Consider the following 144,179-nt stretch of genomic DNA (forward strand, 5'->3'; position numbering starts at 1 on the left):
AAAGGTAAGCCGTTTATTTTACATATAAACGTGCTTCTTAGGATTACTTAATCCAAATTTTACGTTGCGAAAAGGTGATTTAGGCCCCATACGAACCGGCAGTGTTTTTCTTGCCGTTATGGGGTTTAAATTCTCCGCAAATGCAACGTTCCAATCGATCGCGTTCCACAAAATCCCACTCGCAAGATGATTTAAATGGCCATTAATTTACGGGAATTAAACACTAAATTCCTTCCATTTAGCCTATAAATTCATGACAATGAGATTTAAAAATCATGTTATATTGTGAATTCTTGTGTAAATGTTATTTGGACACTTAGGCTATTTAAAAATGTTATTTTTTTCTTAAGAAATGGATAGATGTTTAGATCTAGTAATTGAATTTTGTAATTAGCTACAATTAGGTAACTAACTAATTATATACTTTAATTTCAGGTCATCCAAGTAAGATTGTTTCATATTTGTTTCAGAATGCTTCAATCTATAATAACTGAACATTTATTTCAGTTCTCTTAATTTTTAAGAAAGTTATGGGCTTTTGATCTTACTTAGATGACTTGAAATTAAAGCATATAATTAGTTAGTTACCTAATTGTAGCAATTTACAAAATTCAATTACTAGATCTAAGCATGCCGGTTCGTATGGGGACTAAATCACCGCTTCGCAACTTAAAATGTGAACTAAAGGCATCTTAAGGAGCATTTTTATACATAAAAATAAACGGCTTTCTTTTACCTGTCACCTACATGAAATCCGTCCCCGTTGTCGGCGTTGACGGCTTTAGAAGCTGATTTTAAAATGACTCCAGCGCTGAACTAGTCGGGCGATTTAAAAAAAATAAAAATACACAGAACGTCCGTCGGAACGATTCTTCAGCAAAAGCTTGCACTCCAACCAAATATAATCCAGGACAAGGTAGGAAAAAACCCGCATTTAACCCCGCCCCCCCCCCTCAAAGGCGCCAAAATCGCGCACACGGCCAGTGGCAGAATTGCAGCGCCGCTGAAGGCAAGTATTGTAACATACCTACAATATTCCAAATGCGGCCTTACCTGCTCCTTGTAGAGCCTCAACATTACATCCCTTGTTCTGGATCATATCCAGGGATCCCACCAACAGCCAGCTACACCAGGTCAAAAACAAGGAGAGGGGGCCAGCAGTGTTTAGTTGGGATGTATTTTTCACAACTTGGAACAGTTTTCAGGCACAGTGCAAAGCTACAATGAAACCACGCATGCAGACATAAACTCGTGCATCATGTTAGAATTGGATAAAAGACGACGGTTATCTTTTTTTCTTAACACAAAATTTCATTTTAACATTTATTTTGGCTACGGTTGAACAACAGATCAAACTGAAAACTAAGCAATACGTAAAAATGGCTTTCCCGTGCCTTTGTCCTCACCATAAGAAATAAATGCAGTCATAATTTTAGTTTACTTTAGACCACAGAGACTAACGTCACTGTAACCATCAGTCTGAAATGTTAAAAAAAAGTTGGGAATGAAGACAACCCCACACCCACTCAAACAAAATGGTAAAGAAATTACAATCCAGAAGCAGCAATAAGGCATGTACTGCACAGTTTAATTTACAAATGTTTCCAAAATACGGTACATACTATTCTTTAATTTGTTTTTACACCAATAGCATTTGCAGCTATTTTTTTGCATTGAAGAGCGCTGCATACATAGAAAATTACAATTTTAACCCTCGCGGGAAGAAGGGGGAACATCAACTAACGGTTTAGAGCAAGTTTCATCCAACAGCCTTCATTACTCACTTGTTATCTTATGGTAAAGGAATTTTTCTAAAGGTTGTATCAAGACTGGGCCTTCTCTACAGAGAGGTAAAATGACAAAAACAAAAAAACCCAACAGTAAGATATGTCTGCCTCGGATTTTACCAATAGTGCACAGATCCTCTTGAATTGCTCTCAGATTAATATATTAGTTTATTTTATTTAGAAAAACAAAGAAACGTGTTTAAGCCTGAACTAATCAAAGGAGAGAAAAATAGGCTTTGGTTGCTTGCACTAAATCACCCACCAGTATCAACTGCTAACTTCAATGACATCAAATGAGCAGCGGTGAATAAAGCTGGCACACAAACCTCTCATAAACATTTAGATCTAGCAACCAAAGATGAATTTCTCTATGGAAATGTTTTGCAGCCTGGAAATGTCAATAATTCTCATTAAGAGGCCTACCGTTCTTTAAAAGGCAATATGAGGAAAAAGCAGAAAGAAAAGGGTGTGTCAATGGGAACGAAATGAACATGCCTGCGGCAAGGAGGAAACCCTCTCATTTTTTAATCTAAAAGAAAGAAAGCACAAGTGCCTGCCGGCTTTCTGCAGTGGAAAGTTCTTCACTGATCCTTTTGATCCTCTTGCTGAATTCTAAACAACCCACCTTCCCAAATCAAACACGCGTCCATCTCATCGGGAGGGCAAAGTGGAAGGAGGATGCTGGCTAACCTCTCGTCCTCTTCCTTCAGGTGGAAATGCTTGTTTTTTTTGCCAACAGTATACAGAGCTAAAAACACTGTGCCCATACAAGTCTGGATGATGCCAAACAACCTTGTACAATTAACTTATCTGAAGTCATTCGTTTTCACCATCTAAAATTAACCTCACCCTAGCAAAACAAACCCTTCCCCACTGCCCCGTTGAGATGGTTGGAAAGTACACATGTACAGGCAAAATAAAGAGCAGGGTTCTTTGGTGCAGTAGGCCCATTATCGTTTTTATTTTATTTTTTTTATTAAATGAAGGATAATATGTACCAATGATAATTCTGCTGCTACCCCTAGACAGCAGCTCTCTGCCTTGCCAACACAATCAAATGTGGCTCTATAAAACAGGTGCCAATATACAACCAATAGATTTTCGGGGCTGACACTGTTTAAATCTCTTGAGCAATGCATGCAACTCTGTGTTGCAATTGAATCCGATTGCAGGTAAAAGGCAAAGACTGGTTGTCATAGGACAACTGCCTGTTGTCGGGACTGGCAGATGATTTAGTTGGTCTTCCTGTTGGGTCGCTTGCCTTTCTTCAGTGCCAGTTTGTTCTTCACATACCCACGCTTTCTTTTAGAAGTCTAGGGCATAAAGATGAACAGCATTATTAATTGTGTTGCTTTAATGCCCATATATACAGCGTCGCACATTCATTAGAAAATAAAGGCCTTCTTCCAGTCTTGCCACAATTCGTTCTTTGTCAGGGACTGGGGGAAGAGCGATGGAAGGAAAAGGCAGAAGGTTGGCAGAAACGCTTGGCATTTTCTCCCATGAACGTTCAAATAAAAATACGAATAATATTCTGTTGAAACATGTCTTGAAAAATCAAAAATAAATAACTGTAGGTGCTTAATTGATATGCATTAAAAATCTGGTTTTAAGCATGCCCAGGAGTTTCCACAATACCAGATTTATCAAACTCGTTAGTTTTTCCCAGTATCATGTACTAGCGAACTATCACAATCACAAGTTGAATGGTGTGAGATAAGGTAGCGTTTACTGGAATAAAATGTCAATGACAGTTTCATTGATGAGAGAGGAACAAAATCCCCCCCCTCCCCCAGGGCAAATTACTTCTCCCCACAAAACCCTCACCCACTGGGGACACACATGGCACTTGCCCCAGGATAGAGAAGTAATGGGAAGAAATTATATCAATCTTCTCTTCACAAGCCAGACTGCATTCAGCAACACACTGGATTTCAGGAACATTTTGGCAACTGAAGCAAGCCTTTATTATGTACAAAGTTCAGTTTTTAAAAGCCTACCCCACCTTTTTTGATAAATACTTCTGTTTGGGTATTATGTTAGTTACTCTTGGTTTATGGTCAAGTTTCTCTCTGTTGTCCAGCTTCTTGACTTTGTAAATTCTCACTAGCCAGTGCTCCGAAGTGAAGGCTTCTTCCAGATGCTTGAATTTGATGTCTTTGTTACCAATTTCGGCATTTCGAGTGCGGTCGAACCCTGGAGGTGTTCTGAAATCCAGCTGTAAACCAAAACACGTCTGTGACATTTGCCATATCTCCAAACCAATTTGTAAGCACTCAGAGCGAGGAGGGACCCTGCGAGGGAGGAGGGACCACACGAGGGAGGTGGAGCGTCGAGCGCTTAGGGGGACACGGGCTGCCGGGAGCTACCCAGTGGGGGCCGCCGAGAACCAAGGTGCGCCCGGCAGGGGGCCGCCTGCTGCCTCTGTTTAAACTCATAGTCAACTTCTCAAAAAAGGTACTAGGGAACTGTTCGAGTGAAACGATAATCAAAATACCAGCTGCGTTGTAAGTAATGGCATTCATAATCCCCATTCACCTGCATCTCTCCAAATCTGTAGTAGGACATCTTGTACATTAGGCAGTTCAACAATGTTGGCGAGCCAGCTTTATCGACACGGAACTCACCCTGGGGTGTGAAGTAGTCACTTTCCTAAGGTTAAACATCACAGTTTATTAGCAATGCCGCAGAAAGCCTTCAATTATACAAGTTCTTTAACTAAAAGGCATCACTGTACCCGGATATCTTTTGGATGTTCTCCTTCCGCTATCCTGACCATCCAAAGAAACTTGTTGATGTCATCGCCAGAATAGCCGATCACTCCGCCGAATATAATGAGAACATAGTCCACATCCAGACTCCGCATTATCTGATAGGCAGCACTCTCATTGGAGGACATCGCTTTTCCAACCTGAACAGTAAGCACGCTCAATGTTAGACTCCCTTTGTGAAAATGACTGAACACGGCACGGCAAATGACTGAACACTTCTTTTAAACCCACTGAGTCACACTTCCCACACTCCTTTTAAATCCACCAGGGCCCCAATTGCCACTCTTCCTTTAAACTCACTGGTTCCCCATTCACTACATCCAATCATAGACAATAAGAAGGGGGAAACTGGATTCTACCAAATTCTACGAAAGGCAGATTACTTTTTTATTTTTAAAAAGGTGATTTTAGTAAATGGGGAGGATTTAGGGCTCCTCATTTAGGGCTTGGCAAGCACTCATCAATGGAAATAACATGTTTTTGCAATGGAGTTGAAATACAACAGGTAGAAAGTCTTGATGCAATAAAGGGTTTTGACAAATCCTTCACCTGTAACATCATGTACAGTTTTAGTTTAGTTTAGAGATACAGTGCAGAAACAGGCCCTTCGGCCCACTGAGTCCACGCCGACCAGCAACCCCCACACATTAACACTATCCTACACACACTAGGAACAATTTACAAATTTACCAAAGCCAATTAACCTACAACCCTGTACATTTTTGGAGTATGGGAAGAGACAGGAGATCCCGGCAAAAACCCACGCAGGTCACGGTGACAAGTACAAACTGCGTAAGATCATTCAAGATAGAACCCGGGCCACTGCCGCTGTAAGGCAGCAGCTCTACTGCTGCGCCACTGTGCCGCCCAGGTCTGGTCTCTTTACTAAGGAGGGGAATAGTGACTGTGAGGCGTAACCAATATTTGTAAACCTGATTCTTGGAAAGAATTGACCAAGTTATGAGAAAAAATTATGTACAATTGATACATATTCTTTGCTGTTTAGGAGAATGAGGGGTCATCATGTTGCAATGAATGCTAGGCATGCTCTTACTGAATGGTGCAGTAGATTTTAAACCTATTTTCACATGCCATTCTTCTTAATTCCATGTCATATGTAAAACTAAAGCTCATTATAGAAAGAACTAACTTCCAAATAAATAAGTGCCGTATCTGAAGGTTAAAAACATCATGGCAGATACAGCAAAGAATATGTAATAATAATGGATGGGATTTATATAGCGCCATGTATCAATTGTACATCACTTTTCCTCATGTCAGCCAATTCAAAAAAGGGTGGGGATAACCTGGCACCTAACATCCAGTCTGCCTAAAGAGGTGAGCAATTTTTCGAGTCAGTAAGCCAGGACTGTAAGGACACTTCTTCCTTCAGGCAAGAAGAGGTACAGAAGCTTGAAAGCACGCACCACCAGACTCAGGGACAAATTTATCAGGTTTCTGAACAGTCCTACCATAGGCTTGGATACTGTCCGATTCACCTCTACCCATTGCGGACATTGGACTTTGTGTATGGACCTCTGGCACATCAATGCTGAGAACTTGCACTCTGTATCTTCCCCTTTGCTCTATCTATTGCACTTGAGTTTAACGACTCCATTTATGCCTAGCATTATCTGATCTGATTTGATAGCATGCAAACAAAGCTATTCATTATATCTTGGTACACGTGACAGTAGTAAATCTAAACCTAACAGGTTGCCACTTGGAAAACTATGGTTTAATAAATGAAAATCTGATCAATTGATTAAAAGAGAATATCTGATGAACTTTGATTGAGTGCGATGATAGTTTGTGTGATTGATAATAAGATACCTATTGAAGGATGTGCCAATCTTTAAAGATGATTATAAAATGCTGTTAAAAAGAGACTTTGGAATTTTTAAAGTAAATAACAAACAGATTACCAATTGAGGGTCTTGAGATTAAATGGATAATGATTACAGGGGATACACAATTTGCTAAATGATTCAAAGTAGATAGCAGTGGTGAATGGTCCTTTCAAAATTGAGAGAAGTATATGATATGTGTAGGAAGGAACTGAAGATACTGGTTTGCACCGGAGACAGAGACAAAATGCTGGAGTAACAGCGGGACAGGCAGCATCTCTGGAGAGAAGGGATGAGTGATATTTCAGGTCAAGACCATTCTTAAGACTGAGAGTAAGGGGAGAGGGTGTAATTTGTTCATGATCTGGTGTTAGAAAACAGTTACCCATTTCAATGGATACTAACAAAATGGACTTTGGGATAAAGTACATATTTATCAATATTACAAATGGCGTGAAGCTTGGAACTGTAGTAAGTGGTGGGCAGCAACCACTTCAGCAGGAGGTAAACCGGTAGACTTGGCAGGTGACAGACATTCACTGAAGGGATGTGTGAAATTATTTACTTTAGTAGGATGAATATGGAGAGTCAATTTTATTTAAATTGGTTTAATTATTTAAAACTACAAATTTTAAAGCCAATTCAATAATATGGATCTATTGATGGATGTGTGCCAATCTATGTTGTTAAAAAGGCACTGTATATCCGGTTTATTGTTGCACTATAACAACAGTCATGTGCTACTGACAACTATATTTTGCACTTTGTATCTTCTCCTTTGCTCTCTCTATTGAGCTTGAGTTTGACTTGGCTGTATTTATGTACAGTATTATTTGATCTGATTGGATAGCGTGCTGTATGTTCCACTGAAAATCTTCCACTGTACCTCGGTACACGTGACAATAACAAACCTAAACCAGTACAAGAGATTAAATAGAGATGATTCAAGAGTTATAGGACTTGCAATAATTCTTGAATGAAATGACTAGGCAAAAGTTGGATTGTTCTCCTCGGAACTGAGCAAGTGGAAACTGTACCCACAATCACAATGAATGAAAACGATGCATATTTCTATAATTAGCAATGCTGATTATTAGAACAGAGCATAAAAAGATGGGCCAAGCAAAATCAATAACATCATTCAAAAAGCAAGCTCATGTAAAGGATACTTTTAACAAGGCCACGCGGAAAGAAAGAAACTAATTGGATAACTATATTGAAGAACAATGCTTCTTGAGATACTTCTTGCATGTGTGAGAGTACCTGCCTCTACCCCCATCACTCTCTCACCAGAGCATGCCAGATTTCGACCACTGTCTAAAAACCCCACCCAAAAACAACTAAATTAGCATGATAGGGTTTCATACAAAGAAAGCCTTGCTGACCATCCATGCCCTGACGACATGTAGTGATAAAAAAATTGGTTACTACACAAGAGTAAACAAAATGCTGGAGTAACTCAGCCAGTTAGGCAGCATCTCTGGAGAACATGGACAGTTGACGTTTCTGGTCGAGACTCTTCTTCAGACTTCAGATTGAAGAAGGGTCTCAACACCTTGTCACCTATCCACGTTTTCCAGAGATGCTGCCTGACCTGCTGAATTATCCCTGCACTTTGTGCCCATTTATGTCCTGGCGACGTGAGACACAGTGAGCTAAATATCTCCTAATGTGCTGATGCAGTCCATGATTCTATGAACATGTATTTAATGCACCTTTTGTGACAAAGACATTGCAAAATATTTAATGACCAATCAATTTATTTGTAAGCCATGGCTATTATTGAGAGATGGTGGGGACTTGGGTCAAACAAAAATGTCACTCCCGCAAGTAAACGTCCCTAAAGATTCACTTTCTCTTAAAATTAACTCCCTGGACCAGCCTGTAGCTCATTGGACTACTTACCAGTGCAATATGGCTGTTGTTCCACGTGTTATTATCTACTAGCGTTGTCCGATTCGCCATTCCTGCAATCTGATACCCGTAATCCCACCAAGACATCACTCGAACATGGTCATCTGTATTTTGTCGCAACCAATAATATGCCTCACGGAAGTCATCGAGGATGTTGCGTGTTCTTTTTTCAAAATAAATGTTAAAATGATTATACCAATATGCATTTCAAATTAGATATGTAGAGAACTTCAAAATATTCAAAAGTTCAATACGTATACAGCTCTCTATCAACAATTTACTACATTTATTTTATTTTAAGTCCTTGGTATATGTGACAATAAACTAAACTAAAGCTGGGACTTTTTCCCCTTGCAGCAAAGAGGTTAATGTTCAAAAGGCATAGGAGCAGATTAGGCCATTTGGCCAATCAACTCTATTCCACCATTCAATCACGGCTGATATACCTTTCCCTCTCAATCCCATTCTCCTGCCTTCTCCCTGTAATCTTCGATACCCTTACTAATCAAGAATTATTATGACCTTATGCTTTATAAGATTATAAGGAGTATAGATGGGGTAGAAGATCAGACTTTTTCCCAGGAATGGAAGTTTATAAATTGTAGGAGCAGAATTAGGCCATTCGGCCCATCAAGTCTACTCCATCATTCAATCATGGCTGATCTATCTTTCCCTCTCAACCCCTTTCTCCTGCCTTTTCCCCCATAACCCCTGACACCCTTACTAATCAAGAATCTGCCATTCTGCTCTTTAAAAATCCCCATTGACTTGGCCTCCACAGCTGCCTATGGCAATGAATTCCAGATTCACCACCTTCTGACTATTCTGAGGCTATGTCCTCTAGTCCTAGACTCTCCCTCTAGTGGAAACATCCTCTTCACATCCACTCTACCCAGTTCACTATTCTAAATCTAAGACAAAAACTAAAGTACAGATTTAAAGTGAGAGGGTAGAGATGTTTAGAAATCTGAGCTGCAGGTTTTCCCCACACAGAGGATGGTGGGTGTACAGAACAACCTGCTAGAGGAGCTTGCACAGTCAGGTAAAATAACAAGGTTTAAAATAAATGTGGACATTTACATTGATAAGAATTAATGCGATTAATCTGGAAAGACTACAGTGAAGATTTACGAAGATGTTGCTAAGACTTGAGAGCCTGAACTATAGGGGGAGATTGTGTAAGATAGCATTTTATTCCTTGGAGCCTAGGAGGATAAGGTGTGATCTTATGGAGGCGTATAAAATCACAAGGGGAATTGAACGGGTGAATTCACAGAATATTCCAACCAGGGTAGGGGAAATCAAGGGCATAGGTTTATGATGAGAGGGGAAAAATATAATAAAAACCTGCGGGACAACTTTTTTATTAATGGGTAGTGGGTATGTGAAACGAACTGCCATGAGGGAGTTAAGATAGATACATAGCAACATTTAAGACACTCGGACAGGTACATGGATAGCAAAGGGTTAGAGGGATATGGAAGAGGACTAGCTTATATGGGGTATCGTGGTTGGCATGGACAAATTGGGCCAAAGGGCCAGTTTCCGTGCTGTATGACTATGAAAGATTAAAAGGAGAGCCTAAACACAGGCAAATAGAATTACCCCGGTAGCTCAAATAGGTGTTTTGATTGGCATGGATGTATTGGGTCAAAGTGATTCTTTCTGTGCTGTATAACCCCATGAATCTACAATGCCATGAGATACTTAAATTATTACATCCTGGGTGACTCCTTACCCTAGGGATACAATGGATTTGTATTACCTTTTGGCATATATCTGCTCCAAAAGTTGCTAGACAATAAAATGTTCAGAAGAAAGAACAAGACCATACATAAAGTTGTATCCCAAGGGTAAAGAATGCCTCACCACTAACTCCACAAAATATTCTTAATTACCTTACAACTACAAAGTTTTAACAATTTATGTCTCCATTTTACTTTTTGTAATACCAGAAATCCCCAAGGGTAGTAATGATTTGAAACAATACCTTGCCTATAAAAATGCTATATTTTTTCAATGCTACTAATGAAATAATGATCGCAACCCTAGCCAAAATGTCATCCAGAAAATAAAAATCAATTAACAAATATAAAAATAATTGAAATAAACTAATTTCCTACCCATCGTGATTGTATGATGCCAGGACAACGCTGGGGCTTGAGTATGCATTGCTTGTAACCCAGGTACAGTGTACAGCAAACATCATTAATAACATCAGCATCAGCATGGTAACAATACTCTTGATATTTGGACCGAGTCCCTCTTCAGTCTTCTCCTGTTCAGACACATGCTTTCTCACCTTGCCCGCCTATGGGAATCATTGACAGACTGTCAGAATTTTTTTTTCTTCCAAAAATATCACATTGAACGTTAAGACAAAGTGATGGCAGTTATATCACACAGCACATTTTCCACTTCTTACAAGATGGCAAAAGTGAATTATTTTGCAGACAAGGAAAACAATGTTTTAAGTAAAATGTATTAGAATAATTTATACAGCAAATGCTGTCCTGACTATCCAATTTAAATAATAAAAGGGAGTGCTCAGAACAAATAGACTTGCAACAGTAGTTGGGAGAGATTTATCTGGAAGAATACAAAGCATATGCTGCATTGTGATCGTCAACTTGAATCTGTAACGCTAGCTGTGAATTGTTTAGAGGTTTTAACAAATCAGTGCATATCAAGCAGAGCAAGATAAAGCTTGGCAAGTGTGATCTGCAGTTGATGCTGAGGTGCAGCTGGCTTGAAACCACATTTGTGCTTAAATACCGAATCCATTTGCTATGGATGGATAATGAAAAATATACCGTGCAGAACTGAGTCCTTTGCATGATCTTTGCAAACAATAAGCAACTTGAACGTTCAAAAGTATTTGAAATGTCTTCTGACTGACTTGCTCAAAGCTATCAAACTATTTCTTAAATGGTAAAGTTTGAGGGGAACAGACAAGGAGAGAAACTTTAATGTGTGACAATTAAAAATGGGTACCATTAGATGAGATCATAAAAATAGGACCCCAGCAGCCTTTCTAGATGTTCGGATGCACCTCCTTTAACTTCATGTATTGCATAATATTTCATATCTCCTTACCTCACAGCCTTTTTGTCTTCTTTTCATCTCCGACCACCCATATACCAATTAAACCCTCCTTCAACTATCACTTGCCTGGATTAGTCTTGCCCCTCCCATCTCTCTTCCAGGCTACAGTCAGTCTGATAAAGTGCCCCAACCCAAAACATCACCTATCCATGCCCCCCCAGAGATGATGATTGACCAACTGGGTTACTACAGCTCTTTATCTTTCCTTTCATAAAAAAGCAGAATGGTTGAAAATTGTATTTGACACTATGAGAAGAATTACAGATTCAAGACCTTGACGGAGTCATTGTTGGAACATTGTACACAATTTTGAGTGTTTTATTAGAAGAAGAGTATGGACACGGTGGCATAAGCGCATGTAGATTCATTAGGACATCGACGCTTCTGAACAAGGACTTGATTCATTTTGGGCCTCCTTTCACAAGACTATTAAAGAATGACTTCATGAAGGTCTATGTAATGTAACGAGGGAAAATAGTGATATGTAATCTCTGTAGGTTAGCAACAGCCGAACAAATATGAACCTATATATATCACTCACAAAAGTAAGAGAAACGGTCCTTTACACAAATCGTGGCTAACTTGTGGAATTCTCCATTGCAAGCCATTGTCCATAAATTATTCTAAGAGGGAAGAGATGATGAACCATGTGATAAGTGCCCATCTTGTCAGCTCTGCACCCAACTCTTGAAATATTCCTGATAAAGTACACATCCCCAAACTTTGATTCTGCATAAAATGGTTCATCTTTAAATAAAATTCAAACAGAAGACATGTACATCAAAAAATGGCAAACCTCCGGGAAGTGTAATGAACACGAGGTTACTCTATTATTTGTGCTTCTTTCTCTTGACATTAAAAAAATAAACGTGCCTCGTTTAAACCCAACACCAATGCACTTCTGGAATTATAAAAAGACCACAGATGTTGGCATATCCACAGCTGCCTCGCTGGCAGCAAAGAGAGTTTTAGAAGTTTGACAGCAGGAACTTGGCAGAAACTTGCATCTAGTGGTATCATGGAAACATATTCATCTGTGTCCCTTTTCCTTACCTTGTCATAGAGATTGCCAGAATTCCTCTTATCATCTTCATCGCTGCTGTCTTCAACAGGTGGATTTTCCCTCTGTGTGTCGTCACCCAGGTAGTGTTCAAAAACGTTGGAGAAAGCAATGGCAGATAGCATGCAGACAACTGGTGTGAGAGTCAGCATCAGGCGTACCATGACTCCAGCAAAATAAACAGCACTGATTGCATAAAGGGCAACTGTGGAGAGATTAGATTCCAGTGTCAGCTAATGCTTCTCACTTTCACAACAGTTTATCAAAAATTGCAGCAGGATCTTGATCTGTTGGGCAGATGGGCTAAAGAATGGTTAATGGAGTTCAATACAGATGAGTGAGAGATGTTGCATTTTGGGAAGTCAAACCAGGGCAGGGCCTTCACAGTGAATGCCAGGGCTCTGGTAAGTGTTGTAGAGCAGAGGGATCTAGGAGTGCAGATCCATAGTTTCTTGAAAGTGGCATCATGGACAGATAGGATGGTCACTAATGCCCCTGTCCCACTTAGGAAACCTGAACAGAAACCTCTGGAGACTTTGCGCCCCACCCAAGGTTTCCATGCGGTTCCCGGAGGTTTTGTCAGTCTCCCTACCTGCTTCCACTACCGGCAACCTCTGGCCACCACCTGCAACCTCCGGGAACCGAACGGAAACCTTGAGTGGGGCGCAAAATCTCGAGAGGTTTCCGTTCAGGTTTCCTAAGTGGGAAAGGGGCATTAGGCTTTTGGCACATTGGCCTTCATCAGTCAGAGTAATGAGTAAACAATACGATGGAACTTTATTTATCCCAGGAGGGAAATTGATCTGCCAACAGTCATAAAAACACAAAATACATGAAATTAAAGTAACGAGTGGAAAGGATTGGGGATTTGCAAAGATTGGGGGGGGGGGGGGGGGGGGGGGTTCAGTCTCAGTCTACCCCACAACAGAGGGGAGAGGAGTTGTACAGTTGATAGCCACAGGGAAGAAGGATCTCCTGTGGCATTCTATCCTGCATCTTGGTGGAACCAAGTTGGTAGGTTATGTTAGAGTTGTACAAAACATTGGTGAGGCTATATTTTTAGTATTGTGTTCAGTTTTGATTACCCTGTTACAGGAAAAATGTTGCTAAGCTGGAAAGGATGCAAAGAAGACTTACGAGGATGTTGCCTGGAATCAAAGTGCTGAGCTATAGGAAGATGTTAAGCAGGCTAGGCGTTTATTCCTTGGAGCGCAGGAGGGTAAGTGGTGATCTTATAGAGGTGTGTATAAGATCATGAGAGGAATAGTTAGGGTAAATTCACAGAGCCTTTTATGTATAGTAGGGGAATCAAGATCAGAGGACATTGGTTTAAGGTGGGAGGGGGAAACTTTTTGTTTTACATAATGGGGCGGTAGGTATATGGAACAAGCTGCCAGAGGACATCATTGAGGCAGATACTATAACAATGATTAAAATATAATTGGACAGGTACATAGATAGGATAGGTTTAGAAGGATATGGGCCAAATACCAGCAGGTGAGACTAGTGTAAATGGGGGGTGATGGTCGGCGTGGACAAGTTGGGCCGAAAGATGTCATAAAAGTGAAATTCCACAATGTCACAAAAGTGAAAACAAGTTCATCCCTTTTCCCCTCCCAAAGTCAGTGCTTGAAATAGCCATCACCCCTGGTAACTAGCATGGAATGTAAAGGAGCCACAATGTATAGAGAAATAAATTGAGTTCATTTTGCCAGTTTACAAATGCATATGCCTACTCAGTGTACATTGGCCATTTTCCAAATTCACACGCTGGTATCTCAAATAGCAAAGCAGAACTAAAGAGTGAGAGCTCTAGGAACTGAATACATTGCGTAGTTTTCTTAACCCATTCACTTTGGAAATTATCTGCCCTAAAGGGTGAACACCTTGGCTCAGATACAAGAATTGTTTTTAAAACTTGAAAATAAGAATTAAGGATTTCAATGAACCGTAGGAAAATAAATTAATCAGTGCTCTTCACTTCTCTATGTTTTTGCCCTGGTTTTCAGACAAACAAAATGTCTCCAACTGCAAAATAGTAAATTTAATTCACAACCATTTGACTGAAAATAATCAAATCAGTTCAGGAAAATATTATATTTTCAGATATCTGCGATCATTTTAAAAGCACATGAACATTTCCAGATCTATGAGTTGACCTTTTTCTCCAACTAACAGCACATTTTAATCAAATTTAAATGACTGCAGAAAACGAACGCCTTTAAACACATGTCACTTGTTGGGGTGGCACAACACTGTTTATCAAACGAAATGAGCTCCAACTGGTAATGCAGCAATCTGAGTGTTCAATCTGCAGATCTCAAGGAATCGATTTGGCACAAGCATTTACATCCATATTATCATGGTTCACTTATGTCTCTTGTCTTATGCTGATAATTATTTTTAGAGATATTAAAAAGTATTACATTTCTGCAAATATTGGTGCACTCTAATCATTAAAGGAGGTTAATTCACAAACATTGCGAATGCTGGTTCAGTTGAAGCTGACATATCAGGATTCACGACACTCACAGCAGAAGCTCTGATCTTAAAAACATCTCTCAGGAATAGGCCTTCCATTCCAAATAACAATCATCACAAGAATGCCATGAAATCTATTACTTACAAAGAGTGAAGTTTTCTCACACCAACCAATACATTGTCAACCATCTTGGCTAGGAAGAAACTAAATCAGACACTGGATGCCCATAACCCTCATATTACTTATTTGTTGCTTATATGCATCAGCACCCAAAGAGATTATTGGCACGATCCTTGCCAGACTACCAGTAGGCAAGTATCTCCCTCTATGTTTCCTCATCAGACTACAGTTGAATTCAGGAAGCAACACAGACACAAACCTGTAATCTTTCTCTGAAAACCGTGTCGATGGAAAATCAAAGATAGACACAAAAAGCTGGAGCAACTCAGCGGGTCAGACAGCATCTCTGGAGAGAAGGAATAGGTGACGTTTCGGGTCGAGACCCTTTTTCAGACAGAGTCAGGGGAGAGGGGGACGAGAGATATAGATGGCTTTGTAGAGTGATATAGAACAAATGAAAGAGATATGGAAAAAAGGTAATGATGATAAAGGAAACAGGCCATTGTTAGCTGTGGCCTAGGTGAGAACGAGTACAGACAATGAGACTCAACAAGACGACCTTGAAGCTAGTACGACTTGGGTTGGGGAGGGATGGAGAGAATGGGAAGGGGAATTAAAGTATTTGGCAACCGGAATTTCAGGTAGGTCCAGGCGGACTGAGTGAAGGTGTTTAGCGAAACGATCATTGTGGAACAAAACGAGGGTTATTGAAAATCAACCTTATAAAATAGCCTTCCTACATAATGTCTTCCCTCCCCATTTTTTGATTTCTGCGCTCTCACATAAAGAATATTTTCAACCGATAGACGTGAGTTACAGCATAATTCTTGAGCATAAATTAGATGAAAACTCTGATGTTACAAGTAATTAACTACATACTTGGGCTTTTGATGCAAATCTATCCTGCATTTTTTTTCCAAATTGGAAGTCAACCTGATAACTGACTCATATCCTTACCAAACACTCTTTCATCATTAATGTTTTTGATGCAGAACCACAGGCCAGCTGGGAATGTGCAGACCAGTATGTGAAGATCAAAAAAGAAGGAAACCCATGTTGTAGGTTGATGCTCAGACACCGAGGCAATGATGGGAATGTGGATTTTTGCATACCTATAAAATAAATCAGAAAGATTAGCTTGCACACATTTCACTTACAGAATGTCCAACAGAATCAAGCCAAATTATATGTAGCATCTTATCAAGTCTGCATTGTGTTACATAAGATTCCATAACATTTTCAACCAAATGCAAACCTCACCAATTCTTTCGGCTCATATGATGGGCAATTTGATACCATTTTCAAGATTTCTTATTCTTAAAACTACCTTTATCCAACCATTGCACTTTATGTATTTATTTGAAAATCCCATCTTTTTCCCATAAGAGAACTGTTACATTGTCTGACATAAATTGTTCCCACAAGATGAATAGGAAACAGGATGAACCAAAACTAATATCCAATCCTGTATCAGTAATTTTTTTGTGTAGTTTAATTTCGAGTTGCAGCATGGAAACAGGCTCTTCAGTCCACCGGGTCCACACCGACCAGCGTCCCTTCCCACTAACACTATCCTACACACACTAGGGACAATTTACATTTACACCAAGCCAATTAACCTGTCTTTGGAATGTGGGAGGAAACCAAAGATCTTGGAGAAAACCCACGCATGTTACGGGGAGAATATACAAACTCCGCACAGACAAGCACCCGTAGTCAGAATCGAACCCGGGTCTCTGGCGCTGTAAGGCAGTAGCTCTACCTTTATGCCACCGTGCTGCAGTTGCAAGAGAAATTACAGGTAAAGAATTCAAGCCCTGGTTGTGTCAAGTCATACAGTTCACGATTCATTGCTGTGGTATTAACAGGAATTAATGGGGATCTCCTGTATCAAGTTCCCTTCCTGATGTGGAGATATATAAATAATCCTTTTGATACTCACTTGATCGAAACTCTAGATCCCTCAAATTAACAACTCAATGGGAATCCCTTAAATAGAAAGACTAGTGGCAGCACACCACTTTCTCAGATAAAGAAAAGAGAGCACCTATTGGCTAGGCAACTAATGCCCATACCCATGTCTGAATGAAGATAGATGCATTTGAATCAAAAACAGGTGACAATACTGACAGTCAATCGAACAAAATGAACAATGAGCATTAACATGAGTATCCCCAGGTAAGCTGTTTCAATTACTAGTTAAATGTCCCAACAAGTCACTCCAAGTGGCTTTGTAGGATCAGCCAATCCCAAATATCTCCACCACTACGGAAACAACCATCTAGATGAATATTCTGAGGGGAACTATGAGAGGTATACACTCAAATTAAATAAAAGCTAGACTTTCATTAAAGTGCTTTGATCTGAAAACATGCCACTACTACTGGTTCAAGTTAAATATGTCAAAGACATTTAAACTAAACTTAAAACAGGACTATCCAGTCAAATCAGCTCTGCCTGAAATGTAAGTGCAATTATCATGATTATAAACATTGCTCATTTGATCCAAGCCAAACCCAAATTTAAAAAAAAGGTCTTAAACATTCTTACCCTGTATCCCAAAGTGAATAGAATCTTCCACTCCATGGCGCAATATATCCTGAAACAAAAACAGCGGCAACACTTGGAAAAATGTTTCTCCACTTACAGTGTATATACCATATTTCCCGGCAATGAAGACGCACCTGCGTCAAAGACGCACCTCCATTTTGAGTTGCTAAATTTTGTAAAAAGACTGGCGGGACATAGAATTTCTCACGCTCAAAAAAAATAAAGAAAGTAACAATTCAATTTGCCCAAGGCTTCCAGATCTCCTCCATTCTAAAAGACTGAATGGGTGGGGGGTGGAGGGTGACGGCAGGTGGAGAGATGGTGGGAAAAACGGGACAAGTTGAATCAGTTGTGATCTTATTGAATGACAATACCAATTGAGGTTACTCGCGCTTTCACAGGAGGAAGCTCCATCTCCCGCTGTCCTGTTATCCATCGCTCACTGACCCGCTCCGCTCTATGATTAGTGCGCTTGAGCTGGTCCCCTCACTGTCCGGTCTACATTCAAAGACACGGACAGGGCAGTGAATGCCATGCAGTGTCACCCAGCGCAGCAAGTGAGGCCATGTCCTGGTCCCGCGGCAGTCGGAATTTAAGGATTTGCGGGAAGCGGTTGATATGAGTGAGGCCGGCGAGCGGCAGGAGAGAGGTGTTCAGACGGGGAGCACTACCAGAGGTGAGCTGGCCAGCAGAAGGTACTGAGGTGGCGACCGGTTCCGCTGTCCGGTCCCGGCAGCCGCTCGCAGCCACCCAAGCTACTTCCCTCTCCGGCCACAATGCGGTGGCTCCGCGCCCGGAGCGCCGCAGCAGCAGTGAGTGAGTTGCTGGCATGATCCCAACCCCCTCCTTCTCAACACTCCTGCCCATGCTGACCCGGGCCAGACTCCCCACACGCTGTGAAAGGAACTCTTTGCCCCCCCCCCCACCCCCCAGCGGCGCTGTCCTTTTACAGCCGCGCCCCATCAGTTGCCAGCAATGAGGGATAGACTTGGCTATCCCTCAATACAGCAACATCGTTTTTGATGTTGCTGTATTGAGGGATAGCCAAGTCTATCTTTCTTGACTAACACCCTAACCTTTGGCCTACAAGATGCAGGTAAATTTTCGTGACTTATTTTTAGGTTAAAAAAAAATAGCGTCTTTATTGCCGGGAAATACGGTACCTATAACTCCAAACATTTACCATTAGAGAAAGAGTGGCGGCATAAGTCACTGGGCGTTCAAGAGCAGTAACAAATATAAAATAAGAAATATCTGTTCCTTCTAATGATGAACAATTTAATTGGTACAAATCCTTTCCAGATAAATTTTCTCCAAGACCTCCTCTTGACCTCAGTAAATCTCTGAAACTGCTCAATATTTAGCCAATCTTACCCACACAAACACTCTTACCTCAGAATGAAAGAAACCTTCTCCCAGATTTATGTTTATTCATAAATCTGATTCCCAGTTATTTGCTTAGCTCTTTACAAGATTTACATTCCACTTATCCACAAATCCTACAGGGAAACAGCTTCTTGAAATGTACTTCAGCTTGAGTCCTCCTCTACCATCTAACACATTGCTTTATACCTTTCAACACTTCAAATAATAATAAATTGGTGAAATTGCAGGTAACGAGGTAGGATATCAAACAGTTGAAAGTTTGGGTGGAGAAATGGCAGATGGAGGTTAATTGACACAAATATGAGGTGTTGCCTTTTCAATGTCAAATGCATGAGGAAAGTTTACAGTAAATGGCAGGCACTTTCAGAAGCAATGATTTATAGAGTGATCCTGAGGTGCAAGTTCCACTGCTCCCCGCACAAGTGGTTAGGATGGCAAAGAAGGCACATGGCCTGCTTGCCTTCATCGGTTGGGCCATTGAGTATAAAAATTGGGAAATTATGTTACAGCTGTATCAAACTTTAGTTTAGTCACATTTGGAGTATTGTGTGCATTTGATAAGGTCCAAAATGGGAGATTAGTGGGCAAAATGAGAGCACATAGTATTGGGGGTAGGGAGTTGACATGGATAGAAAATTGGTTGGCAGACAGGAAACAAAGAGTAGGGATTAACAGGTCCCTTTCAGAATGGCAGGCAGTGACTAGTGATGTACCATAAGACTCGGTGCTGGGACCGCAGCTATTTACAATATACATTCATGATTTAGATGAAGGGATTAAAAGTAACATTAGCAAATTTGCAGATGACACAAAGCTGGGTGGCAGTGTGAACTGTGAAGAGGATGCTATGAGGATGCAGGGTGACTTGGACAGGTTGGTTGAGTGGGCAGATGCATTGCAGATGCAGTTTAATGTGGATAAATGTGAGGTTATCCACTTTGGTGGCAAAAACAGGAAGGCAGATTATTATCTAAATGGAGTCAAGTTGGGGAAAGGGGGAAGTACGATGGGATCTGGGGGTCCTTATTCATCAGTCACTGAAAGTAAGTGTGCAGGTACAGCAGGCAGTGAAGAAAGCAAATGGCATGTTGGCCTTCATAACAAGAGTTGAGTATAGGAGCAAAGAGGTCCTTCTACAGTTGTACAGGGCCCTAGTGAGATCATACCTGGAGTATTGTGTGCAGTTTTGGTCTCCCAATTTGAGGAAAGACATTCTTGCTATTGAGGTAGTGCAGCGTAGGTTCACCAGGTTAATTCCAGGGATGACAGGACTGTCATATGTTGATAGAATGGAGAGGCTGGGCTTGTATACTCTGGAATTTAGAAGGATGAGAGGGATTCTTATTGAAACGTATAAGATTATTAATGGTTTGGACACGCCAGAGGTAGGAAACATGGTCCCGATGTTGGGGGAGTCCAGAACCAGAGGCCATAGTTTAAGAATAAGGGGTAAGCCATTTAGAACGGAGATGATGAAAAAAAATTTCCTACAGAAAGTTGTGAGTTTGTGGAATTCTCTGCCTCAGAGGGCGGTGGAGGCTGGTTCTGGATGCTTTCATGAGAGACCAAGACAGAGCTCTTAAAGATAGTGGAGTCAAAGGATATGAGGAGAAGGCAGGAACGGGGTACTGATTGTGGATGATCAGCCATGATCACATTGAATGGCGATGCTGGCTTCAGGGGCCAAATGGCCCAATCCTGCACCTATTGTCCATTAAAAACTGATTTCAAATTATTATTTTCTTCTTTGAAATGTCAGTGACTATCTTAGCTGCCTGTAATCAGTGACGGCCAGTAGTGATGAATAGAATTCCATTTATTGTCTCTCAGAGACACTGGTCCTGTCTGAAATACTGAAGCTAAATCCTAATAACAATGTGAGTTCAATCTGCTTACAACAGAATTTTCCCTACTGCCTCCCCTGATTTAATCTGGTATCATGCTTTTTACAAAATGATAAATCAGAAATGCAATAATCAATGGATATAAAAGTAATCTTCTTTAACCAGCTGTTCCTAAAGCCAGGATATCTTCATTCAAGCTTTAAAAAAAAAACCATTATTCATTCTCTCAATTATATTTCACTTCTATGTTTTTAAAATTGACTCACAATTGTTTTTTGAAAATTATTTCAGCAACAAAAAGGACAAGAACAGGATAACAAGTGAAGGATTTGTGTAGTGATGGTTATTGATAAAATATCGTATTCATCAGGAACATATACATTCAAGAAACTTATTTTGAAAGTCATGATGAGGCATCACCACCAAGATAGCAGGTGGACAAAAATGCTGGAGAAACTCAGCAGGTGAGGCAGCATCTATGGAGCGAAGGTATAGGTGACGTTTTGGGTCGAGACCCTTCTTCAGGGTCTTGACCCGAAACGTCACCTATTCCTTCGCTCCATATATGCTGCCTCACCCGTTGAGTTTCTCCAGCATTTTTGTCTACCTTCGATTTTTCCAGCATCTGCAGTTCTTTCTTAAACCACCAATATAGCAAAATACTTTGCTGCACTAAAGAATGAGGTACCTCTCATATTAAAACAAATATTTAGTTTAGGGATACAGCACGGAATCAGGCCGTTTGGCCCACTGAGTCCACGCTGTCCAGCAATCACTGCACATTAACACTATTCTACACACACGAGGGACAATTTATAATTTTACCAGGCCAATTAACCTACAAACCTTGGAATGTAGGAGGAAACCAGAGCACCCGGGGAAAACCCATGCAGGTCACGGAGAGAATATACAAACTCTGTATAGACAGCACCTACAATCAGGATCGAACCAGGGACTCTTTTGCTGTAAAGCAGCAACTGTACCGCTGCGCAAGCATGCCGCACAAATGAAATCCAAGTTGTTCTACTATTGTATATGATCAGGCAACTAGAGCGAGAGGTGGGAGTAGGAAACATAGACATAGAAACATAGAAAATAGGTGCAGGAGGAGGCCATTTGGCCCTTCGAGCCAGCACCGCCATTCATTGTGATCATGGCTGATTGTCCCCTATCGGTAACCCGTGCCTGCCTTCTCCCCATATCCCTTGACTCCACTAGCCCCTAGAGCTCTATCTAACTCTCTCTTAAATCCATCCAGTGGCTTGGCCTCCACTGCCCTCTGTGGCAGGGAATTCCATAAATTCACAACTCTCTGGGTGAAAAAGTTTTTTCTCACCTCAGTCTTAAATGACCTCCCCTTTATTCTAAGACTGTGACCCCTGGTTCTGGACTCGCCCAACATTGGGAACATTTTTCCTGCATCTAGCTTGTCCAGTCCTTTTATAATTTTATATGTTTCTATAAGATCCTCCCTCATCCTTCTAAACTCCAGTGAATACAAGCCTAGTCTTTTCAATCTTTCCTCATATGACAGTCCCGCCATCCCAGGGATCAATTTCGTGAACCTACGCTGCACTGACTCAATCACAAGGATGTCCTTCCTCAAATTAGAAGACCAAAACTGTACACAATACTCCAGATGTGGTCTAATACCATGTGCTCTAATTTTAGTCACCAGTCTCCCGTGCGGGACCTTATCAAAGGCTTTCTGAAAGTCTAGATACACTACATCCACTGGCACCCTTTCATCCATTTAACTTGTTACATCCTCAAAAAATTCCAGAAGATTAGTCAAGCATGATTTCCCTTTCATAAATCCATGTTGACTTGGACTCATCCTTTTACTGCTATCCAAATGCCCTATTATTACCTCTTTAATAATTGACTCCAGCATCTTTCCCACCACCGAAGTCAGGCTAACTGGTCTGTCATTCCCCGTTTTCTCTCTCGCTCCTTTCTTGAAAAGTGGGATAACATTAGCTATCCTCCAATCCACAGGAGCTGATCCTGAATCTATTGACCATTGGAAAATGATCACCAATGCGTCCGCTATTTCTAGAGCCACCTCCCTGAGGACCCTGGGATGCAGACCATCAGGTCCAGGGGATTTATCATCCTTCAGTCCCATTAGCCTACCCAATACTATTTCTCGCCTAATGAAAATTTATTTCAGTTCCTCTACCCCCTTAGATCCTCTGTGGTCCAGTACATCTGGGAGATTGTTTGTGTCTTCCTTAGTGAAGACAGATCCGAAGTACCTATTCAACTCTTCTGCCATTTCCTTGTTGCCCATAATAATTTCACCCGTGTCTGCCTTCAAGGGACCTACATTTGACTTTGCTACTCTTTTTCCCTTAACATATCTAAAGAAGCTTTTACTGTCCTTCTTTATATTCCTGGCCAGCTTCCCTTCGTACTTCATCTTTTCAGCCCACCACTGACGTCAAACTAACAGGTCTATAATTGCTAGGTTTACTCTTAGAACCCTTTTTAAACAATGGAACAACATGCGCAGTACGCCAATCCTCCGGCACCATTCCCGTTTCTAATGACATTTGAAATATTTCTGTCATAGCCCCTGCTATTTCTACACTAACTTCCCTCAAATGTCCTACGGAATATCCTGTCAGTACCTGGAGACTTTTCCACTTTTATATTTTTCAAAAGTGTCAGGACTTCCTCTTCTTTGAATCTCAGTTTCCATTGCTACTCTACTTGTTTCCCTTACCTCACATAATTCAATATCCTTCTCCTTGATGAATACCGAAGAAAAGAAATTGTTCAATATCTCCCCCATCTCCTTTGGCTCTGCAGATAGCTGTCCACTCTGACTCTCTAATGGACCAATTTTAACCCTCGTTATCCTTTAACTATTAATATAGCTGTAGAAACCCTTTGGATTTACACATTTGGATATCCCTATTACACTTGGCCATATGCTCCTATCCCTTTGTGAGCTCCCTTTCCCGTTAATTCTGGGGTCATTAACCATCCCTTTACTCTCTTTCCCTTTAACTCCGTCCTCGACTATCCCATTTGATACCCCACCCCCCTTATTCAGTTTAAAACCACCCGCGTAGCAGTGGCAAACCTGTCTGCCAGAATGCTGGTCCCCCACCTGTTAAGATGCAATCCGTCCCTTTTGTACAGTTCCCCCTTATTTAACTTTACCCCTTACTCCAAAACAGAACCCAGTGATCTAAGAATCTAAATCTCTGTCCCCTGCACCAGGAACACATAGGTGGCACGCCACGTACATGGACTCACCTGTATAAGTTAAGTAAATAACACTTAGAAGCACCACTCCAGCTGCAAGAGACACTCCCAAGAAAAACAATGTCTGGAACTCCTGCTTTGTCAGCTTGTCTCTCAAATACTGCAAGAAGGCATAGGCCTGCAGCAGGGCAAATACACCTGATTGCAAGAGAACAAGAGGGTGAAATGATCTACACTCCCAAAGAAGAGGTACAAACATGTTAAAAAATAAAGCCTGTAACATTGTTCAATTAGTTTCTCAACCCATGGCCCAAGACATTCAGCATTTATTTTGCCCAAAGATAGACACAAAATGATGGAGTAACTCGGCAGGACAGGCAGCATCTCTGGAGAGAAGGAATGGATGACGTTTCAGGTCGAGACCCTTCTTCAGACTAAGTCTTCGGTTTAAACCAGCATCTGCAGTTCCTTCCTACATATTTATGTTGACCAAGCTTTATTTCAATAATATTATATTCCTTGCTAAGCTGGAATATAATATCCCTCCCCCCCCCCCCCGTGTTGATCGATTAGAAAAATGACTATTAAAGCCAAACCCAATTAGGAAGGAATCCCAGTACAGGTGCACAACCTTTTATCCGAAGATCCAAATAACGAAAACCTCCGAATAGCGGCCATTTTTTCGGTCCTTGAAGAAAGGTCCTTGAAAACGTTCACCGAGGGCGGCCCGCAGAGGTGACAGCGGAACCTCCGGTCGGTCCTCGAAGAAAGGGGAACTAAATCCCCATTCATAAAAGGGAAGGTGAGGGTATATTGCGCGGGAGGGTTAATAATTGACAATCTGCTGCTGCCTGCCCGCTGAGTTAAAAGGTTCCTACGGTAGACTCACGATACACAGTGTTTCGTGAGTCTTGCGTGGGAACTTTTTAACTCAGCGAGGCAGGCAGCAGCAGATTGTCGCTCGCTTCAGTTTCACCCCACCTACACCCCTCTGCTTCCCGGCCATGTGTGTGACCCCTTCCCTCCCCTCTCCAGCTCCCCGCCCATTGCACCGGCGCGGGGGCTTTGCACTGTCTTCAAGTCGGCGATTGCAGCAGGACCGTGCCAGTCACCAGAGACGTCAGGACCAACGGGACACCGACCCCCAGGCCCACCGCAAGCACGGAGATCCCAGAGACCCACAGCCAACAGCAGCCCAGCCCCGCTCCAACTACAGAGGAACCTGGGTTGCGGATGACGGGGCGCAGCTCGGGGCATCGTAGTAGCCCATCGGGGAGCGGGTTCCTGTTGGTCTTGACGTCTCCGGCCACCTGCCACCCTCCGGGAACTGTACCGCCCTTGCAGGAGAGTGGGGTTGTTTGCTGTTGCAGAGGGAGGGGGCAAGGGCGGTACAGTTCCCAGTCTCAGCTCCTGTCCAGGGGGGTGGCCGGAGACGTCAGGACCAACGGGACACCGACCCCCAGGCCCACTGCAAGCACGGAGATCCCAGAGACCCACAGCCAGCAGCAACTCCAGCCCAGCCCCGCTCCAACTCTAGAGGAACACGTAGGGGCAGAAGCTGATGGTGTGCAAGGTACGTCTTGTTCTTGGGGTGGCGGATGAGGGGGCGCAGCTCGGGCTGTGGGCAAACTGCCACTTGTCGCCGTAGCGGCCCATCGGGGAGCGGATTCCTCTGGAGTTGGAGGGGGAGGGGGGTATTGTGCTGTTTGATCGCCCCCTGCTATCCCAGGGACAGGGAGACACAGCGGCTTTTTAGACTGGTGGGCAATCACTTCCAAAGTTCTGCCCACACAGTCAGTACACCTCTCCTACACTGCATTTCATACAAACATTTATTCTGCAAGAAAAAACTACATTGAAGACTCAAACTCGCGACCGAGTTTACTGCCGGGATCAAGGCGCAAACTCGCGACCTTGCGGATATGAGCCGAGCACTCTACCACTGAGCCAGCCATTAAAATCTACGCTAAAAACATTCCATTCCTAAGACCGACAAATTCTGAATTACGAAAAGTGTCTGGTCCCAAGGCTTTCGGATAAAAGGTTGTGCACCTGTACTGTGAAACTGGTGTACTGCACATAGGCTGCCTTGTATGCTTCATGAGATCATGGTCGCCTTCTTGTTAAGGCTTGATTGCACTCATTCTGATCAGAGGGAGACTTGAGTGCATCTTAGAAGAGCATGAGAAGGTGGAATGATGGAGTAGTGAGGGAAGCATGGGATAGCTTGTATTAATATTATTTTAATCATTAAAATTGAACTAAATTTGTAAACTTGTGTATTTCTTAACAAACTGATAAAAGCTGAATTTTAACTGCCTACAGTATTTATATCACTATAACACGAGTGGCACCTAACAATATTAATCTAGGAGTCATTCCCGAAACGTCACCCATTCCTTCTCTCCAGTGATGCTGCCAGTCCCGTTGAGCTACTCCCAACTTTTTGTGTCTATCTTTGTCATTATAATAAAGTTGTGCTTGGTTGACCAAAGCAATCTCGATGCACCATGTCACTCCAATGAAACGGACAGAGTTTTCAAGTGTGACTCAGGTCTAACCTAGTGTCGGTCCAGAAGGCAGATCTTCTAGCACTACTATTGAGAAGTTCCAAACATTCACACCAGTAACTGCAACGTTGAAGTGCAGTGGGATGCCAGTGGCAATGTGCAACTCTGCATTTCCACACTGTTGTGCGATAGTCCCAAACCTATGTAAAGTTGCGAGGGACAAGTTTGGCATTTCCACGTGGTGGTGTTGGGTTTTAATGGGAAATCTTAGACCATCATTTCCTAGCTCTTTTCTGGAACTTGGGCCTTGGGGGTGGGTGTAAGAGTTACTACTTTAATGGCAAAGTAATCCTTTAAATGGTTGCATTCAATAGTATTTAGTTGTCAAACTTAATCCTATGTAAAAATAATTATTAGCAAGTGCAGGCAAAATGACATATTTTTCATTCTGGAAACTCAACAACTTACTCAGGTTTTAAGTGATATATAAAGAGGGCATTAACAGGGTGTTTAGAGTAAATACTGCCATTTGCACAATTTAACAATGTCCACTTGACATAGAAAGCCAATTCAAAAATCAGCTGCTTAGAAATAATTATGTCAGAACTGTGGTTGTTAAGACCTCACCTCTGACATCTTGTACCAAATCCACCCTGAAAGCACAGCATAGGGCAAACGTCCTAGATTTGCTGCATCTTTAATAAGATAACCATTTTGAATTTTCAGCTGCTACTTTCTGGATTTATTATGCTGAATGCTTTTCTGAAGAATTAATTAATATAGCCAAAGGAGGAAAGAGCATGACTAACTAGGATTTATGGCATTCATACTGTATGGTTGAATGGCTTGCAGCCTAGGATTGCAAAATTCAGAGCCAAGTTGTTCTGCACTTTAAAATGAGGTCACTTACCTGCTGCCGCCATGTGTTCACTCGTTCGGATTGGTTGAAACCCCACAAATGGCACTTGCATTGATAAGATCAAGCCAACAATGTAGAAGGTGCTGTAAGCTGTGAAAATTTACATTTTAAGGAAGCAAATGTTATTCATAAGTTCTAGGAGCAGAATTAGACCATTAGGCCCATCAAGTCTACTCTGCCATTCAATCATGGCTGATCTATCCTTCCCTCTCATCCCCATTCTCCTGCCTTCTCCCCATAACCCTTGCTAATCAAGAATCTGCCAATCTTCGCCGTACAAATATCCATTGATAAGGCCTCCATCGTCGTCTGTGGCAATGAATTCCACAGCCTCTGAATTCACCACCCTCTGCCTAAAGAAATTCTTCCTTAACTTTCTAAAGGTATGTCCCTTTTTCCCCATGGCTATGGCCTCTGGTCCTAGAATTTCTCACTAGTGAAAACATCCTCTCCACATTCACTCTATCCAGGCCTTTCACTATTCGGTAAGTTTCAATGAGGCGTCCCCTCATCCGTCTAAACTCCAGCCCAGTGCCTTCAAATGGTCTTCACATGTTATTCCTTTGGCCTAAATCATCAAATTCCATAAAAATATCTTGTTCAGCAGGATACATTCTATAAATGACTTATTCAAACACACAAAAACTTGTAAAAATGTACTTCTAAGTACTGGAAAAAGTCCACAAACAAATTAAGATTATTTTTGATTAAGACTGTAAAACATATTTTATTTTACAGAGAAACTTTGAGGAAGAAAGCGATTGTGTCAAGGTATCACAGAGTTTAAAATGCAAACTTCATTCCAAATAAGTAGGTGCATGGCTGTTAACAATTTAATCATTGGGGTTTGACATAGTCAATAAGCAGGATTTTCCACGCAGTAAATTAAAAAAAATTGGAGGACAAAAGATCTTCTAACATTAATTGGGAATGTTGTTATAGCAGTAGTACTTCCAAAATATATTTATTATTGTAAATAGGACAAACAATTTACATAAAACAAGGACCCACAAACAACAGCTAGATAAACAACTAGGTATTTTATTGGCAAAAAACAAATGCTGGAGGAACTCAACGGATCAGGCGACATCTGTGGAGGGATCGTGGATTAGTTCATTGGGAGTTTCAACACAAGCACCCTTATCTTTAATATCTATATTTAACTGGACTTTACTGAATTATATCTTGCACTAAACATTATTGCCTTTATCATGCAAATGTAGAAACATAGAAAAAAGTTGCAGGAGTAGGCCATTCGAGCCAGCACAGCCATTCAATATGATCAAAACTCTGATTATTAATAACCACTTTCTGTTACAGGTGCACAACCTTTTATCCGAAGATCCAAATAACGAAAACCTCCGAAGAGCGGACATTTTTTCGGACCTTGAAGAAAGGTCCTTGAAAACGTTCACCGAGGGCGGCGCGCAGAGGTGACAGCGGAACCTCCGGTCGGCCCTCGAAGAAAGGGGAACTAAATCCCCATTCATAAAAGAGAAGGTGAGGGTATATTGCGCGGGAGGGTTAATAATTGACAATATGCTGCTGCCTGCCCGCTGAGTTAAAAAGTTCCCACGGTAGACTCACGATACACAGTGTATCGTGAGTCTTGCGTGGGAACTTTTTAACTCAGCGGGCAGGCAGCAGCAGATTGTCGCTCCCTTCAGTTTCACCCCACCTACACCCCTCTGCTTCCCGGCCATGTGTGTGACCCCTTCCCTCCCCTCTCCAGCTCCCCGCCCATTGCACCGGCGCGGGGGCTTTGCATTGTCTTCACGTCGGCAATGCCAGCAGGTCAGTGCCAGTCACCGGAGACGTCAGGACCAACGGGACACCGACCCCCAGGCCCACTGCAAGCACGGAGATCCCAGAGACCCACAGCCAGCAGCAGCCCAGCCCCGTTCCAACTCCAGAGGAAAACTGCAAACTGGCCGGAGACGTCAGGACCACCAGAAGCCGCTCCCCGATGGGCCGCTACGGCGACAAGTGGCAGTTCGCCCACAGCCCGAGCTGTGCCCCCTCATCGGGACACCGACCCCCAGGCCCACTGCAAGCACGGAGATCCCAGATCAGCAACTCCAGCCCAGCCCCGCTCCAGCTCCAGAGGAACACGCTCCCCGTATGGGCAGAAGCTGATGGTGTGCAAGGTACGTCTTGTTCTTGGGGTCGCGCAGCTCGGGCTGTGGGCGAACTGCCACTTGTCGCCGTAGTGGCCCATCGGGGAGCGGATTCCTCTGGAGTTGGAGGGGGAGGGGGGTATTGTACTGTTTGATCGCCCCCTACTATCCCAGGGACAGGGAGACAGGACGTTCACCGAGGGTGGCCCGCAGAGGTGACAGCGGAACCTCCGGTCGGTCCTGGAAGAAAGGGGAACTAAATCCCCTTCATAAAAGAGAAGTGGAGGGTATATTGCCCGGGAGGGTATATCGCCTACCTGGAAGAAACTGGACATTTTTTCCAGGATGTCGTCTGCACACCAAAGCTCACCAATGCTCACGTTTGGCGCCAAACGCACGTCGCCTCTGCTGCACACGGATATAAGAGTGTGAAAATGTCGCCTTAGGCCGCCTAAGGGCATGTAGCCCCGCTAGGGTGACATGAGTGCGAGAGGTGATTCAATGCTGCGGTCACATTTACAAATTCAGGAATTCATTCAACACACTGCATTTCATACAGACATTTATTCTGCAAAAAAAAACAACATTGAAGACTCAAACTCGCGACCGAGGAACTGCCGGGATCAAGGCGCAAACTCACGACCTTGCGGATATGAGCCGAGCACTCTACCACTGAGCCAGCCATTAAAATGTACGCTAAAAAATTTCCATTCCGAAGGCTGACAAATTCCGAATTACGAAATGTGTCTGGTCCCAAGGCTTTCGGATAAAAGGTTGTGCACCTGTATTTGCACTTTACCAGTTTATTTATTCATGTGTGTATATATTTATATCATGGTACATGGACACATTTATCTGTTTTGTAGTAAATGCCTACTATTTTCTGTGTGCTTAAGCAAAGCAAGAATTTCATTGTCCTATACAGGGACACATGACAATAAACTCACTTGAACTTGAACTTGATCATATAAAAACAGTATCCCGTTCCTGCTTTTTCCCCACTTGATTCCGTTAGTCCTAAGAGCTAAATCTAACTCTCTCTTGAAACCATCCAGTAAATTGGACTCCACTGCCTTCTGTGGCAGAGAATTCCACAGATTTACAAATTTCTGGGCGAAAAAGATTTTCCTCATCTCAGTCTTAAATGGCCTACCCCTTATTCTTAAGCTGTGACCCCTGGACCTATGTACACTGTATTTTGCAGTTGTTGGTGTTGGTGAGACCGCATTTAGAATATTGTGTTCAGTTCTGGGCACCACGTTATAGGAAAGGTATTGTCAAGCTTTACATTAGAAACGGGAATGGTGCCGGAGGATTGGCGTACTGCGCATGTTGTTCCATTGTTTAAAAAGGGTTCTAAGAGTAAACCTAGCAATTATAGACCTGTTAGTTTGACATCAGTGGTGGGCAAATTAATGGAAAGGATACTTAGAGATAATATATATAAGCATCTGGATAAACAGGGTCTGATTAGAAAGAGTCAACATGGATTTGTGCCTGGGAGGGCATGTTCGACGAAACTTAATGAATTTTTTGAAGAGGTTACTCGGGAAATTGATTGGGGTAAAGCGGTGGATGTTGTCTATATGGACTTCAGTAAGACCTTTGACAAGGTTCCACATGGAAGGTTGGTTAAGAAGGTTCAATTGTTGGGTATTAATAGTGGAGTAGTAAGATGGATTCAACAGTGGCTGAATGGGAGATACCAGAGAGTAATGGTGGATAACTGTTTGTCAGGTTGGAGGCCGGTGACTAGTGGGGTGTCTCAGGGATCTGTGTTGCGTCCACTGTTGTTTGTCATATACATCAATGATCTGGATGATGGTGTGGTAAATTGAATTAGTAAGTATGCAGATGATACTAAGATAGGTGGTGTTGTGGATAATGAAGTAGATTTTCAAAGTCTACAGAGATTTATTCCATTTGGAAGAGTGGGCTGAAAGATGGCAGATGGAGTTTAATGCTGATAAGTGTGAGGTGCTACATCTTGGCAGGACAAATCAAAATAGGACGTACATGGTAAATGGTAGCGAATTGAGGAATGCAGTTGAACAGAGGGATCTAGGAATAACTGTGCATAGTTCCCCGAAGGTGGAATCTCATGTAGATCGGGTGGTAAAGAAAGCTTTTGGTGTGCTGGCCTTTATAAATCAGAGAATTGAGTATAGAAGTTGGGATGTAATGTTAAAATTGTACAAGGCATTGGTGAGGCCAATTCTGGAGTATGGTGTACAATTCTGGTCGCCAAATTATAGGAAAGATGTCAACAAAATAGAGAGAGTACAGAGGAGATTTACTAGAATGGTGCCTGGGTTTCAGCACCTAAGTTACAGAGAAAGGTTGAACGAGATAGATCTTTATTCTTTGGAGCGTAGAAGGTTAAGGGGGGACTTGATAGAGATCTTTAAAATTATGAGAGGGATAGACAGAGTTGACGTGGATAAGCTTTTTCCATTGAGAGTAGGGAAGGTTCAAACAAGAGGACATGATTTGAGAATTAAGGGACAAAAGTTTAGGGGTAACATGAGGGGGAACTTCTTTACTCAGAGAGTGGTAGCTGTGTGGAATGAGCTTTCAGTGGAAGTGGAGAAGGCAGGTTCGATTTTATCATTTAAAAATAAATTGGATAGATATATGGACGGGAAAGGAATGGAGGGTTATGGTCCGAGTACAGGTAGATGGGACTAGGTGTTTCTGTGCTGTAATTGTTATATGGTTATAAGCTTGAAAGAGTTCAGAAAAGATTTACAAGGATACTGCCAGGACTAGAGGGTGTGAGCTATAGGGAGAGGTTAAGTAGGCAGGGTCTGTATTCCATGGAGCGTAGGAGGATGAGGGGAGAACTTAGAGGTATACAAAATCATGAGAGGAATAGATCGGGTAGATGCACAGAGTCTCTTGCCCAGAGTAGGGGAATCGAGGACCAGAGGACATAGGTTCAAGGTGAAGGGGAAAAAATTGAATAGGAATCCGAGGGGTGACTTTTTCACACAGGTGGGTGTATGGAACAAGCTGCCAGAGGATGTAGTTGAGGCTGGGACTATCCCATTGTTTAAGAAACAGTTGGACAGGTACATGGATAGGACAGGTTTGGAGGGTATGGACCAAGCGCAGGCAAGTGGGACTCGGGTAGCTGGGACAATGTTGGCCGGTGTGGGCCGAAGGGCCTGTTTCCACACTGTATCACTCTATGACTCTAAGGCATTAAGTTGAACTTGATAAACGCTGAGTGGAACTCTGTGTTTAAAGCATTTCCCAAATATTTTGTAAGTAACATTTCTGAGTGCATTGGTTGATAAAGAACAAAGCCTGGACAATTTACTGTTAAGATGAATCCCAGCATGTGCCATCCTCTACTCTGCCCATCTGCACCAGTGATGAGAGTGGAACAGCAAGCATTTTGTTCTTCATGCTCCTTTTTTAATGTTGATAGCAATGTTCAATCATTTAATGAAAACTATTTTATACCATGTGGGTTGAATTTAATTTTATCAGGATTTGGCTCAAAGCAGTGTAGGAATTATCACACCATGTATACAATTACGGCTTTATCAACCAATGCATTCAGAAATTGTATTTTAGAAGTATTTGGGAAATGCTGTAAAAGAGAGTTCCATTCAGCTTTCATCAAGTTTGATTTACTGCCTTATTTTTCGCTACAATATTATGAAATTATCCTATTACACCAAACATCAAATTACTGCAAATATTCTCCAAAAACCTTCTGGCCAAGTTTTTTAATGAGCTATCCAGCACAACAGATTTCAACAGCATATGAAAACCTTAATTAGGTAATTAGTTTTCCATTTTGATGTATATCACACAATTCCCAATCACACATACATTGTTGTTCAAGCTGCACAACAGTGAAGTCGTTCTTTCATTAGTATTATTGTTTGCAACTACATTTGCCACCAATATATTTTTCTTCCCCCAATGACAGCAGTTACTTAATTCTACCTTAAAATATTCATATCAAGCCCATCTCAAGAAAATAGGTTCTGAAATATTATTTATTGAATTCATTAATTTTGCAGGATATTTATTTTTAGCCACACTTTGAAGTAACTACAACAATGGAATCTGGCCAAAATATTAAAGTTTGAATAATTGTATGTAATGATACTGTTAAATATGCCTCCCTCACACACACACATACGAGTCTGAGATTTTTTCCTAGTAAGAATTAGTTCCTTTCTTTTGGCCAGATCACCTCGCCACAACAGAAGGTCAAAATCCAACTATAATATTAATATTTGAATACTTGTCTCTCTCTCTCACACACACACGCACACCTGCCCCTGTATATTGCAAATATTAATTCGCAAATAGGCTGGTATGGGGAGAAAATACTAAGTATGGATAGAAAAGGTTGGAGGGGTATGGGAAAATTCAAGCAAATGGCAGAATGCCATCTTGGTTGGTATGGACAATGGTGGGCCAAAGGGCCTGCTTTCAAGCTGCATAGTCTGTGACTTTATGACTTAACTAGACTGAGATTTTTTTTAATCGTGGAATTTGTTTATTTCCTTTCCCCACATTATTCAACTGCAACTTGATGTCAAAATCATGTTCATAATTCATAGGAGCAGAATCAGGCCATTCCGTTCATCGAGTGCACTCCGCCATTCAATCATAGCTGATCTATCTTTCCCTCTCAACCCCATTCTCCTGCCTTCGCCCCATAACCTTTAACACACTTACTAGTCAAGAATCTGTCAATCTCCCCTTTAAAAATAGCCATTGACTTGGCCTCCACAGCAGTCTGTGGCAATGAATTCCACAGATTCACCAGCCTCTGGCTAAATAAATTCCTCCTCATCTCCTTTCAAAATCTATGTGCTTTTATTCTGAGGCTGTGCCCTCTGGTCCTGGACTCTCCCACTAGAGGAAACATCCTCTCGACATCCACTCTATCCAGGCCTTTCACTGTTCGGTAAGTTTCAATGAGGTCTCCCCTCATCCTTCTAAACTCCTGTGTGTACAGGCCCAGTACCATCAAACGCTCATCCTGGACCCTCTCCAATGCTAGCACAGACATCCTCAGAAATTGTGCCCAAAACTGCTCACAAAACATCAAATGCCGTCTGAGCAGTGCCTCAAAACCTCAGCATTACATTCCTGTTTTTATATCGTAGTCCTCTCAAAATAAATGGTAACATTGCATTTGCTTTCCTTCCTATCAACCCAATTAAAATTCACAAAAGATATGATCACATAATTGCAAAATACAGCCACGATTTTTCAGGTGTCATCACAAAGGTTCAGGCTTTAGAATAAAGAGAAAATAAATCCAGTAAATTGCAACTACCTGTTCACAAATTATGAACGAAATATTTGCTGAAAGACTACTGTACATTCTCTCTTAGTGCTATGAAAGTAGCTTCACGACACTGCCTGCAAAACCATCTTCCAATATAATTGGAAGTTTAGCTTAGCATGCACATATCTACTGCATAAGATCAATCACATTTCAAAATATAACAATGTATCTTCACACTTGGACTAATGCTTTCATAAAAAAACAAAAGCCAATTAACTGAATGACACAAACCCAGCAGGAAAGGCACCATTCAGTAATTAAACCACAAGTATACAACATATAAAGCTTTGTGAAAGTGTTTAGCATTGCCATCTTTATCAACACACATGTGGTGAAAAACAGCATTTAAGAATAATAAATAATTTATTTCACCCATGAGGATATAGAATGAATGAATAAGTTTATTGGCCACGTATGTACGCATACAAGAAATTTGCCTTGGTGCTCCACTCACAAGTAACAACACGACATATAGTAAACCATTAAGAATAAAATGGTTCTTAATAATTTTATTAAAATAAAACATTATAGTTTGAACATGTGAATGACATAAAATACCAGTGCAAAAGGAGGCTGCAGACCTACACAAGTCAGCTATACTATGCTGACTTGCTCTTCAGGGCTGGAGGCTTGAGTTTTTCACCCTCCTGGAGCTTCTATTATTACCTTTAATGACTGAGCACTATATTGCGTATCGCTTCAGAGCAGTACCCCGGCCTCACCTCGGCTCCTCTGACCACCTCTCTGTAATGCTCATCCCAGCCTATAAGCCCCTTCTGATCAGAGAGAAACCTACTGTGAAGCAGGTTAGAGTCTGGTCTGAGGGAGCTACAGAAGCACTCCAGGACTGCTTTGAGTGCACGGACTGGGACATGTTCAGGACAGCAGCCACTCATAACGAACACATCAATGTGGATGAGTATGCCATGTCAGTGTCGGGCTACATACAGAAGTGCATGGAGGACGTCACTGTCATCAGGAACATCACAACCCGGGCCAACCACAAACCTTGGATTACTGCAGAGGTGCGTGCCATGCTGAAAGCACGAAATGCGGCTTTTAAATCTGGTGATTTGGGAGCTCTGAGAACAGCGAGATCCAACCTCAACCGCGAAATTAAGAAAGCAAAGCGCGCCCACGGACAGAAAATCCAGGGTTTCTTCCAGGATGATACCAACACCAGGAACATGTGGGAAGGCATCCGGGCCATAACAAACTACAAGGCACCTCAGATGTCTTGTAAGGATGACACAGACTTTCTAAATGAACTAAATAATCATTTCGGCAGGTTTGAGGCACTAAACACCACTACAGTGAGGAAATTAGAGCCTCAACCAGGAGAACAGACACTGTCTTTTGAAACTGCTGAAGTCCGCAAAATCCTGGAGGGTATTGACCAGCGAAAGGCAGCCGGACCGGATAACATACCGGGGCGTCTGCTTAGGGGATGTGCCGACCAGCTGGCTCTGGTTCTGACAGACATTTTTAACATCTCCCTGAACCAGGCCATTGTTCCATCATGTTTCAAGACAGCCACCATCATACCAGTTCCCAAAAAGTCTACAATAACCTGCCTGAATGATTACCGCCCCGTAGCACTCACACCAATAATAATGAAGTGCTTTGAGAGGCTTATTAAGCAGCACATGGTCTCTAAACTCCCCTCCAGTTTTGACCCGTTCCAGTTTGCTTATCGCCCGAACCGCTCCACAGAGGATGCTATTTCCTCTGTAGTCCACCTGAGCCTACAACACCTGGAGGAGAGGAACACCCACGTGCGGATGCTGTTTGTTGATTTCAGCTCAGCATTTAACACGATAATCCCCCAGCATCTGGTGAGCAAACTGGCACCCCTAGGTTTCAATACCATACTATGCAACTGGATCCTGGATTTCCTTTCTGAAAGACCCCAGTCTGTGCGGGTGGGGAAGAACACCTCCTCGGTCATCACACTGAGCACCGGATCCCCTCAGGGCTGTGTCCTGAGTCCGCTGCTCTTCACATTGATGACACATGACTGTGTCGCCAGGTCCACTACTAACCATATCATCAAATACGCGGATGACACAACAGTAGTGGGCCTCATCCGCAATAACGACGACCAGGCATATAGAGAGGAGGTGGAACAGCTCGTGAGCTGGTGCAGCAGGAACAACTTTCTCCTAAATGTGAACAAAACCAAGGAGATTGTCGTCGATTTCAGAAGGAAAATTCAGCCCAGTCACACTCCACTTTGCATCAACAACTCAGCAGTGGAGCAGGTGAAAAAGATCAAGTTCCTGGGGGTGCATATAACGGACACCTTAAACTGGTCCACAAACATCACATCTCTGGCAAAACGGGCACAGCAGCGTTTGTACTTCCTCCGCAGGTTGAGAAGTTTACACCTCCACCCTCCCATCCTCGCCACTTTCCACAGAAGCACAATTGAGTCGGTCATGACCAGCTGCATCTCTACGTGGTGCGGCAGCTGTACAGCTGCGGACTGGAAGTGCCTTCAGAGAGTGGTGAGGACAGCGGAAAAAATCATTGGGACTTCTCTTCCTTCAATCATGGACATGGGGTACAAGCGCTGTCTGATTAGAGCTAAGGGCATTACCAGAGCCCCCACACACCCACAATTCGGACTGTTTATACTGCTTAACTCTGGGAGGAGGTACCGCAGCATGAAGAGCGGGACAACCAGGTTCTGCAACAGCTTCATCCCCCAGGTCATAAGATTACTGAACAATCAACAAAACCGAGGCTAGAACTTTTTAAATATCGACACTTTTTAAAAAACTTTTTATATATATTTATTTTACAGAACCATGCACATGAGGCATTTTTATGGACGCACCTAGCACTTTTACTTTTACTATTTACCTGATTGGAGAGTCAAATGCAACGAAATTTCGTTCAAGGTGCACTGTGTCTAGGTGTATATCTGAATGACAATAAAGTTTTCATTCATTTCATTCATTCATTCATTCATTCATTCATTCATTCATTCTATTATTACCTTTAATGACTGAGCACTATATTGCGTATCGCTTCCGGAATCCTGGAGCCACTCTCTGTACTTTACTTTCTTTCATAGATAACAATTTCCAGAATTCAGCTAATAGCGTACTTCAAATAGCCGAGAATTACAGAGTATGCCAATACTCACTGCCAATTTAACTCCAAGGGGGAATTTGGATTTTCAAATCCAAGAATAATGGTCAGATTTGGAAGGATATCAAAGCTACTGGTGTTTGCAAATGTCACTCCATACTACAACAGGATCTCCACTTATGTGTAGTTAAAGGTAGACAAAAGTATTGGAGAAACCCTCAGCGGGTGCGGCAACATCTATGGAGCAAAGGAAATAGATGCTCCATAGATGCTGCCGCACCAGCTGAGTTTCTCCAGCACTTTTGTATATATTTCCTTCACTCATAGATGCTGCCGCACCCGCTGAGTTTCGCCAGCACTTTTCCAGCATCTGCAGTTCCTTCTTAAACTATATGTAATTAAACATAGTTTTCCTCAAACTTGCTGGTGCACCTACACAAGCTTCTTGTTTTTAATATTTGCTGGTGCAAGCAAACTGAAATCTCTAGGATATAAAATTTCGGATTTTTTTTAACCAATATCCCCTACACTTAGTACTGGGATGTCTAAATTAGTTAAACGACTTAGTATTCAACAAACTTTGCCCATCAAACTTATGTTTTTTGATCCTAACAAAAATATGCAGACACAGGAGACTGCAGACATTGGAATCAGACATTTTTAGAGTTTAGTGATACAGCACAAAAAAGGCCCTTTGGCTCATCGATCACCCTTACACTAGTTCTATGTTATCCCATTTTCACATCCCACACACTAGGGGAGATTTTCAGAAGCCAATTAACCTACACCATTGCATGCCTTTGGAATGTGGGAGGAAACAGGAGCACCCAGAGAAAACCCACGCGGTCACAGGGAGCGTGTACAAACTCAGTTCAGATAGCACCCATAGTCAGGATCGAACCTGGATCTATGGTACTGTGAGGCAGCAGCTCTACCACTGCGTGACTTTGCAGTGGTGTACGATTTCAACCCGAGAGATCGAAAGTTCCTCCCTCCCCTCCCGCCATCCCATGATGTTACTTGATTTGCTGAGTTCCGGCAACAGATTATTTTTGTTGCACATAACAAATGTATTCAGGTAAAAGTTAGAACCTACAAAAATAAAACCCCTCATTTCAAGTTATTTCATTTTTCTGTTGCAACTTTAATATGTACTTCATTCCTTAGTAAACATTATAGAGAAGTTAAATATGTCAAGGAAATACGCCTTGATGTGCTGTCTGGGAATTTTGCACTGTGATTGTCTATTCAGTCTGCCCAATGGCATGCCAACCACAGAAGGTATTCCATTGTACTTTCAATTGAAAGAGATGGCAGAAAAATGCCATGCCCTCACCAAAAACATTTATTACATCTTTGTGGGAACTTGTTTCCTCACCAGAGCGAGGTGCGATTTATTTGCTACTGACTCCATATTCTGGGTCAGTTTTCTAACAACTACCATTCAATTGACTCCATACATACACACATTGCTTTCGTAGAGCAGGCCCTGTACTGAGCAGTGTGTAGCCTCATAACAGGTAGCAGTTATTCCAGTAATGACCCTTCAGGTCCTCTTGTGATAACCTGGATAGTAGTAGCAACTGTGCAGAACTGCATCGAATAAATTAGCCAATTTGAAGTTGAAAGTCACCTGAAGGAAAATTACATTGGCCCCATGTTCATGACATCCATGATTTTAACTGTAAACCACCATCGCTGAATTAGTTTCAATCTAATATGGATGAAGCCTAGATATCACAAGAGGGCTTCAGACCCCAGACTGCCATCTGTTACTCCACGGTAGATCAAAGTTGGCCAATATATTAGGATACATTCTAAAATAACCACACTAAGGTAATCAGTGGTAGGACGAATAACTTAAGTCTGTAGATTTCTTTACTGACCTATATAAACCCTTCTGCTGAATCTCTGCATCAGTAGCAATACAAATACATGTAGTGGGATAAGGTTGATGATGAACACATATCCACCCCATGCTGATACCTGAAATCAAGGTGCAAAAATAAAAATTAATATAAAATACGTAAATCTTCAATGCTTGACAGACAAAAAAAAACAGATGGTTCTCAAGACCAGTACTGAACCATGAAGACTTCACTTGATATGTTCTATGCCTCTGAGTTTCAGTTTTGGCTTTTGGTCCCTTGAGCTAAAACACTTAGGGTTGGGAATGTGTTTTATCTTTCTCAATTGACGTGATAGTTGACAACGTTTCGTAACGTTGTTGAATTTAGGTAAAGAATGGAAAACCTAAGCCACAAATTAATTTCACTCACTAGGTAAACAAAATATTAGCAACCAAATACTTAAACCGTGTAAAAACAAGGAACTGCAGATGCAAGTTTACAAAAAAAGACAAAGTGCTGGAGTAACTCGATGGGTCAGGCAGCATCTCTTGGAGAACATGGATAAGCGACGTTTATTATTCAGAACCCTTCTTCTGAAGAAGTGATAATGAGTGATAGCGAAGTGGTAGGTCTTTATTTAAGAGCTCAGATGGTACATAGAAACATAGAAATTAGGTGCAGGAGTAGGCCATTCGGCCCTTCGAGCCTGCACCGCCATTCAATATGATCATGGCTGATCATCCAACTCAGTATCCCGTACCTGCCTTCTCTCCATACCCTCTGATCCCCTTAGCCACAAGGGCCACATCTAACTCCCTCTTAAATATAGCCAATGAACTGGCCTCGACTACCCTCTGTGGCAGGAAGTTCCAGAGATTCACCACTCTCTGTGTGAAAAAAGTTCTTCTCATCTCGGTTTTAAAGGATTTCCCCCTTATCCTTAAGCTGTGACCCCTTGTCCTGGACTTCCCCAACATCGGGAGCAATCTTCCTGCATCTAGCCTGTCCAACCCCTTAAGAATTTTGTAAGTTTCTATAAGATCCCCTCTCAATCTCCTAAATTCTAGAGAGTATAAACCAAGTCTATCCAGTCTTTCTTCATAAGACAGTCCTGACATCCCAGGAATCAGTCTGGTGAACCTTCTCTGCACTCCCTCTATGGCAATAATGTCCTTCCTCAGATTTGGAGACCAAAACTGTACGCAATACTCCAGGTGTGGTCTCACCAAGACCCTGTACAACTGCAGTAGAACCTCCCTGCTCCGGTACTCAAATCCTTTTGCTATGAAAGCTAACATACCATTCGCTTTCTTCACTGCCTGCTGCACCTGCATGCCCACTTTCAATGACTGGTGTACCATGACACCCAGGTCTCGCTGCATCTCCCCTTTTCCTAGTCGGCCACCATTTAGATAATAGTCTGCTTTCCTGTTTTTGCCACCAAAATGGATAACCTCACATTTATCCACATTATACTGCATCTGCCAAACATTTGCCCACTCACCCAGCCTATCCAAGTCACCTTGCAGTCTCCTAGCATCCTCCTCACAGCTAACACTGCCCCCCAGCTTAGTGTCATCCGCAAACTTGGAGATATTGCCTTCAATTCCCTCATCCAGATCATTAATATATATTGTAAATAGCTGGGGTCCCAGCACTGAGCCTTGCGGTACCCCACTAGTCACTGCCTGCCATTGTGAAAAGGACCCGTTTACTCCTACTCTTTGCTTCCTGTTTGCCAGCCAGTTCTCTATCCACATCAATACTGAACCCCCAATGCCGTGTGCTTTAAGTTTGTAAACTAATCTCTTATGTGGGACCTTGTCGAAAGCCTTCTGGAAGTCCAGATACACCACATCCACTGGTTCTCCCCTATCCACGCTACTAGTTACATCCTCGAAAAATTCTATAAGATTCGTCAGACATGATTTACCTTTTGTAAATCCATGCTGACTTTGTCCAATGATTTCACCACTTTCCAAATGTGCTGCTATCCCATCTTTAATAACTGACTCTAGCAGTTTCCCCACTACCGATGTTAGACTAACTGGTCTGTAATTCCCCGTTTTCTCTCTCCCTCCCTTCTTAAAAAGTGGGGTTACGTTTGCTACCCGCCAATCCTCAGGAACTACTCCAGAATCTAAAGAGTTTTGAAAGATTATTACTAATGCATCCACTATTTCTGGAGCTACTTCCTTAAGTACTCTGGGATGCAGCCTATCTGGCCCTGGGGATTTATCGGCCTTTAATCCATTTAATTTACCCAACACCACTTCCCGGCTAACCTGGATTTCACTCAATTCCTCCAACTCCTTTGACCCGCGGTCCCCTGCTATTTCCGGCAGATTATTTATGTCTTCCTTAGTGAAGACGGAACCAAAGTAGTTATTCAATTGGTCCGCCATATCCTTGTTCCCCATGATCAACTCACCTGTTTCTGACTGCAAGGGACCTACATTTGTTTTAACTAATCTCTTTCTTTTCACATATCTATAAAAACTTTTGCAGTCAGTTTTTATGTTCCCTGCCAGTTTTCTTTCATAATCTATTTTTCCTTTCCTAATTAAGCCCTTTGTCCTCCTCTGCTGGTCTCTGAATTTCTCCCAGTCCTCCGGTATGCTGCTTTTTCTGGCTAATTTGTACGCATCATCCTTCGCTTTGATACTATCCCTGATTTCCCTTGTTATCCACGGATGCACTACCTTCCCTGATTTCTTCTTTTGCCAAACTGGGATGAACAATTTTTGTAGTTCATCCATGCAGTCTTTAAATGTCTTCCATTGCATATCCACCGTCAACCCTTTTAGAATTAATTGCCAGTGAATCTTGGCCAATTCACGTCTCATACCCTCAAAGTTACCTTTCTTTAAGTTCAGAACCATTGTTTCTGAATTAACAATGTCACTCTCCATCCTAATGAAGAACTCAACCATATTATGGTCACTCTTGCCCAAGGGGGCACGTACAACAAGACTGCTAACTAACCCTTCCTCATTACTCAATACCCAGTCTAAAATAGCCTGCTCTCTCGTTGGTTCCTCTACATGTTGATTTAGATAACTATCCCGCATACATTCCAAAAAATCCTCTTCCTCAGCACCCCTGCCAATTTGATTCACCCAATCTATATGTAGATTGAAGTCACCCATTATAACGGTTTTGCCTTTGTCGCACGCATTTCTAATTTCCTGTTTGATACCATCTCCAACTTCACTACTACTGTTAGGTGGCCGGTACACAACACCCACCAGCGTTTTCTGCCCCTTAGTGTTTCGCAGCTCTACCCATACCGATTCCACATCCTGCAAACTAATGTCCTTCCTTTCAGGGTTCATGGGGGGGAATCTTCAAAGTGCATTTTTTTGTGGTGTGTGCTTGGAGCTTTTAGTTGATCAAGTTTTTTGTTGATATTAAATTTGATATCTGAAGCTGCAGTTCTGGCCAAATCTAAATTGACCATCAGTGAGTATATTATTGATGAGTAGGTGTTATTCCATAGCATTTGTATTGCCAATCGGTTTGCTGATAATGAACAGTTGAAAAATTGGGTAATAATTAGATTTCACATGATTTTAGTGGACTTGACATGTCTGCGTACCTTTCCACACTTTTGGAGAGATACCTGCGGAGCATGTGCGCTGGAACAACTTGACAAGGGGCACAGCTAGCTCTGAACCATGACCAGAAATGCAGACAGAAAAGATATCAAGGTCCAAGGCTTCATGATGTCCACTGGTTATTATACCACGTGGTGTAAACTGAAATGATTGAAGATTAGCGTCCTTGATAATTAATCCTCAAGATCCTTGTGGATCGCCCACACATATTAGGCAGTGACATATACGGGATATACCCACATAATCATTAAGCTATCCCTGAATCACTAGAAACATCATCTTTTTACAACAAAAAATAGGAAATGGTGCTCTGGGAAGAGGACAAAATAGCATGCACAAGCTTTATTCATACAAGTAACAAGAGAAGCACACTCCATCAAATTATTTTTAGCATTAATAGAACTCCATGGAATAAGAAAACAGGATTAGATCTCTTACCATGTAAAAGTATGACAAGCAGCAACATATAGTCCAGAAAACAGATCCCGTTTTCACAGATTTGACCTGAAATGAATAATGCAAAGTTAAGCTAAACATTACAACTAAAGAATTACTGCATATCTTTCATCATTAAAAGGCAAAGGAAACTTTTTTCACTCTTTTGATTCAAAACCACTGATACATCCTGAAAAATTCAGGTCAGTCGGCAAAATTTTTTTTAACGTGACTGACATAAATGAAGGGAAATTTTGAACTTTCTGCAAAAAGAACATAAAACATGCAAAAATAGATACCCTGCTGTAGGATAGTACAATTTACTCCGGCAATTGTGTGAAATACAGCAATTCTATATGGTGTAAGGGATGAGGGCTAATGACAAAAAGTTAACTGCAAAGTTATAAATGTGGAAGCCTTGGGAACTCCACTGAAAATTCTTCTTTATTCTCCTTATCTTCCTTATTCTCCTCCTCTTCTTACTAAAAATGAAGTCACATTCCAAGTAGTTCAAGTTCAAGTTCACATTTATTATCACATGCACCAATTAAGGTACAGTGATATTTGAGTTACCATACAGCCATACAAGTAAAAAGAATGCAATACACAAGAAATTTAACATAAACATCCACCACAGTGGAATCAACATTCCTCACTGTGATAGAAAGCAACAAAGTTCAGTCATCTTCCTCCTTTGTTCATCCATGGTCGGGGCCTTTGACGACGGTCCACTGTACAAGCCCTCTCATCGGGATGATGGGACTCTGGCATCGGGATGGATAAGAACACTCCGCGGCATGGAGCTCCCGAGTCGGCCTTTTCTTACCGGAGAACGCAGGCTTCACGGTGATAAAGTCCACAGGCCCCGCGGCCGGAGCTCCTTCACTGGCAATCCTCGGCAAAGGATCGCCCGCTCCGCGATGGTAAGTCCGTGCCGTGCTTGCGACTTGAAGCTCTGGGCTAAGTCTCAAGGAAAGGCCGCACCAATCCAGTTGTTAGGCCGCAAGGGGGGGGGGGGTGGGGGGGGGAGGAACGGGACGGAAAAAGGTCACATCGCCGTCGAGGTAAGTGACTGAAAACGGTTTCCTCCTATTCCCCACCCCCCACATAAGACATACGGAGAAACATTAAAACATACATTTTAAACACACTGAAATAACAAAAAAGTCAAAATAACACACAGGCTGCTGGCGAGGCTGCCATCTCGGCACCACTTTCAGGTTATCAGGTTTAAGATTTTTGAGTTTTAAACCTGAAAAGAATCCCAAGATCAGATCAAACTTTTCTCCATTGTTTGTATCTGATACAATTCAGAGCTCTGCTCAAAACATGTAGTATTCAATATGTCAGTCATCTGATATAGCAAAGCAATACCTATTTTCATGCAAGATTACATTATTTTCCATCCAATTAACCAGCTATCAAAGACAGAAACTGCTGTTTCGACTGAAGTGATCAATCTTCCTTAGACTACTACCCTATTTTGGCAACTTAAAAGTAAAAACTAAATTAAGAGGAATATCTAGTATGTACAGTGATTTAGAGCATAAAAGAAAAATATTTCAAATAAATAAACCAAATTTTCTCCATTGACCCCAGCCTGTCTGGTTTTGGTGGAGTAGGAGCTTGTTGGAGGTGCTCAGCAGCTGCAAACATGGCATCTGCTCTCAAATTACGTACCATGTTAGATTTGGCAATGTAATCCACCAACTCCTCATTCATTCAAATGGAGTATATACAGTTGTGTGGAGTAAAGGAAAGTAAGGTTAGGCTTCAAATTTTTTTTTACTCTGTTTACTGTGAAGTTTCCAAATATTTAAAAGTGTTGTAGATATTTTCAAATTATTTAATTTAATTTGTTTGATGTATTAATGACTTTTTCATTAATTTCATTGGGACTTTTGAAGTCCCACTTTGGATCTTAACAAACGAGTCTAGAATGTGCCAAAAAAGTGTTCTTCGGGGTTAAGTTTCAGCAAATTCAGAAGAATAGCATATTTTTGCAATGCGTGGATGGCAAGCCCAGCAGTGAAATGAAGACCATCTACTCTCTTGAGGAACACACAGATTACACTGATACAACCATTATTAACGTGCAGAAGCAAGGTATTAAATGGAGTCACGGTGCTTTGCTTCCAGTTGAAGGATAACAAAGCGATACAAGATTTGGTGAAGAAACAAGGCAGGTGAAAGCATCTAAATGATGGCAAATGCTTTATGCCGCTAGGAACAGCATTATTGCTGCATCAATCAAAGCATATATCATGGTATTGGACACTGAAACAGAGTTTACTTGAACATCTTCTACTTAAAAATGCACATATATTTCTCAGTCTAGCTCCAATGATGAGCCTTAACATAACAGTAATTTGTACTGTTCCAATGAAGCTATGCATTATCTAGAATTTTTTTGAAGAAACAACAAAATATATTGGTGAGGGTGATGTAATCTACATGGACTTCAGGATAGGTTAGGCCTTCGACAATGTACCACATTGGAGACTGATCCAAAAGGTTAGAGCCCATTTAAGTCAGGGCAAGTTGGTAAATTGGATTCAGAATTGACTTGATAATGGAACGCTGAGTATAATGGTGGAGGGTTGTTTTTGTGATAGGAAATCTGCAATTTTTGATCTACCACATAGATTACAGTTGGAATTCTTACTGTTGGTTATATACATTAACCATTTGGATATGAATGCAGGAGGGATGATTAGTAAATTTTCAGATGATATAAAAATTGATGGCAAGTATGAGTCGTAGGTTACAGGTGATGTTGATCAGTTGGTGAAATGAATCTATTGGGTCAACTGCAGACAGAATTTAATCCTAATTAGTGCAAAGACATAAAAATATAAATACAGAGATGTTATGGTACAAATCGATAAAACACTAATTAGGCTGAATGTGCAGTTCTGATCGATATACCATGGAAGGACATGATTTCATTGGTAAAGTAAATGACAATTGTTATATAGAGTGACTTTATAAGTTGGGTTTGTTTTCTTTGGAGCAGAAGCGGCCGAAGGGGAACAATTGGAAAATTACGAGGCATCGGAAAAGTGGATAGTAAGAATCCTTTCCGCATAGTGCCTAAAATCAGACAGCATAGACTTGTGGTAGGAAGCGAGAGGAAACATGAGGAAGAATGCTTTCACCCAGCGTGGTTATGAACTAGTACGCATGGCTGAGTGGAGAACAGGCACTCTCACAGCATTTAAGTTCACAAGTTATAGGTGTAGAATTGGGCCATTCGGCCGATCGAGTCTACTCCGCCATTCAATCATGGCTGATCTCTGCCACCTAATCCCATTTTCCTGCCTTCTCCCCATAACCCTTGACACCAGTTCTAATCAAGAACTTGTCTATCTCTGCCTCAAAAATATTCACTGACTTGGACTTGGCCTCTACAGCCCTCTGTGGCAATGAGTTCCACAGATTAACTACCCTCTGACTTAAGTATCTAGGTGTGCACTTGAATCAGCAACACCGAGAAAGATATGGACATAGTGCTGGAATATGTGATTAGTAGAGGTAGACACTTGATGGTCGGCTAGGACATGATGTGCATTATACATGTTCCTGTGTTGTGCAATTCTATGACCGCATGACCTAGTGTATTGCAACCAAATTTCCTGATCACACAGGAAGCTATGCGGGCAGCAAAGTGGTGCAGCTTGTTGGCCTGCTGCCTCTCAGAGCCAGACACCCGGGTTCAATTGTGAACGCAGGTCTGTCCGTGTGGAGTTTGCACATTCTCCCCGTGGCTGCGTGGGTTTCCTCCAGGTGCATGAGTTTTCTCCCACATCTCAAAAACCTGCGGGATCATACGTTAATTGGTCGCTATAAAATTGAATATATAAGATGCAAAAGCGGGATAACATAGAACCAATATGAATGGGTTATCGATTGGTGCTGTGGCTTTGGCGGGCTTTCCAAATAAATGCAAATTGTACCTGGAAAGGATGATAAAGTCTGCATAGGGATGTAGATGGGTTAACCAACTAAATATACATTTGTTGGATGGGGCATAATGTGAGGAAATGTGAGGTTATCCCCTTTGGCTGGAAGATTTGAAAATAATATTGTTTACATGGAGAAAACTTACATGTTGTGGAAATCAATAACAAGATCTCTACCAATTATTTCCTTCCACAGCTTGGACTGCTAAATACCTCAGTAAACACAGTTAACATGCAGGTAGAACATCTATTTGAGAAGTCAGTGAAATGTAAAAATTAATTAAAAAGGAGATGCTGTACAAATATGTGGAAATGTTGCTATGACTGTACATGCACAAACAAGACAACACCTAACGTACTTCATGCTCTTTGATTTCTGATTTAAACAAGGATATACTTGCATTAGAGGCACATGATTAATTCCAGGAGTAGGCAAGTTGACCTATGAAGGTTTGTTTTGTGCATTAATTTTCAAACAAACCGTTTTGACCATTTAAGAGTTAATGTGCTTATTACGGAAATTGCATCCGAGTTACTCAATTTCAATGAGTGCTGCATTAAGGCGTCACCGCTGCAAAGTACATTAATGGCACAACACTCTGCCACTCTATCCCACCCCTTTCTGCAGCATTTCTCGTGCTTGGTGAAAGGTCATCAGCTCGAGATGCAAACTATTTCTTTTCCAACATAAGTTGCCAAATCATCTTCATCGTTTTCCATTTTAATTTTGGACGAATATCAATTAATAGAATTGAAGAAATTTTTTAAAGAAAGCCATTTGTCTCATCACGTCTCTTCTGGTTGAAAAAGACTTGCCGAACCTAGTTAGTTGCATCTTCTACCCCTCGGTCTCTAATCCAGCCAGTCGTCGCTCTTCAAGTACAAATCAAGTAGTGTTTAAATGTGATGCGGTTTCTAACTCTATCATGCTTTCAGGGGGTGCATTTCAGGTCTTCATCACACCGAGTGAAATTTTTATTCCTAAATTTCCCTCTAATCCAATTACTTTAATTTGATTCATGCTAATTTTAACCCCCGAGTCAGAAAATAGGTTCTTCAATTAAGTATCTCTTTAACTTCATGTTACAAAGAAAATAATCTTTCCTCAGAGCTACATTTTCCAGTCAGGCTGTATCTTTGCAAGTCTTCTCTGCACCTTCTCCAGTGCAATCAATATCTTTCCACTACCATAATCTGCAAAACACCTTAAATGTTTATAGATAATTGCATTTTCAGTAATCATGCTTTATATTTCAGTACATTTTTAATTTTTCCACATGAATAACATAGGTAATGCTATTTTTTTACATCGCTGATAGAAGTAGGAAACCGAATAAATGGCATAAGCCCCAAATTAACATAAATGAATGGGAATTATCATAACCACAATGGCAAGAAAGGGAAGAAATTGCAGATTACTTGCACTTGACCATCTTATCGCCACCACCCATAAACAAGTTCTAATTTTCATCTTTTGTTCATTAGTCAGGCACACCCCACAATTACATTTTGCTCTGTATTGGGAGGTATTACTGCTTTGGATGTAGGTATTTTAATCCAGTTCATTTTTTAAAAATAATTTGAGTGATGATGCACAGAAACAGCCCCTTCGGCCCAGCTCGTCCATGCCAACCAAGGTCCCCCATCTAAGATCGTCCCGTTTGGCACTTGCCCCTCTAAGCCCTTCATAGCAATGTAGCCATCGAAGAGTCTTTTAAATGCTGTTATAGTATCTGACTCAACGACCGCCTATGGCAGTTCGTTCCATATACCCACCACCCTTTGAGTGGAAAAGATTGGCCCTCAGATTCGTATTAAATATTGCCTCTCTCGCATTCCCCTATCGTGGGTAAAAGACTTTGTCAGTGTTTTTTAAAGAAGTTGGAAATATCTCAGGTGTGACGTCTATGGTGAGAATAATATCTCTCTCGTCACCAAAACTGTGGCTGGCACCATTTCTATCATCAGCCCACTATTGCTTCTAGCTTTGTATTTTGCAGCATGCAAAATTCTCTGAACAGAGAAGAGCTCTGAATAGATAGATGAGGTTTCTTTTCTAAGATTTCTTGACATATTTCCAAACTAGTAATAGTTATGTGCATTCTGCTTCCTTAATCCTGAGGGACTGAAGTTTGTTTTAAATCACTTTACTGCCAACAAGTCTAGTGAAATATTGTGTTCAATCGCTTCGAGAAAAGTGATTTGACTTTAAGATAAACATCAAAGATGCATGCCATGAAAGCAATAAGGTAAGAGAAATGAGTGCAATTTAGTAATGGATTGCAGTTTGTCTTTGAACAGAATTTAAAGGCTATCCCTCAGTGTATAGATTTTTTTCCTCTATAGACTACATAGTGAATTCCATTCTTATTCAGTATTGTTCAGTATTCACCAACCATGGGTGTTTGCTCTATTGTAAGTAAAGTCAACCAGATTCACAACCTCAACTTAGATAAATCTATTGACATACAGAACCTGTCTGAAATCTGGTTCACAGTGATAATGAATTCCCTTTGACCACAGGTCTTCTGTTGGACTTTGCATTCAATGTGTAGCTTTGGTATTCGTGCTTTCTGTATTGGGCCCCATCCTGAATGATAATTCCACTTTACGAGCACTCCTACCCATCCTTTACCACATCAATACGAGTCAAGAGTGTTTTATTGTCATATGTCCACTAACGGAACATTGAAATTCTTAATTGCAGCAGATATGCAAGCATAATACTCTGTAAAACCTATAATAAACATTCAGACACGTATAAAATTAAAGTGCTGTAGGAAGTACGAACTCAGCAGGTCAGGCTGCATCTGTAAAGGGAAATGGCTGACGTGTTTTGCGTCATGACCTTTCTTCAGACTGAATTATTCTTTTTTGGGAATTTTGAATTACTCTACTATGGCTTTTGGCAGTGTTTTATAAAGTTTTATGATAACAAAGTTTTACCATGAAGTCAATTATCCCACATGCCTTCTTCACCAGCTTATCTACTTATGCTGCAACCAGGGATTCTTGTTCCTCAAAATTACAAGGGCTTTCCCATTCATTGCCTATATTCTTCCCTTATTAGTTGTTCCAAAGTGCATCCCAGGGTTCAAAAGCAGTAAGCAATTGAAAAAAGGAAGAGGTAGGATTTATTTTCTCCTTCCTACTTTTCACTTGTTTAAAACTTCATCGACAAAGGTAAATTTCTCCCGGTTAGAAATAAAACACCTACGTCCTACCATTTTACCATCAACTCTGAACCCGCAGGACTCCACGCAATCTTGTTTTATCTCAACAATTCCACATCCCTACAATCAGATGTGACAATGTTTCTCTCATCTTCTATATGGGAGAGTGACAGAAATATCATATACCAGGTTCAAACTTGCTTGTGTTTCATTTAAGGTTTGCCAAGTGGCTCCACTGAATCACTGAATTCATTTGAGAAATTTCAAATGATCAATAATTTTTCAAAGTTGCCTATTTCCTTCGCTCCATAGATGCTGCCTCACCCGCTGAGTTTCTCCAGCATTTTTGTCTACCAATAATTTTTCCATGTAATATTTGGTGACAGTGATAAAAATAAAGTAAACCCAGCAATTTGGTCCGGTTCAATTCTTTAAATTACGGGAAACAAATTAAAAATCTTTGCTTTTTCGCAAAGTGGGACAGATTCATTTAAAATATCATGCATTAATATTGCATTTCATAGCGCCCAGGAAGGACCAAAAACTCCTGATGAAGGTCACAGTCATAGTCGTACAGCATGGAAACAGCCCTTCGGCCCAATTTTCCAACGCTGACTAATATGTCCCACCTATACTACTTTCACCTGCCTGCATTTGACCCATATCCTTCTAAACGTATCCTTTCCATGTACCTATCCAAATGTCTTTTAAATGTGATAGTACCTGCCACAACTACCTCCTCTGACAGCTCGTTCCATATACCCACCATCCTTTTGTAAAAAAATTGCCCCCAGGTTCCTATTAAATCTCTGCCCTCCCCCAAGCCTATGTCCACTGGTTCTTGATCCCCTACTCTGCGTAAAAGACTGTGTGCATTTACCCCGCCTATTCCATTCATAATCTTATACACCTCTATAAGATCACCCATCCTCCTGCGCTCCAAGGAATAAAGCCCTAGGTCTTTGACCCGAAACATTGACTCTTTCTCAACTCTAAACTAAACTCTTCCTAAACATGCTGCTTGACCTGTTGAGTGTTTTTGTAGCATTTTGTTTTATTTCAGATTTTGTGTACATTTTCACTTCAGAAGGAGCTGCTTATTCCAGTTACAACTGGATAACCTTATTTCATATTCTACATTACTGATAGGTTGGTGAACACAATCCTGTCCAGCCAGTTGAAAAGGGGACAGTGACAAAAGCATTCATACCGCATGAGGTTTCATTTTAACTGCTGAAATCCATCAGAGTCTGCATCTCATTGTCATCACTTTCATTAAGTCCGAGCTGCTAAATTGTATATTTTTGTGTAAATTAATGATTAAATTGAAGGCAGATAAAGCACCCACTTTATCAACCCATGCCACCACAGTCCACATGTACTATATCACCAAAAATATCTTTCTCCTGAAAACTATCAGATTCTTGAACAAAGATATACAAACTAAACCTACCTCAATGGAACACCACAGCCCATTCCAAGCACTACAGTGGACTTGGGATTTTTTTTCTAATTAAGTTTTTTGCAGTCTTTTCGTTTATGTGTAACTTATGTATAATTTATGTGTTAATTTATTTGTCTGAGTCTATATGCCAGTGATGCGGCTGCAAGCAAGATTTTTCATTGTAGCTGCACATCAACCTAATCGTGGTCATGACAATGAATTGAACTTGGTGATCTGGAACAGTGAACAATTGCTGTTAGTTGATTACTTTAGAATGCAGACATTGATGAAAAGGCCAGTATTATTACCCTCTGAAAGTTGATGGCGAACCATTTGCTTTTAACTGTTGCAGTACTTCTACTACAATCCAACAGCATTATGAATCTTCTGAGATTTAAGATTCATTGACCATGACAGAATGAGAATATATTTTCAAGTACGACTTGGTCGGGGACATGTAGGTGGTGGCTTTCCCATATATGTTGTCTGAAGTTTGAAAAAGGATCCCAACCCAAAACGTCACCCATCCATTCCCTCCACAAATGTTGCCTGATGTTGCACTTTATGCTTTGCTCAAGATTCCAGCATCTGCACTTTCTTACTGTATGTCTGCATATATGCTGCCCACAGACATTCTTGACAGTAGAAGATGAGCAAGGGAAGCACTGTTGGAGTAGCAAATGTGGTACATTTTATAACCTGCAAACACTACAGTTACTCTGCACCAGTGGTGCTGAGAATGAATGTTCAGAATGGTAGATGTGGTGTCAATCAAGTTTGTGCTATGTTCTGGATTTTGTCAAGCTTAAAATAATTCTTGGGAGCTGAATTCATCCATGCAAATCGAGTGTAATCAATTACATTCTTATCTATGCAAGAAGGAACTGCAGATGCTGGTTTAAGCTGAAGATAGACACAAAAAGCTGTACCTCAGTAGGTCAGGCAGCATCTCTGGGAAGAAGGAATGGGTGACGTTTCAGGTTGAGAATCTGTCTCAACCCGCAATGTCACCAGAGAAGGAATGCTGCCTGTCCCGCTGAGTTACTCCAGCAGATGATCAAAAGGCTTTGACTTGTTAGAAGGTGAGACACCTCTCTGCTCTGCTCTTGTGGTCATTGTGTTCCGCACCTGATCCAGCTAGTTTGGCTGTTTTAGGGATACTCAATGGAGTTCATGATACAGAATGTCAAGGATGGGTGGTTACTGGAGAGGATTGATGCCTGGCATTATGGTGAAAATGTTAACATTGGAGTGTTTTCTCCCAATGCCCATTTACTTCAGTTTTAACAGGGCCTCTTAGTAAATCTTTGTCAAATGTCGTACTGATAAAAGGACACGCACTCATCATTTCTCTGGAATGCAGCTTTTCAATGCATAATGGGAACAAGTCTGTAATCAATTAATTTTATTGCCAGCCAGTATTAGACAAAATGTGTATAGAGTTTGAAATAGTTCAACAAGTGGCACTCGTATCTATACTACATACAATTTCCACCTCAAATCCCCAGATTAGGCAAATCAGCAAGAAACACTATCTTGGCTTGCCAATATCACATTTTAAAATATAATCAAGATTTGTATTGCAAAATTGGATGGCTGTGTAAACATTTGCTGTGGGAATGTAAAACAATAAGATATGTTGATAAAAACGTGTTGCCATGGTACATTCCCTAAAATGTATCATCGTTTAACGATTTAAGGGTCTATAACTACCATCCATTCAGGCAGGTATCTCTAAAGTGCATAGGACAACCCTTTAACTACTAGTCATTTTAAAAAAAAATCAGGGTGCTGGAGCTGCTTTTAAACAAAAAGTGTTGGTGCAGCTCAGCTTTGTTTCTTGCAGACAAACTCAATTTTCCTACCTTCTAGCCTGAATTTTTTCCCCATCACTCCCCCAAGAATCTTGGTAAAGATTTAAAAATAGAAACTTTCCACCTCTCATTAGCTTTGCTATACGAGTTAAAAAATCTATAGCTCCAGATGACCAGGACCCGCAAAACAAAATGACTCAGGGACAATGCATATAATGCAATACAATTAAAAACCAGTGCACTGACGGAGAGGATTCTGAAGTTACGGCCATCCCTGTGTGGGTTCCCTACATTTTAACAGACATCATCAAATGTAAACTTCCAAAATTAGAGAGTGTTATTAATCTTCTTTAATACCAATGATTACAAAGCAGTTGTAAAGTTTAAAGTGAACTTATTCCATTTTTAGATCAAACAGAATTACCACTGTGCCCTTGAATACAGGTTAAAAAGTAATTGAAGTTAATCATATCAAATTAATCTGAGACCATAGAAAGATTTTCAAGAGCAGTTTTGAAAACACAAATACCATACCATGTAATTTTGCTGCTAACTAGGAAAATCAATTAAAATCCAAGGTCCAACTTTTAAATGAGTAGATCAATTTTAATGGTTAATCAATCCAATATTATCCATCACCTACCTTCACAAAAAAAAGAACTTCCTCATCAATTTTGCACAGAGGGGAAAAAACATTCTCCAGATTTCAGAGCTGGATCTGTAAGATGACTTACCCACAGGTAATATGTAAACTGTAATGCAAAAATTGCTATTCCTTCATTGTCAAACGAGCCTGCTACCGATCGAGATATATAGCCTGGCACTATGGCGATGAAACAGGCAGCAAGTAGTCCAGCCCCCTGGTTCCACAACTCTTTTGTGAGGAGAAAAGTTGATATTGACGTAAGACCACTGAACACAGGTGCGAGAAAGACGCAGACATCCCGTATGTGGACTGTTATATGAAGCGTGTTCAAAATCCAATGAATGCAGCCTGCTGTGACCATCAAACCAGGATACACCTGCAGGGGAAAATAGCAACACATTAACCACATTAAGTTATCTTTAAATTAAAATGTATGCATGCACTTAGTTTTTAAAAACTGTACTTAAAGATCTAAAAAGAGTCATAGAGTGTGGAAACAGGCCCAACTTGCCCACACCGGCCAACATGTCCCAGCTACACTAGTCCCACCTGCCTGCATTTGGTCCATATCCTTCCAAACGAGTCTTATCCATGTACCTGTCTAACTGTTTCTTAAACGTTGGGATAGTCCCAGCCTCAACTACCTCCTCTGGCAGCTTGTTCCATACATTCACCACCCTTCGTGTGAAAAAGTTACCACTCAGACTCCAATTGAGGACATTGGTTCAAGTTGAAGGGGAAAAGATTTAATTGGAGTCCTCAATTCCCCCACTCTGAGCAAGAGATCCTGTGCATCGATGTTGGTTTGAATGTAGGTTTAAATTTTACAGTTCCTAAAGTTTGCATAGATTTGGCGTTGATAATATATACTCTACCAGATCATTTCGATCCAGCTGGGTTTGAAGCTTTGCTTTGTCAAAGCCATAACTGATTTGAACAGTAATAAACCCAATTGACTTCCGGAGACATGCATAAAGTATTAAAATTTAAGAGCAAGTCTGGTCAATATTTGTATGGCTATCATTTTGTGCCATCAACTGTGCGAGTAGAAGCCATGGTGTCGGGTTTCCTGCATGTGGAATAAGTAGACTTTTGGAATTAATTCTTATTAACTCATTATGCCCGGTGACTTAAAAACTACAATGAACTTTTATACAACTGAGTGAGTGGCACAGTAGAGGTTCCTCAAAAGTTAAGAGGGTGTGGCTGCAGAGAGATTACATCTATATATCTTTTAAGTGGGATAAATGGATGGTTGCAAGTCACAAATGAGTTTTGTGTGTTACAGTCGTACCTTTTAATTGTGAAGGTTTCTCACCTACCAGATGGTCTTAAAGCTACTGATTGATGCATGTAACAAGTTTGAGCCATATGGTATATGTGATTCCAATTCTACATGGAGAATGGTGTAAACTAGTTTATAATTAGATTATACAATAAAGTGGTAATAATGATCACTTTGCATTGTCTCTTCATTGTGTTGGGGAACTCAGCTGGGTAATTTATACTTTCTCTTATTCACGCCTTCCAGAAATTAAGTTATTCCTTTAACTTTCTTCACCTTTAGTATTGGACATTCAACCTTCCCTCTCTGGAATACTTAATCTGAACCTTTCTATCTGGCCTGTTAGTTTTCCAGCATTTAACCTCTTATTTCAAATATACTTCTCTGGCTAAGCCTTTGGTAGAAGCTCAGGGTTCAGTGTTAACAGAGAAACATAGAAAATAGGTGCAGGAGTAGGCCATTCGGCCCTTCAATGTGATCATGGCTGATCATCCAACTCAGTATCCTGTACCTGCCTTCTCTCCATATCCCCTGATCCCTTTAGCCAATGAACTGGCCTCAACTACTTTCTGTGGCAGAGAATTCCACAGATTCACCACTCTCTGTGTGAGAAAAAAAAATTCTCATCTCGGTCCTAAAAGACTTCCCCCTTATCCTTAAACTGTAACCCCTTGTTCTGGACTTCCCCAACATCGGGAACAATCTTCCTGCATCTTAGCCTGTCCAACTCCTTAAGAATTTTGTAAGTTTCTATAAGATCCCCCCTCAATCTTCTAAATTCTAGCCAGTACAAGCTGAGTCTATCCAGTCTTTCTTCATATGAAAGTCCTGCCATCCCAGAAATCAGTCTGATGAACCTTCTCTGTACTACCTCTATGGCAAGAATGTCTTTCCTCAGATTAGGAGACCAAAGCTGTACACAATACTCCAGGTATGGTCTCACGAAGGCCCTGTACAACTGCAGTAGAATATCCCTGCTCCTACACTCAAATCCTTTTGCTATGAATGCTAACATACCATTCGCATTCTTCACTGCCTGCTGCACCTGCATGCCTACTTTCAATGACTGGTGGACCATGACACCCAGGTCTCGTTGCATCTCCCCTTTTCCTAATCGGCCACATTTCAGATAATAGTCGACTACACATTATACTGCATCTGCCATGCATTTGCCCACTCACCCAACCTATCCAAGTCACCTTGCAGCCTCCTAGCATCCTCCTCACAGCTAACACTGCCCCCCAGCTTCATGTCATCCGTAAACTTGGAAATGTTGCATTCAATTCCCTCGTCCAAATCATTAATATATATTGTAAATAGCTGGGGTCGCAGCACTGAGCCTTGCGGTACCCCACTAGTCACTGCCTGCCATTCTGAAAAGGACCCATTTACTCCTACTCTTTGCTTCCTGTCTGCCAGCCAGTTCTCTATCCACATCAATACTGAACCCCCAATACCGTGTGCTTTAAGTTTGCATACTAATATCTTATGTGGGACCTTGTCGAAAGCCTTCTGAAAGTTCAGATATAATACATCCACATATCCACACTACTAGTTACATCCTCGAAAAATTCTATAAGATTCGTCAAACATGATTTACCTTTCATAAATCCATGTTGACTTTGTCCAATGATTTCACCACTTTCCAAATGTGCTGCTATCCCATCTTTAATAACTGACTAGCATTTTCCCCACTACCGATGTTAGACTAACTGGTCTGTAATTCCCCATTTTCTCTCTCCATCCCTTTTTAAAAAGTGGGGTTACATTAGCTACCCTCCAATCCACAGGAACTACTCCAGAATCTAAAGAGTTTTGAAAAATTATCACTAATGCATCCACTATTTCTGGGGCTACTTCCTTAAGTACTCTGGGATGCAGCCTATCTGGCCCTGGGGATTTATCAGCCTTTAATCCATTCAATTTACCTAACACCACTTCCCGACTAACCTGGATTTCACTCAGTTCCTACATCTCATTTGACCCCCGGTCCCCTGCTATGTCCGGCAAATTATTTATGTCTTCCTTAGTGAAGACAGAACCAAAGTAGTTATTCAATTGGTCTGCCATGTCCTTGTTCCCCATGATCAATTCACCTGTTTCTGACTGCAAGGGACCTACATTTGTTTTAACCAATATTTTTCTCTTCACATATCTATAAAAGCTTTTGCAGTCAGTTTTTATGTTCCCTGACAGTTTTCTTTCATAGTCTATTTTCCCGTTCCTAATTAAGCCCTTTGTCCTCCTCTGCTGGACTCTGAATTTCTCCCAGTCCTCTGGTAGGCTGCTTTTTCTGGCTAATTTGTATGCTTCATCTTTTGTTTTGATATTATCCCTGATTTCACTTGTTATCCACGGATGCACTACCTTCCCTGATTTATTCTTTTGCCAAACTGGGATGAACTGGGTTGTAGTTCATCCATGCGGTCTTTAAATACCTTCCATTGCATATCCACCGTCAACCCTTTAAGAATCAATTGCCAGTCTATCTTGGCCAATTCAAATCTCATACTCTCAAAGTTACCTTTCTTTAAATTCAGAACCCTTGTTTCTGAATTAACTATGTCACTGGGGTGGAAGATTGCAACCTTCACGTGGTCTGCCTCGTTTCGACTAATGCAATCAACTCGACGTGCACAAACAGAAGATCAAATAGAACAAGTTGTCCTACAACTTTAGGCTGTGCATGCCACACGAAAGAAGAAGAACTATGTCACTCTCCATCCTAATGAAGAACTCAACCATATTATGGTCACTATTGCCCAAGGGGCCACGCACAACAAGACTGCTAACTAACCCTTCCTCATTACTCAATACCCAGTCTAGAATAGCCTGCTCTCTCGTTGATTCCTCTATGTTGGTTTAAAAAACTATCCCGCATACATTCCAAGAAATCCTCTTCCTCAGCACCCCTGCCTATTTGATTCACCCAATCTATATGTAGATTGAAGTCACCAATTATAACTGTTTTACCGTTGTTGCACGCATTTCTAATTTCCTGTTTGATGCCATTGTCAACTCCACTACTACTGTTAGGTGGCCTGTACACAACTCCCACTTTTCTGCCCCTTAGTGTTTCGCAGCTCTACTCATATCGATTCCACATCCTCCAAGCTAATGTCCTTCCTTTCTATTGTGTTAATCTTCTCTCTAACCAGCAACGCTACCCCACCTCCTTTTCCTTTCTGTCTATCCCTCCTGAATATTGAATATCCCTGGATGTTCAGCTCCCAGCCTTGGTCACCCTGGAGCCATGTCTCCGTGATCCCAACTATATCATATTCATTAATAACTATCTGCAAATTCAACTCTTCCACCTTACTACGAATTCTCCTTGCATTGCGACACAAAGCCTTCAGGCTTGTTTTTACAACACTCTTACCCCTTATACAATAAAAAATTTACATTTTGATTGCATAGACCTGATGAATTCCAATGGGCATTCTATTGTGTTGTGATTGGCAGGACATGCACTGTTGAAATGTGGAAATCAGGGAATTACTGGCAGCCTTTTGCAGGCATCATCGTCACCAAATCCATTGTGGTTCTTTACAGATAAAGCTAGCACCTCACCTTTTTAGAGAGCTACGTGCATTTGTGTTCTTTTAATCCTGTACTTCAACTTTTATTTTTTAATTCACAGGACTTTTGAATCTTGGTAAGGATGAGATTTAGCTCTAAACGATATGACAAACTTTAAACCAAATGGTTAAACATCATTAAGGAAGATGTTCAACAATTTTTTTAAATGTGTATAAAAAGATTCAGCTCTCTTTTCAATCCCTTCAATTTAATTTAATTTAGAGATATAGCATGGAAACAGGCCCTTCAGCCCACCGAGTCTGCACCAACCAGCGATCCCCACACATTAACACTGTCCTGCACACACTAGGGTCAATTTACATTTATACCATGTCAATTAATCTACAAACCTGAACGTCTTGGGAGGAAAATGAAGATCTCGGAGAAAACGGTCACGGGGAGAACGTACGAATGGTCACAGGGAGAACGTACAAACTCCGTACAGACGGCACCCCTAGTCAGGATCGAACCCAGGTCTCTGGCGCTGTAAGGTAGCAACTCTACCATGCCTCCCGTTTACATATTGTTAAATCTTAATTCAGTAGGCAACAGGAATCGACAATTTAAAATTAGACTGACTGAGCTCAGTGAACAAAGGGGCATGACTAAACACCTGAATGCAAATTACAAAATGAGCAGCCAGCTTTCCTGCACATGGCTCAGTTTCCAGTCTGTATTCTGCAGCAGATTCTGAGTATCCTCTGAGGCAGGCCCATCATGATGCAGGATGAAGTTGAGCCCCAATCTCTAAACAGACTTACAGATTTTGATAGTCTTTGCAAGGAACTGCTGAACATGTCACAAGTTAGAATAAATTAAACTACTCTGGATCGACACAAAATGCTCGAGTAACTCAGAGAAACAGGCAGCATCTCTGGAGAGAAGGAATTGGTGATGTTTTTTTAAAAAATGACAAAACCGCCCTGATCTGTAGCTTTGGAGTAGGAGCAGAGATTCACAAGTAGGCTGCTTTATTTTTTAGGAACTTAGTGAATAGAAAAACAATATTCATTTACTGGTTCCAAAACACTTCTAAATGTTTTTATCAAGCTGATTTACAAGCCTGTTCATTAATTTATGTGAATATACAGATACGGTGGATCAGGCCAACAGGGACGCATTCATACCAAAATTTACATTCCTACTGTCCCAAATCTAACAAGTGTCAATGTTGCCAAGGCCTTTTGACATGCATTCATCTTTTAATGAGAAACTGGTGAATAGGTAACAAAATTCATGGATTGAATAACAACGCAGTTTAATTTTCTGTTATGATTATAGCAGCATGTATGAAGATTGTTGGAACTAGCACAGCGCTGCCAGAACTGGTAATACACGATAGCTTTGCATTGTCAGGAATTCTGTCCATGGTTGCTGCTGTTTTGCAGACTACTCCAAAGTATACTGTAAGCTTGGTATGGGAACAGCTCCATGCAAGACCTCAAGAAATTCCAGTGTTGTAGATGTGGAACAGACTCCCCACGTTAACTCCATCTACACTTCAAGCTGCCTTGGGAAAGCAGCCAATGTAATCAAAGACTTGTCCCACCCAGGTCATTCCTTCTTCTCCCCATTACTGTCAGGCAGAAGATACAGAAACAGTAAAGTACGCACCACCAGACTTAGGAACAGCTTCTTACCCTGTTATCAGGCTTATGAACGGTCCTTCCATAAGCTAAGGTACTGCTTGATTCAGCTCTACCCTATTGCGAACATCAGGCTTTGTCTCTGGCACGCTACAACGTTGAGAACTATATTCTGCAGTCTGTATCTTTCGCTTTGCCCATTGTCCTTCAATTCAGCTTGATTGTATTTACACACAGTATTATCTGATTTGACTGGACAGCAAGTAAAACAATGTTTTTCGTTGTATCTCTGTACATGTGACATTAATAAACCTAAACCTGGCTCGAGTTCATCCAAAACTCTTATTTCTGTCTTAGTGACATTGAGCCATTCAACACTAACGCATGCCTATTGGCGCAATTAGCCCATGCTGACCAAGATGCCCCATCTAAACTGGTCACATATGCCCGTGTTAGGCCCATATCTCTCCATACCTTTTATCTCCATGTACCTGTCTTTTAAATGTTGTTATAGTACCTGCCTCAGCTAACTCCTCTGGCACCTCATTCTATATACCCGTGCAAAAAAGTTACCCCTCAGGTTCCTCTTAAATCCTTTCCCTCTAAGCTTAAACCGGGTATCAGCCTGGTTCTTGATTCCCCTACTTCAGGTAAAAGACTGTGCATTTACTCCGTTTATTCCCCTCATGGTCTTATAAACATCTATAAGATCACCCCTTATTCTCCTGCGCTCCAAGGAATAGAGTGTAAGCCTGTCCAACCTCTCCCTACATTTCAGGCCCTAGTTAGTGTCTTGGCAACATCCTCTTCAAACTTCGCTGCACTCATTCCAGTTGAACAACATCCTTCGCATAGCAATTGTATAAGACGTTGGCGAGGCCACATTTAGAGTATTGTTTTCAATTTTGGGCGCTATGTTATAGGAAAGATATTGTCAAGCTGGAAAAGGTGCAGAGAAGATATACGAGGATGTTGCCAGGACTAAAGGGCCTGAGCTACAGAGAGAGGTTGAGCAGGCCAGGACTCGATTACTTGAAGCGCAAGAGGATGGGCAGTGATTGTACAGAGGTGTATAAAATCATGAGAGGAATAGATCAGGTAGATGCACAGAGTCTCTTGCCCAGAGTAGGAGAATCGAGAACCAGAGGACATAGGTGAAGGGGGAAGGATTTACTAGTATCCTGAGGGGTAACTTTTTCACGCAAAGGTTGGTAGGTGTATGGAACGAGCTGTCGGAGGAGGTAGTTGAGGCAGGTTTTAAGAAACATTTTGACAGGCACATGGATAAGACAGGGTTAGAGGGATATGGGACAAATGCAGACAGCTGGGACTAGTGTAGGTGGGACACATTGGCCAGTGGGACACATTGGCCAAAGGGCCCGTTTCCATGTTGTAGGACTTTATGACTCTAGAACAGTACAGCACAGGTACTGGCCATAATGGTCGACAATGTTTGTGCTGAACATGACACCAAGTTAATCTGATCTCATCAACCTGTACATGATCTACTTCCACATGCCTATCTGAAAGCATGTAGGGGAGAAAGAAGAAAAAGTTAATAAACAGAGAATAAGAGGTGGTTTCTTAAATGTGTCTATTTAAATGCTAGGAGCATTGTAAAAAAGGTGGATGAGCTTAGAGCCTGGATTGACACCTGGAAGTATGATGTTGTGGCGATTAGTGAAACATGGTTGCAGGATGGCTGTGATTGGAAACTAAATATTCCAGGATTTAGTTCTTTCAGGTGTGATAGAATTGGAGGGGCAAGAGGTGGAGGTGTTGCATTGCTTGTCAGGGAAGATATTACAGCAGTGCTTTGGCAGGATAGATTAGAGGGCTCGTCTAGGGAGGCTATTTGGGTGGAACTGAGAAATGGGAAAGGTGCAGCAACACTTATAAGGGTGTATTATAGACCGCCTAAGGGGGAGCGAGAATTGGAAGAGCAAATATGTAAGGAGATAGCAGATATTAGTAGTAAGTAAGTAAGTAAACTTTATTTATATAGCGCATTTTAAGCCAATTTGCATTGACCCCAAAGCACAAGGTAGTGATTGCGGGAGATTTCAATTTGCCACACATAGACTGGGAAACACATTCTGTAAAAGGGCTGGATGGTTTGGAGTTTGTAAAATGTGTGCAAGATAGTTTTTTGCAGCAATACATAGAGGTACCTTCTAGAGAAGGGGCAGTGCTGGACCTCCTGTTAGGAAATGAGACAGGTCAGGTGGAGGAGGTATGTGTTGGGGAGCACTTCGGGTCCAGTGATCACAATACCATTAGTTTCAATATAATTATGGAGAAGGTCAGAACTGGACCAAGGGTTGAGATTTTTGATTGGAGAAAGGCTAACATTGAGGAGTTTTGAAAGGATTTAAAAGGAATGAATTGGGACATTTTGTTTTATGGGAAGGATGTACAGGTGCACAACCTTTTATCCGAAATTCCAAATAACGAAAAGCTCCGAATAGCGGACATTTTTTCGGTCCTTGAAGAAAGGTCCTTGAAGACGTTCACTGAGGGCGGCCCGCAGAGGTGACAGTGGAACCTCCGGTCGGTCCTCGAAGAAAGGGGAACTAAATCCCCATTCATAAAAGAGAAGGTGAGGGTATATTGCGCGGGAGGGTTAATAATTGACAATCTGCCGCTGCCTGCCCGCTGAGTTAAAAAGTTCCCACGGTAGACTCACGATACACAGTGTATCGTGAGTCTTGCGTGGGAACTTTTTAACTCAGCGGGCAGGCAGCAGCAGATTGTCGCTCCCTTCAGTTTCACCCCACCTACACCCCTCTGCTTCCCGGCCATGTGTGTGACCCCTTCCCTCCCCTCTCCAGCTCCCCGCCCATTGCACCGGCGCGGGGGCTTTGCACTGTCTTCACTTCGGCGATGCCAGCAGGTCAGTGCCAGTCACCGGAGACGTCAGGACCAATGGGACACCGACCCCCAGGCCCACTGCAAGCACGGAGATCCCAGAGACCCACAGCCAGCAGCAGCCCAGCCCCGTTCCAACTCCAGAGGAAAACTGCAAACTGGCCGGAGACGTCAGGACCACCAGAAGCCGCTCCCCGATGGGCCGCTACGGCGACAAGTGGCAGTTCGCCCACAGCCCGAGCTGCGCCCCCTCATCGGGACACCGAACCCCAGGCCCACTGCAAGCACGGAGATCCCAGATCAGCAACTCCAGCCCAGCCCCGCTCCAACTCCAGAGGAACACGCTCCCCGTAGAGGCAGAAGCTGATGGTGTGCAAGGTACGTCTTGTTCTTGGGGTGGCGCAGCTCGGGCTGTGGGCGAACTGCCACTTGTCGCCGTAGCGGCCCATCGGGGAGCGGATTCCTCTGGAGTTGGAGGGGGAGGGGGGTATTGTGCTGTTTAATCGCCCCCTGCTATCCCAGGGACAGGGAGACACAGCGGCTTGTGAGAATGGTGGGCAATCACTTCCAAAGTTCTGCCCACACAGTCAGTACACCTCTCCTACACTTGTCTCCCGCACTAAGATCATCTCGCAGAGAATGATCCCAGCCTAACCCTCCCTATTCTCTCCTATTCTGCAAGAAAAAAATACATTGAAGACTCAAACTCGCGATCGAGTAACTGCCGGGATCGAGGCGCAAACTCGCGACCTTGCGGATATGAGCCGAGCACTCTACCACTGAGCCAGCCGTTAAAACCTACGCTAAAAATCCTCCATTCCGAAAGCCGAAAAATTCCAAATTACGAAAAGTGTCTGGTCCCAAGGCTTTCGGATAAAAGGTTGTGCACCTGTAGTAGAGAAATGGAAGATATTTAAAGGTGAAATTTTAAGAGTACAGAATCTTTATGTCCCTGTTCGGTTGAAAGGAAATAGTAAAAATTGGAAAGAGCCATGGTTTTCAAGGGAAATTGGACACTTGGTTCGGAAAAAGAGAGAGATCTACAATAATTATAGGCAGCATGGAGTAAATGAGGTGCTTGAGGAGTATAAAGAATGTAAAAAGAATCTTAAGAAAGAAATTAGAAAAGCTAAAAGAAGATATGAATTTGCTTTGGCAAGTAAGGTGAAAGTAAATCCAAAGGGTTTCTACAGCTATATTAATAGCAAAAGGATAACGAGGGATAAAATTGGTCCATTAGAGAGTCAGAGTGGACAGCTATCTGCAGAGCCAAAAGAGATGGGGAAGATATTGAACAATTTATTTTCTTCGGTATTCACCAAGGAGAAGGATATTGAATTATGTGAGGTAAGGGAAACAAGTAGAGTAGCTATGGAATCTATGAGGATCAAAGAAGAGGAAGTACTGACACTTTTGAAAAATATAAAAGTGGATAAGTCTCCAGGTCCTGACAGGATATTCCATAGGACATTGAGGGATTTAGTGTAGAAATAGCAGGGGCTATGACAGAAATATTTCAAATGTCATTAGAAACGGGAATGGTGCCGGAGGATTGGCGTACTGCGCATGTTGTTCCATTGTTTAAAAAGGGTTCTAAGAGTAAACCTAGCACTTATAGGCCTGTTAGTTTGACATCAGTGGTGAGCAAATTAATGGAACGGATGCTTAGAGATAATATATATAATCATCTGGATAAACAGGGTCTAATTAGGAAGAGTCAACATGGATTTGTGCCTGGAAGGTCATGTTTGACTAATCTTCTTGAATTTTCTGAAGAGGTTACTAGGGAAATTGATGAGGGTAAAGTGGTGGATGTTGTCTATATGGACTTCAGTAAGGCCTTTGACAAGGTTCCACATGGAAGGTTGGTTAAGAAGGTCCAATTGTTGGGTATTAATAGTGGAGTAGCAAGATGGATTCAACAGTGGCTGAATGGGAGATACCAGAGAGTAATGGTGGATAACTGTTTGTCAGGTTGGAGACCGGTGACTAGTGGGGTGCCTCAGGGATCTGTGTTGGGTCCACTGTTGTTTGTCATATACATCAATGATCTGGATGATGGTGTGGTAAATTGGATTAGTAAGTATGCAGATGATACTAAGATAGGTGGTGTTGTGGATAATGAAGTAGATTTTCAAAGTCTACAGAGAGATTTTGGCCATGTGGAAGAGTGGGCTGAAAGATGACAGATGGAGTTTAATGCTGATAAGTGTGAGGTGCTACATCTTGGAAGGACAAATCAACATAGGACGTACATCGTAGCAAATTGAGGAATGTAGTTGAACAGAGGGATCTAGGAATAACTGTGCATAGTTCCCTGAAGGTGGAATCTCATGTAGATAGGGTGGTAAAGAAAGCTTTTGGTGTGCTGGCCTTTATAATTCAGAGCATTGAGTATAGAAGTTGGGATGTAATGTTAAAATTGTACAAGGCATTGGTGAGGCCAATTCTGGAGTATGGTGTACAATTTTGGTCGCCAAATTATAGGAAAGATGTCAACAAAATAGAGAGAGTACAGAGGAGATTTTCTAGAATGTTGCCTGGGTTTCAGCAAGTAAGTTACAGAGAAAGGTTGAACAAGTTAGGTCTTTATTCTTTGGAGCGCAGAAGGTTAAGGGGGGACTTGATAGAGGTCTTTAAAATGATGAGAGGGATAGACAGAGTTGACGTGGATAAGCTTTTTCCATTGAGAGTAGGGAAGATTCAAACAAGAGGACATGATTTGAGAATTAAGGGACAAAAGTTTAGGGGTAACATGAGGGGGAACTTCTTTACTCAGAGAGTGGTAGCTGTGTGGAATGAGCTTCCAGTAGAAGTGGTGGAGGCAGGTTCGATTTTATCATTTAAAAATAAATTGGATAGAAATATAGACGGGAAAGGAATGGAGGGTTATGGTCTGAGTGCAGGTAGATGGGACTAGGTGAGAGTAAGTGTTCGACACTTGAAGGGCTGAGATGGCCTGTTTCCGTGCTGTAATTGTTATATGGTTATATGGTATCTAAGGTGTATTGGGCAAAGAGACAAGATTAGTTAATGACCATCACTTCCAGTGATCATAATAGGAATTGAATACCAGTATTTAAAAATGAAAGGACATTTTAAGGGCTTAAAAGCAATGCTAGGAAAATAACACTGGCAATTTAGATTAGGTAGTGGCCGGACACGATGCAATGGCACTTTTTAAGTTTAGGTTTATTACTGTCAAATGTACCGAGGTAAGGTGAAAAGCTTTGTTTTGTATGTTATCCAATCAAATCAGATAATATTATATATAGATACATCAAGCCGAACTCAAGTAATGGGTAGAGCAAAGGAAATGGTAGATTGTGCAGAATATAACTCTCAGCATTGTAGCACAACAGTTCCTCAGACAAGTAGAAAGAAGGAACTGGAGATGCTGGTTTTTAAAAAATGATGAGAAAGTGCCCGAGTAACTCAGCAGGTCAGGCTACATCTCTGGAGAACATGCCTAGGTGACGTTTCAGGTTGGCACCCTTCTTCAGACTGATTGTGGTATTCTCTTGTAAACCTGCAACTGCAGTTGAACCTACTGCGGTTGAGGTGAATCCTATCTTATTGAAGGACTATTTAGAAGCCTGATAACAGGAAGAAGAGGCTGTTCCCGAGTCCTGTGGATGAAAGTATAACTCATTCAGTGATTGAGTTGCCAACGACTGGGAGCTCTGAACATCCACTTGCACAAGACAAAACTGCAAACCGCAGCCACCTGATAAAAATTGGTGTGACCTTGGTTCTGGAATGGAGGGAATGTAGATTCAACAGTTTATTTTTGCACTACAGATTAGCCCCATACCAGCAGGAAACCTGTGGGAGGCCAAATGTTGTATTGCAACATGAAAGATTAAATGCTGAGACAATGGCCTAGCTTTACTTGACACCAGTCTTCACTGAGGTTGGAACTGCTGCTGTACCACGGGGTATGATCACAGACTACATGCCATAAAGCAGACGCAAGGCAGGATCAAATTTATTTGGGCATCTAAAATTGAGAAACATTTCCACCTTCAGTGTCTCTTGACTGTTTGAGTCAAGGTCAAAACAAAAGACCCATGGAGTAAATCGTGCTTTGCCCTGCATTAAGTCACATCATCAGAGGGATACTGCACAGAAATAGGCCCCCCAGCCCACCAGGTTCTTCCCAAACATCAACCATCCATTTACATTAATCCAACAATACTCCCATTTAAAAAAAAATTCTCCTCACACTTCATCAACTTCCCCCAGATTCTATTACTCACCTATACACTAGGCTCAGTTTACAACAGCCAATTAACCTACCAACCTGCACATCTGGGAGGAAACTTGAAACCTGAAAGAAACCACAACAGTCATAAACTGCACACAGACCGGACCCAACTTCAGGATTGAATCTGGGTCCGTTGCTGGGAGGCAGTGGCTTTGCTAGCTGCATCACCGTGCTGTTCAAGCAAGGAGAACACATTTACTAGGCCTCTAGGTGAACAGAATTCTCATTGTGGCTCAGGGAACAGCTCTTCAGCCAATGAAGGAAAGCAGTTAACGTGTCTCGACTTTCCAAATAGCAAAGAGGAGGGAGAGCCCTCGGATTAATTTTGTCTCTTTCGAGTCAGTCATACAGCACACAAACAAGTCATTTTTGCCCAATTTGTCCATGCCGACCAGGTTTTATAGCTGAGCAAGACCTATGTTCCTGCTTTTGGCCCATAACTCTTTATACTTTTCATTTCCACGTATCTATTTAAATGTCTTTTAAACATTGCAATGTATTGCTTCCACTGGGTGAAGAAATTGCTCCCCAGGTCTCTTTTTTAAATGTTTCCCCTTCTCACGTTAAATTTATGTTCTCCAATTCTGGATTCCTGTACCCTGGAAAAAAGACTGTGACCATTCACCTTATCTACGCCATTCATACTGTACACCACTATAAGGTAACCCCTCAGCCTCCACTCCTTGGAAATAAGCCCCAGCTTATCCAACTTCCCCATATAACTCAAGACCTCTGGACCTAGTAACATTCTGGCAAATCTTTTCTGGAGAATCTTATCTGATAGACAGATTCTAGATTAGTACAGGTGTCAGAGGCTATGGGTAGAAGGCAGGAGAATGGGGTTAGGAGTGAGAGAAAGATCAGCCATGATTGAATGGCAGAGTAGAATTGATGGGCTGAATAGCCTAATTCTGCTCCTATCACTTATGACTCTTTCCAGCTTAACAACATCCTTCCAGTACTGCATAGAACACTCTAATTGTGGTCTCACCAACATCTTGTACAAAGCTTGAAGATGGTCTTGAGTTAGCCATCACCTAGATCCCCTGTTATGTTCTCCAGTTTCCACATTGGGAGATGATAATGTAAATGTGACTGCAGATTCACTCTGCCATGTTTTAGATCTTTAACAGAGAAATGATCTTTCCCCAAAGATCAATTGTAATCAGGTTTTGTCTTTCTGCTGGCTGGTTAACACACAACAAAAGCTTTTCACTGTATACGTGACAATAAATTAAACTATACCTGCACCAAGAGCAGAAGACCAGATCGAGAACATTTAAAATTTGGGTAATTGAATGACAAATCTCCACAATGTCCTTTCAAATCAAAGTTCAAATCCAATCCATGCAGTTGATATGAAAGTCAGCTTGCTTTTGTTTGTTGAAGGCTGTTGAGTCAAGTTCCACCTGGCATGTTTGTAATTTTTGGCCTAAAATTACACACCCCGCCCCATAATAATAGTACTTAAAGCAACTTGTTTAGAAAGATTATCATTCAAAAGGAACAAATGTTAATTTTCGAAGGTAGACACAAATGCTGGAGTAACTCAGCGGAACAGGCAGCATCGCTGGAGAAAAGGAATGGGTGACGTTTCGGGTCGAGACCCTACTACAGACTGATGTCAGGGGAGTGGGCGGGACAAAGATAGACTGTAGTCAGAGACAGTAAGACTGGTGGGGAAACTGGGAAAGGGGAGGGGATAGAGAGGGAAAGCAAGGGCTATTTGAAGTTAGAGAAGTCACAGAAAGGTCAGATTGTGAATGGGAGAGGGAGTTGCAACGCTGAGCAACCGGGAGGTCAGGGAACATGGCAAGGGTGGTGGTTGGGGTCGGAGGAAGGCAGGTGAGTAGATGGAGGCCGAGGCGATGTCTGGGGGGGTGGAGATGGTGGGTGTTCAGAGAGGAGGGGCATGAGGACTATTTTAGGGAGAAGATAAAACGACCGTTCCGTATCAGAAAGGGGGAGATCAGGGGGGATGGTGAACCGGTCTGGAGGCGGGTAAGTCTGCGATCCTTTGTGGAGTCCAGGTAGGAAAGGAAGCGTGTGTTGAGGGCATGGATCTAGCGTTGATTGAAGTGCAGTTGCGGTCCGTTGTAGGTCTGGGTGAGGTGGCTGTGGTAACGGGTCTGGGTTAGGATGTGATCGTAGAGTCAGAGGGAAGGAGGAATCAAGAGGGCGAGCAGTGAGAAAGGATGTCGTTGAACTCTCATCAGAGAGGGGAGGAGTGCTTCTTCAAAGTAGACATACCGTGAGGAGATTTTGCAGTGGAGCGGACAATATGTGTAAGAAAGAACTGCAGATGCTGGTTTAAATCGAAGGTAGACAAAAAATGTTGGAGTCTGTGGAAGAGAAAACTTGCCCTGAAATCCTTCTTTGAACTTTGCCCCTCTCACCTTAAAGCTATGCCCTCTAGTATTTGATTTTTCCATCCTGGGAAGAAGATTCTGACTGTTAAAAGTATTTTAGTCTAAAGACTATTAAAGATACTGACTTTTAAAGTCCTTCCTAGGGACTGGTTGTTCTGAAGTCTATGATAGACATTTGACATGTGAAGTGTAATATCTTTGACATTTCCTATTTGACCACTCTTTCGGTGAAAGCAACAGCTAAGCAATATAATATTTGAGAATGCTGTTACTCTATTTCTAACAATTGTGTTAATGAAGTCTAGAGAGAGGAATAGTAAACATTAGAACGGAAAGTGTGAATATTCCTGCAAAGAACTATTTATATTATCTGGTTAGTGTGTAATAAAAATAAACTCTGAAATGTGAAAATACATCCCAGTGAAAAAAGAGAGATGGTCCACAAATTCATATTCATAAAGATGCAAAAAAGCATTGAATGAAGAAAGATCCCAACAAGACAAAGGCTTCAAATGTTGCCTTCCAGGATTTCCATTACCTGGACCTGTGCAATTTTTTGCTTTCCTCTAACTATGAACTGCCCATTTCTAAGAAACCAACTCAAACTCTGTACCTCATCTTGCTGCGCCCAGCCTACAATAGTCCTGTTGAGACACCCTTCTTTGCGGGACAGTCAAGTGCCTGTAAAAATACATTCCGAGGAAATTCATCTCACTGAGGATAATACCGTACACAATGTGAAAACTCTTAGAGTATGCAAGTTGATGCTAATTATTTCAATTTACTTATTACTGAATGCAACTTATTGCCTAGCGTAATTACTACTTGCTGCTACGACTCTTCCAATCTTCAAACTCTTCCCACCATAACGTGATATACAATATTCATAAATGCTTATTCAGCTTTATGGAATACTCCGAAACATGACAATGGATTTATTCATGTTAGTGATAAGGACTCTCCTAATTTAAGGAATTATCTTATCTTGTTGATAAAAATGTTACTAAACAAAATAAATCAGATCCTGCATTTTATGGTACAATTTATTCTACCCAACAATGTTATACATTATCTGGTTAGTGTGTAATAAAAATATTACATGGAAAGTTTTGATTTTTCACTTCATGTTGACTGCATAAATATTTAAAGACCAATATTTTTAGACTAATCCATTCTTACCGTTCCTCCAACTATTCTTCCTAGAGGATACCATGCTCTTTCATCAAACCAATTTAGAAAATCATAGAATCCATGGGATGCAAGATAATGTGTAGATCGGTAATTAAACCTGCAAAACATAAAAATAACGTTTACAATTGTACAACGATAAGATCAGTCTTATCTGTGGTGACTCATCTTGAAATCCAATGGCTATAGGCACAACTGCAAATGTCGAGATCATTTAAATAGCTGGCAAATGCATAAAACTTTCACCCATGGGACCATAATGCACATATTTCCATCCTATTAAGAAACCTACAGCATTTCCCATGTGTTGTTCAAAAGCTATAAAGTCGGAAAGGTATTCGACAAAGCAATGCAAGAAAAGACCAACTTTTTCCACTGAATTCCTGATTGCATCAAGTGCTATCTGACTGCTGGAGAGTTGAAGTTGTCAGGTCATGACAGCATTAAAATAATTAATCCAATTCTTCTGTTAAATCCAGTTGAATAAGTCTGTACACACAAGTCTTCTGAGAATTTTACAGACACAGACACAGACGCGCACACACACACACACACACACACACACAGACGCGCACACACACACACACACACACACACACACGCTTCTTCATAATGTACAAAAAATGTGAAAATGCTAAGCGCCAAGATGCATTGGGAAGAAATATTTTTGTTTGGCAATATTAAGGCCCAAAGACAAGACCCGACAGAGAGATCAAATATCTTATTGTTAGCTTGTTTTATCACAAATACTAAATTATACCCAAATAGCATATACTTGACCTCATTCAGTAAACTACAATGGATGCATAAGAGCCCAGGGAGATTTTAATCATTGCATGTTCAAAGTTTTGCTTAACAAATCATGGGAATGAAAGACTAATTTTTTTTTCGAACATCCTAGGTAAGATGCTGTTTATTAATGTTGCATGTCTACCAAGACTCGCTATAGATTGTTGCACAGGTGACAACTTCAAGCAAAAGAGGCCCAGACTTTGTCAAGGATGTATCATTTGCATTATTCGTCTATGAAGCCAAATGGGGAGAAGAGCATTTGCAGATTTCAAAGTGATAATATGCAGTTTCTTATTTCCCTCCAGGCATCCCACATCTTCCATTATTTCTTCAATGAACATTTGTTATTTCTCCTTAGAACTCACAATTTACAAAATAAGATCCAATGATTGAAACCAATTCAAATGTTACGGAGATAAAACTTTAATCAATATAAATTATACTTAATTAAATCAAGCAACTTATTTTGCTTAATGACCACACACGATTTGCAGAGCCCAAGTTATTCTCTGCATGTTATTCCATAGAATTTACAATGGTTCCCAACTGTACTTACTATAGATGAGGTAGATTATGCAATACATTTCTGAAAATAAAATCACTGTAGTATGTTTCAAACACTCTTATGCAGGTTTTTGTTTGAGGTTTATTGGTGCTTTTACTCCCACAAGGTCATGTTTTTCCTGCATTAACACAGATTTCAATCTATTTAAACCTCCATTATCCGCGTACAATCCAACACCAAGTCTAGCTTGGTCACCATCCTTACTCTCCATTGCTTAATAACCAACCCCTCCATCATCATGCCTTGAGCAATTTTTCCAGACTCCTCCAGATCTCCACCACTGGTTTTCTATACAATTCCACTCATTTGAAGGCAAAAATCGAATCAAGGTTCCGAATACCAAAAACCTACAAAAGCTGGAAATCCAACAAAGGATGTTCAACATGAAATTCTAACTGCTTTTCTTTTCATAGATGTTCCATAGGTGTGAACAACCGTGCATTACCATCATTTTCTGTTTTTACATCTAGAACATCTTGCTATCTGCTATAAAACTATTTTATCTCATGCCTTCTCGGCATGCCTTTAAAACTCTAAAGGGGCTGTCCCACTGCGGCAACCTAATTGGCGAGTTTTGAAGCGTTTGAAAAAAATGTCATGTTGAAGACCTCCTTCGACTATGTTAAAGACTAGCTTCGGGAAAATTGGACACCGAATAATGGAGAGTGAAGACGACCTTCTTTCGATCTCACCGACTATGTTGAAGACTATCTACGACTACCTTCGACTACCCTCGATTACCTACAAATAATATGCCGACCTACTACGACTAAACCTACGAGTAAAAAAAGTATTGAGTTTTTCCATGGCGACCTTTTTTTACTCGCGGGCAATTTTCAACATGTTGAAAAATACGTCGCGACATAGCTGAGGCCTCGAGTACACGGGGACTACTCTCGAACATGAAGGAGAGTTACAAAGACCATCTAGGACCTCGTGTTGACCATGCTACCAGTATGTCGAGGGCAAACTTGTCAGAACTCGCGGATTAGGTCGCCGCATTGGGACAGCCCCTTAAGGCTTTTCTTCAATATTTTCAAAAAAACTGCAGATCCTGAAAATCCAAAACTAAAACAAAATGTTGGAAGGTCAGATTCTTTCATCAGAACATGGAAATACCTTTCATTCATTTATTTATACCTTTTCATATCTTTAATTTCCCTCTTCACTTACTCTGTCTGAAGAAGGGTCTCGACCCAAAACGCCACCTATTACTTTTCGACAGAGATGCTGCCTGACCCGCTGAGTTGCTAAAGCATTTGTGTCTATCTTTACGTAGCAAAACAAGTTTGTTTTAAGTTGCAGAGAGTAAAAAAGGTGGAAAGAACAGAAGGAATGTCTGTGATGGTGTGCAGACTAAAGTTATTAAAGCAACAATTATTATTATCATTTGTATTTTTAAAAAGGTTAGAGAAGTGAAGAGATTTTTTTTTAATGTGACTGCCACATTTATGGCGAGGGATAACTAATGCCTGAAGGTTGGAATGTGTCAAGATGGAAGATGAGATGCTCTTTCATGATCTTCTGTTATGTATTGATGAAGCAGCATAGGAGTCTGTAAACTGAGGTAAGAGTGGGAGCATAATGGAAATAAAGTGAGAAGAGACTGGATGCCCAGTGTTCCTTTTGCAGACTGAACAAAAATGCTCTGCAAAGTCATTAAAGGAAAGAATGGGTCAACTGGGCTTGTATTCACTGTAATTTAAAAGGGTGAGAAGGGATCTTATCGAAACGTATACAATTTGTATGGGATTGGGCAGCCTAGATGCAGGAAAAATGTTCCCCATGTTGGGGGAGTCCTGAACCAGGGGTCACAGTTTAAGAATAAGTGGTAGGCCGTTTAGGACTGAGATGAGGAAAACCTTTTTCACCCAGAGAATTATGAATCTGTGGAATTGACTGCCACAGAAGGCAATGGAAGAAAATCCAATAGATGTTTTCAAGAGAGAGTTAGATTGAGCTCTTAGGGCTAACGGAGTCAAGGGAGATGGGGAAAAAGCAGGTACGGGGTACTGATTTTGGATGATCATCCATGGTCATAGTGAATGGCGGTGCTGGCTCGAAGGGCTGAATGGCCTACTCCTGCACCTATTTTCTATGTTTCTAAGTTCTCACCCATTCTGTGTTTGGTTCTCCAACATAGAGGAGACCATATTGTGAGCACTGAATAGTCGACTAGATTGGAGACAATTGTTGCTTCACCTGGAAGTAATGCTTGGATCCTTAGAACATGTTAAAGAATGAGGTGAAAGGACAGCACTCGTAGTTATATACAAACAAATCTCAACATTTTCTTCCACATCTTCCACCAGCCCAATTTGGATATACTCTGTTGCACTTTCATAATTGATGGAACTAGACCCTGCCACGTGAATATTTTCATAAGGTCATAAGTGATAGGAGCCGAATTAGGCCATTTGGCCTTTCAAGTACTTTGCCATTCAATCATTGCTGATCTATCTCTCCCTCCTAACCCCATTTTCCTGCCTTCTACCCATAATCCCTGATGCCCGAACTAATCAAAAATCTACTCTGCCTTAAAAATACACTGTTGACTTAGCCTCCTCATTCTTCTGTGGCATAGAATTCCAGATTTACCACCCTCTAAAGATCAAAAGTATTCTCAATACATACTACAGCAGTTTAGATAGGGTGCAACTCCCTAAAGAGCAATTAAGGATGGTTAATAAATATTGACTGACTCAGCAATACTCACATCTTAATATTGAATTATATATTTAAAAAACTCCTGCTGCTACCATCACATCCAAACGGCCTGACAACTTCCAATCATCCAACTCACCTTGTGATGCCTTTCTCAGGAGGCAAGATGTACTCATATTTTGATTCATGTAATAGATTCAAAATGAAATCAAGATGGGTATAAACAAAGCAGGCAATGATCATTTTTTTACCACTAGTGGAAGGGCCAAGAACCTGGGTATATGGAGCGTAGATAATTGACAGAGGAACCATAAACGTAATAAGTTTTTTTTTCTTGTGTGTAATCAGTGGTTAGGGCCCAGAATGCAGAGTCAAAGGTGGTAATCGAGACAAACTCAATTATGGCAATCAAGAAAGAGACAAAGGAGTATCTGAAGGAAAGGAATTTGTAAGGCTATGCAGTTGAGGATAGAGGATTTGGCTCAGTTAGGTTGCTCTTGCTTGAGGCAGTACAGACTCTAATAGTCAAGGCGATTATTTATTTGTCATGTGAACTTGGAACAATGAAATTCATACTGCACCAATAAACTCCCATGGATTAAACGGTTTCCTTTCATGCTGTAACCATTCTCGTATTCTGCTTTTATGGAAATATAATCATAAGACATGCTTCCTTGAAGCAATAAATTCTGGAAAATAACGTTAATAGTATTGCCTATATTTTTAAGGCTTAAAATAGTTTGAAAACATTTATTAGTGTTGCAAGTTCCCATATGAATTGTATTTTCAAGTGCTGGAAACACTCAGCAAATGTATTAAGACTCTCGATTGTTATTATTATATATTTGTCAAATAAGTATCTAAGTTGATTGTAATTCCTAAAAACAAGAGCGATATGGCTTCTAAAGCAAAACTAAAACAGCACAGTTTGTCCGTGATGCTGAGACCAACCCTTATCTGGTTGCACATAATCCATATCCCTCCATTCCATGCATATGTATCTATCTAAAAGGCATTTCCACCCTGGGAAAAAAGGTTCTGCCTGTATACCCTATCTTTACCCCCTATAACTTTATACACTTCTATCAGGTCTCCCCTCAATCTCCGGCGTTCCAGGGAAAAAAATCCAAGTCTGCCCAACCTCTCCTTGCAGCTAATACCTCCTAAATCAGGCATCATTCTGATAAACCTACTCTGTACCCTTTAAAAAGCCTCCATACCCTTCCTCTATTGGAGAGACAAGAACTATATGCAGTACTCCAAATGTAGCCTAACCAGGGTTATACAGCATGGACACAGGCCCTTTGGCCCAACTTTCCCATGCCAACCAAGATGCCCCATCTACACTCGTCTCATCTGCTCATGTTTGGCCCATATCTCTCGAAATCTTTCCTCACCATATACCTCTTAGAATGTCTTTTAAATGTTGTTTCGATACCTGCCTCAACTACCTCCTCGAGCAGCTTGTTCCACATACCCACCAACCTCTGTATGAAAAAGTTGCCTCTCCTATTAAATCCTATTCCTATTCAATCTTGCCCCCCACCTTAAATCTATGACCTCTGGTTCTTGATTCCCCTACTCTGGGTAAAATACTCTCTTCATTCACCCTACCTATTCTCATTATGACTTTGTACACCTCTGTAAAGGTTTTCACTGCACCCCTATAAGATATCCCCTCTGCCCCCTGAGCTCCAAAGAATAAAGTCTTAACCTGCTCAGCCTCTCCAGTAGCACATGTCCTGGCAACATCCTTGTATATCTTCTCTGCACTTTTTGCAGCAACATTCTTCCTGTAATAGGGTGGCTGAAACTGAAGACAATATTCCTAATGTGATGTCACCAATTTCTTGTATAACTGTCCATTTGCCCAACTGATCAAGATCCTGCTGTAAATTTTGATAACTGCCTTCGCTATCTACCATACCACCCACTTTAGTGTTATCTGCAAACTTGCTAATCATGCCTTCTACGTTCTCATCCAAATCATTGATAAAAACCACAAACAGCAATGGGCCCAGCACCGATCCCTGAAGTAATACATTTTGTCGCTGGCCTCTAAAGCTGCATCATGACTTCCTGACTCTCATACTCAGTGGCTCGACCTATGAAGACAAGCATAACATATGCCTCCTTTACTACTCTGTCTTTTTTTGTGGCCACATTCAGAGAGATCCATCGTTACACAGGATTTCAGTCATAGATACTGTGGATAGGGTGAGCTGTTTTAAATAACTGAGAGTCCACATCTCTGAGGATATGACATGGACATCACATGCTGCAGCACTCGTGAGTAAGGCAAGGCAGCGCCTTTACCACCTCAGGCAAATAAGGAGATTCAGACTGTCTCTGAGGATCCTCCAGTGCTTCTACTCAGCGGCTATGGAAAGCATCTTGTCTGGAAATATCACGATTTGGTTTCGGAACTGCTCTGCCCAGGACAAGAAGGCTCTGCAGAGAGTAGTGCGTTCGGTTGAACTCACTATGGGAACTACACTCCCCCATCTGCAGGAACTAAACATCAGAAGGTGCAACTCCAGAGCCAACAAGATCATGGGTGACCCCTTCCACCCCAGCAACGGACTGTTCCAGCTGCTACGGTCAGGCAAACGCCTCCGTTGCCATGCTGTGAGAACGGAGAGGTTGAGAAGGAGTTTCTTCCCAGAGGCCATCAGGACTGTAAACTCCTATTTCACCAGGGACTAACTTTACTGTACCATTGATTTTCCAGCATCTGCAGTTCCTTCTTAAACAAATAATTTACTGTACCATTTACCGTTGTGTGGTGTCTTTTTAAAATTGCTTTCTTTTTCTTTTTTTTTCCTCCCACAAATATGTAATATGTGAATATGTGATTCTGTTCCATTCTGTTTGTAGTTTGTTTGTTTGTTTGTTTTTTTGCACAATCTGCGAGCATTGCCACTTTTCATTTCACTGCACATCTCATCTGGGTATGTGACGAGTAAACTTGACTTGATAGAGTGATACTGCACAGAAACAGGCTTTTTGGCCCCTTGCGTCCACACTGACCAGCAACCATCCATTTACACTAATCCTATAGCGATCCCTTTTTCTCCCACATTCCCACTACTCCTCCCAGATCCCGCTACCTACACACTAAAGGGAATTTATGGTAGGAAATTAATTTACCGATCAGTATGAAATTGGGAAATGGAAAGAAATGGGGTCAAACACATGGTAGTAAGGAGAATATGCAAATTCCACACAAACAGCACGAGGTCGGATTCGAACCAGTTTCTGACACCATAAAGCAGCTAGCTGTGCCGTCCCGACAGCCCACAGGGAGATATGTGGGGTAATGGGATTGATAGGCGTGATGAATGTCATAAAAAGAAATATAGGTATGTTGCAAAGCCTACCTGAAGCGTCGCTGAAAATCTGTCGCTGCGGGTGTGCGCGATTTTGGTGCCGTTTAGAGGGGGGCGGGTTTAAAACGCGATTTTCTCTAGGCTGTTCAAATCGAAGATGTTCAGCCTAGTTAATTATTAACGAAAAATCGCTGGAAGACCCCGTCGCAAAAGCTATTATTAGTTTTAAAGGCCTCGTATAATAGTTATAGTAGTTTAAAAATCAATCTCTAAACCCGCGACCACCGGCAGCTGTCAGGGTCTCATAGAGCAAATAACTGAAGGTATGCTGCTTATTTTTACATTAAAAAGGGCTTCTTAAGATCCCTTTATACAAAGTTTAATATTGCGAGTAGCTCATTTTGGGCCCATTATAACCCGCAGTATTTTTCTGGGCATTTGAGGGCACAAATCTACCGCAATGTGAACGTTCCAAACCAGCGCGTTCACAGGATCCCACTAGAAAGCTGATTTTAAATGGACTTTAATTTACAGCAATTGAACACTAAATTCCTTCAATTTGGCCTATAAATTAATGTAAATGAGATTTTAAAATCATGTTTTATTGTGAATTATTTATGAATATTATTTGGACACTTAGGCTATTTAAAAATGTTAATCATTTATTAAGAAATGGATAGATGTTTAGATCTAGTAATTGAAGTTTGAAATTAGCTACACTTGGGTAACTAACTAATTATATGCTTTAATTTCAGGTCATCCAAGTAAGATTATTTTATATTTGTTTCAGAATGCTTCAATCTACGATAACTGAAATTTTCATTCAGTTCTCTTAATTTTTAAGAAGGTTATGGACTTTTGACTGCACACGATCACAGCTTTTTTGTTATGTCCATAGAAAATCAATAGGGAACAAGATGCTAATTTCCGAGTATGAAAATGGCCATAACTTTTTAAATACTTGAGATATGAAAGTGAATTAGGTGTCAAATTAAACTTATTTTTATGCTTTATCTGATGGGATAAATTACAGACTTGATTTTTTAAATCCCAAAATTTTGTAACATTGCTAAGAAATAAGGGTCATTATATAATTTAACCATAGTATGTTGCTTCTGCTACACGTCCAGATGTGGACAATTTAACATGTTGCATCGGTGCCTCGAGGCACGATTGTGCTGCTTTGCGACAGTAAATCAGAGGCAATTGCTTCAGCAGATCTTTAGATAATTTATCGGTCACATGGATCCAACAATGGGTCAATTTTAATGAACAGTGCTTATCTCATTCCACCTATCCATCTTGCCGTTGAAAGCAGTAATTGCAAAAGTTTATGAAAATCACCAATGTATTACTCTCAAGGCAAATGTTGGAATTTTCATAAGAAATTGAAATGGTTGAGACACATATGGCAAGTCTTCACGGAGCTATGTGTACAGAGGAAATCAGTTGAATTCTTCAAGAGTGACTGAAGAATCTTGTGGTATAGTGCAGGATGATATCACAAATGGGTGAATGAAATGACAGTTGTTGGGAAGGGAAGAACAGGTTGCATGCAATAAAAAGTAATCACATGAAAGTGTAAATATGAACTATTTAATTCTGTCAAAAGAGCTGTTAAATTGGGGTTGGTGGGGCAAGCATGGAACAGGAAATGTAACTAGGAGCTATAAAACAAAAGAGAATGACAAAATATTTATCAGAAATTCTCCAGGAGAGGGGAGTGGGGTGGGGTGGGGGGGGGGGGGGGTGGACTATAAGTTATAAAGTGATCAAATCAAAAGGAATAAGGAATGAACAAGCATTAAAACAGAACAGACAGGGTTAACTGCTTAAATCATGCAGTATAAATGCACAGACAACAACTAACATTAGGCTTAGAAAATATGATGCATCATTGCAAAACCCTGGTTATATCAAAGCTGGAGGAAGGTAGCTGCTGTGGGTCTAATAACTTGGGAAGGTTACACAGGCCATTTTGTGATGTTCACCAGAAATTGGACCCAGAACCGTTGTTTTACCTAAAATATAATGCAGTCCCCACAAAACCTGGAAGCATACATAGTAAGCTGAAAGGAAGATGTTAATAGGCTACAACAGATGTGGAGAGGCTGGCAGAATTGGCAGTTGAAATTTAATGCACAAAAATGTGGAGAGTTATATTTCGGCTGGAAGAATGAGAGGCATTGTAAGCTAATTCTATAATGCATACAAAACAGAGATCTGTGTGTGCGTGTGCATAGTTCATTGGAAGTCAGCACAGACAGAGAAACTGTTTTTTTTTTAAAGATACATGACCCTAGGATTTATAAATTGAGGCATAGAGGCACAACTAGGAACACATGGCAAATATTTATAAAACACTGGTTCTGCCACAATTGATTATTGTATCCAGTTCTGGACACCATTCTTAGTTAAGCCCCTGTCCCACTTTCACGACCTAATTTGCGACCGCTGACGACCTTAAATGACCTAAAAAAATCAAGGTCGCGGTAACCTACGACCTCCTACGACTATGTCTACGGCCTCCTACGACTATGTTGAAGACCTCCCACGACTATGTGGAAGACCTCCCACGACAATGTTGAAGACCTCCTTCGACTATGTTGAAGACTGGCTTCGACCACAAACATTTTACTGCTGTTTGGGGTAGCCCTTTTGCTTCAGCAGCCTTTTAAGAAAGGCAGAAGCGGAAGAGCAAGGGTGAAGAGGAAACACAAGAGGTCTCAATGGGTGAATGGAGATGATGTGATGGACTGTCCCAGTACAACAGATGACTGGAAATGAGTGGCGCTGGGCTTTGACAAAAGATGGAACTTTAAGCACACATGTGGGGCAGTGGATGGCAAGCATGTCATTCTTGTCCCTGTCCCCCTCATTTTCCTTTTCATACAGGATGGCATTCTGCTGGAACCATTCCTCAAGGTCCCCTCCTGCTGCCTGGTGAAGGTGTAGGGCATAACCTTCCTCCAGCCCTCCCTCACCACCAATCTGCCTCTGATGCTGCGTCAGACCCAGGAGAAAAGGCTGATTTGCTGCCTTCAAATGAGGCAGTGAAGGATGGGGTGGTGGTGGGGACATATACTACCACCCTGGTCTCCTCCTCCAGGAGTCTCTCATGCAGGGCTACCTCCTCCTGCACTATCACCTCCTGTGGCATCACCTTCATAAATCAAGGCAATGCTGTATTCCATTTAAATAACTCAACACAAATTCTTATGCATGAAAAGTGGCACAACCCCTTGCAATAATGAAATATAGATGAATAGAAATAGATTTGGAAGGTGATAAGGGAGATGTTTGAAGAGACACAGAGGTAACGGTGAAGGGATTTGAAATTGAGAGTTAGCATCCTAAGCATAAATGAATAGAACTTGATATAACCCTGAATTAGGGACAAGGTAAATTGCTGAAATGGAACTTAGAGAGGTTTTGGAGCAACTTATAGATCGAATTAATGCATTCATACGGTCAACACAAGCTAGATTCCTTAACAGATTCGCACCATTTGGTCAAACTGAAGAATGCAAAAATCTTGAAACAAGGATCTGCAGAAAAAAGACACAGAGCTGATGCGAGTGCGGGTTAAGCAGCATCACAGGAGAACACAGGTCACTTTTCAGGTTTGGTCCTTTCTTCAGGCTGCTGCAAAAATCTAACAGCTATAGAATTCACATGCAAAGCATCTTCCTCCATTTACGTCATTTCTAGACTCCTATCCATTCACTTAAACTCCACTTTCAACATAATTGCAACCAAACTCCTCTCCAAACTCTTGGACCTGGGACTCAGCATCCCCTTTGAAATTGGATACCAGACTTCCTAGCCCATGGACGGCAATCAGTAGGATGTGATAAAACGTCCTCCATGATAATTGTCAATGATAATTTCCCCACAAAGCTGTGTTCTCAGTCCCATACTGTACTCCTTTTTCACTCGCAACTGTGTGGCCAAATTCAGCTTAAACTCCATTTACAAGTTCGCAGTTGATACAGGCAGTGGGTCGAATCCCAAAGAATTATGAGATGGAGTCCGGGAAGGTGATAGAAAGTTTAGTAACACGATGTCAAGACAATGATCTCTCCCTCAGTGTCGGCAAACCAAAGCCTCAGATGGTGTACGCGACCCAATCTGTATCAATGGTGCTGAAGGCAACATGGTTAGAAGCTTCAAGTTTCTTGGCAAAAATATCGCCACCAATTTGTCCTGGTCCAACCACATTGAAGCCACAGCCAAGAAAGCACATCAATGCCTTCATTTTCTCAGAAGGTAAAGAAAATTTGACACGTTTCCAATGATTCACCAATTTCTACAGATGCATCATAGAAACCATCCATTCAAGATGCAGCACAGCTTGGTTTGGCAAGTGTTCAGACCATGACCACAATTTACAGAGAGTGTGGAATCGGTCCAGTACTTCATGCAAACCAGTCTCTATTTTGAGTGAAGCTGCTATTTGTAAAAGCTGGGTAGAAGCTGGGTGGCCAAAAGTGAATTAAGGTCATGGGGGGGGATAAAATAGCACATAATTTTTAAATGATAATGCATTCAAGCAGCAATGACCATGCAAGGATCTTCAAGAGAAAGGGGAAGTTAAATGTCAGACCATTACTGAAGCCAGTGGAAGATTGTAGCATGATTTTTGAAAATCACAGAAGAGCACTTATTCAACATCCTTAACGCTTAATAAACATGGATTTTTATGTGGGTGTTAAGAAACTTGATGGAGTAGATAGAAATTGGTGAAAGTTGATCAAGGAAGAGATGTACCGTCATAGGTGGGGTCAAATGGAAACATTGCAGCAAGAAAATTCACTAAAGTTATGCTATTTAAAGGAAACATAGAATGGAATATTTTTGGAATAAAGTGTTGGATGTACTCCGATCAGATAGCGATCAGTGGCATCCGGTAGGCGGCGCGACTCTCGTCTGCAGCCGCCTCTGCAGTCCGTCTGCGTTTTTATTATTTTATGTCTATGTTTTAATGTAGTTTTTGTTATTTTTGTTGGGGTATGTGTGTGGGGGGGTGGGGGTGGTGTGGGGGGGTTGGGGGTAACTTTTAAATCTCTCCCTGCACGGGAGACCCGACCTTTTCTTTGTCGGGTCTCCGTTGTCGTTGGGGCTGCAACGAGGAGCGGCCTCCAACAGGAAGACCGGGGGCTCTGGTGCCGACTACTCACTTCACCGTCGCGGAGCTGGCCGAGTCCAGAGCGGGTGGAGCTGTGGTGGACGCTGCTGCGGCCCGACCCCCGGAGATTCGGTGGCTGCAACTGCGGGTTTGGCGGACGGCACCGGGAGCCCGCGGGTCCCTGGAGGGAGACCGCTTTTCAGGGCTCCCGCAACGGCGACTTCTCCCGCCCGAGTTGCGGGGTTGAAGAGCTCCTGGTGCGGGGCCTACATCACCGCCCCGCGCGGCTTGGAATGGCCGCGGGAGTTTGCGAGCGCACGCCGGGGGCTCTAACACCAAGAACCCGGTGTGCGACCTTGCATCACCCGGCGTGGCTTTAATGGCCACGGGACAATTGCCATCGCCCGCCGGGGGCTTTGACTTTGACTCTGACATCGGGGGGGGGAGTGCAGTGGAGAGAAAAGTTTTTTTGGCCTCCCATCACAGCAATGTGATGGATGTTTATGTAAAATATGTTGTGTCTTGGGTCTATTTGTTTGTAATGTATGGCTGCAGAAACGGCATTTCGTTTGGACCTCAAGGGGTCCAAATGACAATAAATTGAATTGTATTGTATTGTATTGTATTGTATTGTACAGGTGCACAACCTTTTATCCGAAGATCCAAATAACGAAAACCTCCGAATAGCGGACATTTTTTCGGTCCTTGAAGAAAGGTCCTTGAAAACGTTCACCGAGGGCGGCCCGCAGAGGTGACAGCGGAACCTCCGGTCGGTCCTCCAACAAAGGGGAACTAAATCCCCATTCATAAAAGAGAAGGTGAGAGTATATTGGGTGAGTGTATATTGCGCGGGAGGGTAGGAATCATTGTAAATCATTGCTTAAATGTTAGTCAGTTAGTTTGGTGGGCTTTTGGGGGGAACTTTAATTCTTAGTCCCCTACCTGGTCGGAGAAGCGGGGAGCGGGCAATGCCTTACAGGGTCGCCGTGCAGTAAGCTCCGGACTGCTGTGCCGCGGCTCCCAACATCGTGGAGCTGGGGCTGTGGCCGGCTGCGCTGGATTTGGATTTGTAGCGCCGCGCAGCCAGTGGTAGAGTTCGCCGTGGTCGGAGCTACAACCGGCACCGCCCGTGGCCAGACCACCGCAGCCCCAGCTCCACGATGTTGGGAGCCGCGGCCCACAGCGGTCCGGGCTGCGGTGGTCCAGCCACGGGCGGCGCCGGTTGTAGCTCCGACCACGGCGAACTCTACCCCTGGCTGCGCGGCGCTACAAATCCAAATCCAGCGCAGCCGGCCACAGCCCCAGCTCTGTGATGTGGGAGCCGCGGCACAGTACTGCACGGCGACCCGGAAAGGCATTGCCCGCTCCCCGCCTCTCTGACCAGGTAGGGGACTAAGAATTAAAGTTCCCCCCTTCACCCCCACCACATAAAATCCCTCCAAACTTACTGACTAACATTTAAGCAATGATTTACAATGATTCCCCGGTCTCCGGGGAGGAGGCAGCCGCTCCAGACTTTCCAAGCCGCCAGCGCTACCTACCTAATCTACGCTAAAAATCTTCCATTCCGAAACCCGAAAATGTCCGATATCCGAAATGTGTCTGGTCCCAAGGCTTTCGGATAAAAGGTTGTGCACCTGTATTGTAATGAGAGAGAAATAAAGTAAAAGTTTCAGTCAACAAACTTTAGTCAGACCTAGACAAAACTTTCAAACAAAGTAGGATGGAAGGGTTTCGGCCCAAAACGTTGCCTAGTTCCATAGATGCTGCTGCACCCGCTGAGTTTCTCCAGCACTTTAGTCTACTTTCAAACAGAGGATTGGAGACATCAAAAGGAAAGATTAATGAAAGGGAAAACAGGAACGTTTGAATGATTATTGGAGCTGGCTGAAAGAAGCCAATAAAGTAAGGTAAATAACAAACGTTGCCTTGGTGTGGGCAAGGAGGCTGTAGTTGGAGATGTATTAACTATAACATTTCCAGCATGAGAACAAAAATAATTCCAACTGTGGAAGACTCAATGCTGGAATAGAGCTTTTTTAGAACACAGGCAGATGTTGGAGTGAGAATATGATAGAGAACCAAATCAGAAGCTTGGTTGTCTCTGACTGAATGGAGAAGTATGTTCCAGTATTTTAACAGCAGGAAGGAGGGGGGGGGGGGGGGGGGGGGGGGGGGGAAGCAGGTGTTGTCACTCCCTCTGCTATGTTCATTCTTTCATTTCGGCTAATACCCAATCCTGACATAAAATGGGAATATGCCCCAAGAAATGGAATCGGTATTAGAAGAAATGAAAGAATGGCCCAGAGCTAAGGAAATTGTCCCTCTGAAATGGAAAAGGAGGGAAAGATGATTCAGGTGTGAGCATCATATTAAAGATACCAGAAATTGCAGAGGATGATTCATTGCATGCGGAAGCTAGTGATGTGGTAGGTGAGACCAAGGAAGTCCCATCCCACTGTTATGGGAAGGAAGGATGCAGCAGAATTGCTGGAGATGGAACAGACAGCCGAGGGCTATATCAACTACAGTGATGGAGAAATCGTGGTTGGGATAAAAGACATTTTGGAAATACGTGTAAAAAGTGGCCTAACTACTATATAACCATAAAAACCATATAACAATTACAGCACGGAAACAGGCCATCTTGGCCCTTCTAGTTCGTGCTGAACACTTACTCTCACCTAGTCCCATCTACCTGTACTCAGACCATAACCCTCCATTCCTTTCCCGTCCATATATCTATCCAATTTATTTTTAAATGATAAAATCGAACCTGCCTCCACCACTTCTACTGGAAGCTCATTCCACACAGCTACCACTCTCTGAGTAAAGAAGTTCCCCCTCATGTTACCCCTAAACTTTTGTCCCTTAATTCTCAAATCATGTCCTCTTGTTTGAATCTTCCCTATTCTCAATGAAAAAAGCTTATCCACGTCAACTCTGTCTATCCCTCTCATAATTTTAAAAACCTCTATTTCCCTAGTAACCTCTTCAAAAAATTCAAGAAGATTAGTCAAACATGACCTTCCAGGCACAAATCCATGTTGACTGTTCCTAATTAAACCCTGTTTATCCAGATGTTTATATATATATTATCTCTAAGTATCCTTTCCATTAATTTGCCCACCACTGGCGTCAAACTAACAGGTCTATAATTGCTAGGTTTACTCTTAGAACCCTTTTTAAACAATGGAACAACATGCGCAGTACGCCAATCCTCCGGCACTATTCCCGTTTCTAATGACATTTGAAATATTTCTGTCATAGCCCCTGCTAGTTCTACACTAACTTCCCTCAATGTCCTAGGGAATATCCTGTCAGGACCCAGACACTTATCCACTTTTATATTTTTCAAAAGTGTCAGTACTTCCTCTTCTTTGATCCTTACAGTTTCCATAGCTACCTTACTTGTTTCCCTTACCTCACATAATTCAATATCCTTCTCCTTGGTGAATACCGAAGGAAAAAAATTGTTCAATATCTCCCCCATCTCTTTTGGCTCTGCCTCTCTAATGGACCAATTTTATCCCTCGTTATCCTGTTGCTATTAATATAGCTGTTGAAACCCTTTGGATTTACTTTCATTTTACTTGCCAAAGCAACCCCATCCACATAAACGGGACTGAGGTGGAGCGCGTCTCCAGCTACAAATTCCTCGGGGTACACATCGGAGGATTTGTCCTGGTCCCTCAACACCTCCAAGCTGATCAAAAAGGCACAGCAGCGCCTTTACTTCCTGAGGAGGCTCAAGAAAGCCCACCTGTCCCCCCAGATCCTGACCAACTTCTACAGGTGTACCATCGAGAGCATCCTGACCGCCTGCTTCACGGTATGGTACAGCAGCTGCACTGTTGCGGACAGGAAGGCACTACAACGGGTGGTGAAAACCGCACAGCACATCATCGGTGCCCCGCTCCCTGCCATGGATGCCCTCCACCGAAAACGGTGTCTGAAACGAGCTGGGAAGATCATTAAAGACCCCTCCCACCCCAACCATGGACTGTTTGCCCTCCTCCCATCAGGGAGGCGGTACAGGAGCCTCAGGTCTCGTACCAGTAGGATGAGGAACAGCTTCTACAATCATACCGTCGCATTGCTGAACTCGGAGTCCCGCTGATAGATTCCTCCGGTCCCTCCGTCCCCATTGTTTAATTATTCTGTATTTTTTATTATTCTGTATCCTCTTTTTTTTAATATTTCTATATTGCACTACTACGGACTGACGCAAAACTGCATTTCGTTGTACCCATACTCAGTATTTGTGCAATGACATTAAAGTTGAATTGAATTGAATATCTTCTTTTAGCTTTTCTAATTTATTTCTTAAGATTCTTTTTACATTCTTTATACTCCTCAAGCACCTCATTTACTCCATGCTGCCTATCATTATTGTAGATCTCTCTCTTTTTCCGAACCAAGTGTCCAATTTCCCTTGAAAACCATGGCTCTTTCCAATTATTACTCTTTTCTTTCAACCAAACAGGGACATAAAGATTCTGTACTCTTAAAATTTCACCTTTAAATACCCTCCATTTCTCTGCTACATCCTTCCCATAAAACAAAATGTCCTAATTCACTCCTTTTAAATCCTTTCGCATCTCCTCAAAGTTAGCCTTTCTCCAATCAAATTTCTCAACCCTTGGTCCAGTTCTGACCTTCTCCATAATTATATTGAAACTAATGGTATTGTGATCACTGGACCCGAAGTTTTCCCCAACACATACCTCCGTCACCTGACCTGTCTCATTTCCTAACAGGAGGTCCAGCACTGCCCCTTCTCTAGTAGGTACCTCTATGTATTGCTGCAAAAAACTATCCTGCACACATTTTACAAACTCCAAACCATCCAGCCCTTTTACAGAATGTGTTTCCCAATCTATGTGTGGAAAATTGAAATCTCCCACAATCACTACCTTGTGCTTACTACTAATATCTGCTATCTACTTACATATTTGCTCTTCCAATTCTCGCTCCCCCTTAGGCGGGCTATAATACACCCCTATAAGTGTTGCTACACTTTTTCCATTTCTCAGTTCCACCCAAATAGCCTCCCTAGACGAGCCCTCTAATCTATCCTGCCAAAGCACTGCTGTAATATCTTCCCTGACAAGCAATGCAACACCTACACCTCTTGCCCCTCCAATTCTATCACACCTGAAGCAACGAAATCCTGGAATATTTAGTTTCCAATCACAGCCATCCTGCAACCACGTTTCACTAATCGCCACAACATCATACGTCCAGGTGTCAATCCAGGCTCTAAGCTCATCCACCTTTCTAACAATGCTCCTAGCATTAAAATATACACATTTAAGAAACCCACCACCTCTTATTCTCTGTTTATTATCTTTTTCTTCTTTCTCCCCTATATGTTGGGTCTGAGTGCTTCCCTTCTCTGCTTCCTGCCTCACACACTCTCTACTAGCTTTCTCTATTTGAGTCCCTCCCCTCAACCGTTCTAGTTTAAAGTCTCCCCAGTAGCCTTTTCAAATCTCCCCGCCAGAATATTGCGGGGATGATATAGAGATGACAGAACCAGAGAAACTGGGAGAATGGAATGTAGTCTTTAATGAAAGATTGGGTGTGAAGAAGAGCAATCGAGGTAAAAATGGAGCCCGTGAACTGTGAATGGCTCTGGGTTGTTACCTCCATTTTTGTCAAGAGAATTTAAGAAAGGGTTTAGAGATTGACCATGTGAGAGAGAAACCTTTCATCCAGAGGTAGTCACTGGAAATAAAGGAGTCACCATTCAAAATAAGGACAATTTGATGGTGGTGCAAGGGACTGATTAATAATTCTCAATCCCATTCCATTTATGATTTATCTGCCTGTGGCCACCTCCACAAATTTGGGCATTTGCAATCTTATTAATTTTCTGCAGGGAAGGTCACATTGGATGCAAAATTATTAGCAAAGAAAGTGAATGGTTTTACAATGGCAGATATAATCATGCATAGCATACACAGCTTACTACAGCATTCTCAGCCATAACACAAGCCCTAGATGATCAAGGGAAAGGAATTAAACAACTCCGCAATGGTGGGCTGAATTAAAAGCCAGAATATAAGCAAAACTCTAGCGGTATCTGTGGAGGCAAATGTACGGTCGATGTCTTGGGTCAATACCCTGCATGAGTTTAGTTTTTTAGCTTAGTTTAGAGATGTAGCATGGAATCAGGCCCTTCGGCCCACCGAGTTCGCGCTGACCAGCAATCCCCATATACTAGCACTATTCTACACACTAGGAACAATTTACAATGGTAGACAAAAGTGCTGGAGAAACTCAGAGGGTGCGGCAGCATCTATGGAGCGAAGGAAATAAGAAGAAGGGTTTCAGCCCGAAACGTTGCCTATTTCCTTCGCTCCATAGATGCTGCCGCACACGCTGAGTTTCTCCAGTACTTTTGTCTACGAACAATTTACAATCTTTATCGAAATCCATTAACCTACAAACCTGTACATCTTTGGAAACCGGAGCACCTGGAAAAAACCCATGGGGAGAACATACAAATTCCGTACAGACAGAGTTCTGAGAGGGAAGAAGAAGAAAGATTGCCAGTATATAGCAAATGGGGTGTGTCAGTGTGGATAGACGGCAGCTGATAGGTGATAGACGGAAACTGACTTGGAGATGATGGGCAGATGGAGTTGGGTGGAGTGAGGTGCGGGGGAGAGTTGTACAAAGCGAGGAAAAACTAGGTGGACAGGTTAGTGTGTGTGGGAGAATACCAGGGGTGCAGGTTACTTGAAATTGTTGTGGGAGATATTTTGCCAAGTCGGCTAGTGCCCAGAGACAGAGTTTAGTAGTGCAATGACAAAGATATGAAATGAGGCTGCAAAAAGGAACGGAATCTGTTCAAATCCTGAACTATGAGTATATGAATCATCTGTTGAAAAAAATTAACAAAAGCACCAAACCCTGGCATTGTTAGCTAGGAAAGAATTCATGAATCATAATTGAAAAAAATCTTAGATTTAAGCAATGAATTTTAGAGCCCGCAGCTTTACTAAACAATCTTTAAAAAAATTTAAATTACAATTCTACATTGTATTACTCCGACTATTTGCCTTTTTAAATATTTGCATGGCAGTTAAAACTAAATCAAGGTCCAATGTCAAGATGACCTTTGCCTTTCAAAAGAGAGCATGCTTTATGATGTCACCAGACAGATTCAATTACTCGTTTCAAAGAGCAATCTGTTAAAAAATAATATAGAAAGCGAATGCCATACCTTTATCATCAGCATATTGGCTATATGATTCTTTACCATGAGGGTAGACACAAAATCAGCGGGACAGGCAGCATCTCTGGAGAGAAGGAATGGGTGAAGTTTTGGGTTGAGACCCTTCTTCCCCTTGTCCTCACCTTCCACCCCATCAGCAAATTAAGGAAGAAGGGTCTCGACCTGAAACGTCATCTATTCCTTCCCTCCAGAGATGCTAAGTTACTCCAGCATTTTGTGTCTGCCTTCAATTTAAACCAGCATCTGCAGTTCTTTCCTATACATTTACCAGGTGGGTACAGACAGCAAAGTAGTTTAAAATTAAACTCCATGAATGATCGGGGTGGCGCCGTTGAATGGGGAATTCTTTGGAGGACACGTCTCCAACGGCAGATTGAGAGCCCGTAACAGCGCTCATTTTGCTGCGGGAACATACAACGTAGTAGTGCACAGCAGCAGGCCTTTCAGACCACATTATCTGTTACAAACACAATGCCAAGTTAAACTAATGTTGCATCACTAATGTTGCAGTGAGATGCTGCATTTTGGGAAGTTTAACATGGGCAGGACCTATACAGTGAATGATAGGGCTTTGGGGAGTGTTGTAGAGCAGAGGGATCTAGGAGTGCAGATGCATGGTTTCTTGAAGGTGGAGTCACAGGTAGATAGGGTGGTCAAAAAGACTTTTGGCACATTGGCCTTCATCAGAGTATTGAGTATAGAAATTGGGAGGTCATATTGTAGTTGTACAAGACGTTGGTGAGGCTGCATTTAGCTAATAATGTTCACTTCTGGGCACCTTGTTATGGAAAAAATATTGTCAAGCTGGAAAGGGTACAGAGAAGATTTACAAGGATGTAGCCAGGACTAGAGGGTCTGTGCTATAGGGAGTGGTTGAGTAGGCTGCGATTCTATTTCTTAGAGCGCAGAAAGATGCGGGGTGATCTTATAAAGGTGTATAAAATCCCAAGAGGAATGGATCGGGTAGATGCACAGAATCTCTTGCCCAGAGTAGGTGAATCAAGGACCAGAGGACATAGGTTTAAGGTGAAGTGAAAAAGATTTAATAGGAATCTAAGCAGTAACCTTTTTCACATAAAGGGTGGTGGGTTTATGGAACAAGCTGCCAGAGGTGGTAGTGCAGGCAGGGACCATCCCAACATTTAAGAAACAGTTAGACAGGTACATGGATAGGACAGGTTTGGAGGGATATGGACCAAACACGGGTAGGTACGACTAATGTAGCTGGGACATGTTGGCCAGTGTAGGCAAGTTGAGCCGAAGGGCCTGTTTCCACATTGTATCACTGTATGACACTATAATCTTCTCTGCCTACACATGATTATCATGTGCCTATCTGAGAGCCTGTGTAGCCACCACCCCTGGCAGCATGTCCCTGGCACCCATCGCTCTCTGTGCAAAACGTGCGTGTGTGCGTGCGCGTGTGTCATTTTGCCTTTGACATTTTGCCTTTGATTCGTTACTCTGCGAAAACCAGATGCAAAAACGCCGAGATTTTCACCATTTCACTAGCGATTTTACTTTTACATTCGCAAATCCACTCCTCATTAAATTTAGTCATTTTTCTCTACAAAGAGGGGAGGTTAGAGGGGGGGGGGGGGGATAGTTAGAGGGAGGGGGGTGTGGTTAGAAGGGGGTTGGTTAGTGTGTGTGTGACGCGGCAGGCTGCTCCCCTGAATTCCAACGAGCTGCCAACAGCTTTCGTGCATTAGACGCGCACGCTTCATTTCCAGAACATTCTGAGCGTGATGCACGGTTGCATTTCGTTCTGTCTCTCCCCCTCTCTCTCTCTACCCTCTCTCTCTCTCTACCCCTTTCCTTTCCTCTCCCCCACCCCCCTGTCCTCCCCCACCCTCCCTCCGCTAAACCCCCTTCCCCTCCACCCCTCCCCTGCCCCCTACCCCATCCCCTCCCTATCCCCCCCCACCTCTCCCACCTTCACTCCCCCCCCTCTCAGCCTCCCTCTCTCCTCCCCTCTCTCTGTCCTCCCATCTCTCTCACCCCTCCCCACCCACCCTCCCTATCCTCCTCCCCTCTCCCTGTCTCTTGCCCTTCTGTCCCTGCCCCTTTCTCTCTGTCTCTCCCCATTCTCTCTCTGCCCTCACTCTCTACCGCCCCCACCTCCCTCTCTAGATGTGCCTGCAAGTTGGGGGCTATGCGTCAGTGGATAGGGCGGTTACGGGATAAAAGGAGCAAATTAATAATATTAATATAATATCACGGGGGGTAGTTAGCGTGTGTGCGAGGGGGGGTAGTTAGTGTGTGTGATGCCGCATGCCGCCGCCCCCCCCCCCTCCCCCGCAACCACACTTTGGGGGAACAGACCCAACGGGTCTGCACTTGGTCTAGGTATATTTAAATTGCAAGCCTTCTATCTGGGACCACTCCATCTATCTACTATCTATCTATACATAACTAAAACTCTGATCATGTGCTCTTCCAGTTTGCACCATTTTTCTATTTGCGCAAAAACGGTACGCGATAGCGCTACGATTTTTTGCCAGGTTACTCACCGTTCTCCTGTGCTGCGAGTGCAACAGGTTTTCGTCCAATCAGTGGTATATTGTAAAAGATATCGAGGTTTAAAAATCTTAAAAACCGTGCTGTAGATTAACCCTTATTAATTCATGCCATTTATAACCTTCACCACATATATGTGCATGCCGCCCTCTACATGGCATTACGGTACTACACAAGGTCAGTTACTGTCTCTCTCTCTCTCTCTCACACACACAAGCCAGCGGAGCCAGATGCTAGTAGCTGGTGATTGGTATGTTCCTGTTTGCATGTGGAATAAAGATTGATTTTTACCATTTGCGAGTTGCTGTGGATCATTCGTAAGCACACGTGCGCAGATTCCACGCAGATTGATCTCTTCTCCTGCCATCAATGCCACGGCAGCAGCCTGTCCTGCCCCACTCACTGTAACTTGTCTATCGTCTCCCCCACCATTGGTGGCGGCCGTGGGGGGGTGGGGATGTTCAGTGGGGGCCCAGTGGAGGCCCTGGTCCAAACTCTCTCTCTCTTAAGTCACTCCTCTCGACATCTACCCGTCCCCCCGGGTACAACTCCTCCGCTGCCACTGTGGTAACTCACCCTCACGGCCTTCTTGGAGATCTTCTCCACCAGCTCATCGAAACTCGTGGTGCCCACAGTGACGAACACCAACTCCATCTCTTCCCCCCCCCCTGGTGGCTGCCGCGAGGAGGCAGGCGAGTGGGCAGGGTGGGGACGGGCCAAGAGAGTGGGCAGAGGGAGGGAGAGTGGGCTTGCAGGGTGGCTAAGCAGTTTGCGCGGAGACACACACGGAGACACACACACACTCACTGCAAACTGGTCCAATCGTCAAGTCAACGGGATCTAACGGGAGGTGAGGAGGGAGAGTGGGAGGGATTGGGGGAGGAGAGGGGAAGAATCCTGGGGAGGTGAGGAGGGAGAGTGGGGGGATTGAGGGAGAGGAAGGGGTAGGGAGGGAGAGTGGGAAAGTGGGGGAGGAGAGGAGAGTGGGGGAGGAGGGGGAATAGAGGGAGAGGAGGGGGGAGTGGGAGAGGTATGGAGTGGGAAATAGAGGGAGGGCAGTGGGGTAGGTCAGGAGGGATAGTGAGGGGGATAGGGGGAGTTGAGGAGAGGGGGATATAGGGATAGGAGGGGGGTATGGAGGGGAGAGGAGTTATGGAGGGAGGGAGTGACTGAGGGTAGGGGAGAGGGAGGGATTGGGGAGGTGAGGAGGAGAGGGGAAAGAAGAGGGAGGCCAAAGAGGAGGGGGAGGGAGTGCTGGGGGATATGGGGAAATGAGCCGTGTCTGCGCAGTAGGGGGCTATGCGCGAGTGGTGCAATATTGCGTTGGGGGGACGGGTTGCATTGGGGGAAACGGGTGAGTGGTGGAATATTGCATTGGGGAACGGGTTGTATTGGGGGACCCAACAGGTCCCACTTAGTCTAGTCTCTACTAAAGCTATAAGCGGATGAGATTGAAAAGGGCTTGAGATCCCACCCAACTGCAACCTGTTGTTGAGTTAACATTATGCTCAATGTTTAAGATTCGCAGGGCCGGGATTCATTTACAAAACAGAATAAACACATAAAATAAAATATGAAGCATTCCCGGAGAACCCAAAAAATGAAGAGTTGGAGAGTTTGTAAAGCAACATATAAATCAATATTTCAAAGCTATTGTAAATGCAAATTAGACCAAACACAGGCACCATTTCCAAAAGTGACACAATGCCTCACAATGTCTCTTCTCAAAAAAGTGGGAAAGGTAATTGGTCAGTTACCTCATGGGTTTAAAGTGTGACAGAACATTTTCATGGGATTTCCAAAATGATTAAAAGCCAGGCGCAGGACCGTGACATAACTAACAAATCTCTGTAGAATGGAGTATTATTAAAAGAAAAGCTGTCATGGCAGCTGGGAATTATGTGTCCTAGGTGTAATTTACACCAGGTTTAACCTATAGGAAAAAACAAAACAATTTGGAGACAATTTTGTTTTGGAGACATTCATTAACACGAGTCACAACCAAGAGCTAGGTTTACTCAGATTTCACAAACTTTTTCTCCAAGTCTTCACATATTTTTTCTTTTAAGCATATTTTTCCATCTTGCAATCTGTACCTTCATCAAAACCCTGAGGCATAACATTTAATAAAAATTGCAGTGTAGTGACTCAGCAAGAATCAGATTTATCTTCTGAAATTAATCCTGTACAACATAATTTTCCAGATTTGAGAATGTCTATGGCTCCCAGAACAAACTGTGTTTTCCTATTCTGCACCTGCAAACGCTTCAAATAAACTAATTCATCACATGCCTAATTTGTGAAGCTACTTAATTTATGCTCATTATGACTCTCTTTGCAAGCCGAAGTGCTGACAGAGAACATAAATTTAACTTGACTGCTCTTACCCACATCTCAAGATGTCATTCGTCCATTAAGTGGTATGGGGAAGGGCAGGTTGTGTTCCGGGAAAACACTCTATTGCGATTTTCAGTAACGCCAAGCCCCATAATTTTGCAGGCATCAAGAAATGACAGTTAAAAAATAAATGTCATCCTCCCTCTCCTCAACAATTTCTATGAGATTGAATGTTATTCCATATGTCAACGTATGGGTAACAATTTGTGGCAGGTGAATTTCCATTCCATTACATAACCGGTACACACACACACATGCATTGCTAATCCATAAAGTTTGAGTCCATGAATAAAAGTGCACAAACCTATTCTCTCCATTTACCAGCATCGATGGATTTTTGCTGCAACTGCCACAAGACACACTATACCATCAAATTGCTGTTTTCACTTATGAAACATTCTGCCAACTCAATTAAAAGGTATCTGTGACAGAATAATGAAATCCACTTTTTTATTTCCTGAGCTGATGGAGCATCAAGAATTTAACGATCGCCTTTGCAGTGTTATTTTGGATTTGCATAATTAGCTGTATGGCTTAAAACTACTTTTAATTGGGGAGAGCGGGTTGATTAATTATTGAAGTAAACAATCACCTCCTTGGGCAAAACTAGGTGTTGGAGTAACTCAGGCAGGCAGGATCTGTGGAGGGAATGAATAGGCAACGTTTCAGGTCAAGACCCTTCTTCAGGTGACATTTTGGGATAGGATCCTTCTTCAAACTGCATCATAACTAACCTCTCAAAGCACTTCATCATCATGGACGTTAATGCCAAACAGTCAGTAGTCATTAAGTAGTCAGTAGGCATATCACCTTATTTTTCTTGAGTACCGACATTATTAATGTCCTTTGATCGGCATTATTGATGTCCAGGTGGGAACATCGGAACATAGTAAAGAGAGGTTGAAGATGCTCGCAAAAACTCCATGCAGGTCTTAAGAATGCAGCCAGGTACAGCATCAGGGCAGATGCTTTCTCAGGGTTCACCCTCATGAATGATCTTCTGACATCAGCCTTGGTAAAGGAGATTAATGTATCGCTAGAGGATGTGGGGGTCCAAGAAGGTATACTGATGCTCTCCCTTTCAAAGTTTGCGTAGAAAGCATTAAGCATGTCCAGGACTTCTTAAAGAACTACTTCACCACGGACATTAATGCCATTGGCCAGTAGTTATTGAAGACACCAGTCTAGTCCTTTTCGAAGCATGTGTACAACGCATTATGGGAGATGATTCGATATCACTTCCTGCAAGGGGACCTACATAGAAAGGTACAGCTATAGGAGCAGTCCCTTCAGCCCAGTGTCCATGCTAAGCACGATGCCAAATTAAACTAATTTCCTCTACATGTGATCAAGATTCTTCCCATCCCTGCATACCCATATGCCCATCCAAAAGCTGCTCAAACACCACGAATGTATCTCCCTCCATCACCACCCCTGGCAGCACATTCTGGGCACCCACAACTCTCCACACGTCCTTTAAAAGTTGCCCCTCTCACCTTAAAACCATGCCCTTTAGTCTTTGACATTTCCACTCCGGGGGAAAAGGACTGTCTAACCCTATGCCTCACATTATTTTTTAATGGCTCTTTCAGGTCTCCCCCCAGCCTCCAATGCTCTAGAGAAAACAATCCAAATGTGTCCAAGCTCTCCTTATTGCTAATACCTTCTAACCAGGGCAGCATTCCATTAAACCTCTTCTGCACCCTATCCAAAGCCTCAACATTGATCCTGTAATAGGACCATCAGAATTGCACAATACTCCCAATGGAGACTCATCTATAATAGCTCCAACATAACTCATGTATTTAAACTTTACTAACACCATCCTGTGGTTCACATTGCCTTTTGTGGAGCAGGACGTGCTTAAAAGTGAATATCAGTCCTTCATGTTACAATAGACTCAGAGAACCAAATCAAAATAGAGCCTTGGCTGCCAATCAAACTCACCCTCTTCCCATGCGAGTTGCACTCGCTTTTTGCCAGACAATTAGTTGAAGTACTGAAGAACACCAAGCCTTTTATTAAGAGCAGAAAATCTGAGAACAAAACAGTACTGCAAGAGAACATCTTGTCAATACAATTTGCCGATCAACCGAGACAATGACTGCAAAGAACTTCCTGGTAAAACAAATAAGAATGATGTGAAGTGCCTGTTGTGCAACTTTTATATCTCTTTGACCACAGCGAACATCTGTGGCATTAATAAAAATGCTGGTTGTAAAATAAAATCACTATGAAAAGGACGGATAAGGTTTAGATTTATTATTGTCACATAGAGCAAGGTACAGGGTTTTTTACAAGCTATCCATTCAGACCAGATAATTGTTTAAGAAGGAACTGCAGATGCTGGAAAATCGAAGGTACACAAAAATGCTGGAGAAACTCAGCGGGTGCAGCAGCATTTATGGAGCGAAGGAAATAGGCAACGTTTCGAGCCGAAACGTCTGAAGAAGGGTTTCGGCCCGAAACGTTGCCTATTTCCTTCGCTCCATAGATGCTGCTGCACCCGCTGAGTTTCTCCAGCATTTTTGCAGACCAGATAGCTCTAAGGAATCATGCAGGAACTTTAGTACTGAACTTCAGTGAATTAAGAATTGTAGCATCGCAGCAGCCCAATGGGGCCAAGGAAAGAGCGTTCACGTCGCGGCCCTGTTTCAACCAATCTTTCCACCACCACGCACAAGAAGCACAAGACAGACACCATTGTGCAGATGCCGAGAAGTGTGTTCAGCTCTGACTGAACAACTTCTAATCTTGTGTGTGGACTCGATAAGAAGAAGCAGCCCAATGGGTTGGCTGAGGAACATTATTAAAACTCTTGATTAGCCAAACTAGAATCATGGAAACATGGGTCTCTGGCCCACCTCAGCCCTGCCCATCTATGCTAATCACATTTGCTTGTGTAGGCTCCTCTACTTCATTCCAATTCAAGAACCTGTTCAAATGCATTTTAAATGTTGTAATAGTGTCTGCCTCTCTGGCAGCTCATTCCAAATATTCACCACCATGTGTGGAAAAACATATCCTCAGCATTTCTTTAAATGCCTCCCCTTTCACCCATGCCCCCTAGTTCTAGACCCCCCCTGCCCCAGGAAATAGATTCTTACTGTCTATCCTATATATGCTTAGTTTAGTTTATTGTCGCGTGTACCGGGGTACAGTGAAAAGTCTTTTGTAGCGTGCTAACCAGTCAGCAGAAAGACAATACATGACTACAATCGGGCCATACAGGATAAGGAAATAACATTTAGTGCAAGGCAAATCCAGCAAAATCCGATCAAAGATAGTCCGAGTGTCGTCAGTGAAGTAGATAGTAGTTCAGGACTGCTCTCGAGTTGTTGGTACGATGGCTCAGTTGCCTGATAACAGCTGGGAAGAAACTGTCCCTCAATCTGGAGGTATGCTTCTTCACACTTCTGTACCTTTTTCCTGATGGGAGGGGAGAAGAGGGAGTGACCAGGGTGTGACGAGTCCTTGATTATGCTGCTGGCCTTCCCCAGGCAGCACGAGGTGTAAATGGAGTTAATGAAAGGGAGGTTAGTTTGTGCGATGGTCTGGGCTCCGTCCACAATTCGCTGCTAAATCTTGTGGTCTTGGATGGAGCTGTTCCTCATAAATTAGCCTCTTTCTGCAAGGTCACTCCTCAGCTCCTAAACTCTCTCCTTATAACTAAAGCCTTCCGTTCTAGGCAACATCCTGGCTATGCACTGAGCAACATTCTTCCTAGAAACATGCTAATCGGCTGATTGAAGGAAGTACAGCACCTCATATTCCGCTTGGGGAGTCTGCATCCTGGGGGCATGAACATTGAATTCTCCCAATTTTGTTAGCCCTTGCTGTCTCCTCCCCTTCCTCAGCCCTCGGGCTGTCTCCTCCCCTCCCTCAGCCCTCGGGCTCCTCCTCCTCCTCCTTTTTCCTTTCGTCTCCCGGCCCCCCCCCATCGCCCATCAGTCTGAAGAAGGGTTTCGGCCCGAAACTTTGCCTATTTCCTTCGCACCATAGATGCTGCTGCACCCGCTGAGTTTCTCCAGCATTTTTGTGTACCTTCGATTTTCCAGCATCTGCAGTTCCTTCTTAAACATAATTAATACAAAAAGTGGTTTCATAAAAATCAAGCATTTCAATCATTTACTGCGCAAGATGCAAGAACATTGTTATTTTTTCACCAGCTTAGAAAAGATCCTGATGTTCCAAAACAGTTGATAAAGCAATCAAGACAGAGTACAAACACTAATAAAAAAAATCCCACACAAAGTAGTAGAGTAAGTCAGCGAGTCACGCAGCATCTCTGGAGGACATACTCTAAACCTGGCCTATCTATGACCTTTATGTCTTTTCCTGTAATGAGCCTCTGAAGCTCCTTATGTCTCCATAAAAACTCATCATAAATTCTGACACCAGAAACCTATACCATTACCATCGAATGCATCTGAATTTAACCACCACGTTGTCTGCCTCTTAAAGTGGATAACCACATTTCCCAGCACTGATGCAAGATCAAGAACCCGAAATATTAATTTTAGAACATAGAAACAAGGTGCAGGAATAGGCCATTCAGTCCTTTAGGCCAGCACTGCCATTCAATATGATCATGACTGAACATCCAGAATCAGTACCCTGTTCTTGCTTTCTCCCCATATCCCTTGATTCCATTATCCCTAAGAACTAAATCTCTCTTGAAAGCATCCAGTGAATTGGCCTCCACTGACTTATGTGGCAGAGAATTCCACAGATTCACAACTCTCTGGATGAGAAACTTTTTCCTCATCTCAGTCCTAAATGGCCTACCCCTTATTCTTAAACTGGGACCCCTGGTTCTGAACATTTCAGTTTGGGACCCTTCTTCAGATGACCCCCGTGTTATGGAAAAGTTGCTTTCCTTGAAAACTATCCATGTTGCGGTTTTCTTTAATGCAGAGATCCATTGAAAGACATTCTTGCCATAGAGGGAGTACAGAGAAGGTTCACCAGACTGATTCCTGGGATGTCAGGACTTTCATATGAAGAAAGACAGGATAGACTCGGCTTGTACTCGCTAGAATTTAGAAGATTGAGGGGGGGATCTTATAGAAACTTACAAAATTCTTAAGGGGTTGGACAGGCTAGAAGCAGGAAGATTGTTCCCGATGTTGGGGAAGTCCAGAACAAGGGGTCACAGTTTAAGGATAAGGGGGAAATCTTTTAGGACCGAGATGAGAAAAACATTTTTCACACAGAGTTGTGAATCTGTGGAATTCTCTGCCACAGAAGGTTGTTGAGGCCAGTTCATTGGCTATATTTAAGAGGGAGTTAGATGTGGCCCTGGTGGTTAAAGGGATCAGGGGGTATGGAGAGAAGGCAGGTACAGGATACTGAGTTGAATGATCAGCCATGATCATATTGAATGGCGGTGCAAGCTCGAAGGGCCGAATGGCCTACTCCTGTACCTATTTTCTATGTTTCTATGTTCCTCCAGAGATTGTTCTCTCCTATTGAGCCATTTTACCTGTCTTGGTGAGGAAACCCACTGCCATTACTTAACAGCTGAGGCCAGTATTAGACTCAGAGAATTGAATGAATAAATTAATGAATACTTTATTGTCACTTGTGACACGTGACAGTGAAGTTCTTTGCTTGCATACCCAAGGTACGCAAAGTTGCCACGCAAAGGGTGCCGACAAAGTCAAAGTATCTCAAGCAATGTCCTCCTTTGTTCTCTGCCCTCCACTGCACCGGGTCCTTTGTTCTCACCCCCCCCCCCCCTCTCCTCATGGCGGGCCCCTCCTGATGGGCCTCCTTTGTTCTCTCCCCCCTCACAGGACGAGGGTCACATGAAAGAAACAGCAAATGTTGACAATTTTCATTTTAAATGTCATTCAATACTGTGGACCAATAAGATTGTGATGCAATGTCACCGTATCTACTGCATTGCCAGTTCCTCCTTTGCCACAATCCAAGGACACATGAAAAGATGCCCCAGTGTGCAGCGCTGTCGTACTCTACATCTTCCAGGCATCTTCGCCAACAAGAAAGGTTAATGTATTGGGTCAGAGTTTAGGATGTGGGATATCAGGGGAAAAGATGGGATTCAGGTCAAGATTTATGGGAAAAAGATGGTGCAGGAATTTAAGAGGGGTGGTAAACATCGCCTATTTCCTTCACTCCATAGATGCTGCCTCACCCGCTGAGTTTCTCCAGCGTTTTTGCCTACGTCCACTCGCACACCACTTGAATAGCGAGGACGTGGTGAAAGTGGTTTGAAAGATTGGACTTGCCCAATTCAAAGCCATGCAAATCAGAAAGATAAATTGGATTCAAATTTTCCTACACTATTCAAAAATGTAAACAAAATGCAAGAGGTTCCTCCAAAAAATCAAGAATGGCAAAGTGCTCTGAAACATTGATTTCCCTTTGTTCCATCTTTGGTGACCTACAGATATCCAGGCCACAACTTTTGAAATTCCTTCCTTATGCATCATGCAACTAGTAGAGTGGATAAGGGAGAACCAGTGGATGTGTTATATCTGCACTTTCAGAAGGCTTTCGACAAGGTCCCACATAAGAGATTAGTATACAAACTTAAAGCACACGGTATTGGGGGTTCAGTATTGATGTGGATAGAGAACTGGCTGGCAGACAGGAAGCAAAGAGTAGGAGTAAACAGGTCCATTTCAGAATGGCAGGCAGTGACTAGTGGGGTACCCAAGGCTCAGTTGTACAGGGTCTTGGTGAGATCACACCTGGAGTATTGCGTACAGTTTTGGTCTCCTAATCTGAGGAAAGACATTCTTGCCACAGAGGGAGTACAGAGAAGGTTCACCAGACTGATTCATGGGATGTCAGGACTTTCATAGAACAAGGGGTCACAGTTTTATGCCCCTGTCCCACTTAGGAAACTTGAACGGAAACCTCTGGAGACTTTGTGCCCCAGCCAAGGTTTCCGTGCGGTTCCCAGAGGTTTTTGTCAGTCTCCCTACCTCCTTCCACTACCTGCAACCTCCGGGAACCGCACGGAAACCTTGGGTGGGGCGCAAAGTCTCCAGAGGTTTCCGTTCTGGTTTCCTAAGTGGGACAGGGGCATAAGGATAAGGGGGAAATCTTTTAGGACTGAGATGAGAAAAACATTTTTCACACAGGTGAATCTCTGGAATTCTCTGCCACAGAAGGTAGTTGAGGCCAGTTCATTGGCTATATTTAAGAGGGAGTTAGATGTGGCCCTTGTGGCTAAAGGGATCGGGGGTATGGAGAGAAGCCAGGTACAGGATACTGAGTTGGATGATCAGCCATGATCATATTGAATGGCGGTGCAGGCTCAAAGGGCCGAATGGCCTACTCCTGCACCTATTTTCTATGTTTCATTTCTATGCTCCTAAAGAGAATATACTTTTTACTTCATCAAGGCCTTATCCAAAGGCATGTCATTTCTGATGTTCCACGTGGGTTCAATTTGATTTCTCTCACCGGCACCAATCAGTATTTTTGCTGCACGTTACTACAATTCTTTTAGCTGCCTTTTTTGCAAAAACATTACCAGTCAGTTTGCAACTGAACATTCTGTACAAATGTTTGGTTCCCATTTTAAAAAGCATGGTACATAACAAAACCTGACTCTCAGAATGTAATGACTGCAATCCTAATTTCATATGTGATAATAAACATACCTAAATATTTAACTGAGTTAACCAGAAACGATGCATTTACATAGATTTCAACAGTGTAATCAAGTATTAAATTATTTAAATTCAATACCAATAGCTTCTCTAGTCATCAGATGTAAATAAGAGCAATATTTTACAAATAATATACTCAAATGATTATTGAAATGTTTTGTTTATGAGTCAAAGTTTTTTTTTAAAGCGCGAGCAGCAATCAAGCCAATAAGGGGAAAAAAAACAACAGCACTTATTTTATAACACAGGTAAGATATTTTACGAGGAAGCTGCCAGGGCTCAAGAGCCTGAGGTATAGGGCGAGATTGGGCAGGCTAGCACTTTATCTCTTGGAGTGCAGGAGGATGAGGGATGATTTTACACAGGTGTACAAGATCATGAGAGGATTAGATAAGAGTATTTTACCCACGGTAAGGGAATCAAGAATCTGAGGACACAGGTTTAAGGTGAGGGTAGAAAGATTTAATAGGAACCAGAGGAGCAACTTTTTCTTTGCACAAACAGTGGTAAGTGTATGGAACGGGCTGCCAGGGGAGAACGATGCGGCAGGTACTATCACAACGTTTAAGAAATATTGGACAAGTACATGGATAGGAAAGATTTGGAGGGATATGCGTCAAATGCAGGCAGGTGGGACTACTGCAGATGCGGCAAGTTGGGCCGAAGGGCCTATTTCCATGCTGTATGACTTAATTATAGCAAAAAAGGGTTAATAGGCATCATATGGCAATAGTTATTCATTGTGATAAATAGTGCTATATTGCCTATAAATTTCCATTTGTTAATAAATTCATTTCATTCCATTATAAGATTTTACTGGTCAGTTAACAAAAACACGAAACTGAGATAGAGAACATTAATACCAACCAATAAAACACCTCCGATTATAAGGCTGCTTCTTGTCAACGTACAGTGATTTTGCTAAGATCTTGGATCTTGGCAAGTTTGACATCGATGGATAAAGTACAGAACTATCACGCCTACAATGCTTTATAGCGAATAAACACAAAAGAACAATTAATTGATAACTTAAATTTTAATGGGGACGGTGAGTATTTTATATATTAGATTGAGAAAACCTGACAAGCTGCCCACATCATTCCACCTACTTCATGTTCAACATTTCTGACAAAATAGATAATTTTCTGCAGCAAAATGGTATTTGGTCAACATAAACATTGTTTTGTACACAACATTTGTTCAATTAGCTATTTCCTTGACCAATGGAAAACATCAATTTTGCTTCATCCCTAAGATAGCTAACTTTAAAAATTCCCGCTTCACAATGCTATAATTTTCAACAGCAATCTAATTACAATAGAGCGTGTAGGAAAGAACTGCAGATGCTGGTTTAAATCGAAGGTAGACACAAAATACTGGAGTAACTCAGCGGGACAGGCAGCATCTCTAGCATCTCTAGAGAGGAATGCGTGACGTTCCGGGTCGAGACCCTTCTTTAGACTGCTGTCAGGGGAGTGGGCGGTAGAGATAAAATGTAGTTAGAGACAGTAAGACCGGTGGGAGAACTGGGAGGGGGGGGGGGAACGTGGTCGCAGAGTCAAAGGGTCAAGGCAAGTCAACTTTATTTGTCATATACACATACAAGATGTACAATGAAATGAAAGTGGCAATGCTTGCGGGATTGTGCAAAACAACGGAACAGAACAGAACCAGCATTAACGTTAAAAAAAAGTCACAACAGTCTTTACGCCCTGGTGAGATTAGAGTTTACAGTCCTGATGGCCTGTGGGAAGAAACTCCGTCCCAGCCTTTCTGTTTTTGCTACGTGACAGCGGAGGCGTTTGCCTGGCCGTAGCAGCTGGAACAGTCCATTGCTGGGGTGGTAGGGGTCCTTCATGATCCTGCAGGCTCTGGATCTGCACCTCCTGGTGTATAGGTCCTGCAGGAGGGGGTGGGGGGGAAAGTGTAGTTCCCGTGATGCGTTTGGCCAAACGCACTACTCTCTGCAGAGCCTTCCTAACCTGGGCAGAGCTGTTGCCATACCAGATAGAGATGTTTCCGGTCAGGATGCTTTCTATAGCACCAGAGAGACTCTGAATTTCTTCACCTGCCTGATGTGTAAAGGCGCTGCCTTGCCTTTCTCACCAGTGTGGCAGTGTGTGTTGTCCATGTTAGATCCTCTGTGATGTGGACTCCCCGATATTTAAAGCTGCTCACCCTATCCACAGTAGTCCCATTGATCCCCAGTGGCGTGTACATCCTTGGTTGTTGTGCTCTTCTAAAGTCCACAATCAGCTCCACGCAGGAGGAATCACAGAGGGGGAGCAGTGAGAGAGGATGTTGCTGAATTCTCGTCGGAGAGGAAAACTTCTTCAAGTAGCCCTTGCTTTCCCTCTCTCTCTCCATTCCCCCCCCCCCCCCACTTCCCATTTCTCTCACCAGTATTACATTTTGCGACTACATTTTATCTCTGTACCGCCCACTCCCCTGACATCAGTCTGAAGAAGGGTCTTGACCCGAAACGTCACCCAATCCTTCTCTCCAGAGATTCTGCCTGTCCCAGTGAGTTACTAATTACAATAGAGCCCTGGTTTCGAGTTTTCAAAATGGTAACAAAAGACAGCTTTGTCTGAAAACTTACAACCTGACAGGTACAACTGCAGGCAAACAATATTGTAATCACACAATGCCTTCTTAATAAAATAATTCAAGTAATAAGAACAGGAATGATGTAGCGGATGCAAGTTGGTCAATTTTATTTAGCAAAACCGTTAAAATGTAGGTAATCTAAAGAACTGATAAAATCATGATAACTGAATGCAATACAGCTAACATTAGAACAGGAACACAAGAATAGGCCCTTCAGCCCACAACATCTATACCGAATATGAAGCCAAGATGAACTTTATTTGCCTGCACATAATACATATCCCTTCTTATGCCTATCCAAAAGTATTTTAAATGCCACTATGACATCACCATCCCCAGCAACACATTCCAGACATTACCACCTCTGTGTAAAAAAAACCTTCCCCACACATCTCCTTTAAACTTTGCCCCTCTTACCTTAAACCTATGCCCTCCAGTATTTGATATTTCTGTCCTGGGAAATAGATTCATACTGTCTAACTTATCTAAAACTCTCATAACTTTATATGCCTCTATCTGGTCTCTCTGCAAGCTCGACGTTCTCGAGAAAATTGTCCAAGTCTGTCCATCCTCTCCCTTTAGTTAATACCCCTATGCATCAGTCTAATTAATCCTCCTCTTCACCCTTTCCAAAACCTTCACATTCTTCCTTTAATGGGGCGGCCAGAACTGCACGAAATGTGGCCTAGCGAAAGTCCTACAAAGCGGCACCATGACTTCCTGACTCTTTTACTAAATACCCCGACCAATGAAGCCAAGCATACTGTATGCACTCTTTACCACTATACACTTGCGTTGCCACTTTCATAGAGTTATGAACTTGAACCAAGATACTTCAGTGCATTCTATTAATTGTATATTACATCTGACCACCCACTGTATACTTTGACAGCCTTCCTCACAGCCCGCCACCCCAGCAATCCTGGTGTCATCTACAAACTTATTAACCAACCTGTCTACGTTTAGTCAAATCATTCATATACATACATTTTAATCAAAAACAGCAGAGGTCCCATCACAGATCCCTACGGAACGCCACTGGTCAAAGACCTCCAGGGTGAATATTGTCCTTCCACCACAACACTCCATCTTCTATCAGTAAGCCAGTTCTGATTCTATACAACCGTCATTGTTAATTCCATGCATATTCTTCTGGTTCAGCCAACCATGGAAGACTTTATCAAATGCCTTACTAAAAACCGTGTAGACAACATCCACCATCCTACCATTAATTGATCACCCATCACCTCCTCAAATTGATCAAGTTAGTAAGATACAACGTGCTGTGTATAAAGCCATGCTGACTGTCCCTAATTAATCAATTCTCTTCCAACTGGGAGTAAATCATATTAAAGAATCATCTCCAATACCTTCCCTCCCTGACGTGAGGCTCACTGGTCTTTACCTGGATTCTCTCTACTTTACTTCTTAAACAAAGGAACAACATTAGCTTCTCTCCAGTCCTCTGGGACCTCGCCTGTAGCTCGAGAAGATCTTCATCAAGCTTCCCACAATCCCCTCTCTTGCCCCTCTCAATAACATTGGATAAATCCCATCAGGCCCTGGGGATTTATCCTTCTTAATGCTCTTCCAGGGCCCCAACACCTCCTCCTCAAACTCAAACTGCCCAAGAATCTCCTTATTTATAGACAAAAAGCTTTGGACAAATTTTATCTTAACATGTCAAGAACGTTAATATATATATACAATTGAAATGGAACTCCAGATAAATAGAACCAGAAGCAATACATTTTAAATGTAACCATTTTTGATCAGAGTGATAGCAAGTTATGGCCCTTTGTGGAGGGAAACATTATACCGAACGATCACAAATTATAATTCAGTGAAATGCTTGCAATACAATAAACAACAAAGAAACTGTGCTTTATAACACCAGCAGAAAACTTGGAGACTGAGTTATGGCCTATAGATGCCAGCCTCTGGACTCTCGAATATAAAACAAGGTTGCAATTCTTCACATCGAACACAAAGTCATTGGAACTTAAGCCTATATGTGTCTCAACTATTGTTGTGCCATAGAGGAAGGGTTTAGGTTTGGGGTACAAAACATGAATGGTGTGGGCTGTATTTGTACTTTTACTGGTGCTGTACTAAGGGGGCAATAGCTGAAGTAATCATAGGATATAGAGACTATTCCCCCATCACATATTGGTGGTAAATGCTGGCAAAGAGTAGGTGGTGCAATGAGCATGTTTTGCAAACACCTGACAATGATATGATTCTCAGTTGATGCATTTGATTTAATTATCTCTTAGTTATTCATGCCATGATCTTTAACAGATCATTCACATTAGACACTTTGGATCTTCTCCACACTATTCTTTGGAATCTTAAGCTGTCATTGAGCATATCACAACCAAATATGGGTATACTTATCCCAACTCTTTCCTTACAATGTTTCAATTGTGCTGCTTATCGTAATGTATCATTTGTTATCTAATTTGTTGCCATATGCAAAAGTAATGAACAGCACGCCATGAACAACCACAACCACAGGTTTTACAAGTACAAAACTTTTATACATCCATATGGTTATGCAAGACTTGGACATCAACACTTTCGCAATATTTTAATTTTTGAAGATGGAAGTCATTAAAAAATAATTAGCATGCCATACATTCAACACACCTATTAGATCAAATCCAATCAACTGCAAACAAATACTGTCCATTTTTTTAATTATAAAAAAGCTTTGCCCTCTGCAAAATGACATTATCAGCTAAATCGGAAAAGATTTACCGAAAGAGCTGGACAGCGCTCATGCATTTAGCTACATTTTTTCAAAATGGGCAAACGCATTAAGCCTCACGCTTAACAGACTGATTTTCTTTTTCGACTCCATCTCCAAGCAGTATTTTCTTAACATGCACTTGTTAATAGCAAAAAACATACTCTCATTCACGAGGATACCAAGTGAATTAGACCAATTAATAACTTGCAATAACACACTCATGCAATAACAATGACACAGTACACAGATTTTTAGCAAGTGCTTTGTATCGGATATGCGGAGAGTGACAAAAGGATCATGGTCGTGGGTTTACAATGTACCCCCAACTTCTGCACTCCATGGTTTGTTCACACCAAAACTTATCATCTGACCCGTGACCCCTACTCAATTTCCTGCTTCTCATATTTAAATTGATATGTCTTTAATTTGATAACCATTTGCTGATAACCTGCTTCTTATCAGATCCAAACTATTAGGCATCTCAGTATGTTCATACGCTCCCATCTATATTTTGATTCTTCTTCGCCGCTTACCCTCTGCTTCCACCACCGTTCCCAGTTCACCTCCACGAGAAAATTTATGTATCTCAGGAGTTCTGCTCGTCTATCCTGCTCCTCCCAATCCATTCATTCCCAGCACAACTGCACCCTTCCATTTCAAACTCCGTATCACGTACTTCCCTGAATTCCCACATCCTTTGTGAAAGTCTCTATTCCACTCTTTTCTCTCAAACACTGCCTCGACCTCCCCCTAGTATATTCCACTGTACCCCCCTCCTCCACCCATCTCCTGTCGGATCATCCTCCTCTTTCCGCCCCCACGGCCACTTCCATAACCCCCTTGCCAGATTCCTCTCCAATTAAGCTTGATGTTCTTTCCAACTCTCCCCCTGCCCCTTCTACATCCCACCCCCCCACACCCGTCCGTTCCAGTTTGCCATTAACTTGCCCCTTGCATATACCACTCATCCCTTCCCCCAGCCCCAACCTTTCCAGAGCACTCACCAGATTTGAACTCAGACTCTTTCCCCATCCCGCCTTGTCAAAACCGTCCACCACCACCCGTCCTCCTGTCGGCACCCCCTCATAAACTTCCCATCTCAGACCCTTTCTCACATGATCCAACACCCACACGCCTAACAATGACACCCATCCCCTGTGCCCACCCACCACCCGCTCAACCCCAGCTCCTACCCCCTGTAACCTCCGACCCCAATCCCCTTCTCCTACCCCCTTGTCTACCGCCGACACCTATCTTACCGACCCCACTACCTTGGCGCTCACTTCCACCGACCCCCAGTCCCATCCGGTCCGTAACCCCGCCCCGCCCCCTATCGACCCCCATCCCTCTCCCGGCCTTGTCGCCCCCACTGCCGGCCTTGTCGCCCCCACTCCCGGCCTTGTCGCCCCCACTCCCGGCCTTGTCGCCCCCTGTCCCGGCCTTGTCGCCCCCACTGCCGGCCTTGTCGCCCCCACTCCCGGCCTTGTCGCCCCCCCTCCCGGCCTTGTCGCCCCCACTGCCGGCCTTGTCGCCCCCACTGCCGGCCTTGTCGCCCCCACTGCCGGCCTTGTCGCCCCCACTGCCGGCCTTGTCGCCCCCTGTCCCGGCCTTGTCGCCCCCTCTCCCGGCCTTGTCGCCCCCTGTCCCGGCCTTGTCGCCCCCTGTCCCGGCCTTGTCGCCCCCTCTCCCGGCCTTGTCGCCCCCTGTCCCGGCCTTGTCGCCCCCTCTCCCGGCCTTGTCGCCCCCTCTCCCGGCCTTGTCGCCCCCTCTCCCGGCCTTGTCGCCCCCACTCCCGGCCTTGTCGCCCCCACTCCCGGCCTTGTCGCCCCCACTCCCGGCCTTGTCGCCCCCTGTCCCGGCCTTGTCGCCCCCTCTCCCGGCCTTGTCGCCCCCACTCCCGGCCTTGTCGCCCCCACTCCCGGCCTTGTCGCCCCCACTCCCGGCCTTGTCGCCCCCTGTCCCGGCCTTGTCGCCCCCTCTCCCGCACCCCGTCCCCGGCAGAAAAAAATGGAAGCCGCTGACGCGTGTGCTCACCACGGGTCAAACTCGTGGATGATGCTCTCGAAGCGGATGACGGCGAATAGTCTGGAGCTGAAGCCGGCCAGCCAGGCCAGGAAGAGGACAGTGAAGGACAGGAGGGACTGCCAGCCGGCCGGGTGTGACACCAGGCTCCTCGCCTCCAGCGCCGATCGCTCCGCCATCTTACAACAGCGAACGGAAGAGACAGACAGACGGAGGGAGGGAGGGAGGGGGAGTTGTTAGTGGCCGCAGCGTCCGTAATATCTCAGTAATATTTCACACGATCGCCTGAGGGTGACAGTGGGAGGGGGCCGGGGGAGGGAGGGAAGCTGCTCCGTGTCTCAACCCCGCACGGACATCACTCGCACCACGGCCGCGCCGGAGTCCGGGGCCGCGCGTTCCCCGCCAATCTCCTTCCCTCGCACAGCGTGGGGACGGGTGGCCCGCAGCCTCGGAACCAACGGAGCGGAAGGAGGGGGAGGGGGAAGGAAGTCATCGGTGACACCCACCCGCCCGCCGCCGACGGAAGCAAAGATTATCTGCTATAAGATCTTTGGACGGAAGGGAGCCGCTGCTGCGCTGCACCTCGCCGATCCCGCGGCCCCCGTTTGCTGGAGCCGGCGCCGCCCCGTCCGCCAATAGGCGGCGGGCTTATTGCGCCGCCAGCCTGGGCCCGGGCCCTTGGCAACGGGGCGTCTCCCCGCGCCTCCAATGAACGGCAGCGAGTAGCGGCGGCGTGGTGCCTGGTCATTGGAGCCGGAGATAAGGAAGGGGCGGGGGCCGAATGGCCTGTGGAGCAAGAGCAGCAAGAAGAAGAAGAGGTGTGACAGTGTGCATGTATGACAGGAGGTCAAAGGGGATTTGTAACTTTGTCAGCGCCTTTTTTTTTTACAAAGCTTGGGTATGCAAGCAAAGAATTTCACTGTGACTTGTCACATGTGACAATAAAGTATTCAATTCAGAATGCCGCAGCTGATTTAGTTGCTGCCTCACAGCGCCAGGGACCCGGGTTTGATCCTGACCACGGGTGCTGTCTTTATTGAGTTTGCAAATTCTCTCTGTGCGTGGGTTTTCCTTGGGTGCTTCGGTTTCCTTTCATTAGTGATAGAACGGTGAAATTTGGCAAGTCAAATTTCACTACACCATTTGGTGTATGTGATAATAAATGCCCTTTGTTGTTTGTGTAGAATTAAGCCATTCAGCCCATTAAGTCTACTCCGCTTTCAATCATGACTGATCTATCTTCCTCTCAATCCCATTCTCCTGCCTTCTCTCCATAATCCCTGACACCCATACTAATCAAGAATCTATCTCCCTGCCTTAAAAATATCCATTGAATTGGCCTCCACAGCCGTCTGCTGCAATAATTTCTGCAGCTTCACCACCCTGTGACTTAAGAAATTCCTCCTCGTCTCCTTCCTAAAGGAACGTCCTTTTATTCTGAGGCTATTGTCTCTGGTCCTAGACTCGCCCACAAGTAGAAATATCCTCTCAACATCCACTCTCTCTGGGCCTTTCACAGTTAGGTAAGTTTCAATAAGTACCCCCTCATCCTTCTGGATGGGGGGGGGGGGGTCTGAATGGTCTGTGGAGCAAGAAAAGGTGTGAGTGCTTCAGTTGACAGAGCTGCTGCCTCAGCGCCAGAAGCCCGGGTTTGATTCTAACCTCGGGTGCAATCTGTGGTGAGTTTACATCTTCATCCTGTGACCGCCTGTGTTTCCTCTGGGTGCTCCGTTTTCCTCCCACATCCCCAAAGACGTGCCGGTTTGTAGGTTAATTAGCTTATGTAAATTGCCCCCTAGTTTGTAGGGAGTGCGATAGCTAGTGTGAACGGTTGATCAAAAGTGCTGGAGAAACTCAGCGGGTGCGGCAGCATCTATGGAGCGAAGGAAATAGGCAACGTTTCGAGCCAAAACCCTTCTTCAGACTGATGTGGAGGTGGGAAGAAGAAAGGAAGCCAGAGAGCTGAGGGAGAGCTGAGAAGGGGAGGAGACAATAAGGGCTACCGGAAATTAGAGAAGTCAATGTTCATGCCGTTGGGGTGTAAACTGCCCAAGTGGAATATGAGGTGCTGCTCCTCCAATTTCCGGTGGTGTTCACTCTGACCATGGAGGAGGCCCAGGACAGAAAGGTCGGATTCGGAATGGGAGGGGGAGTTGAAGTGCTGAGCCACAGGGAGATCAGGTTGGTTAATGCCGACCAAGGGAGGTGTTCGGCGAAACGATCGCCAAGCCTACGCTTGGTCTCACCGATCTAGATCAGCTGACATCTAGAGCAGCGGATGCAATAGATGAGGTTGGAAGAGGTGCAGGTGAACCTCTGTCTCACCTGGAACGACTGCTTGGGTCCTTGAATGGAGTCGAGGGGGGAGGTAAAGCGGCAAGTGTAGCTTCTCTTGCGGTTGCAGGGGAAAGTGCTCGGGGAGGGGTTGGTATGGGTAGGAAGGGAAGAATTGACCAGGGAGCAGACGGGGGGAGATGGGAAGATGTGGCGATTGGTGGGGTCACGTTGGAGGTGGCGGAAATGACGGAGGACTATTGTTGAAATGTTGTATGTGACGACTAGTAGGGTGGAAGATGAGGACTAGGGGGACTCTGCCCTTGTTACGAGTGGGGGGATGGGGAGAGAGAGCAGTGTTAGGGGGTATTGAAGAGACCCTGGTGCGAGCCTCATCTATAGTGGAGGAGGGAAACCTGAAGAATGTGGACATTTCTGATGCCCTGGTGTGGAACACCTCATCCTGGGAGCAGATGCGGCGTAGACGGAGGAATTGGGAGTAGGGGGTGGAGTCCTTACAGGAAGCAGGGTCGGAGGAAGGTTGATTGATGGTCAACCTTGACCCGGTGAGCCGAAAGGGCCTGTTTCCATGTAGGAACAAGGAAGGAGATGAGGAGGAATTTCTTTAGTCGAAGGGTGGTGAACCTGTGGAATTTATTGCTCGAGAAGGCTCTGGAGGCCAAGTCAGTTGATATTTTTAATGCGGAGATTGATAGATTCTTGATTAGTATGGGTGTCAGGAGTTATGAGGAGATGCATGGCGGAATGGGCCGAATAGCCTAAAGACAATGTTGGAGTAACTCAGCGGGTCAGGCAGAATTGCTGAATAACATGGATAGGTGACGTTTCGGGTTTCAGCATGCGGAGATGGAGGGAGAATAGGAATTCTCAATGTTTCTGGTCAAGCTCTGCCATTAGGGATTTTTCCCCAGCATCTGCAGCTTCATGTGTCTCCTTTGTGCAAAGCACGATGGATGGGCTGCCATTCAACTCGTCTTCACCCATGGATTTATTTGTGAACGGTTTTGTTCAATAAAATTTAGGCAAAATTGAGATTGAGGCGGGGACTGTTTTGAGAGTTTCTTTGCTGGTGGTGACCAATGTGTATAGCTACCTCTTCATGATTTTCATAGATTTTTGCATTCTTCTTGCAATGTTTTTGTGTAGGCTGAACATTCCATGAGTGGATCTTGCAGTATGAACTGTTGGGACTTTGGAATCTTCTGTTAATCAACATAAAGTTACTGATAGTTTTTGCATGTCATTTAGCCCAGACCCTTGATGCTGCAATAATTGTATCAAGCAGTCAGCAGTTTTGCAGTTGGCTTGTCTGTAGATTATTACCTTCTGTTCTGCAGCCTAATCCAGTCCATATGTAAATATTTCTGAACTTGTTCTTAGTTTCACAAGACATAGGAGCAGAGTTAAGCCATTCGGCCCATCAAGTCTATTCAGCCGTTCAATCATGGCATATCGACCTATTCCTCTCAACCCCATCCTCCTGCCTCTCCACATAACCTTTGACATCCTTACTAATCAAGAGCCTCCACTTTGTAATACCCTGGTATTTTACCTGGTAAAAATACCTGGCCTCTACAGCCATCTGTTGCAATTGATTCCACAGATTCACCATCCTCTGGCGAAATAAACTCCTCCTCATCTCCTTTCTAAAGGTACGTCCTTTTATTCTGAGGCTGTGCCCTCTAGTCCTAGACTCGCCCACTAGTGGAAACATCCACTCCATCCAGGCATTTCATTATTGGGTAAGTTTCAGTGAGATCCCCTAATCCTTCTAAACTCCGATGAGTACAGACCCGAGCCGTTAAATCCATCTCATATATGAACCTAATCACCCCTGTGATCATTCTTGTAAACTTCCTCTGGACTCCTTCCAAAACCAGCACATCCCTCCTCAGATATGGGGCCCAAAACTGCTCACAATACTCCAAATGCAGTCTGACCAGTGCCCTATAAAGCCTCAGCATTACATCCTTGATGTTATATTCTAGTCCTCTCAAAATGAATGCTAGCATTGCATTTGCCTTCCTTACTCCTGATTCAACTTGCAAATTAACCTTTTGGGAATCCTGCACCATCACTCACAAATTATTTTGCACCGTTGATTTCTGAATCCTCTCCTCATTTAGAAAATATTCCATGCCTTTTTTCCTATTACCAAAGTGCATAACCACACACTGCTAAGCTGTATTCCATTGATTGCCACTTTTTTGCCCACACTCTCAACCTGTCCAAGTCCTTTTGCAGACTCCCCGTTTCCTCTACACTACCTGCTCTTCCACCTTTCTTCATATCACCCACAAACCTGGCCACAAAACCATCAATTCCATCATCCAAATCATTCATATATAACGTGAAAAGTGGCACAGCAGTAGAGTTACTGCCTCACAGCGACCCAGGTTCAATCCTGACTTCAGGCTGCTGTCTGTGTGGAGTTTGTACACTCTCCCTGTGACTGCGTGTGTTTTTTTCATGTGCTCGGATTTCTTCGCACAATCCAAAGAAGTGCATTACTCTTCAGCAGGAGCAAGGCCGCTAACCTAGCAGTGGGGGGAGTTAATCTAGGTTGGCAGTTGGTTGCCAAATTTTAGAGGAAATTCAGTAAGGAAGGCAGTTTAAAAAGATGTACAAAACACTTTTTTTAAAGGATACTGGGATGAGGATAAGTGATTGTGAGTGGGATATTTGTTATACTGATTGTATTCGGAAGGGTGATTATAGGGTGATGGGTTGTATATATGACTAAGATACTGTATAGTATAAGGGTTTTTTCTTTTCTTTTTTCTTTTTTTCTCTCTTTTTTGTATGGCTTTGTAAATATTTGATTAGTGTATAAATGTAAATAATGTGGTGTACATATAGCTGCTGGTGTACATATGGTGTACATATAGCTGCTAAATTTGTATAAGATAATTATAAACAGATGAATAAGGGGTGGGAATTAATAAGCTTTGGATTCTTCCTGCTCCTTTTCGGACACATACGATTTCAGTTATTTATAGATATTGTTTATGACACTGTATAAATATTCTTGTTTTGTTTTTTTGTATGCTGTTTCACACTTGCTTTTTATTCTTTTATTCTGTTCGAAATAAAGAATTAAATAAACCAAGCAGGAAGTAAAAGTTATAAAAATAGAATCTGCAAATTGCTCCAAGTGTGCAGGACATAGAACTAGTGTCGAGATGATCCAGGGTCGGTGTGGACTCAGTGGACTGAAGGGCTTGTTTCTACACTGTATCCAAACTATAAACTGGCAGCCAACAAGAATAAATCCCAGGTACACAAAAATGCTGGAGAAATTCAGCGGGTGCAGCAGCATCTATGGAGCGAAGGAAATAGGCGATGTTTCGGGCCGAAACCCTTCCTCAGACTGATGGGGGGTGGGGGGGAGAAGGAAGAAAAAAGGGAGGAGGAGGAGCCCGAGGGCGGGGGGATGGGAGGAGACAGCTCGAGGGTTAAGGAAGGGGAGGAGACAGCAAGGGCTAGCAAAATTGGGAGAATTCAATGTTCATGCCACCCGGACGCAAGCAACCCAGGCGGAATATGAGGTGCTGTTCCTCCAATTTCCGGTGTTGCTCACTCTGGCAATGGAGGAGACCCAGGACAGAGAGGTCGGATTGGGAATGGGAGGGGGAGTTGAAGTGCTGAGCTACCGGGAGTTCAGGTAGGTTATTGCGGACTGAGCGGAGTTGTTCGGCGAAACGATCGCCCAACCTCTGCTTAGTCTCACCGATGTAAATCAGCTGACATCTAGAGCAGCGGATGCAGTAGATGAGGTTGGAGGAGATACAGGTGAACCTTTGTCGCACCTAGAACGACTGCTTGGGTCCTTGAATGGAGTCGAGGGGGGAGGTGAAGGGACAGGTGTTGCATTTCTAGCGGTTGCAACGGAAAGTGCCTGGGGAGGGGGTGGTACGGGAGGGAAGGGAAGAATTGACAAGGGAGTTGCGGAGGGAGCGGTCTTTGCGGAAGGCAGACATGGGGGGAGATGGGAAGATGTGGCGAGTGGTGGGGTCACGTTCGAGGTGGCGGAAATGGCGGAGGATTATTTGTTGTATTTGCCGGCTGGTGGGGTGAAAGGTGAGGACTAGGGGGACTCTGTCCTTGTTGCGAGTGCGGGGATGGGGAGAGAGAGCAGTGTTGCGGGGTATGGATGAGACCCTGGTGCGAGCCTCATCTACGGTGGCGGAGGGGAATCCCCGTTCCCTGAAGAGCGAGGACATTTCCGATGCCCTGGTGTGGAACGTCTCATCCTGGGAACAGATGCGGCGTAGGCGGAGGAATTGGGAGTTGGGGATGGAGTCTTTACAGGGAGCAGGGTGGGAAGATGTGTAGTCCAGATAGCCATGTGAGTCAGTTGGTTTGTAGTGTATGTCGGTCAGAAGTCTGTCCCCTGCGATGGAGAATAAAGCGGCTTTTTCACGGGGCGACTTGACGCAAGAGTTAACCAGAGTTTAACATCGTGGGAACCTCGTGCGATAACAGTACGGCATTCGTGGACCACCGTAGCGCTAACGGCAGGTAATCGTGTAACATGGTCACTCGGGAGAAAATTTAAGAAAGTTTGAATTTCTCCAAGAGTGACTTGTACACTTGTGGTTGAGCATTGCAACATTGTATGAACATAGTGGCCAGTGCGATATCCGTAATAACTCTTGCGGGTACCGTGGGAACTCCTGCGAACGGTGAGTAACTGAGCAGTTTGATTGTCAGTTCTTGTTTTACCTCATTGTTAAATAAATATATTTTTTACTATCAGATTGATGTCTGCAATTCTTCATTAACACATCACTACAAGATGAATGTCTCTAATGTTATAATCCCTCTCATGCTGAAACACAAAATAGTTGAAGGGAGGTGAAATAATCACATTTTCATTCTTTTTCATTTTTGAGTGTTCAGGTACCTCACTTGCTGAGCTTTTTTACTCCAGCAGTTTGTGTCTCTTTTTGTCTAAAGCAGTTTCTAAGACTGTAGGAACTCCGCGGGCCAGGCAGCAACTACGGAGGGAAATGGACAGGCGACACTTTCTTCAGGCTGCCTTATCTCTCTCTCCCCCACCCCCCCCCCTCCCCCCTACTTCACAAGTTCCACCCACACACACAAATGCTGGAGAAACTCAGCGGGTGCAGTAGCATCTATGGAACGAAGGAAATAGGCAATGTTTCGGCCCGAAACGTTGCCTACTTCCTTCGCTCCATAGATGCTGCTGCACCCGCTGAGTTTCTCCAGCATTATTGTGTACCTTCGATTTTCCAGCATCTGCAGTTCCTTCTTAAACACAAATGCACCGAGTTCCTCCAGCATTTCGTGTTTTGCTCAGTATTCCAGCATCCGCTGTCTCCCGCGTCTCCAATAAAACAAAACTACTGTCAAAAGGGTGAAGAATAGGGGCAGAGATAGATACATTCCTGATTAGTGCGGCTGTCAGGAGGTTATGGGGAGAAGGCAAGAGAATGTGGTTGAGAGGGAGAGATAGATCAGCCGCGATTGAATGGCGGAGTGGACTTAATGGACCGAATGGCCTAATTTTGCTCCTATAACTAACAAAGATAGTAATTGTTAGGGAAATGTAGTTATTAAAGACGAGGGGGAGCAGAAATGGGCAGTCTGGGATGGCTCGCGAGATACTTGCATAGAGGCACAAACGTTAAAGAAAGGGCAGATAAACAGAGAGGGGGGGGGGACTTCCCTCAGTGCCCATCTGTTACCATTAATTGGACAGTTTGGTCTGTGAAACGCAACACGCCAGCCCCGACATCCAGCCCGGTGGTCAGTCCTTTGAAGATAGACACCAGTTGCTTGGAGCAACTCAGCCGGACAGGCAGCAACTCTGGAGAGAAGGAACGGGTGGCGTTTCGGGTCGAGAGCCTTCTTCAGACTGAGGTCAATCCCCTGCATGGATCACAGGAGTCCCAGCCAACAGGACAATCGCCCGCTGCACAGTCTCGGAGCTTCCACTGCGAAAACGGTGCCTACATTTGAGCACTTATGTAACTGAACCATCCTAACACCAACCACAGAGCATTCCTGAACTACTACCTACCTCATTCAAGACCCTCGGAATGGGTGACGTTTCGGGACGAGACTCTGAAGAAGGGTCTCGAACCGAAACATCACACATTCCTTCTCTGCAGAGATGCTGCCCGTCCCGCTGTGTTACTCCAGCATTTCGTGTCTATCTTCCGTATGCTCTGTGATGGTCATCTCGGAGTCAAGTGGCAACTCTGGTCTGTAGACACGAGGAACTGCAGACGCAGGAATCACGAGCAAAACACAGAGCGTTGGACGAGCCTGACCCTTTGAGTTCCTCCATCACTTTGTGTTGAAGTCAGGTCTGGACATTGCTTGGCTCAGTTTCAGGCGCCGGCTAACTAGGAAGGTCGAGTCAAAGTCCAGCACTAACACTCAAGAAATAACGTTTGCGGCCTGATGTTCCCAATATTTAATTGAAATCATTAATAAAGTAAATAAATAGATACCGGTCTAATCAGTATCTACGGGATTGGACAGGCTAGATGCAGGAAGAATGTTCCCGATGTTGGGGGAGTCCAGAACCAGGGTCCCAGTTTTACAGTCTACCGTGGGAACTCTTTAACTCAGTAAAGTAAAGTAAAGTAAAGTAGCCTTTATTGTCATATCAGCGCACAGGCAGCAGTTGATTGTTGCTCTATTCAGTTTCCCAGGGGGTCGGGACGGGACTGGAGTTGGGAGGGAAAGGTGGGGGAGTCGAGGGAGAGGAGGGGGAGACAGATGGGGGTGTCTTCATTTACTGGCGGCGGGTGTCTGTCACTGAAACAGGCAGGTGAGATTTCACATCCACCTTGTGTGTGCCTCTCTCTCTCTCTCCCTCCCTCCCTCTTACACAGGCTGAGAGACTCTGCCTCTGTGAGTGTACGTCTCTTTCTCCCCCTCTCCCACACACAGTAAGACCGAGGTACTGTGCTCAGTCCATCTGTGTCTCCCACATACACGGTAAAACATGTCTCCAAATGAGCCAATTCAACCAAGGGAGGATATTTATAGTGTGTGAAAAAAAAGTGACATCATTTGTGCCACGTGATGATTTAACAACACTTCACAATGTTCATTCAAGATTTAACGGGAAAGCTCGGGAGACGGACAAGTCACTCGCACAAATAACAGAAATGCCGAGTACCGTGGGAACTCTTTATCTACCCCCCCCCATTATATTGTGTGATATCGTGCTAGACCACGACCACTTCACTCTGGTTACATCTTGCGTCAAGTCGCCCCGTGAAAAAGCCGCATAAATCCCCTTTATTCCTACTCTTTGTTTTCTGCCATTCGGCAAAACTTCTATCCATGCCAGTATCTTCCCTCTTTTTTTGCTTAGCAGCCTCACATGCGGCACCTTATCGATGGCCTTATGGAAATCCAGGTAAACAACATCCACGACTCTTTATCTATCTTGCAATTTACTTTCTCAAAGAATTCCAACAAATTTGTCAGGCAAGATCTCCGCTTCACAAAATCATGCTGAATTTGGCCTATTTTATCACGTGTTTCTAAGTATTCGGAAACTTCATCCTTAATAATGGACCATATTATACCAACCACTGAAAGTGGAGCTCCACTATGGGCACTAACTGTCCTGTAGTTTCCCCTTTTTTGCCTCGCTCCCTTCTTGAACAGACAAGTAACATTTGCAATTTGCCAGTCCTCTGGGACCACTTCAGACTCTCGTGATTCTTGAAATATCACTATTAATCCCTCCACAATCTCTAAAGCTACCTCTTTCAGGATCATGGGGGGTAGTCCATCTTGTTCAGGTGACTTTTTCATCGTCAAACCTTTCGGCTTCCCTGGTTCTGGATTCCCCCAACATAGGGAACATGTTTCCTGCCTCTAGTGTGTCCAAACTCTTAATAATCTTATATGTTTCAATAAGATATCCTCTCATCCTTCTAAATTCCAGAGTATACAAGACCAGCTGCTCCATTCTATCAACATATGACAGTCCCGCCATCCCGGGAATTAACCTCGTGATCCTACGCTGCACTCCCTCAATAGCAAGAATGTCCTTCCTCAATTTTGGAGACCATAACAAAGTCAAAGTCAAAGTAGTCTTTATTGTCATTCAGACTTTACGGTCTGAACGAAATTTCGTTGCTTTGCAGTCCTACATATAGTAAAAAATGACAAAAACACACAATAAACACAAATTACCATCCACCACAGTGAGTTCACCAGGCACCTCCTCACTGTGATGGAAGGCAAAAGTCTTAAGTCTTTGTCTCTTCCCTTCTTATTCTCCCTCTGCGCCGAGGCGATCCAGGCTTCGGATGCTGTGACCCCGCCTGGTGATGGTAAGTAATGTCAGTCCCGCGGCTGAATCCAAGCTCCGCGAACGGGCCGGTTCAACGCCACGGCCCGAGCTGGTCAAAGCCGCCGAAGCTGCCACCCTCCAATCCAGCGGACGCAGCTGTTGTCGCGGGAGCTCCAGAGAACAGGTCACCAACCTGTGACCTGCGAGCTCCCAACGATGTTGGGTCGACGCAGCCTCTGCCCGCTCCGAGGTCGGGTCGCCGCTGCCGCTGCCCGCTCCGAGGTCGGGTCACCGCTGCCGCTGCCGCTGCCCACTCCGAGGTCGGGTCACCGCTGTCGCTGCCGCTGCCCCAGCTCCGAGGCCGCCAGCTCCGCTAATAGGCCTCGGCGCAGGCAGAGACGGGGGATACGACAAGAGAAGTCGCATCCCCCCGAAGGAAGAGACCAAAAACATGTTTCTCCCCCCCACCCACACACATACACAACCTAATAAACCAAAAAATAACTAAAACAGGACAAAAGAACAACACAAAAAAGAAAAAAAACAGACGGACTGCAGGCGAGCCGCAGCTGCTAAGGCAGCGCCGCCATCTTGGTGTGGTCTCCAGGTGTGGTCTCACTTGGGCCCTGTACAACTGCAGAAGGACCTCTTTGCTCCTATACTCAACTCCTCTTGTTATAAAGGCCAACATGCCATTCGCTTTCTTCACTGCCTGCTGTACCTGCATGCTTCCTTTCAGTGATTGATGAACAAGGACCCCCAGATCTCGTGATATTTCCCCTTTTCCCAACTTGACACCATTCAGATAATAATCTGCCTTCCTGTTTTTGCCACAGGAAAAAACTCACATTTATCCACGTTAAACTGCATCTGCCATGCATTTGCCCACTTGCCCATCCTGTCCGAGTCACCCTGCATCCTCATAGCATCCTCCTCACAGTTCACATTGCCACCCAGCTTTATGTCATCTGCAAATTTGCTAATGTTACTTTTAATCCCTTCATCTAAATCATGAATGTATATTGTAAATAGCTGCGGTCCCAGCACTAGTCACTGCCTGCCATTCTGAAAGGGACCTGTTAATCCCTACTCTTTGTTTCCTGTCTGCTAACCAATTTTCTATCCATGTCAGTACCCTACCCCCAATACCATGTGCTCTAATATTGCCCACTAATCTCCTATGTGGGACCTTATCAAATGCTTTCTGAAAGTCCAGATACACTACATCCACTGGCTCTCTCTGGTCCATTTTCCCAGTTACATTCTCAAAAAATTCCAGAAGATTAGGTAAGCATGATTTCCCCTTAGTAAATTCATGCTGACTAGGACTGATCCTGTTACTGCTACCAAATGTGCCACTGTTTCATCTTTTATAATTGACTCCAGCATGGTTTTCTCTCTCCAGCCTTTCTTAAAAAGTGGGATAACATTAGCTACCCTCCATTCCACAGAACTGATCCTGAATCTATAGAACATTGGAAAATGATCACCAATGCGTCCACGATTTCCAGAGCCACTTCTGTAAGTACCATGGGATGCAGACCATCAGGCCCTGGGGATTTATCAGCCTTCAGTCCCATCAGTACCCAACTCTTGTGTTACAAGGAATAGAGACCCAGTCTCCTCAACCTCTCCCTATAGCTCGCACCCTCTAGTCCTGGCAACATCCTCGTAAATCTTTTCTGGACCCTTTCAAGCTTGACAATATCTTTCCTATAACATGGTGCCCAGAACTGAACACAATATTCTAAAGTCTGAAGAAAGGTTTTGGCCCAAAACGTTACCTATTTCCTTCGCTCCATAGATGCTGCTGCACCCGCTGAGTTTCTCCAGCATTTTTGTGTACCTACAATATTCTAAATGCTGTCTCACCAACGTCTTATACAACTGCAACATGACCTTCTATACTCAATACTCTGACTGATGAAGGCCAATGTGCCAAAAGCCTTTTTGACCACCTTATCTACATGTGGCATCTTCAAGGAACCCTGCACCTGAACTCCTGGATACCTCTGCTCTACAAGACTACCCAGAGGCCTACCATTTACTGTGTTGGTCCTGCCCTTGATAGACATCCCAAAATGCAACACCTCACACTTCTCTGTATTAAATTCCATCAACCATTCCTTAGCCCACCTGGCCAATCGATCCAGATCATGCTGAAATCTTTCACGACCATCTTCACTCTCTGCAAAATCACTCACTTTTGTATCATCAGCAAACTTGCCCTGTATGTTCTCATCCAAATCATTGATGTTGCCCTGTTATGTTCTCATCCAAATGAAATGAATTTTTCTTCAGCAGGAGCAAGGCTGCTAACCTAACAGTGGGGGGTGGGGTTGGGGGAACCATTTAACAATTTTTTCAATCTCCTACCTCGATGTAGATGTGATTTTTTTCCGTATCATATCTCTGTCCCCACTGCGGCCTAACATCGTGGAGTTGGCGGCCTTTCCTGGAGACCGTTCTATCCTACACACCAGGGACATTTTTTTTCCAGAAGCCAATTAACCTACAAACCTGCACATCTTTGGAATGTGGGAGGAAACCAAAGCACCCAGAAAAACCCCACTTGGTCACAGGGAAACCCCCACACGGTCACAGGGAGAACGTGCAAACTCTGTATAGACAGCAACCATAGTCAAGATCAAACCCGGGTCTCTAACACTGTTAAGGCAGCAACTCTACCGGTTGGCGTCCCCATTCATTCTACTGTTTTTAGATTTGCCATTGTATTCATAGTGTACTTATTGCATTGACTGTTTATTCGATGAGCTTCATGCAAAGTAGAAATTTAATTGCCACCTAATATCTATGACAATAAACAAATCTGAATTTGATTCACTTTTACATTAAGGATTACAGTACAAACAAACAAAACCCTGAAGGAGACAAAAAGAGAGAAGAAGAGAGAGATATGTCATTGAAGAATATGGGGTTTCATTTAAATGAAAATTTGGGTTTTTATAAATAGATGCACATGTGGAAAAATATTCTGATGATTTTTACACATAACAATGGTTTGCACACAGTTAGAATTAAGTATGAAATTCGTCTTGAAGTTTCCCAACTACTGCATGGTACCACAGTAAAAACAGCTTAGAATCTTATGCAATACAGTATATTAATGCCAGGTTCATTTTATAGAAAGTGTAAAATTGGTTGAGATAGTAAAATTGTGATCCTTTTACTTAAATTGTAAATTTCTGAATAAATTACTAAATTCCTTTACAAATCAGATGCAGCACAGCAGCTTTGCCAAACACTTCTGACAATGGTTAAAGTAGTGATGTCTTGTTTCAAAATTCAAATAATACATTTCTCACAGATTTTAGTCATTTACCTCAGTCGCATGTTCAACTGTTCTAAGAGGAATCCACAGAGTGCCTAGAAGATCATCCCATAGCAAGCCTTTGTTCCACACTTCAACAACAAGGAGGGGAGTTGAACTAGGTTGGCAGGTGGTTTGCCAACTTTATAGAGATAATTCAGGAAGGAAAGCAACCAAGGGGGAAGTGAAATAAATGGGCAGGAAGAACAAAGGCAAGCGGAAAATGCAGTTGAAGCCCAAAAAATAAACAAAGAAATTACAAAGGTGGGAGGTGAATTGTCTGTGGTTGATAAATAAACTACAGTAAAAGGTGATTTAAAGTAATCATACAACAAAATCATAGCAGGAAAAGTAGTCTCTGTTACTGTCAGGAGAAATTAAATATAGTATTAAGGAAGGGGGTTGTAAAGAAGTAGCTGACTTGATGATGATGAAATTGATTATGATGATCGGTGATGAAATTAAACTAGCAACAATTATCAAAGCAAACAATTCTTTTGACATGAAAAATTAGGTGAATTTGAGTGCCTTGCAGACAGATTAGGAAATATTGACGTAGAAATGGGCTGAGGTATCCTTGCCACTGAAAGCTAATATGCAAGGTGACGTCAGTAAGTAAAGTAAAGTAAAGTAAAGTATCCTTTATTGTCATTCAGACCTTCCGGTCTGAACAAAATTTGGTGCCTTGCAGTCATGCATAGAATAAAATAACAAAAACACACAATAAACACAAATTTAACATCCACCACAGTGAGTTCACCAGGCACCTCCTCAGTGTGATGGAAGGCAAAAGTCTTAAAGTCTTTGTAATTAGGAAGATAAATTAGGAAGATAAATGACTTGTGGTATATAATATAAAATGATTTGAGTAGTAGAGTAAATATGTCAGTGTACTTATATGGGGGCATGGTGAGACTGGTAGACTGTATTGTGAGTCGTTTTGGAGTCCTTGTGTCAGGAGTGCAGGCTGGGTGTGTGACAGGGCCAGTGTCTCGAGTGCTTGTATGGTTCAAGTTGTCAAAATAAGCTGACTCACAGCAGGATGTATTTTCTGCTCACTTAAAAATTCACTGTGGCTCAAGTTTCCACTCCCTTTAAACTCACTGGGTTCACTGAAAAAAACCCATATTGCACTACTAGCCAGTGCTTTTCTTGTCGACAAAAAAGGGGCCTGTACCCACAATTAATAAACATACGTGTTACACGCCCGGTAAACAAAATAATAATGTTTAACTTTTTAGAGATGCCTGTTTGCTGTAATAGCACATACAGTCACACAAAAAAGCACTGCTACTAGGTAACACTTAAAAAAAGAAATGAGCATGTTGGCTTTTACTAGGAATAACATCCTACAATGCAGAACATTTGAAAATCTGGTAATACTCTAGTCCCAAAAGGGTTGAATCATTAGATTTTTAATGTTCACACCATGGAGGGAGTGCAACAGTTTTCACCAGATGCGTAACTGGGATGGTGGGTGTGCTGAATGAGGAGAATTTACACAGATCTGGCCTGCATTTTCTAGAGTTTAGAAGAATGAGATGAGATCTCATTGAAGCCTATGAAATTCTTACAGGATTCAATGGAGAGGAGGTTACCCTAGATGAGGAGTCTTGACAGGGTCATTGACTCGGAATAAGTGGTCGGTCATTTAGAACTTTGTTGAGATGACGTTTCTTTATTCAGTGATTGGTGAACGTTTGGAATTCTGTATCACACAACTATGGATCAGCGAGTTCATTCCAAATAGATGTAGATAACTAGATATTAAAGGAATGAAGGTATATGTGTACGGTGCAAATAAATAACGTTGAGGGAGAAGATCAGCAATGATCTTAATTATCAATAAAGGGAGCTTAAAGGGCCAGATAAATAGGCTAAATTTGCAAATGTTGATGCCAAATAGCGAAATGGTAAATAATTATATACAATCTGGCATTAGAACCAAGAAAAAAGGTTGAACTTTTACATATTACTGTCAGGATGTTTCCAATAAATTAAAATAATGTAATATTTTGTCCAGTATAGATGCCAATTGAACTCTAGGAAATACGACAACTAAAAGACTAAATAAAGTATTTTTGCTGATTTGAAGCTGCAGAAGAAATTATGAACAGAATTGATGAGAATTTTCTGCTCTTTGTTGAATGATGCCATGGAATTCTTTACCTTCACTTGACAGACAGAGTCTGTGATTAATACTTCAGTTGAAAGACTGATCTTTGATCTTTTAAGAATGCATAATTCCCTCAGGACTGCGTGAAATGTTAACAGCCGTTATAAGCTGAAAACTCCGTGACAGGACTTAACCTACAATCTTCTCACCTCACGGTGGATTGTGAAAGCATTCTCAAAGTTTGCTCAGAGGTCTTGCATTCTGGAGGTTTTTTTTAATTTACTTTCTTGGAGTCAGAGGAAGCTTGACAAAATCTTTCTTTAGAACATGATTTATATGGAATGTATTTTGTTGGTGTTTTGATTTTAAGAGTTCAATATTCTGGTCAAATTTCACGAGATTTATAAGAATATTTCTATATTGATAAAAAATTGTGCTTCACAGATACATCAGATAAGTATTTTCAAATGCAGAAGACAAGGTTAAAATCTGTTGAATTATACTTGTGCCTTGAGTCGTAAAACATTATTTTCTCAATGTTGATGGATAATCTTGTTTGTAGTACGAGAGACTGCTCATCTGGAAGGAAGCCTTGAAGGCTGTACAGCACAGATTCAGAGTGACAGAGTACCACTGTGACGATTGATAGCACTCTTGCGATTAAGTTGTCAGATCATCCCATTTTGGAGTTTGATAAAAATCAAGGCTGGTGCAATGCAGCACCAAGGGACAATTACACCATCAGGTGTGCTGTCTATCAGATGAAACTTTCAATAAAGGTCCCATCTGCTCTTTCGGGTAGATGGAAAAAAATCTCAAAGCACTGATTTCCTCTTAATTAACATTGCTCAAACAGTTTATCATTTTGCTCTGTCCACATTTGTTGTTCCGTCTATTGCATTATCACAGTAATGCCCTACAGGTGTAATCCATTCCATTTAAAACACCTGGAACATTCTGGTCATGAAAGTAGTGCTATATAAATGCAGTTTTGCTCTCTCCAAAAGTGTAGGTTACATTGTTTCAATTCCAGTGGCCATAGAGGACTGAGGACTAAAGTTTTTGAGATGTCTAAGATGATTGTGTACATTTGGAGAAAGGAATTACACTATTGGGGGAGACCAAAATAAGGAAGTACAGGTATGTCTGCTATAATGCGTGTTACCATACTGTAAATTGGAAATAACACCATTAATGAATTAGATTAGATTAGATGATTAGATTAACTTTAATTGTCATTCAGATATACACATAGACACAGTGCACATTGAACGAAATTTCGTTGCATTGACTCTTCAAAGTAGCAGCAGAATATAACATTTATATCAGGCGATCAGTAAAAGTGCTTAGTGTGTCCATAAAAAGTGCTTCATGTGCATAGTTCTGTAAAATAGATATGTAGGAAAGTTATTAAAAGTGGCAATGTATAAGAAAGTTATGGCATCGGTTTGATTGTGAGTTCAATAGTCTTATGGCCTGGGGGATGAAGCTGTTGCAGAACCTGGTTGTCCCGCTCTTCATGCTGCGGTACCTCCTCCCAGAGTTCAGCAGTGTAAACAGTCCATATTGTGGGTGTGTGGGGGCTCTGGTAATGCCCTTAGCTCTTGTCAGACAGCGTTTGTAACCAATGTCCATGATGGAAGGAAGAGAAGTCCCAATGATTTTTTCCGCTGTCCTCACCACTCTCTGAAGGCACTTCCAGTCCGCAGCTGTACAGCCGCCGCACCACATAGAGATGCAGCTGGTCATGACTGATTCAATGGTGCTTCTGTAGAATGTGGTGAGGATGGGAGGGTGGAGGTGTGATCTTCTCATCCTGCGGAGGAAGTACAAACGCTGCTATGCCCGTTTTACCAGAGATGTGATGTTTGTGGTCCAAGTTAAGGTATCCGTTATATGCACTCCCAGGAACTTGATGTTTTTCAGCTGCTTCACTGCTAAGTTGTTGATGCACAGCGGAGTGTGACTGGGCTGATTTTTCTTTCTGAAGTCGACGACAATCTCCTTGGTTTTGTCCACATTTAGGAGAAGGTTGTTCCTGCTGCACCAGCTCACCAGCTGCTCCACCTCCTCTCTGTATGCCTGGTCGTCGTTGTTGCGGATGAGGCCCACTACTGTTGTGTCATCCGCGTATTTGATGATATGGTTAGTAGTGGACCTGGCGACACAGTCATGTGTCATCAATGTGAAGAGCAGCGGACTCAGGACACAGCCCTGAGGGGAGCCGGTGCTCAGTGTGATGACCGAGGAGGTGTTCTTCCCCACCCGCACAGACGGGTCTTTCAGAAAGGAAATCCAGGATCCAGTTGCATAGTGTGGTATTGAATCCTAGGGGTGCCAGTTTGCTCACCAGATGCTGGGGGATTATCGTATTGAATGCTGAGCTGAAGTCAACAAACAGCATCCGCACGTGGGTGTTCTTCTCCTCCAGGTGTTGTAGGCTCAGGTGGACTGCAGAGGAGATAGCATCCTCTGTGGAGCGGTTCGGGCGATAAGCAAACTGGAACGGGTCAAAACTGGAGGTTTAGAGACCATGTGCTGCTTAATAAGCCTCTCAAAGCACTTCATTATTATTGGTGTGAGTGCTACGGGGCGGTAATCATTCAGGCAGGTTATTGTGGACTTTTTCGGGACTGGTATGATGGTGGCTGTCTTGAAACATGATGGAACAATGCCCTCCAGGATTCTGCGGACTTCAGCAGTTTCAAAAGACAGTGTCTGTTCTCCTGGTTGAGGCTCTAATTTCCTCACTGTAGTGGTGTTCAGTGCCTCAAACCTGCTGAAATAATTATTGAGTTCATTGAGAAAGTCTGTGTCATCCTTACAAGACATCTGAGGGGCCTTGTAGTTTGTTATGGCCCGGATGCCTTCCCACATGTTCCTGGTGTTGGTATCATCCTGGAAGAAACCCTGGATTTTCAGTCCGTGGGCGCGCTTTGCTTTCCTTATTTCACGGTTGAGGTTGGCTCTCGCTGTTCTCAGAGCCCCCAAATCACCAGATTTAAAAGCCGCATTCCGTGCTTTCAGCATGGCACGCACCTCTGCAGTAATCCAAGGTTTGTGGTTGGCCCGGGTTATGATGTTCCTGATGACAGTGACGTCCTCCATGCACTTCTGTATGTATCCCGACACAGACATGGCATACTCATCCACATTGATGTTTTGGTTGTAAGTGGCTGCTGTCCTGAACATGTCCCAGTCCGTGCACTCAAAGCAGTCCTGGAGTGCTTCTATAGCGCCCTCAGATCAGACTCTAACCTGCTTCACAGTGGGTTTATCTCTGATCAGCAGGGGCTTATAGGCTGGGATGAGCATTACGGAGAGGTGGTCAGAGGAGCCGGGGTGCTGCTCTGAAAGCCTGCTTGATGTTACTGTAGACCCGGTCCAGCGTATTCTCTCCACGTGTAGCAAAGTCCACATATTGATGGAAATGAGGGAGGACAGTCTTCATGTTGGCCTGGTTAAAGTCCCCAGCAACAATGACAACGCCCTCTGGATGATTTCTTTGCAGCTCACTGATGGAACGGTAGAGAATACGCAGAGCCTCCTTAGTGTTGGCCGCGGGGGGGATGTATACAGCAGTAATGCTAACCACAGTAAACTCCCGTGGCAGATAGAATGGCCTGCATTTCACAGTCAAAAACTCTATGTCCAAAGAGCAGTGGCTGGAAACAGCGGTAGCATTATTACACCAGCTGTTGTTTGTGTAGATGCACACACCCCCACCCCGGGATTTACCCGTCAAAACAGTGTCTCTGTCGAGCCAGAATGTTGTTAGCCCCCCTAAGCTAACAGCCGCATCAGGTACAGGTGAGTTTAGCCGTGTCTCTGTCAGAACTATAACGCAGCAGTCTCTCACCTCCCTTTTTGTTGTGAGATCCAGATGTAAATAATCCATTTTATTTTCCAGAGAGCGGACATTCGACAGGAGAACGGATGGGAGCGGTGTCCTCCACGGGTTAGCCTTTAGCCTCGCCGTTAGCCCAACTCGACAGCCCCGCTTCCGTCTTCTGTAGCGCCGCCTCCGTGTCCTTCTGTAGCGCCGCCTCCGTGTCCTTCTGTAGCGGCCAGTGTTTGTCAATGTCACTGCGGCTCTGCAGGCCGCTGGGTCCTCCCGACGCAGCAGTCCGAGACAGTGCAGGCGTTCCTCAAGTTCAACGTCCACGTAGTCTCTACTGCTTAACTGTTGTAATTCCAGTAATGACCCATGATCGTACGTTAACTTGCAACCTGCCCGCTGCAAGTTATGAAGCCGGATTGTAGAAAACTTGTCGCTATCCCTATCGAGAGTCAATGCTGCCGCAGCCAACCAGGGTGCCGCCATTTCCCGTGCAATTAGGCAAAACTACAGCAAACCCTTGTTTTTACAGACCTCTTTACAATAGATTTTGGTTCTTACGGCCTGTCCTACTGACGGCTGCCTACCCCCCTGGCTCCAGCCTCCTTCCCCGCAGATCGCAGTGCCAGCCACTCCTGGCTTTCGTCACCCCTCCCCCCACCATCGCCAGCCCAGACGCGACTACCTCCACCGCCACCCCAGCTGCTCGCAGACCATGACTGCCGTCACTGCCACCACCAACCCCTACCTGCACTCCAGCCGTGACCAATGACTCCACCAATCCACCCCTCTCCGCTGGCCGCCAGCAAACCAGGGTTATCAACTCACCAGGATTCCAGGCCCAGTTACGAACCAAAAATCTAAAGAAGGGTCCTGACCCGGAACGTCACCTATCCCAATGCTGTTTGTACATATATCAAAAACAAGCCAACCAAGGAGAAGGCAGGACCACTCAAGGATAAAGGATGGGATTAATGCTTGGAGCTAAAGGATATAGGCGAGGTACTAAACAAGTACTTTGCATCTGTATTCACCAAGGAGAAGGACTTGAAGGACAGTGAGATCTAATATGCTTGGGCAGTTTGAGATCAAGAAGGGGGTGGAGCTGGGGTTCTTGAAGAGCATTAAGGTGGATAAATTCTCAGTGCCTGATCAGATCTATTCCAGGTTTTTGAGAGTGACAGGGGCATTGACAAATAAGTTTGTATCTTCAGCCACAGGTGAGATCCCAGAGGACTGGAGAGTAACCAACGTTGATCCTTTGTTTAAAAAGGGAAGTGGAGAGAATCAAGAAAATTATAAGCTAATAACCGAATGTTTGTGTTGCAGGGAAATGATTAGAGAGGATTCTTAAGGATATGATTAGCTCCCATTTGGAAGAGAATGAGTTTGAGTTGAGTTGAATTTGATGTCATGTGCACTGCGTTTTGTTGCGTGCTAACAAGTCAGCGGAAAGACAATACATGATTACAATTGAGCTATCCATAGTATACAGATACATGATAAAGGGAATAATGCAAATAACATCCAGTAAAGTCCGATCGAAGATTGTCCGAGGGTCTCCAACGAGGTAGATGGTAGCTCAGGGTTGCCCTCTAGTTGTTGGTAGGATGGTTCAGTTGCCTGATAAATGCTGAGGGAATTAGGCTAATTGGGGACAGTCAACAAGACTTTGTCTGTGGCAGATCATGCCGTACAAATTTGATTGAGTTTATTGAGAAGGTGAGGAAGATGATCGATGAGAGTATGGCAGTGGATGTTGTCTACATGGATTGTAGTAAGGCACTTGAGAAATGATTGAAAACTTCAAATTCCTAGGAATCAATATCACCAACAACTTCTCCTGGAGCTCCCATAATATAGCAACAGGGTATAGAAGTATGAAAACGCACACCTCCATATTCAGGGACAGTTCCTTCCAGGTGTTAACAGTCAAATAAATCATCCTGCCACACCCAGAAAGCAGGGCTGAACTACTACCTAATTCTTTGGTGACCCTCGGACTATCATAGAAACATAGAAATTAGGTGCAGGAGTAGGCCATTCGGCCCTTCGAGCCTGCACCGCCATTCAATATGATCATGGCTGATCATCCAACTCAGTATCCCGTACCTGCCTTCTCTCCATACCCTCTGATCCCCTTAGCCACAAGGGCCACATCTAACTCCCTCTTAAAAAAAGCCAATGAACTGGCCTCGACTACCCTCTGTGGCAGAGAGTTCCAGAGATTCACCACTCTCTGTGTGAAAAAAGTTCTTCTCATCTCGGTTTTAAAAGATTTCTCCCTTATCCTTAAGCTGTGACCCCTTGTCCTGGACTTCCCCAACATCGGGAGCAATCTTCCTGCATCTAGCCTGTCCAACCCCTTAAGAATTTTGTAAGTTTCTATAAGATCCCCTCTCAATCTCCTAAATTCTAGAGAGTATAAACCAAGTCTATACAGTCTTTCTTCATAAGACAGTCCTGACATACCAGGAATCAGTCTGGTGAACCTTCTCTGCACTCCCTCTATGGCAATAATGTCCTTCCTCAGATTTGGAGACCAAAACTGTACGCAATACTCCAGGTGTGGTCTCACCAAGACCCTGTACAACTGCAGTAGAACCTCCCTGCTCCTATACTCAAATCCTTTTGCTATGAAAGCTAACATACCATTCGCTTTCTTCACTGCCTGCTGCACCTGCATGCCTACTTTCAATGACTGGTGTACCATGACACCCAGGTCTCGCTGCATCTCCCCTTTTCCTAGTCGGCCACCATTTAGATAATAGTCTGCTTTCCTGTTTTTGCCACCAAAATGGATAACCTCACATTTATCCACATTATACTGCATCTGCCAAACATTTGCCCACTCACCCAGCCTATCCAAGTCACCTTGCAGTCTCCTAGCATCCTCCTCACAGCTAACACTGCCCCCCAGCTTAGTGTCATCCGCAAACTTGGAGATATTGCCTTCAATTCCCTCATCCAGATCATTAATATATATTGTAAATAGCTGGGGTCCCAGCACTGAGCCTTGCGGTACCCCACTAATCACTGCCTGCCATTGTGAAAAGGACCCGTTTACTCCTACTCTTTGCATTCCTGTTTGCCAGCCAGTTCTCTATCCACATCAATACTGAACCCCCAATGCCGTGTGCTTTAAGTTTGTATACTAATCTCTTATGTGGGACCTTGTCGAACGCCTTCTGGAAGTCCAGATACACCACATCCACTGGTTCTCCCCTATCCACGCTACTAGTTACATCCTCGAAAAATTCTATAAGATTCGTCAGACATGATTTACCTTTTGTAAATCCATGCTGACTTTGTCCAATGATTTCACCACTTTCCAAATGTGCTGCTATCCCATCTTTAATAACTGACTCTAGCAGTTTCCCCACTACCGATGTTAGACTAACTGGTCTGTAATTCCCCGTTTTCTCTCTCCCTCCCTTCTTAAAAAGTGGGGTTACGTTTGCTACCCGCCAATCCTCAGGAACTACTCCAGAATCTAAAGAGTTTTGAATGATTATTACTAATGCATCCACTATTTCTGGAGCTACTTCCTTAAGTACTCTGGGATGCAGCCTATCTGGCCCTGGGGATTTATCGGCCTTTAATCCATTCAATTTACCCAACACCACTTCCCGGCTAACCTGGATTTCACTCAATTCCTCCAACTCCTTTGACCCGCGGTCCCCTGCTATTTCCAGGCAGATTATTTATGTCTTCCTTAGTGAAGACGGAACCAAAGTAGTTATTCAATTGGTCCGCCATATCCTTGTTCCCCATGATCAACTCACCTGTTTCTGACTGCAAGGGACCTACATTTGTTTTAACTAATCTCTTTCTTTTCACATATCTATAAAAACTTTTGCAGTCAGTTTTTATGTTCCCTGCCAGTTTTCTTTCATAATCTATTTTTCCTTTCCTAATTAAGCCCTTTGTCGTCCTCTGCTGGTCTCTGAGTTTCTCCCAGTCCTCTGGTATGCTGCTTTTTCTGGCTAATTTGTACGCATCATCCTTCGCTTTGATACTATCCCTGATTTCCCTTGTTATCCACGGATGCACTACCTTCCCTGATTTATTCTTTTGCCAAACTGGGATGAACAATTTTTGTCGTTCATCCATGCAGTCTTTAAATGTCTTCCATTGCATATCCACCGTCAACCCTTTTAGAATTAATTGCCAGTCAATCTCGGCCAATTCACGTCTCATACCCTCAAAGTTACCTTTCTTTAAGTTCAGAACCATTGTTTCTGAATTAACAATGTCACTCTCCATCCTAATGAAGAACTGAACCATATTATGGTCACTCTTGCCCAAGGGGGCACGTACAACAAGACTGCTAACTAACCCTTCCTCATTACTCAATACCCAGTCTAAAATAGCCTGCTCTCTCGTTGGTTCCTCTACATGTTGATTTAGATAACTATCCCGCATACATTCCAAGAAATCCTCTTCCTCAGCACCCCTGCCAATTTGATTCACCCAATCTATATGTAGATTGAAGTCACCCATTATAACTGTTTTGCCTTTGTCGCACGCATTTCTAATTTCCTGTTTGATACCATCTCCAACTTCACTACTACTGTTAGGTGGCCTGTACACAACACCCACCAGCGTTTTCTGCCCCTTAGTGTTTCGCAGCTCTACCCATACCGATTCCACATCCTCCAAACTAATGTCCTTCCTTTCCATTGCGTTAATCTCCTCTCTAACCAGCAACGCTACCCCACCTCCTTTTCCTTTCTCTCTATCCCTCCTGAATATTGAATATCCCTGGATGTTCAGCTCCCAGCCTTGGTCACCCTGGAGCCATGTCTCCGTGATCCCAACTATATCATAGTCATTAATAGCTATCTGCACATTCAACTTATCCACCTTATTACGAATGCTCCTTGCATTGAGACACAAAGCCTTCAGGCTTGTTTTTACAACACTCTTACCCCTTATACAATTATGTTGAAAAGTGGCCCTTTTTGATTTTTGCCCTGGTTTTGTCTGCCTGCCACTTTTACTTTTCACCTTGCTACCTGTTGCTTCTGCCCTCATTTTACACCCCTCTGTCTCTACGCTCACACATTTAAGCGGCCTTTTCACGGGGCGACTTGACGCAAGAGTTAACCAGAGATAAACATCGTGGGAACCTCGTGCGATAACAGTACGGCATTCGTGGACCACCGTGGACCACCGTAGCGCTAACGGCAGGTAGTCGTGTATCTTGGTCACTCGGGAGAAAATTCAAGAAAGTTTGAATTTCTCCAAGAGTGACTTGTACACTTGTGGTTGAGCATTGCAACATTATATGGACGTAGTGGCCAGTGCGATATCCGTAATAACTCTTGCGGGTACCGTGGGAACTCCTGCGAACGGTGAACCCGGAAGCTGGACAGAGGGGACAGAAGGTGAGTAAAAATTATCTTCTGTGGGATTGAATTTAAAAAATAAATAAAAATAAAGATTTGCATCCGCATATGGACATCAACTTATTCATGTTAATGAGATTCAAGAAAATAACTATAATCTTTAAAAGGGACTTTAAAAGGGACTTTACTGAAAGGTTACGCATTTTTATGGTCCGTGAGAAATTTTTCACATGTACTTCTTTGAGAGATACAGGTCGGAGTCCTCGCCGATTAGCGATCGATGCCTTTCCGAAGCAGGGTCCGGAACGCTACCAATCAATGTTGTACAGAGACCCGTGTAAGGAGTGAACTGCACATGCTGGTTTAAGCCGAAGACAGACACAAAATGCTGGAGTAACTCAGCGAGTCAAGCAGCATCTCTGGAGAAAAATAGCTGATGTTTCGGGACGAGACACATCTTCAGACTCAATTCCGATTAGGCTGTCTGAAGAAGGGTTCCGATTCGAATCGCCACCTATTCTTTTTCTCCAGAGATGCTGCCTGACCCGCTGACTTACTCCAGCTTTTTATGTTTTTCTTCCCAGATCTGACTTACCTGCTGAGTTACACCAACATTTTGTGTCCTTCTGTGCGTATTAACCAGCATTAACCAGCGTCTGCAGTTCCTTTAGACATTACCTAACTTCAGATTTTAGAGATATAGCGCGTGGGAATTCCTGCGAACGGTAAACCCGGAAGCTGGACAGAGGGGACAGAAGGTGAGTAAAAAAGGTGGTCTCAATATCGACAAGGGAACATGTGTCCTTCGAGGACGTCCCACCTAATTGTCATTGTTGGATAATCTTTTTAACAGGAACACTTGCAGAGATGGCTCCCAGAAAATCTCAAAGAAAGGGGGTAAAGCGTGTCAGAGATGTTTTTGCCATGTTGCTCTATTCAGTTTCTATATTGTTTCAGTTTCTATATCTATATTGTTGCTCTATTCAGTTTCCCAGGGGGTCGGGACGGGACTGGAGTTGGGAGGGAAAGGTGGGGGAGTCGAGGGAGAGGAGGGGGAGACAGATGGGGGTGTCTTCATTTACTGGCGGCGGGTGTCTGTCACTGAAACAGGCAGGTGAGATTTCACATCCACCTTGTGTGTGCCTCTCTCTCTCTCTCCCTCCCTCTTACACAGGCTGAGAGACTCTGCCTCTGTGAGTGTACGTCTCTTTCTCCCCCTCTCCCACACACAGTAAGACCGAGGTACTGTGCTCAGTCCATCTGTGTCTCCCACATACACAGTAAAACATGTCTCCAAATGAGCCAATTCAACCAAGGGAGGATGTTTATAGTGTGTGAAAAAAAAAGTTACATCATTTGTGTCACATGTAGTTCACGATGTTCATTCAAGATTTAACGCGAAAGCTCGGGAGACGGACAAGTCACTCGCACAAATAACAGAAATGCCGAGTACCGTGGGAACTCTTTATCTACCCCCCGTTATATCGTGCGAGACTCGTGCTGGACCACGACCACTTCACTCTGGTGACATCTTGCGTCAACTCGCCCCGTGAAAAAGCCCCATTAAGAAACCCTTTCCCTTTAACTCCATCCTCCACTATCCCATTCGATACCCCACCCCCCTTATTCAGTTTAAAACCACCCGTGTAGCAGTGGCACACCTGCCTGCCAGAATGCTGGTCCCACACTTGTTAAGATGCAATCCGTCCCTTTTGTACAGTTCCCCCTTACCCCAAAACAGATCCCAGTGATCTAAGAATCTAAATCCCTGCCCCGTGCACCAGTTCCTCAGCCACACGTTCAGGTCCCATATCTCCCTGTTCCTGCTCTCGCCAGCACGAGGAACTGGAAGCAAACCGGAGATAACAACCCTGGAGGTCCTGCTTTTCAGCATTTTTCCGAGCTCTCTAAAGTCACGCTGCAGAATATTCATCCCCTTCTTTCCGACATCGTTTGTGCCGACATGCACTACCACTTCCGGATGTTCACCTTCGCCCTTGAGGATTTTCTGCACTCTGTCCGTGACATCCTGGATCCTGGCACCAGGAAGGCAGCACACCATCCTCGCATCCCGTCTGTTGCCGCAGAAACCCCTGTCCATACCTCTCACAATGGAGTCTCCCACTACAATGGCGTTGCCTGCCTTAGGCCTTTTTGGTTCTGGCTCAACAGCCCTATTCGCATCGCAAGCCAGTCCGCAACCCTTGATTGGACCCTTGAAAGTCCTATCTTTGATTGGACTTTGCTGGTTTTACCTTGCATTAAATTCTCTTATCATGTGTCATTACACTATAAATGGCTTGATTGTAATCATGTATTGTCTTTCTGCTGATTGGATAGCACGCAACAAAAGCTTTTCATTGTACCTTGGTACACGTGACAATAAACTAAACTGAAAGATGGTAGGCTGATCCAGAAGATTTAAATGCCTGGAATTCATGGTGACTTGGCCTTTTGAATTCAGAACTGGCTTAGTCATAGAAGAGAAATGATTGTGGGGGTAGGGTGTTATTCAGGCTGGAGCTCTGTGACTCAAGGATCAAGGGACAGAGGGTTAAAGTCCCGGGGTTAGAGTCCCCGCCGGGTATTGGGGTGCTAATTGGCAGGGTACCTTGAAAGACGATACTGGGAAGGTTCAGTACTAAGCGGGGTAAGTACTGAAAGCCAGCACTGAGGTGAGATTGACAGATTCACTTTAAAAGACGGTGCTGAGAGCCAGCGCTAAGCGGAGTAAGCGCGAGGATCAGTATCTTGCAGGTAGGAGGGTTTGAGTCCTTTTTTTTTTTTTTTTTTTTTTTTTTAATCAAAAATATTTATTCAAATATTAAAATTGTATTTACAATACAATAAAACAAAACACCACCATAATGCAAGATCAACAATTATGCTAATCAACTGCTAAACAACTATATTACAATCCTTGTCAAGGATACATTCAACCTCCCTCGGTGCCCAGCGGTCGCGGAACTCCCTCAGGGTGCCCGTAGACAGGGCGTATTCCCTTTCCATCCGCACCCGGGCACGGACGAGGGTTTGAGTCCTTGGGGTTTGAGTCCCTGACTGTGACAGGTTCGAGTCCTTGTTCGTACTGGGGATCAGTACTAAGGTAGATTGGCATAGCTACTGTAAAAATTAGTACTGAAATTGAGAGGACGCGTCTGTGATTTTCTAAGCCTGTGATCCAAATGTTTTAATTCTAAATTTTGCTAAATTTGAAGTGTACATATTGAATGCTTTTGTTATGCTTGTACTGTAATTGTAATTTACTCTTGTATTATAACTGTGATTTACTCTTGTATTATAGCTGTGTGATTTACTCTTGAACTGTAACTCTTGTACTGTAACTACTGTAATTGTATGCTCATATTATATTCTAGTTTGCTTTTGCATTACAGTTGCTAGTTCTATATGTCCTTGCTTAAGTGTGATTTTGCGCTTGTATTCTAACCTGTATATGCTATTGTTTAAGATTCTCTTGCTGAAGTGTGATTTTGTTCTTGTGTTATAGCTGTATACTTTATACTTGTGTGTTTAACTTCAGGTGATTGTGCTACTGTGGTACTGCTTTAAGATGTGTGTTTACTGCTTTAATTTACCGTTTTAAGAAGCTTTGAGAACTGTGTGTGAATGGTGTGGGCCTCGTCTAACTGGAGATAGGAGTGTGTGAAGTACGCTGCATTGTGTTGGTGTGTAGATTGATCTTTCGTGTGATTGTCAGCTGAAATGGGTAATTTAATGACTGTGCTGTACAGCTGGCGGAGGTATTCACGAGGATCATTAACCTGTCTCTATCTCTGGCAAGGGTCCCCAAGTGCCTGAAGAATGCTTACCATAGTGCCGGTGCTGAAAAAGTCTAAAGTCACCAACCTGAATGACTACCGCCCGGTTGCCCTGACTCCAATACCAATGAAGTGCTTTGAAAGGCTGGTCCTCTCCCACATCAAATCCAGCATCCCTGCCTCACTGGACTCTCATCAATTTGCATAGAGGGCAAATAGATCCACAGAGGATGCCATCTCTCTGGCTCTTCACACTGTCCTGGCTCACCTGGAAAGACAGGGCACATACGTGAGGATGCTCTTCATAGACTATAGCTCTGCCTTCAACACGGTCATCCCCACCAAACTCCACCAGCTAGGCCTCAGCTCGCCGATATGCGATTGGATCCTGAATTTTCTGATGGAGCGCCTGCAGGCAGTGAGACTGGTCCCGCACCTGTCCTCCACTATCACCCTGAGCACCGGCACACCACAGGGCTGTGTACTAAGCCCCATGCTCTACTCTCTCTTCACACACGACTGTGTTCCTGCATTTGTCACCAACACCATCGTCAGATTTGCAGACGACACAACGGTGATCGGGCTGATGACCAACGGTGATGAAACAAACTACAGAGCGGAGGTGCAGAACCTGGCGGACTGGTGCTCACGTAACAACTTGTCACTAAACATCTCCAAGGCCAAAGAGTTGATTATCGCCTTCAGGAGGTCACAGAATGGGGAATACGCCCCAATCTCCATCTACGGGGAAAGTGTGGAGAGAGTGTCCAGCTTTAAGTTTCTGGGCACACATCTCAGAGGACCTCACATGGTCCACCAACACCGCTGCGCTGGTCAAAAAGCACAGCAACGACTGTTCTTCCTGAGAACATTAAAAAAGACTGGTCTGCCCCAACAGCTGCTGACAACCTTCTACCGCTGCACGGCAGAGAGCATTCTAACGTATAGCATCTCTCTCTGGTATCTCAGTTGTACAGAGGCGGAGAGGAGAGCTCTTCAGCGCGTCATCCACAGAGCGCAGAAGATCATTGGGACACCGCTACCAGCCTTGGAGGGCATCTACCACACACGGTGCCTCAGGAAGGCCGTCAGCATCCACAAAGACTCCTCACACCCTTGTAATGGACTGTTAGAACTAGTGTTCAAAAGGGAACTGCAGATGCTGGAATATCGAAGGTACACAAAATTGCTGGAGGAACTCAGCGGGTGCAGCAGCATCTATGGAGCGAAGGAAATAGGCAACGTTTCGGGCCGAAACCCAAGAAGGGTTTCGGCCCGAAACGTTGCCTATTTCCTTCGCTCCATAGATGCTGCTGCACCTGCTGAGTTCCTCCAGCAATTTTGTGTACCTTCGACTGTTAGAACTACTTCCTTCTGGCAGATGTTACAAGGCCTTCTACGCCCACACCTCCAGACTAAGGAACAGCTTCATTCCTAGAGCTATAGCGGCTCTGAACCGGCCCTGCTGAGTGGCCCCCACCCCCCCTGGACTGTCTCCCTCGGATGGTCACGTCGCACAGACACATCTGCACTTTAGTCTGTTTTGACTGTTTTACTGTTTTAATGTTCTTTTTACAAACCATGTTCTCGGGGTATCTAAATCTAAATTTTATTCGTTATTTAAGTTATGACATCGGATGGAAGCTGCATACCCAAATCTCGTTGCACTTATGTGCAATAATAATAAAATATATTATTATTATTATCAATTACATAAATAGTGCTACTGACCCTGGGAACCCATTACAGATATTGTGTGTTAAATATCCAGAAGAGGCAGAACGATTAAAGCATTTATCTGGAACCTTGAATGAGAAGTTAGGGTGTGACTATGGCCTGAAGGAGGGATTGGAACCCTGGAGGGTGTGAAGTACATAAAGAAGATAATTTGGAAATATAGTCAAAATGATCAAGTTAAAAAGCTTATTGGTCTCTGGTGAGAACATTATCAAGATTTGAAGGGTCAGAGAGAAGCTGAGTTGTTAGCAGTGACAGGAAATGGCTTTGAAGCTAGGAATAGATGTAACAGAAAAAGGAGTTATCAAACCTATGGATAAACTGAAAAGGGAATGTACTTGCGCTTATGGAGAATACAGAGAACGGGAGTCCAAGCAAACCCTGGATGGGTTAAAAGAAGATAGTGAAAAAGGATTACGTGATCAAATGGTTGGCTTTGGCTTAGATGAGAGACGATTAGTATTTAGAAGATCAGGAAAGTGTCCGTATTAGGAACCGTTTACAACCCCCACCTTATGTACCTCCTGCATGTATTCCCGCAACACAACAGATTCAACTCGGAGTTCGCTGACTCCAACAGCCCCGAAATTGGCAGACGTCCCGGCGCTCGGCACTAGGAGCAAAACTAGGAAAAATATGCCTCTACTACAAGTTCAAGAACCAGTTCAGGAACACCCAAAACCCAGAAGGGAAAGGCGCAGACCGAGAGAACAGAACCAGTCCTTTGTAAATTATCGCCTTTCCCCTAAGACCAAGAACGAAGAATCGGAGAGTAATTTGACCTCCTGTGACACTGAGACTGAGCCTGATGCAAGGGCAGACAAAATAGTTGAGTGACGACCCACTTGCCGTAAATTACCGGTTGGAGAAATGCCTAACCCCACGTTTAAACTGGTAATTGCAGTAAGTGTGGAAACACCCAAACAATAAACGTATATTCCCTGTGGAAGCCGAATGAGATGATGGCCATACTGAGCCAGGTGCCTGATAGGAAAAAGTCACCAGCCACATTTATAGATTACCTCCAAGGTAGACAAAAGTGCTGGAGAAACTCAGCGGGTGCAGCAGCATCTATGGAGCGAAGGAAATAGGCAACGTTTTGGGCTGAACCCCTTCTTCAGGTGAGAGATTACCTCCAAACTACAATAGGAGTGTATCATGCAGATTCAAGAGATTTTGTGGGCTTTAGTGCAACAAGTTATAACCCCAGCAGAACATGCAAGATTCTTGGTGAACTTGGGATCCCCAACTCATGATGCGCTAGCTAACCTGCTTGCCCAGAGCAAGGCACGAGAGAATACAATCCTAGCTGCCCTTACTATCAATCTGCAGAAACCATTGATATTTCTAAAATTTTGGATATTAGACCTCGGAGAGGAGAGGGGCAGGCGAATTTCTAGAAAGATTTTTGGAAATATACATAGACCAGTCGGGAGATGTTAATTATCGGAACGGTGCAAATTCACCCCACTATTGTGCAAGTTTGGTAAACTGCCTGCCAGCCACTGTTGCTGAATCAATAAAAACTAATAACAAGGACTGGTCTGAGAATAGTCCGAGTCAAATGGCCCATGCAGTTTGATACCATTGGAAGGAGAATAAGAAACAGGAAAATCAGCCTCAAACTAAAGCAAA

General features: G+C 43.2%; 1 protein-coding gene across 1 annotated transcript; it reads right to left on the reverse strand.

The window, feature by feature from the left end:
• Positions 1-1,309: 1,309 nt before the first annotated feature.
• Positions 1,310-112,385, reverse strand: stt3b (STT3 oligosaccharyltransferase complex catalytic subunit B). Its single transcript, XM_033013297.1, has 16 exons — positions 111,820-112,385; positions 72,125-72,233; positions 55,077-55,364; positions 43,953-44,018; positions 39,934-40,033; positions 27,503-27,601; positions 24,134-24,280; positions 17,637-17,685; positions 16,044-16,198; positions 12,478-12,689; positions 10,443-10,630; positions 8,311-8,482; positions 4,525-4,698; positions 4,326-4,439; positions 3,793-4,005; positions 1,310-3,100 (listed from the first exon to the last, which is right to left on the reverse strand). The coding sequence occupies exons 1-16, from the start codon at positions 111,984-111,986 to the stop codon at positions 3,020-3,022; spliced, it is 2,334 nt and encodes a 777-aa protein (XP_032869188.1). The 5' UTR covers positions 111,987-112,385; the 3' UTR covers positions 1,310-3,019.
• Positions 112,386-144,179: the final 31,794 nt, after the last annotated feature.

The sequence above is a fragment of the Amblyraja radiata genome, chromosome 2 (assembly GCF_010909765.2).
Source record: "Amblyraja radiata isolate CabotCenter1 chromosome 2, sAmbRad1.1.pri, whole genome shotgun sequence".
Taxonomy (NCBI): Eukaryota; Metazoa; Chordata; class Chondrichthyes; order Rajiformes; family Rajidae; genus Amblyraja; species Amblyraja radiata.

Excerpts from the sequence above, each read along its gene's own strand:
- stt3b (XM_033013297.1), bottom strand. The coding sequence starts at position 111,986 with ATGGCGGAGCGATCGGCGCTGGAGGCGAGGAGCCTGGTGTCACACCCG. Across the intron at positions 44,019-55,076 it reads AGTTTACATATTACCTGTGG|GTCAAATCTGTGAAAACGGG; the intron begins GTAAGTCATCTT and ends TATTCATTTCAG. Across the intron at positions 27,602-39,933 it reads CAGCAGAAGGGTTTATATAG|CTTACAGCACCTTCTACATT; the intron begins GTCAGTAAAGAA and ends AAATTTTCACAG.